The sequence below is a fragment of the Giraffa tippelskirchi genome, chromosome 1 (assembly GCF_054371585.1).
Source record: "Giraffa tippelskirchi isolate mGirTip1 chromosome 1, T2T-mGirTip1v1.2.pri, whole genome shotgun sequence".
NCBI lineage: Eukaryota > Metazoa > Chordata > Mammalia > Artiodactyla > Giraffidae > Giraffa > Giraffa tippelskirchi.
Genome location: NC_137275.1, coordinates 205,100,844 through 205,245,022, shown reverse-complemented (window position 1 = coordinate 205,245,022; position 144,179 = coordinate 205,100,844). Strand labels below are relative to the sequence as shown.

At 40.6% G+C, this 144,179-nt stretch overlaps 1 protein-coding gene, 1 long non-coding RNA gene and 2 pseudogenes across 12 annotated transcripts; 1 reads left to right on the top strand and 3 right to left on the bottom strand.

Moving 5' to 3' along the window:
- Positions 1 to 45,365: 45,365 nt before the first annotated feature.
- On the top strand, positions 45,366 to 126,517 carry SPIN1 (spindlin 1). Of its 11 annotated transcripts, none has more exons than XM_081572588.1 (7): positions 45,790 to 45,847; positions 60,543 to 60,879; positions 77,878 to 78,092; positions 100,932 to 100,980; positions 114,198 to 114,451; positions 119,418 to 119,651; positions 122,981 to 126,517. In XM_081572588.1, the coding sequence occupies exons 3-7, from the start codon at positions 78,041 to 78,043 to the stop codon at positions 123,178 to 123,180; spliced, it is 789 nt and encodes a 262-aa protein (XP_081428714.1). In that variant the 5' UTR covers positions 45,790 to 45,847; positions 60,543 to 60,879; positions 77,878 to 78,040; the 3' UTR covers positions 123,181 to 126,517. The 11 variants fall into 11 exon arrangements, with proteins under 11 accessions (XP_081428704.1, XP_081428736.1, XP_081428714.1 ...); XM_081572555.1 differs by lacking the exons at positions 45,790 to 45,847; positions 60,543 to 60,879 and adding exons at positions 46,551 to 46,681; positions 86,149 to 86,227; XM_081572605.1 differs by lacking the exons at positions 45,790 to 45,847; positions 60,543 to 60,879 and adding exons at positions 46,551 to 46,681; positions 86,149 to 86,850.
- LOC145516479 (ubiquitin-like protein FUBI pseudogene) lies at positions 60,403 to 60,805 on the bottom strand (annotated as a pseudogene).
- Positions 85,333 to 91,204, bottom strand: LOC145539137 (uncharacterized). The gene is made up of 2 exons (XR_014077594.1): positions 90,736 to 91,204; positions 85,333 to 88,410 (listed from the first exon to the last, which is right to left on the bottom strand). It is a non-coding gene; the product is annotated as an uncharacterized LOC145539137 (long non-coding RNA).
- Positions 98,245 to 98,954, bottom strand: LOC145539136 (small ribosomal subunit protein uS3 pseudogene; annotated as a pseudogene).
- Positions 126,518 to 144,179: the final 17,662 nt, after the last annotated feature.

The window sequence follows — 144,179 nt, the reverse complement described above, 5'->3', positions numbered from 1 at the left end:
TGTCACTAGTTATTTAGGGTAAGGGTCCCATAAATATCTTGGGTTTCTAGAACACTACATTTCTACAGCATAGTTGATCTGGATGCCTATATTAAGATAATAAGTGGTTAAAAGTTCAGACTCCATCTGGGCTGAGACATGCATAAGTCCCACCGTGTCAATGGCCTCCTATTTCCATTTTAGAGTGCTCTCTTAGCAACACTCACTCCATTTTGATTTTCCTTTTACACCAAAAACTGGAATGCAGAGAAAGCTTCAAGTGCCCCAGGGGAGATGTGACCCAGCCTAGGCAACAGGAAGAGTTAGTTGCCTTGATAAAGTGATGAGTAAGTTGAGAGCTATAGGATCAAGAGAGCTAGCATGGTAAAGAAGAACAAAAGAAATCCAACCAGGGCTCTGTAACAACCTAGAGGGGTGGGATGGGGAGGGAGGGGACATGTGTATACCTATGGCTGATTCATGTTGATGTTTGGCAGAAACCAACACAATACTTAAAGCAATTATCCTTCAATTAGAAATAAGTAAATTTTTTTTTTTTTTTTTAAAAAGAACATTCAGGTATGGAGTCAGGTGAGAAGTTATTGACTAAAATGAGAAATCTGTGATTGCAGTCTTCACTGGTGGTCCGGTGGTTCACATTCTGTATTTCCACTGCAGGCAGTGAAGGTTTGATCCCTGGTCAGGAAAGTTCCACTTGCTTCGTGATGCAGACAAAAAAAAAAAGAAAGAAATGAGGCTTCCCAGGTTGTCCAGTGGTTGAGAATCTGCCTGCCAATCCATAGGACACAGGTTTGATCCCTGGTCTGGGAAGATCCCACATGCCTCAGAGCAACTAAGCCCATGTACCACAGCTACTAAGCTTGAGCATACAACTGCTAAAACCCCAGCACCTAGAGCCAATGCTCCACAACAAGAGATGCCACCGTAATGAGAAGCCTGCATACCACAACAAGGGGTAGCAACTGCTTGCCGCAACTAGAAAAGGCCTGCACAGCCACAAAGACCCAGTGCAGCCCAAAAGAAATAAATAGTAAATTTTTAAAAAAGAAAGAAAGAAATTTGTGATAACAAATAGTGACATAGCCACTCAAGAATTACCAATGCCATTTCTACACATAAAAGGGGATTTGTTCATAGGGTCCTGGGAACATGATATGAATTGAGTTTCATCTTCACAGAAAACAATCGGGTAGATTACACAGCTCTGAAGTAGAAACATATTCTACTATGTTCTATCTAAGATTGGCAATTACATAAACGTGATATTCAGCTGCTTTTGTATAGCTATGTAGTTTTATGCAAGATAAATGCCCTACATCTCAATATATTGACTGATTTTTGTATCTTATAAAAATACTTTTGCCCTGAGGATGCTTTAGATCCTTTTTTTCCCCAGAATTTAGAATGTTGCACATGGTAGGGGGAAGGGTACAACTGGAAGCCTTTAACCACAAAGTAGAAATTTCATGATGTTCTATATTTGAATGTGTAATTTCATTACTGTTGTATTCTTTTTTTTCTTTTTTGCTGTTTGCAGTTACTACTTCAGAGTTCAAGCTACAAATTTTACTTTGAAGATTTTATAAAAATAAAATTGCCTACTTTAATTCACAACATTGAATTTTCAAATAAAAAAAGATGTACCACAATTGAGGTTCCTAGCCAATGTAATAAGGAGAAAAAACTAGAAAGTTGAATAATGGAATAATGCTTGTCTTAACAAAATTCAAAATGATCAAAGTAAACCTAGTGGAAGTAGTGGAGAGTTCCACTAGGTGGGCAGATACAGTTCCTACAACAATAATCACTCATCCTGAAACTAAGCAGGACCCTGAAGGGCCCTTCTGGGTACAAGCCCCTTCTTGTCCCAGCTTCTTATTTGTAGAAAAATCTTTAGTACCCTATCCTTTCCCCAATTTTCAAAGAGCAGACTCAAACAGTTAATGATTACAGAAGTGAAGAAACAAAGGAAAAGCAGTCAAACAAGAAAAGTCCTAAACCTGAACAATAGAGTCACAGGACTCCTAGTTTCTGCTGAAGGCATAGATAACAATCTGATGCATATCCTTGAGTTGTTTTACAGAAACTAGGATCCTTGGTCTAGAAACCACAAGCACACAGACTCCAGACTGATTGGAATCAGAAGGTTGAGAATTAAGATTCCTGAAATATCACCCTGCTACTGTACCACCAGTTAATCAGAAGAATGACAAGGTGATCATGCATGAATCCTGTGACCTTCATCACCTAATATTGCCTTTTAAAACCCATCCCGGAAAGCCATCAGGATGTTTGGGTCTTTTGAGCAATGGCTACCCAGTCTCTTCACTTGTGCTGTACTGTGCTGCGCTAAGTCGCTCCAGTCATGTCCAGCTCTTTGCGACCCTATGGACCATAGCCCCCCATGCTCTCCCGTCCTTGGGATATTTTAGGCAAGAATACTGGAGTGGATTCTCTGTGCTTAGTTCCCTGCAAATAAACACTGTCTTTCCTTCACCTCACCCTGGTGTCAGTAGGTTGGCTTTACTATATGGCAGGAGAGCAAATGCAAATTCGGTTTGGTAACAGTTTTTTCACATAGGAGAACATCTTAACAAGGAACATCCTGTTAGAAACGTAATGCAAAACAATCTCAACCAAAACTATAAAAAAAATTTACCAACCTTAATCAGCAAATTCAAACAAGTACTAGAAGAAACCAAGGAGGAATTTTTGACTGTTGGATGGGAAAGTGAAACCAAACAGAACCCTGTGGGTCTCCTGGGTATGAATCCTTTCTGCGTCCCCCATCTCTTGTTTGTAGACAATAAGCTTCATTCAGGGCTACCCTGGTTGGCTCAATGGTAAAGAATCTGCCAGAAATGTAGGAGATGTGGGTTTGATCCTTGGGTCAGGAAGATTTCCTAGAGAAGGAAATGTCAACCCACTCCAGTGTTCTTATCTTAGAAATCCCCTGGACAGAGAAGCCTGACAGGCTACAGTTCATGGGGTCACAAAAGAATCAGACCTGACTCAGCGACTAAACAACAACAGCAAGCTTCATTCTGCCTTCAGGACCTTCCCTGAGTTCCAAAGGGCAGATTCAAACCATTGCTAACCAGGGAAAGCAAGGAATGCAGAACAAAGGAGGAGCAGTTAGGAAATAATAGTACAGCCTTGGGGCTGGGTCCTGGCTCCTCTTGAAGAAATATGTATAATAATAACTTTGAATTCTTCTGCAGGAACTAAGGCCCCCCCACTCAGGATGGTAACTTCAAGCTGAACTCAAGATTGCTGGAGCACCACTTTGGTATTTTACCATCAGTCAATCGAAAGAAAGTCACACCCTGCAGCCCTCACCCTAAATTTCGCCTTTAAAATCTTCTTACTTAAAGCCATCAAGGAGTTCAGGATATTCAGCAAGAGCACACATTCTCCTTCCTTGTCCTGGCAATAAACCTTTTCCTGCTCTAAACCTCTCTCTCCACGCTGTGCATCAGGCACAAGAACTTGTCTTCAATAACAAAAGTACTGTAACGGTTGCAGGGAAGAGTCAATTCTGATTGCCTGTTGGATCTGTTTCCTTAACTTGATTTTCATTGTTTTTGTTATTATAATCATACATAATGGCCTGCCTGAAAGGCGCTTGCCCCTCTGCCTGGCTGTTAAACTAAAGTGCCTTTGTTCAGCTCACAGAGAAATAATTTGATCCTGCCTACCTGTGAATGGCTGCAAGACAGAAGAGATTAACACATCCCTTCTCAGAGATGTTTTGCAAGACTGATGGCCCTTTTCACTTTACTTCTTTATTGCCTCTCCCTCTCTACTCTGCCTTTTGACTTTAGTTCTTCACCGCTTCTCTCTCTGGTTCTATAAAAGAATCTGGCCCAGACAGGATGGTTATTTTGAGACATTAATCTGTCATCTTCTCAGTCAGCCAACTTTCCAAATAAAGTCGTATTCCTTGTCTCAACACCTCATCTCTTGGTTAATTGGCCTGCTGTGCAGTGAGCAGAGTGAGTTTAGACTTGGTAACATTATGGACCAAATATTATGTTTCCCCAAAATTCATATGCTGAAATCCGAACCCTCAATATGATGATGTTTGGAGGTGGGGCTTCTGAGAAGTGATTAGGTCTTGAGAATGGAACCATCATGAATACAATTTGTGCCTTATAAAAAAGGCATCAGAAAGTTTGCTCACTCCTGCCAGGTAGGGGACACAGTGAGAAGACAGCTGTCTATGAACCAGAAAGTGGGCTTTCTCTAGACACTGAATGGTGTCTTGATCAGATGGTGACTTGACCCTGAATTTTCAGCCTATAGAGGGCAAGAAATAAATTTCTGTTTCTTGTAAGCCACCCAATGTATGGTATTTTGTTAGAGCAGTCCAAATGGGCTGAGACAAAGTACTTACTAATGAAGATATGAAGTGCAAAGTCATAAAGAAAATATCACGATATATATGGATTTGGCTGCATTAAAATTTAAACTTCAATATAGCAAGACACCATAAAAAAAGCAAATCATGTACAAAAATATTTTTAACATAAAAAGAATGTTACAACAACCCAGTAGGGGTGAAATGCATAAAAGATATCAGTAGACTAGTTAGATAATGAGAAACACAAATGGTTAACAAAACATTCTCTTTTAATAGTTATTAGAGAAAAGAAAATTAAAACAGTGAGATATCATTTAAGCTAATTAGATGAGCCTAAATATTAAAGATTAATAACATTCAATGTAAGCAAATGAATTTGTTTGTTTCTGCATGGGAAGGAAAACTTATTTTTATACATTTCCAGTAGAAAATTGGTATGGGACTTTAAAAAGAATTATTGGTAAGCATTTATCAATCAGAATTCAAAGTGCATGTATGCTTTATGATAGCAATAACATTTCTGAAAAGTTTTTTTATAGAAATAATCACGTATGTTAAGTGGATGCTAATAGAACATTGTTCATCATAATGAAAAGTGGAAATGCCCTAGATGTTCATCAGAAGGAGAATTTAATTAAACTGCATCATCTTAATATTATAGAAAACAATGCAGAGGTTTAAAATTTTAGATATAAGAAAGTCCGGTTCAGGACAGCAGACCAATGACACATACAACATTCCTTTTGCCATCTCCTGCCTACAGCAGTACCCTTTGTCATCCCAGAGCCCCCTGGGGACACACCCTAAGTGAAGTCAGCTGGTCAGTGAATGATCCACTGAGCTCCCAGTCAAAGTTCACTGGAGATATCCCTGGTGGGACGTGACTGCTATTCAAAACAATAGCATAAATTTCCATTGGCTACTGAGCTCTCTTGTAACAAACATCCATCAGTCATGATGCAGGGAAAAAAGAACCGATGGTTTATAAGAGAAATATATAAACAAATGGCTGGGCAGGGGGAGGAACAATAATTTGGGAATAACATATACATTTAAAAGTCTCTAACCTAATGCACTGGGGCTTCCCTGAGTGGTAAAGACCTGCCTGCCAGTGCAGGAGACACAGGAGACTCAGATTCCATCCCTGGGTCCAGAAGATCCACTGAAGTAGGATATGGCAATCCACACCAGTATTTTCCACCTGGAAAATTCCATGAACGGTGGAGCCTGGCTGGTTACAGTCCAGTCCAGTTCAGTTGCTCAGTCGTGTCTGATTCTTTGCGATCCCATGGACTGCAGCATGCCAGGCCTCCCTGTCCATCACCAACTCCCAGAGTTTACTCAAACTCATGTCCATTGAGTCGGTGATGCCATCCAGCCATCTCATCCTCTGTCGTCCCCTTCTCCTCCTGCCCTCAATCTTTCCTAGCATCAGGGTCTTTTCCTATGAGTCAGTTCTTCGCATCAGGTGGCCAAAGTATTGGAGTTTCAGTTTCAACATCAGTCCTTCCAATGAATATTCGGGACTGATTTCCTTTAGGATTGACAGTTTGGATCTCCTTGCAATCCAAGGGACTCTCAAGAGTTTTCTCCAATACCACAAAAGCATCAATTCTTCAGCGCTCAGCTTTCCTTATAGTCCAACTCTCACATCCATACATGACTACAGGAAAAATCATAACTACAGTCCAAGGGATTGCAAAGAGTTGGACATAACTGAGCGCACATACAATAATGGCACACTTAGAGAAATTTGAGAAGATTTTCACCAACTTAAAATCCAGATAAATGTGGAGCTATTGTTTACCGGGTATAAAGTTTAAGTCTAGGAAGATGAAAAGAGTGCTGGAGGTGATGGTGGTGAGGGTTGCATTACAGTGTGAATTACTTAATGCCACTGAACTACACAGTTCACACTTAAGAGCAGTTAAGATGTCAAGTTTTATTTTAACTGCGCATGTGTGCTAAGTCACTTCAGTCATGTCCAACTCTTTGTGACCCCATGGGCTGTATTCCCCCAGGCTCCTCTGTCTATGGGATTCTTTAGGCAAGAATACTGAAGTGGGTTGCCAGGCCCTCCTCCAGGGGATCTTCCTGACCCAGAGACTGAACCCTTGTCTCTATGTCTCCTGCACTGGCAGGCAGGCAGGTTCTTTACCACTAGCGCCACCTGAGAAGCCCTATATTATCTGTATTAAGCCACAAATTAAAAAAAAAAATAATACAATGAAAAATAAATAACCAAATACAGACCTTGAGTTACTTGGCATTGTTCTCCTTGCAGCAGCAGTACCAAAGGAGACATGAATGGGAGTTGTTCGGTTTAACATCGGGGAAAGTGTCTGGAAAGGGGCACGCACCCGGGGATGTGTTGGTTGCTGACAAACGCATGTGTCTATTTCTGTCTTGGGACCAGAGGGAAGGCAGGTGGGAGGCACGAAGACCTTAACCATTGTATGCAGCTGTGTCTCTCCACCAACAATCACCAGCTCCCATTCTCCTTTTTCATAAGCCCTTGTAATTTGAGTCACTATTATTTGGGTGACTCAAGAGTCTATTTGGCTATTATACACAGCCAAATACACCCCTGACTGAGACATTCCTGATTTTGATAAGACATGACATGTGACTGTATCCCCAGCAGCACCTGGCAGAGAGCAGAGCAACTTCCTCACAAATACTCGTTGGATGATAGGCATAGACTCCCACTGTTATAACATATCAAACACAGCCTCACCGAAGGCATCGCTACCCTAACAAAGAAAAACAGACGCTTTCCCCAGGGAAGAGGTGAGGACTAACCTCCCTGTACCACAAAGGCACCTTCCCCCCTCTCCTCTAAGGATGTAGTGTACAGATGATGCCCCAGGAGATGAGGTCATAAGACAAAATTCCCATTGTGAATGTATGTGTTTCAGCCCCTTGAGAAGTCAGCTGTCTGAAGCCAATCAACTTGTGGGCATTAGTGCCAGGGAGCAGGTGACAAATCACATCCTGCTTGTTACAGCTAAAGCCAGAATGCCTCAGCTGTTGGGGTTACACGTTAACCCCTCAACATCCACTCCCATGACAGCCTGTCATGAAGACTAGAGGAAAAATGTTTCCCTCTTGGCAGCCAATAGGGATCACTTATTCTAAGGACACAGGGGACATAAGATTTGAGTCATCCTCATCTGAAAGAGTGTTAAATCATAAACAGGTCATGGAGACATAAGACAAATATTCCAACTGCTAGCCCTCCTCTTTCATTTTTGAGATCAGAAACTTGGGCCTGGAAAAACTAATATTTATCACAAATTTAGCAACTGATGCTGAAAGCTCAGCTTCTCTGTGCTCCGGTGCCGAATCAAATTTCGGACAGAATTTTGAGTGAAGTATAAAAGGATAGCTTTATTGCTTTGCCAGGCAAAGGGAGACACAGCGAGCTCATACCTTCAAAACCATATGCCCCCACTTGGGGAAGATAGTAAAAAGTTTTATAGTAATTGTTCAAAGAGAGTGTGATCAGTCCATGGACATTCTGACGAATGGATGATGAGGTAAGTAGGAGTCAACATCATCAAACTTCAGGTCCAACTGGTCTGGCGTCTACCTGATTTTGGGCAGTATATCATCATTAATTGCTAACTTCTTCCACCTGGAGAGGGTTTCAGTATCTGAAAAACAACTCAAAGATACTGTGGTGTGTATCTGTTTGTTACTGAGTTCAAGCTGCTCTGCTTGCCACGCAATAGGCCAGTGAATCCGAGAGGCTAGGTGTTGAGGCAAGGAAGAGACTTTAATCCGGGAGCCAGCAGACCGAGAAGACGGCAGGCTTGTGACTCAAAATAGCCATGTTACCGGGGTCTGGATGCCAGGTTTTTTAATAGATCAGAGAGAAAGAAGCAATGAGGTACTAAAGTCAAAAGACAGAATAGAGAGGCAGATGCAGTGGGGAAGCAAAGTGAAAAGGTCTTCAGTCTTGCAAAACATCTCGAAGAGAATGTCCAGCCTTCAGAAGGGGTATGTTAATCTCTTCTATTCACAGGTGGGCAGGGACAAACTATCTCTCCATGAACTGAACAAAGGCACTTCAGTTTATAGTCAAGCAGAGGGGCAGGGTCCTCCAGGCAAGTCATTGAATATGATTATATTAATAAAAGCAAGTCAAAGAAACAATTTCCAGCATGGAGTCAGAATTGGCTTCCTCCCTGCAACATGTCGATGGGGAAACAGGACCTTACACCAAGGCTGCTCTTGACTGTTTGTTTCTCCCTGGTCTTGTATCCCCTCTCTTCCCCAATTAACAATTGCTTGAATTTGCCCATTAGAACTCAGGGAAGACCATGAAGCCTGAATGAAGGCTATTTCCTATAATCGAAGAAATGGGGGACCCAGAAAGGCCCTGTGCCCAGGACCCCACAGTATCACAACTAATTTGGGGATTTAAATTTATGCTTGGCATGGAGGGGAAGAAAAATAATTTTCCCTGTACCCTGAGTTCTTGGCTGAGACCTCCCTGTAAAAAGACAAATTGATAAAAAAAAAAAAGAAGTTTATTAGCATGTATACCTCATGGATACAGGAAAAATACCCAAGAAAAATTATTAAATCCTCAGATTACCCAAGCCACCGCTTTAAATACCATCTTCAGCTAAAGATAAAAGAAAGGTGCTGGGGAAGGGAAGCCACTGGTGGTGGTGGGAGTTTGAGGGGGTGGGGGGTGTTGTCGCCCAGAAGAACAGGATAAACAAAGACAAGGTTGTGATGCAGATTCAAGTGCATGCCTCCTTCACTTAGTAGATTCTCTTGTAATTTAGAGTCATCCTCTTCTTCCTGGTACATAGGAGAAGACACCAATACAAATGGAGATTTCCTTTATAAATGTAAATATCCCTTACAAAAAGGAACTTGGAGTCTGTTTTCAGAGCTTCTACCCTTTAGCAAGCTCTAATATCTATAGACGAAGTGGAGAATTACTTTAGGTGTAACTCCTTATTCAACCACAGGCCTCTACGTTTCAGTAGAAGATTCTCGTTCATTGCATAGAAAAATTTTATGGTGCATTGTGAGATTAAAACCAAAGTCAGTTTTCATAACCATAAAAAAAAATTTGTGCATTATCTATTCTGAGTTTTCTATAGAACTTTTAAAAACTATAATGTAAACTATATTGGGTTATATTGGTTCATTTTTTCTTTAAATTTTATTTAATATCTAGAAAACTTTTTCCCTAGAACTACGTTTTTTCAGCTGTGGACACCACATATTTTCTCCAAATAGGTCCTCAAAACATAAATCTGTGTTCTCCTGCAGAAACACTGTCTGCAATCTGTATCAGTGGTCTTTATCTTTTTAATGGCGGCTAAACAGCTTTTGTGGAGAAGGCAATGGCACCCCACTCCAGTACTCTTGCCTGGAAAATCCCATGGATGGAGGAGCCTGGTAGGCTATAGTCCACGGGGTCGCTAACAGTCGGACACGACTGAGCGACTTCACTTTCACTTTTCCCGTTCATGCCCTGGAGAAGGAAATGGCAACCCACTCCAGTGTTCTTGCCTGGAGAATCCCAGGGATGGCGGAGCCTGGTGGGCTGCCGTCTATGGGGTCGCACAGAGTCGGACACGACTGAAGCGACTTAGCAGCAGCAACAGCAACAGCAAACAGCTTTTGATTCCTGGATTGGGAAGATCCCGCAGAGAAGGGAATAGTCACCCACTCTAGTAGTCTTGCCTGGAGAATCCCATGGACAGAGGAGCCTGGAGGGCTACAATCCAAAGAATCGGACGGGATTGAGCAAATAACACTTTGTTTTCAAACAGTTTTTAGAAGGCAGAAGTGATTCAACACGTTAAACGCGGAGGCTAGGAACTTTGCAGAGAAGAATGGTCCTTGCTCCTTTCCCACGTTCACGTACTGGTGCAGTGGATCAATTTTCTTTCAGGGCCCCATTTCATCTCTGTACTTTGCAGAGAGTGAAAATGGAGTATTGATATTTGCATCAGTAGCGCTAATATAATCTGTATTGCTTTAATTGATTTATTTTCATTACTAGGCAACATTTCTGATGGTGGGTTACACAAGTAATATCAACATACTCGTAACTGATCTGTGTTTGTTTATGAATCAACCTAGCTCTTATATTCTCTGTCTCTTGCTCTTTGCAAAAAATTTTGTTTAAAAAACAATTAAGGGAGGGTTTCCCTGGTGGTGGTGGTGGTGGTGGTGGTGGAGGGTTTGTCTCTAAATCATGTCTGACTCTTGCGACTCCATGGACTGTAGCCTGCCAGGCTTCTCTGTCCATAGTATTTTCCAGGCAAGAATACTGGAGTGGGTTGCCATTTCCTTCTCCAGAAGATCTTCCTCATTAGTAAAGAATCAACCTACTAATGCAGGAGGCACGCATCAGATTCCTGATCCAGGAAGATCCCACATGCCATGCAGCAACTCAGCCTGTGTACCACAACTATTAAAAGATGCTTGCTCCTTGGAAGAAAAGTTCTGACCAACCTAGATAGTATATTAAAAAGCAGAGACATTACTTTGCCAACAAATGTCCGTTTAGTCAAGGCTATGTTTTTTCCAGTAGTCATGTATGGATGTGAGAGTTGCACTGTGAAGAAAGCTGAGCACTGAAGAATTGATGCTTTTGAACTGTGGTGTCAGAGAAGACTCTTGAGAGTCCCTTGGACTGCAAGGAGATCCAACCAGTTCATCCTAAAGATCGGTCCTGACTGTTCATTGGAAGGAATGATGTTGAAGCTGAAACTCCAATACTTTGGCCACCAGATGTGAAGAACTGACTCACCTGAAAAACCCTGATGCTGGGAAAGATTGAAGGTGAGAGAAGAAGGGGATGACAGGGGATGAGATGGTTTGATGGCATCACCAACTCAAAGGACGTGAGTTTGAGTAAACTCTGTTAGTTGGTGATGGACAGGGAGGCCTGGCATGCTGCAGTCCATGTGGTTGCAAAGAGTCAGACACGACTGAGAGACTGAACTGAACTGACTGCATCCAAATCAATCACTTAATGCTACCATTCAAGTGGGAATCTTCTCTGTCTTGAGACTATAAAAATTGGCTGTTAACCTGTGCAAGTGTTTGGCTCTACCTTTAACCAGCCCGCTGCTCTAACAGCATCTCCCACTCTAATAAACTTTATTCTCCTCTCATTCTGCCTCATGTGTGGAAATTCTTTTCCAACCCGTGCATGGACCATGACATTTTTAGTGGCCTGTATGTACCAACAACAGACATATGCATGAACAGATGACTCATTGGAAAAATTCCTGATCCTGGGAAAGACTGAGGGCATAAGGAGAAGAGGCAATCAGGGGATGCCATGAACAGGTGCAATGAACATGAACTTGGGCAAACTTTGGGAGATGGTGAGGGACAGGGAGGCCTGGCATGCTACAGTCCATGGAGTCACAAAGAGGAGAACATGACTGGGCAACTGAACAACAACAACAAGATACGGACCATGGCAGAAGGCACCAGTTCATGACTGTCAGGAAGCCAAATTCCCGCCACACCCCACCACCACCAAAAAGTGTCCCTCTACTCTTTCTAGGTTCCCCAGCTGGTCTAAGAATCACAGTGACATAAGACAAGCTAACGAGAGAAAATAAAATTTAATTACATACTGCATACATGTGGGGCCTCCATAAGAATAAAGACATGATATTTTTGGGCTTCCCTGGTGGCTCAGATGGTAAAGACTCCACCTGCAGTGCAGGAGACCTGGGTTCAATCCCTGGGTTGGGAAGATCCCCTGGAGAAGGAAATGGCAACCCACCCCAGCATCCTTGCCTGGAGAATTCCATGGACAGAGGAGCCTGGTGGGCTAAAGTCCATGGAGTGGCAAGAGTCAAACATGACTTAGCGACTAAAGCACCACCACCAAAGTATGTCTCTTTGGAATGAGGATTATCTTAGACTGATTATCTTTAAAAAACAGAAGACTCAGAAAGTCTTTCTTTTTACTACCTCAACTGCCTAAAGACTATGCTGTGTTTTGTTTTTTTTTTTAATTTTTAAAAAATATTCATTCTATTTATTTGGCTGCACCAGTTCTTAGTTGTGGCATGCAGAATCTTTAGTTGCAACATGTCACATGTGGGATCTAATTCCCTGACCAGGGATTGAACCGGCGCTGTGTGCACTGGGAGTGCATAGTCAGCCCCTGGACCACCTGGGAAGTGTCCTGTCTAAAGAATTTAGATAAAGGCTCTGATACAGGAAGAGTACCATCACCAGCGATACCTACAAAGAATACTGGCTGGATGTGGTGGGGTAGCAATGAGGTGGGGGAACTCAGCAGGGCCTGGAGACCTTTTCTGCATGGCATACCAAACATTAGTTTTTCCATTTTCAAGCAAATTGCCTTTCTCCCCTTTGAAGTCTCAAACCCCTACTATCTCATTCTCCTTCTCTCAGATGGCATATAGACTTCTATTGCCTAACTCTTTCTTTTTCTTTGTTGTTGTTTTAATGAATTCACTTTTTTTTTTTTGGCTTTTGTTTTAATGACCCATTTTTTAATGACTCCACTTTTTTGTTTGTTTGTTTAAATGAATCCACTTATTTTTGTTTGTTTAAATGAATCCACTCTTTTTTTTTAACGATTAGCACATTCTTATGGAGGCCCCACATGTATGTAGTATGTAGTTAAATTTTATTTTCTCCTGTTGACTTGTCTTATGTCACTGTGATTCTTAGAACAGCTAGAGGAACCTAAAAAGAGTAGAGGGAAACTTTTTTCTTCCCCAACATGGCACCATGCGCTTCTTTCTGGCTGGCATGGCAATGCCTCGTTCACTTTGCTGCTGCTTTTCAGTATTCTGGGAAAAACAGCAGGTCCCCAAGGCATATAAGGGTGTCCAACCCCACTATGAGGAAAGGCATTGGCTCTGTAGGGGAGGAAAAAACTCTCTCCCTCTCTCTTCCTAGGTTCTCCAGGTGGGGCCCTCCAAAATAGACTGATAAGAGAGACGGAGTAAGAAGAGAAACTTGAGAGTTTCCTAGTGGTCCAATGGTTAAGACTCCATACAGCCAGTGCAAGGGGTCCAGGCTCAATCCCTAGTCAGGGAACTAGATCCTGCATGCTGCAACTAAGGCCTGGTGCAGTCAAATTAAAAAAAGAGAGAAACTCAAACAGAGTTTGTTAATGTGGGCAGCACATACAGACCTAGGGAAACTCAGGGATGTGTGCACTTAACAAAACAATAAATTTCTAGAGAAGCGATCAGACTCAGAAAAAGATGTTCAGGATTTAAAGGCAGCAAACTTTGGAAGGTAAATATATGGGGAGAACTCATGGAAAAGAAGAGTTATTTTAATCGGCTCATTACCTAGATTCCTGTCCTGCTATTTCAGCGGCTGAGAAGAGACTCAGGTCCATCCTCCTCTTCCTGGTACAGGACAGGGAAGAAGCTTTACAAATGGGAGTTTATGTCATGCTTTTAGGCAGATGAGGGAGGTGTTTAGCACCTGCTGTTTCTCAATTGTTTTCAGCTCAAAATAATCTTTATGGCCACGTGGCATATTTTTGGAGTGGCCTGTTCTGACCCCTACAGCCCTTAATAATCTCAAATCTCGATTGGTGGCCAAATACGCTGCCTACATTTGAGGACAATCACGGTGATGCACAATTTATGTACCTATAGTACAGCAGAGTTTAAGACACCCTGGGAGGAGGTGGGGAAGACTTGTCACCTTGTTCCAGAATTTATAGGCAAAGCCTACCTAATGTAATGGGTTGTATGTCTTTGACTCTGTCAGAGTTAGATTTCTTTCTGCAAGCCTTTTAGTGAGTTGCATTGAATGCCTGTGATGTGCATCGAATTCTGGTTTACTGTTTTTATTCACTAATAATAATATATATTTTCCTTTCTACTTCTGTGGAGCAGTTTTTTGGGGTGGGAAAGAATTTTGCAATTGTATTTCTCCCACACTGGTCAAGAAAAGCCTCAGCACACCTGGCCCAGAGAACCTCCAAGTGGTTGCAGACAGTCTCTGCCGGGAGCCACCTCACGAGATCCCACCCGTGACAGAGTCATGAGGAAGAGGACTGATTGAGCAGAGCTTCTCAGGCCTCAGGGATTCTCGGAAGGCTGCCTCAGCGCTCACCTTAAAGATAATATCTGTCTTTCTGATGTTTGCTATAATAAACCTCTTCTTATTTTCTGTGACTTAGGCAAAAGGCTTTTCCTGATTCTCTTCTAAAATAGATCAATCTGAAACCTCAATCGACTAGGCCCCTGAACGATAGCACCCTAATAAAATTATCTAAGATATAGAGTATGCTAATCTAAATTCCCCTTGCTAGCATATTGGTTTGCTTAATAAATATACATGTGCCTTTGGAGCTAATGTGCATGGTTGCTCCTCAACAACAAAACAGCATTGAGAGCTTCCACACAAAAAGCCCCGATGGGCACAGAGCCCTTTGTAGGGAAGAAAGGCTTATTAGGAAATATAAGAGATATTGCTTTATGAAACTGTTACTTAGTCTGTATTTATTCACTATGTTTTTGCTCTTAACGTATTTAGCCTATATAATGAAAGCATAATAGTTAGAGATTTATATAAATAAAAGTTTAGCTTTAATACATATAATAAGACGATTGTTAATTCAGCTGGTGATTTTGCTAAGCACTGACCTTGGTGCTACATTGTTTCAGCTTGCTGTGCCATGACTTTATGGGACCACATTCTTCTCTGTTAGGCTCAAGGCATAAGATAGAGTACAGAAAACAGGTTTTACCTTGAAACTCTGAGTTTGTGAATTCTTTCTTTGTCATAATCTGCTGTGCCTGTATTTTCTAAAAAAATGTAACTCTGGTACTTTCTATGCGTGACACAAAAGTGCTCTGGCTGATCAACTCTTATCAATAAAGGAGTCACAGGATGTTAGCAGACCTTCAGGCCAGAAGATGATGTAAACAACTTTAAACTTTTGTAACTAAAAAACACAAACAGTGTCCTGGTTCCGATCAAAAATTGGATCAAAAATTGCTGACCCATTGATCTGGTTGGCATGACTCTACACTTTACATTTGTTTCTATGTGCTACTAAAAATATAAAAGTTGTCTTGAAAGCAATAAAGTCAGGAGACACTTGGAGACGCTAAGACTCGCTGTGTCTTCTCATTTGCATTGCCGATGCCGTCCATCCTGAGGGAACCCCTGGACCAGCTGGAGCAGGACTCCAGCAAGTCTCCTGACCCATTGAGTGCTCCTCTTTTTGCCAAACCTAAAGCACTCGGGTGCTCTGGAAAAGACCAAGGCCCTGGGGGAGCCCAGGACAATTATCACTGATCAAAATTTCTGAGGTAAAGCTTCCCTGATGTCTAGGTGGTAAAGAATCACCTGCCAATGCAGGAGACACCGGTTCAACCCCTGATCCAATAAGATCTACATGTTACAGGACAACTAAGCCTGTGCACCACAACTACTGAGCCTGTGCTCTAGAGCCCGGGAACTGCAACTACTATGCTCACTGAACTACTGAAGCAAATAGATGGGGAAAAAATGGAAACAGTGACATATTAAATGCAGCACTTTAACAGCTGCATTAGGATTGTAATAGCTCAGCTGGAATTCCATCACCTCCACTAGCTTTGCTCATAGAGATGCTTCCTAAGACCCACTTGACTTCACATTCCAGGATGTCTGGCCCTAGGTGAGTGATCACACCATCACGGTTATCTGAAGTTGCAACTACTGAAATCCGCACATCAGGAGCCTATATTCTGCAGCAAGAGAAGCCACTGAGATGAGAAGCTCCTGTACCGCAACTAGAGAAAAGCCCGAGGGGCAACAAAGACCCAGCACAGTCAAAAATAAACAAGGTAATAAAAAAATTTAAAAAGTAAAAATTCTGGACTAGAGCTGGGAAATCGGTTGTTGTTGTTCAGTCACTAAGTCGTGTCCAATTCTTTGAGACCACATGGACTACAGCACACCAGGCTCCTCTCTCCTTCACTAATTCTAGGAGTTTGCTCAAATTCATGTCCATTGAGTCAGTGATGCTATCTAACAAATCTCATCCTCTGCCACCTGCTTCTTTTGCCTTTAATCTTTCCCAGAATCAGGGTCTTTTCCAATGAGCTGGCTCTTTGCATCTGGTGACCAAGGTATTGGAGCTTCAGCATCAGTCCTTCCAATGAATATTCGGGGTTGATTTCCTTTAGGATTGACTGATTTGATCTTGCTGTCCAAGGGACTCTCAAGACTCTTCTCTAGCACCAGAATTCAAAAGTATCAATTCTTCAGTGCTCAGCTTTTTTTCTGGTCTAACTCTCAAATATGTACATAACTAATAGTAAAATCATAGCTTTTACTAGATGGACGTTTGTCTCTGCTTTTTAATATGTTGTCTATATTTGTCATAGCTTTTCTTCTTTTGATTTCATGCCTGCAGTCACCATCCACAGTGATTTTGGAGCCCAAAGAAATAAAGTCTGTCACTGATTCCACTTTTTCCCTACTATTTAATTCCAGAAAAACATCTACTCTGCTTCATTGACTATGCTAAAGCCTTTGACTGTTTGGATCACAAGAAACTAGAAAATTCTTAAAGATGTCACACAGTCCAGGAATAATTCATGTTCCACCAGTCAGACTGAAAAGACTCCCAATAAACAGGGTATTGAAAAAATTAGTCAATAGTGTATTGTCTTAGGGGTAGGGACAAATTAGCCCTAGAGTAAAAATCAAGTCTCAGAAATATCAAACTATTTCCAAGTATTTACAGTAAGTATCAGGATAAAGGCTAGTAACATTTAAAGGAATACTAAAAAAATTCCTACACTCGAGAATATATTTAACATATCTATCATACAATTAAAAATTTACCAAATAGGCAAAGATCTAGGAAACTATAACTCATGATTAGTAGAAAAATAAATCAATACAGTCCCAGAAATGTCACCAATGATAGAATTAGTAGAAAAGAATGTTAAAATAGCTACTATGAATGTTTTTCAAATGTTCAAGAAAGCAGAGAAAATTATATGTATAGGAGAGTTATTGGAATATATGGAGAAAAAAATAGACCCATATAATAGAAAGAACCTCACGAAATGAAATATGTGATGCCTGAGATGAGGGGACATATGTATACCTATGGCTGATTCATGTTGAGATTTGACAGAAAACAACAAAATTCTGTAAAGCAATTATCTTTCAATTAAAAAATAAATAAATTGTTTAAATGAGAAAATTACACTGGATGGAATTAATAGCATTTTAGACAATGTCCAAGAAAAGAGAAGTGAACTTGAAGACCTAGTAGTAGAAATCATCTGAAATGAAAGACTATCAGTGAACTGGGAGACAACATAAATGACAGTATTTTTGGAACTTGAGTCCTAGGGAGGGGATTTGATGAAACCCATAAACCCACAGCTTAAACAAACAAACCAGAACAAAAATAAAACTCTACAACTCCAAAAAGAAGGATCATGAAGAAAATTACTCTAAGTTATATCATAATAAAACTGCTTAAAGTGGTTGAGGAAAGAAATCTCCCCGGCATGTGGAAAACAAAGGGCACGTTAACAACAGAGAGATGAGGATGGCAGGCGGGTGGGGGGAGTGGCCTGTGAACCTAGGTGCTGGAGTCCTGCTCCAGCAGGTCCAGGAGTACTCAAGGGATGAATGGCCATCGGCGAGAGGAAAGAATCACACGGAGTCTCTTGTAGGTCCGGTGACAATCTCTCTCTTTATTGCTCTAAGTTTCTACTTATATAGCACATGTTTTGGGTCAGTAACCTTCGTAATGATTCTTGCAATATTTTCCTATTCAGATGAATTATCTCCTGATTCTAAGATGTAAAGTTTCTTTCTTGGTCCTTTTTTATATTTTGGTTACATTTTTACCCAGAAACCTATTCTCATCCTACTAAAAACATGACCTATGATGTCATAAATCATATTGTTCTTTCTACTTATTTTGTACAGTCTGCTTCTTCAGCAAATATAGTGTCTTGCTTCAGCGAATAAGTACTATAGCGGTGTCTAAGGTCAAAAGTTTTTCATAGTACAGCCATTGTCAGTGGTGGTCTGTTTACCATCTACCCACATACCACAAGACCATTTCTGGCAGGAACAAGTCTTTTACAGGCTACCCTGAAACCAGCTACAATGTGACTCACATATTCCTTTTTGTCTGCGCTCAGATTCTCAGGGGCACAAATATCTCTAGTGTCCCAATCTTTTCAGAAAAGGCAATTGACTTAGTTTCTGTAATTTTCCCTGATACATGACCCAAGTTTTCCAGTCATCAATAATAATCTCCTCATGAGGCCAGGTCACGATAAGCTTAGGGCTTGTTTTCCAAATGAACATGGCCTTATTCCCTGGCTGAGTGTTAAAGACCCATCAGCCAGGGGCCTCAGTAGGTTTAATCATTTTGGGAATATTTCTTTGTGGCAGAGGATGATTTTTTTTTTTTCCCAGGACTCTAGTGAACTCATTACAGAAGCCCCTTTAAATCCTGCCAACAAAGAAAGAAACACAACTAGCCTCAACAAAAGCATAGAAACAGAAATGGGTGAAGGTTCTGATCCTGGAGGGAAACCGCTGTGCAGTTTCTTCTTGAGTGGTGCCATGACTTTGTCATCCGGCAGTAGTTCCAGAACGGCTCCCAACACCTAGGATCCTCTGCCTGTAATGTTGGTATGTCCCTCATTTGTCCTCTTGGGCCCAGATCACAGGCCAGCTCCTGTGGGATACAGGAAGGGAAACTGCAACTCTTGATTTTTAGGGTCTGTTTTGCTGATGTGTTAGGTGAGGGAAGATACCCCTCTCCCCTCACTATGTATCTGTCTCTCCAAACTGTCTTTGTGTTTAGAAGGGGTAGAGGAGTAAAGACTTGCCCTGGCTGGATCTATGAAACACACTGACAACAGACACAGTAACCAGAACAAAAAGTATGCAAATTAATTTATTATTTTAAAAAAATATTTATTTATTTGGCTGTGCCAGGTCCTAGTTGCAGTACTTGGGGTCTTTGATTTTCATGCAGGATTATTAGGTCCAGCATGCCAATTCCTAGTTGTATCATGTATCTGGTTCCCTGACAATCAAACCTGGGCTCCCTGCATTGGGAACATGGAGTCTTAGCCACTGGGGCACCAGGAAAGTCCCCAAAATAATTTATTTTTAACATCACAAGATTGGAGGAGTCACAGGGAAAATAAAGTGAATACCCAAAATGGTGATGAGATTTGAGATCTTACATACTATCTTCATATGGGAAGGGAAGAAGGGATATGAACGTTTCAGGGGAGAGTAAATGGTTTTAAAACAACAACAAATACAAAAAAAAAAAAGAATCAAACAGATGGAAGTTATGGTCATTTGTCTGAGTGTGGTGGTGACTTCCAGCCTCTTCTCCTATGATAAGAATTAATCTTCCCTACTGGGTGAAAAACTGGGAGGAAATTAATGGCAATTGAGTTCTTTTTGGAGGATTTGTCTTTAGGCAAATAAGCACTTGCTTTGTTCAAGTGCCTTCAGATCAAAATAATCAATATACCAAAGAGGCATATTTTGGGGTGGTGTTCCTGAATTCCTTCAAAGGACCTGGGAATTTGTGGGTACAGCATTAGACAGACGCCAAGTAATATCACTTAAATATCTAAAGAGTCACAAAAGACAAAGATTAAAAAAAAAAAACCTCGAAAGGATGTTAAAAACCATCTTAAGGGGGAGGCTGCCAAACTTCAGATAGGAGAATTAGATAATGTACAATTTGACTGATCAAAACAGGGGCTGGGAGATCCTTTGGCCCAGAAATATGTCCCCCATTTTGAGAAGGATCATCTGGATTTTCTGGAGCTGAGAGCATGATCTTGCTTGGGATGGTTACTTCATGCCATTCAGGTGGGATCACATTCTTGTGTCTTTACTGTGTCAATGTGTCTCAGTCCAAGGACTTCCCTGGTGGCTCAGAAGGTAAAGAATCTGCCTGCAATGCAGGAGACCCCGGTTCAATCCCTGAGTCAGGAAGGTCCCCTGGAGAAGGGAATGGCTACCCAATCCAATATTCTTCCCTGGAGAATTCCATGGACAGAGGAGCCTAGTGGGCTATAGTCCATGGAGTTGCAAAGAGTCTGACACAGTTGAGGAAGATTTAGAAATACTAGTATTTAAAATACTATATATAAAATAGATAAAAAAATAAGGACATACTATTTAGCACAAGGAATTCTACTCAATACTCTGTAATGACCCATATAGGAAAAGAATCTAATGAAGAGTGGATATATGTATAACTGACTCACACTGCTGTACAGTAGAAAACATAACATTGTAAATCAACTATACTCTAATAAAAATCAATTTTAAAAAATGTTAAAAGTAGGTGTAGACCTGATTCATAAATCAAGCATATAGTGTTAATATTTTTGTGCATACTTAGTATTTGATATATTTTTGAAGTTTAAGAGATTTAGGGCCCAACAATCTTGCAATTTCAGTTTAAAATGTGTAATTAAATAACTGATTAGACTTTTCAATTTTCAAAGAAAATTCTAAACTTTGTAAATATCATTACCATGTAAAAGAGCTTAGAATTTATGAATCTATGAAGATTGATGGCTACTTGGGAAAATTTTGTTAATTAATCAAACAACTAAAGTACTTATAAATGAAATCAAATTTTTGCTTTTCTTAAATTGATGTATAGTTGATGGAAATCAAGCATATTGTTAAATGCTTAAGGAGCCTTAGGTTATATGAAAGTGTATCATTAAAATTTATTTAAAGATTGGCTAGATTTTGGAATAAAAAATATGAATTATGTTTGCTTAAAGAAGAACTAGGTTCTTACAACTTTAGAATTCACTAATACTAAATTTATAGCTTTGATAAACCAAGTCAGTTCAGTCAGTTCAGTTGCTCAGTCAGGTCCAACTCTTTGCGTCCCCATGGACTGCAGCATGCCAGCCTTCCCTGGCCATCACCAACTCCCCGAGCTTGCTCAAACTCATGTCCATCAAGTCGGTGATGCCATCCAACCATCTCATCCTCTATCGTCTGCCGGGAGCCAGCTCACGAGATCCCACCCATGACAGAGTCATGAGAAAGAGGAATGATTGAGCACGGCTTCTCAGGCCTCAGGGATTCTCGGAAGGCTGCCTCAGCACTCACCTTAAAGATATCTGTCTTTCTGATGTTTACTATAATAAACCTCTTCTTATTTTCTATGACTTAGGCAAAAGGCCTTTCCTGATTCCCTTCTAAAATAGATCATTCTGAAACCTCAAATCAACAAGGCCCCTGAATGGTAGCACCCTAAATAAAATTATCTGGGATATAGAGTATGCTGATCTAAATTCCTTTTGCTAACATATTAGTTCGTTTAATAAATAAGCCTGTGCCTTTAGAGCTAATATACATGACTGCTCCTTAATAATAAAACAGCATTGAGAGCCTCCGCACAGAAAGCCCCTATGGGCACAAAACCCTTCGCAGGAAAAAAGGTTTGTTAGGAAATATAAGAAATATTGCTTTATGAAACTGTTACTTAGTCTATATTTACTCACTATGTTTTTACTCTTAACGTATTTAGCCTATATAATGAAAGCATAATAGTTAAAAATTTATATAAATAAAAGTTTAGCTTTAATACAAATAATAAGACAATTGTTGATTTAACTGATGATTCTTACTTGGAGCTGACCTTCAGCTTGCTCTTCTATGACTTTATGGGACCACATTCTTTTCTGTTAAGCTCAAGGCGTAGAGTAAATTACCGAAAACAGGTTTTACCTTGAAATTTCCTGTTGATGAATTCTTTCCTGATGTGCCCTATACAAAAGTGTTCTGATTGATCAACCTTTATCAATAGAGAGTCACAAGGTGTTAGCAGGCCACCAGGCCAGAAGATGATGTAAACAAAATGAGGCTTTTTTGTAACTAAAGACATGCAAACGGCTTCGATGAGGGTCGAAGCTGCTGGCCCATTGAGCTAACTTGATAGGCCCATTAAGATATACCCATTAAGCTGAATTGGTATGTCCCCTAAGCTGAATTGGTATGACTCTATACTTTACATTTGTTTCTATGTACCACAAAAAATATAAAAGCTGTCTTAAAAATAATAAAGTTGGAAGACACTTGGGAGACACTTGGAAACGCCGAGACTCGCTGTGTCTTCTCATTAGCATCGCCGACGCCGTCCATCCTGAGGGAACCCCTGGACCTGCTGGAGCTGGACTCCGGCAATCGTCCCTTCTCCTCCTGCCTTCAATCTTTCCCAGCATCGGGGTCTTTTCCAATGACTCAGTTCTTCGCATCAGGTGGCCAAAGTCCTGGAGTTTCAGCTTCAGCATCAGTTCTTTCAATGAATATTCAGGAGTGATTTCCTTTAGGATTGACTGGTTTGATCTCCTTGTAGTCCAAGAGACTTCTCCAACACCATAGTTCAAAAGCATCAGTTTTTCGATGCTCAGCTTTCTTTATGGTCCAACTCTCACATCCATACATGACTACTGGAAAAACCAAAGCTTTGACTAGATGGATATTTGCCAGCAAAGTAATGCCTCTCCTTTTTAATATGCTGACTAGGTTTGTGACAGCTTTTCTTCCAAGGAGAAAGCATCTTTTAATTTTATTGCTGCAGTCACCATCTGCAGTGATTTTGGAGCCCAAGAAAATAAAGTCTCTCACTGTTTCCATTGTTTCCCCATCTATTTGCCATGAAATGATGGGACCAGATTCCATGATCTTAGTTTTCTGAATGTTGAGTTTTAAGCCAGTTTTTTCACTCTCTTCTTTCACTTTCACCAAGAGGCTCTTTAGTTCCTCTTCATTTTCTGCCATAAGGATGGTGTCATCTGCATATCTGAAGTATTAATATTTCTCCTGGCAATCTTGATTCCAGCTTGAGCTTCAACCAGCCTGGCATTTCTTATGATGTACACTACATAAAAGTTAAATAAGTAGGGTGACAATATACAGCCTTGAATTATGCCTTTCCTAATTTTGAACCAGTCCATTGTTCCATGTCCAGTTCTAACTGTTGCTTCCTGACCTGCATACAGATTTCTCAGGAGGCAGATCAGGTGGTCTGATATTCTTATCTCTTTAAGAATTTTCCAGTTTGTTGTGATCCACACAGTCAAAGGCTTTAGCATAGTCAATGAATCAAAGGTGTGTTTGCAATTCTCCTGCTTTCTCTATGATCCAATGAATGGTGGCAATTTGATCTCTGGTTCCTCTTCCTTTTCTAAATCCAGCTTGAACATCTGGAAGTTCTTGATTCATGTGCTGTTGAAGCTTAGCTTGGGGAATTTTGAGCATTACTTTGCTAGTGTGTGAGATGAGTGCAATTGTGTGGTAGTTTGAGCATTCTTTGGCATTTCCCTTCTTTGGGATTGGAATGAAAACTGACCTTTTCCAGTCCTGTGACCACTGCTGAGTTTTCCAACTTTGCTGACATATTGAGTGCAGCACTTTCACAGCATGATCTTTTAGGATTTGAAATAGCTCAACTGGAATTCCATCACCTCCACTAGCTTTGTTCATAGTGATGCTTCCTAAGGCCCACTTGACTTCACATTCCAGGACATCTGGCTCAGGTGAGTGATCACACCATCGTGGTTATCTGGTCATTAAGATATTTTCTGTATAGTTCTTCTGTGTATTCTTGCCACCTCTTCTTAATATCTTCTGCTAGATTCATACAACTTCTGTCCTTTATTGTGCCCATCTTTACATGACATGTTCCCTTGGTATCTCTAATTTTCTTGAAGAGATCTCTAGTCTTTCCCATTCTGTTGTTTTCCTCTATTTCTCTGCACCGATCACTGAGGAAGGCTTTCTTATCTCTCCTTGCTATTCTTTGGAACTCTGCATTCCGAGGGGTTTATCTTTCTTTCTCTCCTTTGCCTTTCACTTGTCTTCTTTCCTCAGCTATTTGTAAGGCCTCCTCAGACAACCATTTGGCCTTTTTGCGTTTCTTTTTCTTGGGGATGGTTTTGATCACTGCCTCCTGTACAATATGCTGGTTTTCTCCTGGCCATAGGCAATATCACCTGGATGTTTTTTATCTGCTAGGATGCCGAAACAATGGAAACAGTGACAGACTTTATTTTCTTGGGGTCCAAAATCACTGTGGATGGTAACTGCAGCCATGAAATAAAAAGATGCATGACAAACCTAGACAGGGTATAAAATAGCAGAGACGTGTTTGAAGATGTAGGATCTGTCAGCTCCAGCTCCCCTGGGGTCCCTGCTATCTGCCCCTCCCCTGGGTGGGGTCATGAGAACAGTGCCCAACACTTAGGAAACCCCAACACAGGTCGGTTCCTGCTCTGGGGTCAACGTCCCCTGATTTTCTGAAGGAGAGGATGAGGGGCCTACTCAGCCTGCCATGGGAGCAGGAGGCATCTCAGTGCACCTGCGCCTCGACGCAGAGCACAGCTGGGGCTGGGGGCAGGGGACAGATGGCCATTCTCAGTGTCTACCAGACGCAGACTGTGGGCCATGCACGTGCGTGGCCAACCTTTAAACTTTCAACATATTAAGTTCAGAGAGACCAAAGAAATGAGTGAACCCACCCCGGGGGAGGGAGAGACAACAGAGATCCCAGGGGAGCTGGAACTGACAGATCCCACATCTTCAAGGCCAGGGAGATGGGGGTCATGCACTTTTCCAAGGTGACCCTCCCACCACCACCACCCAGGGAACGATGACTGTCACCTCCAGTGGACATGGCTGTACTTCACACACGATTCTAATATTACTAACCTCCATCCATAGTTCTTTAGGTACTCTATCAGATCTAGTCCCTTAAATCTATTTCTCACTTCCACTGTATAATCATTAGGGATTTGATTTAGGTCATACCTCAATGGTCTAGTGGTTTTCCCTACTTTCTTCAATTTAAGTCTGAATTTGGCAATGAGAAATTTATGATCTGAGCCACAGTCAGTTCTCGGTCTTGTTTTGGCTGACTGTATAGAGCTTCTCCATCTTTGGCTTCGAAGAATATAATCAATCTGATTTCAGTATTGATCATCTGGTGATGTCCATGTGTAGAGTCTTCTCTTGTGTTGTTGGAAGAAGGTGTTTGCTATGACCAGTGGATTCTTTGGGCAAAACTGTCAGCCTTTGCCCTGCTTCATTTTGTACTCCAAGGCCAAACTTGCCTGTTTCTCCAGGTATCTCTTGACTTCTTACTGTTGTATTCCAGTCCAGTATGATGAAAAGGACATCTTTTTTCTGTTGTTAGTTTTAGATGGTCTCGTAGGTCTTCACAGAACTGCTCAACTTCAGCTTCTTCGGCATTAGTGGTTGGGACTTAAACTTGGAGTACTGTGATACTGAACGGTTTGCCTTGGAAACCAACAGAGATTATTCTGTCATTTTTGAGATTGCACCCAAGTACTGCATTTCGGACTGTTTTTGTTGACTATGAGGTTACTCCATTTGTTCTAAGGTATTAATTGCCCACAGTAGTAGATATAATGGTCATCTGAATTAAATTCACCCATTCCTGTCCATTTTAATTCACTGATTCCTAAAATGTCGATGTTCACTCTTGCTATCTCCTGTTTGACTACTTCCAATTTACCTTGATTCATGGACCTAACATTTCAGGTTGCTATGCAATATTGCTCTTTACATCATCGGACTTTACTTCCATCACCAGTCACATCTACAACTGGGTGTTGTTTTTGCTTTGGCTCCATCTCTTCATTCTTTCTGGAGTTATTTCTCCACTCTTCTCCAGTAGCATATTGGGCACCTACCGACCTGGGGAGTGCATCTTTCAGAGTCATATCTTTTAGCCTTTTCATACTGATAAAGCAAATATTGACTTAAAAAACAAAGTTTGCTCCACAAAGTAGGTGAAATGTGTACAAAGAGCTATTCTCAAGGATACCTAAAAGGGGCTTTGAAAAGAAAGAACTTTTCCAATAGGAAAGGTGCTCGGTAGGTCAATAAGTACCTTCCCTGAACAGTAAAGGGGCAGGTGGAGCTCATTTTATACATTTCAGGCATTCTTTGTATCTTTTACAGCATGTATGCATCAACTTTCTGATAAGAAAGTGTTTCAACTAGAAAAAAAATTCTTTATTTTTCCTTTGTGTCCAAGGATGACCTGTCACTCACGTTGACTTACAAAAATCACACACAATGTGAGATCTGTGAGTTGAGTATATTCAGGGTCTTACTGAGGATTATAGCCTGGGAGACAATCTCTCAGCTTTGAGAAACTGTTCTGAAGAAGTAGGGAGAAGCCAGGATGTATATGAGCTTTTTGCTGGAAAACAAAACCAAGCCAAAAATGAATAATCATGGAGTTGAACATCAGATTACTGCTAATCCTAAAGAATAAACATCTCAAATTAATGATTTTAGTGTTTTTATGTATATGAAAAGAAGCAAGAATCTGGGGTCATTGAAAGTTTTCCTTAGATATGCATCTTAGCTATTTAGGGATGGGTACCCAAAGCACAGACTGCTTCCCCTTTTTCTCCATTCTGAATTCCCCTCAGGTGCACTGTCATTGAGCAGCTGCAGTGACTAATGGCTTGATCTTTGTAGAACTGGAATAGCAGGTAACATTTTATTTTCTTTACACTCAGAAGTCTAACTCTTCATCTGCAATGATGGAGGAGGAGTCTGGAGCCTGCTGAGGAGCCTGCTCATTGCTTGGAACATAGGAGGTGAACAAGGGTAATAATGGAATGATTTGTCAGTTACTACTCCAAAAAGAGCTTCCAGGGGCCAGTTGACATTTATCCTTGAGAACCAGAAATCTTCTCTCCTGAAATTAAAAATTCTTCACCTCCTATTAGCACAAGCACGTGGATTTTTTACTGTCTGAGCCTTCAGGGAAGCCCACCTGTTATCTCAGCATTATCATTAGCACAGAGTCACTGCAAGTACTCTAGCTGGGTGAGCTTATACTGAATTAAATTGACATCCAAGGCAGAGAAGAAAAAGCTATGCTTTGCCAATTTTTTATGTATAGATTAGCAGTAGTATATATGGACACGCATTAGGAGCACATTCACTCATGGGGTACTTGCTCAAAAGGTTTTCAACTTTGAGATTAAACATGTTTGGCATTCATGTATTTAGAACATTCCAACTATCCTGCTTCACAGGAGAGTTGATTGTGAAAAGACTAGAGATAACAAAATTATTGGCTTTTGATTTATGAAGTAGGCTTCTGAGGTCTCAAGTCAGAGATTCTAGTTTGAGACAAAAAAACTGGAAAAGTATGCAAACTGGGTTTGAGATGCAAATGCCAAATCCCTAGGGACTCACAGATGTGGGGGATAACAAAAGAACAGATGAAGCCAGCCCCCCCACCCCCCCCACCCCCCTACCCCCACCCCCCCCACCCCCCTACCCCCCCCCCAGCCTCCTGAAATGAAGACACCCTTCTCCTTTCAGAAAGCTGGTGTTGCTATGAAAGATAGAGGGCATTGGGGTCAGGGCTTGGGAGAGATTATTCCTGTTGGGAGCCTCTCTGCCTCTAGGCTGTCAAGGCCTGGAAACTAATGTTTTAGCTACTTTCTCCATTGGTGTTGGTTTCCTCCTGGCCACAGGCAGCACCTCCTGGATGTTTATAATCTGCTAGGATGCTGAAACAATGGAAACAGTGACAGACTTTATTTTCTTGGGTTCCAAAATCACTGTGGATGGTGACTGCAGCCATGAAATTAAAAGATGCAATGACAAACCTAGACAGTGTATAAAAAAGCAGAGACATTACTTTGCCTGCAAAGGTCTGTATAGTCAAAGCTGTGCTTTTTCTAGTAGTCATGTACAGATATGAGAGGTGGACAATAAAAAAGGGTGAGGACTGAAGAAGTGATGCCTTCAAACTGTGGTGCTGGAGAAGACTCTTGAGAGTCCCTTGGACTACAAGGAGATCAAGCCAGTCAATCTTAAGGGAAGTCAACCCTTAATATTCATTGGTTGGACTGATGCTGAAGCTCCAATACTTTGGGCACCTGATGGGAAGAGATGACTCATTGGAAAAGACCTTGATACTGGGAAAGACTGAAGGCAGGAGTGAAGAGGAAAAGTTAAAATTTTACATAACTTCCTGCTCCTTCTGCTTCTGTAACTCAGCTTGCTCCTTACAAAGTCTGGATCATGTAGGTTACGTAGTCTCAGAAAGTGGGGACTCACAATACTAGGACCTGAAGCTTATCTCCCTCACCCTTGTCCTGCTCTTTCCAATCGCCCTAGCCCCTGCAAACCTGTTTAATCATTCCTGTCCATGTATAAAAACTCTGCAACCCCTTTGTTCAGGGCTCAGAGCTTAGAGTGTTAACTCCTCTGGGCCCGCTGGCGTAATAAATCTGAGTTCTCCAACTCTCCGAGTGTGGTGCTTGGTTGAGTATTGATTTCTGAAACATTTCTGGAGGCACCAGAGAGATTCCAACCATGCTGGCCCCTTGAGCCACCAGACTGGTGGCTCAGCCAGGCTGGAATGAAGGAACCCCGAGACGAATGAGGAGGTTCGCCACCTGATGGTATTCTGGGTTCTCTTTTGGACCGGTGTTCCGACTCTCCAAATGGCCGAGCCCCAACCATACTCATTGGAGGGATGGTCCACCTCACCAGGAATGGCCACAGGATCAGGTAAGGCCCAGGAGCCAGTCCCCAGTTAGGTCCTATCCCAATGAGTAGAAGAAGAGACTGATCATCTTCTTGGAGTTCCCAGGAAGGGAGCATCAGGTAGGGAGGCATTGTGACTGATAACCTCCTTGGAGCTCCCAGGACAGGAGCAACAGTTAAGGAAAACTGGGAACTTGGAAGAAAGGAGGCATTGTGATAGCCTCTGAATGATTGTGAGTGAAAAAGGAGAATGAAAAAGTTGGCTTAAAGCTCAATGTTCAGAAAACTAAGATCATAGCATCTGGTCCCATCACTTCATGGGAAATAGATGGGGAAACAGTGGAAACAGTGTCAGACTTTATTTTTTTGGGCTCCAAAATCACTGCTGATGGTGATTGCAGTCATGAAATTAAAAGACGCTTATTCCTTGGAAGGAAGGTTATGACCAACCTAGATAGCATATTTAAAAGCAGAGACATTACTTTGCCAACAAAGGTCCATCTAGTCAAGGCTATGGTTTTTCCAGTGGTCGTGTATGGATGTGAGAGTTGGACGGTGAAGAAAGCTGAGCGCCGAAGAATTGATGCTTTTGAACTGTGGTGTTGGAGAAGACTCTTGAGAGTCCCTTGGACTGCAAGGAGATTCAACCAGTCCATCCTAAAGGAGATCGGTCCTGGGTGTTCATTGGAAGGACTGATGTTGAAGCTGAAACTCCAATACTTTGGCCACCTCATGCGAAGGGTTGACTCATTGGAAAAGACCCTGATGCTGGGAAAGATTGGGGGCAGGAGGAGAAAGGGACAGAGGATGAGACGGTTGGATGGCATCACCGACTCAATGGACATGGGTTTGGGAAAACTCTGGGAGTTGGTGATGGACAGGGAGGCCTGGCGTGCTGCAATTCATGGGGTCGCAAAGAGTCGGACATGACTGAACGACTGAACTGAACTGAAATTATTGCTGATTGAATGGAGTGAGAGAAATTTTTCTTTTGGAAACTGTAAAGCCAATTCTTTTTGTATATGCAGTTAAAAACAACTAGCTTGTTAAAAGGCCTGCCTAGGGAAAAGCTTGAAGTTAACTCTTTCCATGTCCTTGAAATACACAGCCCACTTTGCCTGAGATCTCAGCCTTGGGCAAATTAGAACTTTAAGCAAGGAGAAAACAAGGGGGTCAAAGCGATATTTTAAATCTCAAACATAAAACTATAAGATCTCTGTCTGTCTGTCTGGATTTAGGTATGTCTCAGTGTATGTCTTTTTTTCTGATAATATTGTTAAAGTTGTAAATGAGTTCTAATTTAATTGGCTTAAAAATGTAAGCAGTTACAAATCAAACAATTCTAAATACAAGAAAAGTTAACCTCAATGAATTTCAGATTCACGTGAACTGGGAAATATTCAATATTAAATATCTAGTATTGATGTTTGTTTGCTAATCTAATAAGGAAAATAGGATGTATCTTTTTAATAAAAAATGGTATAAAAAATAAAATTACATTTTATGAAGGGAAAAAAAGGTAGGTCTGACTTACAGGTGGCTGTTACAAAAAGTGATTAGAAGGTTTGTGAAAAGTGAACCCTGAAAAAAAGTTTTGTGTATGGTTAGGATTGACTAAGTTTAAAATATGTTTAATTAACTTTACCTAAATGAATTTAAAGTAAGCTGGTGCAAAATCATGAATTTGGCCTTTCTCTCTGTTAAGAGGACATACTTCCTTCAGATGCAGAACTGCTTTTAATAATAGATTTAAGTTTCTTTACCTCTTAATTGATCTGTTCTATATTTACCTTTGAAATCTTTGTTAACTTTGGCTAAGTGAATAACTATTATTTCACAGTAACTTATGATCCTACCTGACTGAGTGTTATAAACCCTTTTGACATTTATTGACAAAACTTCCTAAATAACTTGACTTCTAGCTAATTTTGGGATGCTTCAGAGGGCCCCTGAGGCATTCCAAAGAGCTATTAAGCTAGCTTGGTTCATTGGACATGTTAAATTACATGAGAAGTACTCTTAGAGGGGTGATAAATCTTTTCAGGTTATACTGTATCATTGATGTTACTAATATAGATATTCTAAAATTATGTAAAATTCATATAGACCTGATATGCCCTGATAAAATATGGTCAGTTATAATTCTAGTTATCATATTAAAGTGTTACATATCACAACAATGACCAGGTTTCTTTGTCAATTGCAATAGAATCAGATTTTAAATATGCCTTCTATGGTTTTACTCTCATGCTTTTGGAAGAATACTGCTAGTTCTTCAAGGTTTATGGAAAAGACTTTCTAAGATTAAACAGATAAACAAATTTTGCTATTAATAGTAAGCTGGTACCAGACTGGAATTTGGTCTTCTCTATGTTTAGAGAACAAAGTTTTCTTAAAATGCAGCTTTCAATAACAGATTATGGATTTCTTTGTCTTTAAGTGATTTATATTTGTTTTTAATTTTTTTTTTATTACTTTGGTAAAGTAAATAAACATTATTTAGGATTATGGTACATGTAAAGCTCATTCTGCTTCTACAAAAAATAACCTCTCACGGTTAGATTTTTGCTATCCTGATGTCCTTTTAAAACATAACAATAGTCTGCTCCTAAATCAGGAAATTAAAAATGGATAAACAACAGCTAAAAATCAAAGAGCCAGGGCTATGGGAAGTCCAAGATGGCTGCTTGGCTTTTCCCAGCTCCCTGGCAGACCTCATTTTTATTTGATGGGTTAAAGCCTCCCCTGGCTACAGTGTTGATACCCTCACAGTGAGTTTTCCAAAAAAGAAAAAATTACGTTTCATTGAATATTAAGTACTAGTTTTGTTAATTAAGGTCTGTGCTTACTAAGACTCACTTCTGAGATAGTTCCTTGTTATGTTATATTGCTAAAGGATTTAATTAAGTTATTAAAAGGACACTCTAAGATTGTTTCTAAAGCTTATCTCAGTAACCAATCTTTGGATAAAGGTCAGATGCTCCATGATGTATAACCAGGAGATTAACACTTGGCTCTAATCATTTAACTGAGTCAGATGACCTGGGGTATACCGGGCTACACCCAATGAAAGTTCTTGACTTAAATTCTTGCTTGTGACCTTACTAATATCTGCTAGCTATATTATTTTCTATGTAGCTTGCTTCAGAAGATTATTTCTTATGTTACCACATGTGTGACTAAGCCTGTGATAAAATGCTAATATTCAGTTCCTTATGAGATCAATAATTGTAATAATGTAACACTAGATATGAGAAGAAGCAACAAGAGGAAATATTTCCCTGGACCAAGAGGCTAGTAAGACAGGTATGGTACAGAGACGTTTGCTACTTACAAGGCCTGGTCTAGTGACAATACACTGAGTGGCCTGTCAATGGAATCTTTGTTAGACCTGGGAAAGAGCCTTCCCAGCACTGTGGGACACGATGACCATGAAATGCCCCCAAACATGGTCAAATATGTGGCTATGAAGAAGCCTTGCTGACTGGAATTTGGCCCTTGCCAGCTGCCTCTACAAAGATTAAATCAAGACCACTACAAGATGCTGACTTTCAACACCCCCTTGAAAGGAGTTCAGGGTGGAGACAAAAAAATAAGGCACTCTGTGCTCTAGGGAAAACCCGGAAAAACAGGCCTTTGGATAGTCAGAGGTTTTCAGGTAAAGATTTTTGTAAGTCCAAATTCTTGCATCTTCTCATACTTAGAGAGACACTAATGTCATGAACCAATGTCTGGACCTGGTTTTCCTGGCTGGCCCCACAACAGCTTTCCTACTTCTATTAATCTTTGGGCCATATATCTTTAACTTTCTTGTTAAGTTTGTTTCTCCAAGTGGCAGTACAACAAGAATATCCCCTGGACAACACCCAGACAATGCTGAAACAAGCTGCCTTATCATTCTGTGGACTGTCATCTCCGTCTGTAAATGCACCCCGAGGTCCTCAGGCTATTCTCCCTTAGAGACCTTATAAGGGAGACCATTCCCAGTGATAGAAAAGCTCAAGGGAGACCACCAACAGCTAGCTGACCTGGAAATGTCCCAACACCTCCAGGCTCGGGGAAAAATCTTCTGTCACATCATCCGATAAACCCTAGAAAGGACATCCATTCCTTTGGGAAATGGGTTCATCCCTATCAGCCAGGAGATGTGCTATGGGTTAAAGATTAGGAAAAAACAGCAAAAAAACCCACTTCAGCCAGTTTGGACAGGCCCTCACACAGTTGTCCTGGCAATCCCTACTGCTATTAGTTAGAGGTGTCATCATTTGTATCCACCACTCCAGAGTCAAGAAGGCAGCAACTTCCTGTGATGAGGACACCTGGAAAGCAGTTTGGGACCCCAAAAACCTCCTCCTTCCAAAGACAACGGCTCTCACCCACGAAGGACTCTGAGCCCTACTCTAGTCACTCCAGAAGCCGACTAGTCAACGCACGGCAGAAGCTTGAGGATTCTTCAGCCTTGCTCCAGCCACACTCCAGCAGCTGGATGGTCAATGCATGGCAGAAGCTTGAGGATCTGGCTATCAAAATATCAATGGAATTTCATGGTCAACCCTGGCCTCTATCCCTAATTGGTATTGTTGCTGTGCTCTTCATTTCAGGACCAGCTAGAATCCCTGGCTGAGGTGGTTTTACAGAATAGGAAAGGGTTAGACCTACTGACAGCTGAAAAGGGAGGACTCTGCCTCTTCTTTAATGAAGAATGCTGCTTTTATGTAAACCAACCAGAAATAGTCAGGGACATAGCGCAACAGCTGAGGGAACAAATCATAAAAAAGAGAGAGAAACTAGCTAATTCCTGGGGTAACTGGAACAATATCTGGAGCTGGGCATTGTGGCTTCTCCCTTTAATTGGTCCTCTCTTCATGTTCTGTGGGGCGCTCTTGTCTGGCCCTTGTATTCTCAATGCTATTACCCAGTTCATAACCTCTCGAATTGAATCCATAATATTACAAACAGTAACAGCTCCATATAGCCCCCTAAACGATGGGGAGCTCTGAGTGCCCTACCAAAACATGAGATGATGCTTTCTACAATGAGTGATAGAAGCATCAAAATGGGGGAATGAAGAGGAAAAGTTAAAATTTTACATAACCTCCTGCTCCTTCTGCCTCTATAATTCAGCTTGCTCCTTGCAAAGTCTGGATCACGTAGGTCACATAGTCTCAGAAAGTGAGGACTCACAATACTAGGAATTGGAGCTTATCTCCTTCACGCTTGTCCTGCTCTTTGCAATTGCCCAGCCCCTCCAAACCCGTTTAATCATGCCTGTCCATGTATAAAAACTCTGTAACCCCTTTTTTCAGGGCTCAGAGCTTAGAGTGTTAACTCCTCTGGGCCCGCTGGCATAATAAACCTGAGTTCTCCAACTCTCCAAGTGTGGTGCTTGGTTTCTTGAGTACTGGTTTCTGCAACAGGAGGAGAAGGGGACAACAGAGGATGAGATGGTTGGATGGCACCACTGACTCAATGGACATGAGTTCGGGTAAACTCCAGGAGTTGGTGATGGACAGGGAGGCCTGGCATGCTGCAGTCCATGGGGTCACAAAGAGTCAGACACAACTGAGAGGCTGAACAACAGGATGCCGACGCCCACTCTATGTGCTCCAGACTTTGCTCAGTCCTCTGAATCATCCTCACACCCAGAGGAGGTGTGGAGGGACCCAGCACTTACACCAAGGCTGAAGTTGGTAGAAGACTCATTCCTGAAGGCAAATTGGGAAAATAATCACCATTCAGGGCCGTTGTTCGAAAGCATGGTGGCTTCACAGATTAAATCGCTTCCATTTTGTGCTAATTTTTTCTCATTTACAGAGCAAAGAAGTGAGCTCTTATGCTCTTAAGGCAAATCTGGACAGGGGAAGAGGGGGATGGGCTCTTTATTATAGCCTCCTAAGCAAGGACATCCAGTCCCATTACTTCATGGCAAATAGAGGGAGAAAAGGTGGAAGTGGTGACAGATTTCCTATTCTTGAGCTCTAAAATCACTGCGGATGGTGATGGCAACCATGAAATCAGAAGATGTTTGTTTCTTGGCAGGAAAGCTATGACAAACTTAGACGACGTGTTGGAAAGTGGAGACATTACTCTGCTGACAAATGTCTGTGTAGTCAAGGCTGTGGTCTTCCCAGTGGCCACATACGGTTGTGAGAGCTGGACGGTAAAGAAGGCGAGAGCCAAAGAATTAATACCTTCATACTGTGGTGTTGGAGAAGACTCCTGAGAATCCCTTGCTCTCCTGAGACAGCAAGGAGATCTAACCAGTCAATCTTAAGGGAAATCAACTCTGAATACTCATTGGAAGGACTGATGCTGAAGCTGAAACTCCAGTATTTGGGTCATCTGATGCAAACAGTTGACTCATTGGAAAAATCCCTGATGCTGGGAAAGACTGAGGGCAGAAGGAGAAGAGGGTGTCAGAGGATGAGATGGCTGGATGGCATCACCAATGCAATGGACATGAACTTGGGCAAACTTTGGGAGATGGTGAGGGACAGAGAGGCCTGGCGTGCTGCAGTCCATGGGGTCTCAAAGAGTCAGATACGACTGAAGCGACTTATCGTGCATGCACACAGCAAGGTGTACACCCTCGGAACAAAGAAAACCACACACAGGACACACACAGACAAAAGTGGACATTCATATAAACCCATATAGACCCAGAACAAGTTACCCCCAGGAAACTTTGTCTTTGATTTCTAGGGAAGTCATCTGTGGATGATAGAATATTTAAACACGATAGAGAATGAAAGTGGAAGATTTTGACTATTTGACAATGTCAGCCACATTAAAAACATAGAAAAATATTTAAAGACAAAATCAAATTTATTTGTCCCAGTGCTTAAAGTTATATCTATAATTTTAAGTTTTTAAAGAACAAAAAATGTTTCTGAACATGAAAGGGGAAAGAATGCATTGTTTCAGTATAGGGAAGACGTTTCTAAACATGTTAAAATTAAGAAGCAGTATAAGAAAAGAGTGACAAATTTGTTTACATAACTTTTTTTTTTGGCTGTACCCTATGGCATGTGGGATATTTGTTCCTGGATTAGAAGTTCTAATTACTGAACTGCCAGGGAAGTCCTCTACATAACATTTTTAAACTATGAAAATTTCTTGACTGAAAAAAATGTACAACCTAAAAGTTAACAATTGTATTGTATGTGCTGACTTCCTGAGGACTTATCCTGGGAAGCAGCCTCTCAGATAGCTCTGAGTTATGGTTCCAAAGATGTAAGGCAGGAGCAAGGATACATAGGAGTTTTTGCAACAAAAACCAGGTAGTAGAATTAAAGAAAACTAACTAAAGAGAACCAGACATCTCAAGTCAGCACTTTTCTATGTACGTGAAGATGCAAGAATCTGGGCTCACTGAAAGTATTCTTTTCATGCATTTTAATTTCCAGCACTGGCATCCTGCTTTTCTCCTTCCTGAATTTCTTAATGGTGAACAAACCTGGGCAGCTGCAGCGGCTGAGGGCTTGACGGCTACAACATCCATTATTTACTGGTATATTCTTCATTCCCTTAATGAAGGGTTGTTGTTCAGTCACTAAGTTGTGTCTGACTTTGCATCCCGATGGACTGCAGCATGCCAGACTTCCCTGTCCTTTACTATCTCTCAGAGTTTGCTCAAACTCGTGTTCATATTGAGTCAGTGATGCCATCCAACCATTTCATCCTCTGTTGCCCCCTTCTCCTCTTGCCCTCAATCTTTCCGAGCATCAGGGTCTTTTCCTGTGAGTCAGCTCTTGGCATTGGGTGGTCAAAGTATTGGAGCTTAGCTTCAGTATCAGTCCTTTCAATGAATATTCAAGATTGATTTCCTTTGGATTGATTCGTTTGATCTCCTTTCTGTCCAAGGGACTCTCAAGAGTCTTCTGCAGCACCACAGTTCAAAAGCATCAATTCTTCAGCGCTTTCTTTAGGGTCCAACTCTCACATCCCTGCATAACTACTGGAAAAACCATATCTTTATCTATATGGACCTTTGTCAGCAAAGTGGTGTCTCTGCTTTTTTAATGAAGGGAAACCTCACCAAAATAGAGTTGGGAGGGCAGAAAGGGAAGCTCTCATTCATGTACCCCTTGAAGTCAATAAGATCCCACTGGAAGAGAAGTACTTTCCATCTCTTACAGGAATGACCCTACTTTATTGCCACCAGCAGGAGGAAGAGAGATTTTCTTTTTGTCTGGCCATAGCTCAGACAATGAGAGACTGTCACAACTTAGCCAATCAAAAGTTACCATACCTTGATCTCCCAGTTTCCTCTAGTGAACTTTTTACTTACAACAGCCCCTCCCAACTTTTCCTTCTCCTCAACAAAAACTTTCCTTTCTTTGCTGGACTTGCATGTGGTTTGTCATAGTTGTATGTCTCAAATTGTACTTGTTTTCTAGTCCCAAATAGATTTGCTTCACTGGTAAAATAACTGGCTTGGGCTAACAAAGCCTTTGCAGGGAAAAAAAAAAATACTACAAACAAAATAAAAACCCAAATAAAAAATTAGGTAAAATCAAAAAAAAAATTGGGTAAAATTTTTGCTACACATATGACAAAAGACTAGTATTCTTCAATGTGCAGAGTTCCTACAAATAAGGAGAAAAATAAAACAAAAATCCAAAAAGAAGAATTCACCAAGGATATAGACAATTCACAAGAAATAAATATCAAATGATCTTTTTTCTTTTTCATTTTTGAACAGCTTTTCCTGAGATTAAATTCATTTACCAGATAATTCAACCATTTCAAGTGTAAAATTTCATGGTTTTTAGTATATTCCCAAAGTTATCATTCTATTATCATAATTAATTTTAGAACATTTTCATCACCCCCAAAAGAAACTCTGCACCCCTTAGTCATCACCCCTCAATGTTCCTATCCCCCAGCTCCAGGCAATAACTAATCTACTTTCTGTCTTGACAGATTTGCCTCTTTGGGACATTTCATATGTAGCACTGCTGCTGTGCTGCAAATTGCTTTAGTCATGTCCAGCTCTTTGTTACCTGATGTATTGTAGCCCACCAGGATCCTCTGTCAATGAGAAGCCTGTACATTGCAACTAGAGAGTAGCCTTTGTGCACTGCAGCAAAAACAAGACCAGGAGCAGACTGTGGCTAAGATCATGAACTGCTTATTGCCAAATTCAGACTTAAATTGAAGAAAGTAGGGAAAACCACTAGTCCATTCAAGTATGACCTAGATCAAATCCCTTATGAGTATACAGTGGAAGTGACAAATAGATTTAAGGGACTAGACCTGATAGACAGAGTGCCTGATGAACTATGGACAGAGGTTCGTGACATTGTACAGGAGACAGGGATCAAGAAAATCCCCATGGAAAAGAAATGCAAAAAAGCAAAATGGCTGTCTGAGGAGGCCTTACAGATAGCTGGGAAGAGAAGAGAAGCGAAAAGCAAAGGAGAAAAGGAAAGATATTCCCATCTGAATGCAGAGTTCCAAAGAATAGCAAGGAGAGATAAGAAAGCCTTCCTCAGCGATCAGTGCAAAGAAATAGAGGAAAACAACAGATTGGGAAAGACTGGAGATCTCTTCAAGAAAATTAGAGATACCAAAGGAACATTTCATGCAAAGATAGGATCAGTGCAAAGAAATAGAGGAAAACAACAGATTGGGAAAGACTAGAGATCTCTTCAAGAAAATTAGAGATACCAAAGGAACATTCCATGCAAAGATAGGCTTGATAAAGGACAGAAATGGTATGGACCTAACAGAAGCAGAAGATATTAAGAAGAGGTGGCAAGAATACACAGAAGAACTGTACAAAAAAGATCTTCACGACCCAGATAATCACGATGGTGTGATCACTCACCTAGAGCCAGACATCCTGGAATGTGAAGTCAAGTGGGCCTTAGAAAGCATCACTACGAACAAAGCTAGTGGAGGTGATAGAATTCCAGTTGAGCTATTTCAAATCCTCAAAGGTGATGCTGTGAAAGTGCTGCACTCGATATGCCAGCAAATTTGGAAAACTCAGCAGTGGCCACAGGACTGGAAGAGGTCAGTCTTCGTTCCAATCCCAAAGAAAGGCAATGCCAAAGAATGCTCAAACTATCGCACAATTGCACTCATCTCACATGCTAGTAAAGTAATGCTCAAAATTCTCCAAGTCAGGCTTCAGCAATACGTGAACCGTGAACTTCCAGATGTTCAAGCTGATTTTAGAAAAGGCAGAGGAACCAGAGATCAAATTGCCAACATCCGCTGGATCATCGAAAAAGCAAGCGAGTTCCAGAAAAACATCTATTTCTGCTTTATTGACTATGCCAAAGCCTTTGACTGTGTGGATCACAATAAACTGTGGAAAATTCTGAAAGAGATGGGAATACCAGACCATCTGACCTGTCTCTTGAGAAACCTGTATGCAGGTCAGAAGCAACAGTTAGAACTGGACATGGAACAACAGACTGGTTCCAAATAGGAAAAGGAGTATGTCAAGGCTGTATATTGTCACCCTGCTTATTTAACTTATATGCAGAGTACATCATGAGAAACGCTGGGCTGGAAGAAACACAAGCTGGAATCAAGATTGCCGGGAAAAATATCAATAACCTCAGATATGCAGATGACACCACCCTTATGGCAGAAAGTGAAGAAGAACTAAAGAGCCTCTTGATGAAGGTGAAAGAGGAGAGTGAAAAAGTTGGCTTAAAGCTCAACGTTCAGAAAACTAAGATCATGGCATCTGGTCCCATCACTTCATGGGAAATAGATGGGGAAACAGTGGAAACAGTGTCAGACTTTATTTTTTTGGGCTCCAAAATCACTGTTGATGGTGACTGCAGCCATGAAATTAAAAGACGCTTACTCCTTGGAAGGAAGGTTATGGCCAACCTAGATAGCATATTTAAAAGCAGAGACATTACTTTGCCAACAAAAGTCCATCTAGTCAAGGCTATGGTTTTTCCAGTGGTCATGTATGGATGTGAGAGTTGGACGGTGAAGAAAGCTGAGTGGCGAAGAATTGATGCTTTTGAACTGTGGTGTTGGAGAAGACTCTTGAGAGTCCCTTGGACTGCAAGGAGATCCAATCAATCCATCCTAAAAGAGATCAATCCTGGGTGTTCATTGGAAGGACTGATGTTGAAGCTGAAACCCCAATACTTTGGCCACCTCATGCGAAGGGTTGACTCATTGGAAAAGACCCTAATGCTGGGTAGGATTGGGGGCAGGAGGAGAAGGGGACGACAGAGGATGAGATGGTTGGATGGCATAACCGACTTGATGGACATGGGTTTGGGTGGACTCCGGGAGTTGGTGATGGACAGGGAGGCCTGGCGTACTGCAATTCATGGGGTCGCAAAGAGTCGGACACGACTGAGCGACTGAACTGAACTGACTAGAAAAGGTTTGTACTGCTCACTGCTACTTACAACAATGAGGACCCAGTGCAGAGAAAAAAAAAATTGAGAAGTGTGATTCCTCAAACTTTATTCTTCTTTTTCAGTATTGTTTTGGCTATTTTGGATCCCTTAAATTTGTACGCAAATTTTAGAATCAGCTTGTCAAATTCTGCAAAAAAGTCACTGAGATTTTGATAAGGGTTGCATTGAATCTGTATATCAATTTGGAGCGTACTGCCATCTGTAATAGTCTTCCAGTTTGTGAACATGAGATACTTGCAAACTTATCTAGTTCTTTAATTTCTTTCATCGTTGTTTGGTAATTTCCAGAGTATAAATTTTGTACTTTTGTACTTTTAAATTCATTCTTAATTTATTCTTTTGAAATCCATCATAAAAGGGAATTGTTTTTGAAATTTCACTTTTGGTTCGCCCACTGCTACTGTATAGAAATATGATTGATTTTTGTATATTGATTTTATATTCTACAACCTTGATGAACTCATTTATTACTTCCAATAGTTTTTAGTGGATTTCATAGGCTCAAATGACTTTTAAATATATGAAAATCAAACAATCTCTCCTAAAATGAGATAAATGCAAACAAAAACTATCATGGGATATAGTTTTGTTCACCTACTGCACTGGTAAAGATCTAAAGTGTTCACATCATTGTATGAATGTGGTACCTATTAATATTCATATTCTTTATTCAGCAATTTCTCTTCTAGGAGTATATTCAAGAGCAGCTATTTTCCAGTTCACGTGCAGTATCCTTAGGGATGCATAAATAGTATTCAAGTGTCATGTGATACATAGGTATGTCACTGTTTGATTACATTTATATACAGTTCAAAACCAGGCACAACTAATCTGTTGAGAGAAATCAGCATGACTATATCATCATATCATTTAATTAAAACTTTTCAGGATATTTCTTTAAATCATAAGGAGTTCTTCCTTCTCAGCCTAACCAAAATGCCACCATCATCCCTCTCTTCAATAAAATAACTCCCCTCTATCATGGAGTTGGATGCTTGCTCTTTAAAAGTTATTATATTATCCTTTTCATAAGCACTGTATCCAGTTCAAATTCTGTTGCTCAAAGTTATTACAGTAGCCTCCTACATGGTCTCCTTTATGTCATAATTCCCACTGTAAATTCTCTTCTATATAGCACCTGATTGATTTTAAAAAATCACCCCACAAACCTGACTGAACAGCTTCAATTGTTTCCCATGGGATGGAGAAACTCCCTCACATGTGCATAGGTCTGTATAGTTTCTGTTGAACCTTGATGTAACTCTGTGAGTAGGTAAGAAGAGTTTAAATTCCCCAGTATCTTGGCACTTGAAGCTCTTCCTAAATCCTATGTTAACAAAGCCACGTGATCCAGTATTCAGACAAGTCATCTATTCATTTATAATAAATAGTTGTTAAACCCTTCCCATCCTCTGCAAGGTATTAAGGAAAACAGATATTATCTCTGGCCTTTGGACTTTATAATGGGGTGGGTGGTGACTTAACAAGTCAGTTCAGTTCAGTTCAGTTCAGTCGCTCAGTCATGTCGACTCTTTGCCACCCCATGAATCGCAGCACGCCAGGCCTCCCTGTCCATCACCAACTCCCGGAGTTTACCCAAACTCATGTCCATCGAGTCGGTGATGCCATCCAACCATCTCATCCTCTGTCGTCCCCTTCTCCTGCCCCCAATCATTCCCAGCATCAGGGTCTTTTCCAATGAATCAACACTTCGCATGAGATGGCCAAAGTATTGGAGTTTCAGCTTCAACATCAGCCCTTCCAATGAACACCCAGGACTGATTTCCTTTAGGATGGACTGGTTGAATCTCCTTGCAGTCCAAGGGACTCTCAAGAGTCTTCTCCAACACCACAGTTCAAAAGCATCAATTCTTCGCCACTCAGCTTTCTTCACCGTCCAACTCTCACATCCATACATGACTATTGGAAAAACCATAGCCTTGACTAGATGGACCTTTTGTTGGCAAAGTAATGTCTCTGCTTTTTAATATGCTATCTAGGTTGGTCATAACTTTCCTTCCAAGGAGTAAGCGTCTTTTAATTTCATGGCTGCAATCACCATCAGCAGTGATTTTGGAGCCCCCCAAAATAAAGTCTGACACTGTTTCCACTGTTTCCCCATCTATTTCCCATGAAGTGATGGGACCAGATACCATGATCTTAGCTTTCTGAACGTTGAGCTTTAAGCCAACTTTTTCACTCTCCTCTTTCACTTTCATCAAGAGGCTTTTTAGTTCCTCTTCACTTTCTGCCATAAGGGTGGTGTCATCTGCATATCTGAGGTTACTGATATTTCTCCCAGCAATCTTGATTCCAGCTTGTGCTTCTTCCAGCCCAGCGTTTCTCATGATGTACTCTGCATATAAGTTAAATAAGCAGGGTGACAATACACAGCCTTGATGTACTCCTTTTCCTATTTGGAACCAGTCTGTTGTTCCATGTCCAGTTCTAACTGTTGCTTCCTGACCTGCATACAGGTTTCTCAAGAGGCAGGTCAGGTGGTCTGCTGTATGTAATTACAAAAGAGAATCAGTGCTACAAAGAAAAATAAACAAGGATGACAGTTAAAGAGAATAGAGGGCAATCTACTTGTGCAGGTGGTCAGAAGAGGCTTCTCTGAGAAGGTATCATTTAGAAGCATATATTTTGCTGCTGTGTGCAGAATGACCTGGAGAAAGGTAGGAATGAGCTAGGGGTGGCAGCTGTATAGTTGACCAGATTGCTGAACTCTGCTCCTGCTGTTTCTTTCTTGGAGTCTTCTATTCAGTAAACATTTTTTTCAGCACCATGTGATGTTCCCTTCATGAAGTGTAAACATTCTTGTGTATGTAGACATAGTGTCCCCTCCAGAGGCAAATGCAGTGCCCTTTGCCTGAAAGGGTCCAGTTGATATATGTTGAGCCAGGGAGTATGAAAGACTCTCCTGGTTCTCTTTTTCATACAGCAGTGCTGTGATGGTGATAGTTTCAAACTGTTGGAGAGAAGCCTGGAAGGGGCATAGTACTCTAATTGATGATTTTCCTGTGGTTTCAGGAGCAAGTTAAGCCAAGAATGAGCATGGAAAGAGAGTACCTTTTGAGAAACAGGATTCTTGAGACGAAAGTGGTCCTGTTTGGTTCTTCAGGTCCCACTTCCAAAGAAAGAGTATTGCAACAATCTGGCTCCCTCCCCACTAATAGGAAGACACTTTAGTGTGGGGTCTACTGAAGCTTCCTGGGAAGCAAGATGGCCAGACCTCTCCATTCAGAACGGGAAAGGAAGGGACTCACAGTCTTCTGGTTGAGGTTGTTGGGGCACCCGGTGGATTGCCTCCAAATGTGCCTCAACGGAACATTAATTATTTTGTATTAAAGTTACTTACAGGCTTCCCAGGTGGCATTAGTGGTAAAGAACCCACCTGACAATGAAGGAAACAGAAGAGACGGGGTTCAATCCCTGGGTTGAGAAGATTCCTTGGAGGAGGGCACAGCAACCCACTCCAGTATTCTTGGCTGGAGAATCCCATGGACAGAGGAGCCTAGTGGGCTACAGTCCATAGGGTTGCAAAGAGTCAGACCTGACTGAAGTGACTTAGCATGCATGCACAGTTACTTAAGAAAGAGTCAATGCAAGAGGGACACTCTGACCTTCCCCTCTGTCTCCTTAAAAATAGGAAAAAATCTCCCATTTGAAAATTGCTGAAACCATGCAACTCAGATTGGGACTTGAGCTCAGTTTTAACTGAGATCACACACATGGTCTCAGGACTTAATGAAACTCAGGTTCTTGATGTTTCATCACAGAAAGAATTCAGAGAGAGACAAAGTGATGGATAAGAAGTGAATTTATTTAGAGAGAAACATTCCACTGACTTGTCAGTTTTTACAGGGGTGGGTAATTTCGTAAGCTAATGAGTGGGAGGAGTATTTTAGCTATTTTGGGGAAGGGGTGGGGATTTCCAGGAATTGGGCCACCACCCACTTTTTGACTTTTATGGTTGGCCTTGAACTGTCATGGCACCTGTGGGTGTGTCATTTAGCTTGCTGATGTGTTACAGTGAGCATATACTGAGGCTCAAGGTCTAGTGGAAATCAACTCATCTGCCATCTTGGACCTATTTGGTTGTGTGCTCGGGCTATGTCATTCTTTCAAAGGTTTCGATACCTTTCTCAGGGCTTCCCTGGTGGCTCAGCAGTAAAGAATTTGCCTCTGGATAAGGAAATGGCAATCTACTCCAGTATTCTTGCCTCGGACATCCCATGGACAGAGGAGTCTGGGGAGCAACAGTCCATGGAGGGTCGAAAATGAGTCAGACAGGACTGAGCGACTTAACAACAAATACCTTTCTTGTACTAGCAGGTACAGAGAGATCCTTATCACCAGAAACAAGGAAATCAGGCTGAAAAGCCTGCATAAACAAACCTTGTTAATTTTAAATTTACTATTCCAAGCCCAAATTCTGTTTATTTTTTTCACTAATTGAGCATCCCAAACCTATCTTGTCAACTCCTCACAAATTTATTTTTTCTTTGTCTAAAAAGGATAAAATCTGCCTACTTTGGCCACCTCATAGATCCAATTTCTGAGACCTATATGTGCATGCATTCAAATTTGTTTTTCTCCTGCTATCTGTCTTGTGTCAATTTTGTCATTAGTCCACCGCATAAGAACTCAAGAGAGAAATTTCTCCCTCTCCACTACTGTCTGGGTCATAAACATCGACTATTATGGAAAGTTAATTTCCCAACGCTTTCTCATTGGTAAGTACAGTGACACACTTTCGTACATCTGTATCTAAATTGGTCCTCTAGTTGGCCTGTGAACTTGCAATTCTTGCCAAGTGTGTCATCTGAGATGAGTACGTTGTTTCAACAGGCACGTATCAATCTTACTTGGAAGAAAAAGGTGCCAGCAAAATCCCACAGAGCAATGCTAAGCGACAATTGGGCTGCAGGTTACGGTGTACAGAGCACTTTCCAATAATACGTCTGTCATATGATTCGACAGCATTCGGGCAGGCAGTTCAGCTTTTCGCATTCTAGGAACCACGTCCGCCCAGTGACTCTCCGGAGGACGCCAGGGTGGTGGTGGGGTTGGGGGAGGGGAGGGCACCGGGTAAGTGGGGGAGGGAAGTGCTGGGCGAGAGTTGAGGGGGTATGAGGACGAGGGAAGAGGAGAGCGCCAGTCCTGGGATTGAAGCGGGTAGAGCTCCAGGCTGGGGTGCGGGGTAGGGATTCAGACTCCGGGTTCAGCCTGCGGGCACTGCACTCCTTCGGAGTCAAAACTGTTCCGGACTCTTCCTTCCTCTACCCCTCTTCCTGCAAACAACAACCTGACACTCAAAGGGCGTGTTGGGTGAAACAGAAGGCAAACAAGTTCGCGAGTGACCGTGAGAATGCCTGGCTCCTGACTTCTGCGGAAAGCCGAGCGAATTGGCCAGTTTGTGGAGGGGGCGGAGTACGGACAAGGAGGGAGTGCTTTGTCAAGCGCTGCAAAGCTCGTCCTCCCCCGCCAGGTAGGGCAGATGAGTGGGAGAGACCCGAATTTCGGCCGCGGTGGCGCAGTGTGGCGGTGGGGCCCGATCGGGAAGCCGTCGGCGCTGGGTGCTGCCTCTCCTCGGCCACCACAGCTCTGTCAGCGGATGGCCTTGTCAGGGTATTCCGCTTCTTCCAAAGGGGCGGCGTGTGCGACGCAGGTCGACTTGCTGCTTAAATTCAAGGACAGGGAGGGTGAGTCAATCGGTGAAAGCCCTCCCACCGCGCGAAAACGAAACTTCTAAGGATGCCAGACTTCCGGTGCAACCGGCGCAGTCCCTGGTTCCCCGGCCTCTGAGCACTTAATGCCGCCTCTAGGCGCGCAGCTGGGACCCAGCCAGGCCCCGCCCCTAGGTGAGAGCCGCGCCCGGCCCCTCCCCGCTGCTAGGCCCCACCCCGGCGCCAGGCCCTGGTCCGCTGTGCTTGGCTGCCAGGTGAGTGGTGCCAGACCCCGCCCTGCTGCACCACCAGGCCCCGCCCCACCTCCAGGCCCTCCCTTATTCGGTCCCGCCCCGCCGCCAGGTGAGCAGCCTCAAGCCGAGTCCTGCCGCCAGGCCCCGCCCCCTGTCCTCTAGGCCCTGCCCTCCAGCTGGAGCGCCTGCGCAATACGGCCCGTCGGGCCAGGGCCGGGCGGCGCTGCCGGTGCAGTCGGCGGGCGCAGTGCGCGTGCGCCGTGCGGTCGGGGGCGGGCGGCGGCGGCCGCGGAGCGGAGCGGGGGCGGGGCGGCGCCGTCTGGCTCGGTCGGGCCGGGGCGGGAGCGCGGCGCGGGACGGCAGGGCCCAAGAGCTGCGGACGGCGGCCTAGGAGGCCAGCAGGTGAGGCCTGTGCACCGCCGGGGAGCGGGCGCTGCAGCGGGGCCGCGGGCGGGGCGCGTTGAGGGGCGGTGGCGCCTGGGGAGCAGCGGGCCGCGGCGCATTGTCCGGGCGGCGGGCGGCGCCTGTACAGCGCCCCCTGCCGGCCGGGCTTCGGGCGGGGGCCTCGGGCTCGGGCCGCGCGCCTTTGTTCGCCGCCCCCGCCAACATGGCCGCCGCCCCCGGCCCGGCCGGCCAGCCCCGCGCGCTTTGTTCGGGAGGCCCTGGCACTCGAGCGGGCGGGGGGCGCGGGGTGGCTGGGCCCGCGGAGGGGGGGCAATGCGGCGGGCGCTGGCGGGGGGGCGGGGCGGGTGAGTGTTGCATAACCCGGGCTGGGCGGGGGAGGAAGGAATGAGACCCTCGGGGCCTGCGGGGGCGGTGTAGGAGTCCCCTGGGGCGGGGGTGGGGACTGGACCCCTGGGTGGTGGGAGGGGATGTCAGGGGGGAGGGGAACAGGCCCTCGGGGCGTGGGGAGGGGCTGGGGCGGAGGGTGGAAGGAGGTCGGGGTGGGAGGGAGGACTGGTCTCCGTAGCTAGAGGGCCGCTGGAACCGGACCACAGAAAGGGGAGGGGGTTCTCCGAGATCGGGACCCTCCGGAGGCCTGGCGTTGCTCTCCTACCCAGGGCTGTGTACCTACGACGGCGTAACCTCCCGGGTGGCTGCCCGGGGTTCTGCAGCAGTGGGCTTGGCGGAGAAGGTGGTTTTTCGGGGCTCTCGGTAACCCCCCCCTCATTTCCCCCGCCCCCTTGGCTGCCTGTCCACGCGCCTTGGGCAGCTCTGCGCGGGACTGGACGACGGCGGGCGTTTCTGCACACGCACACTCAAAGACACACACACACACGTTTCTTTTTCATCACGAGTGACCTTGAGCGCATTCCGCAAGCATTTGCTGAGATTAATCGCACGGCGCGGAAACTGCGCAGTGCCTACGGTTTGGCTCTGTTCATCTTTCCTATTGGGGGTGCGTTGTCGACTTTACCGGATTGAATTTTAGTGATGGCCTCAGCCATAAATGCCACGAAATAGGCACCCCAAATCTGTTTACGCAGTTGCTTCACGCATATTTGCTTTTTATGATTTGTGGGTTGGGATTCCTGGTTTTGGAGAGGGTTTTCCATGCACCTTGAAGTAGCAAATACAGATCTGCTGTACGTCAGAAAGCAACCCTCAATACATTTAAGTGTTAAAGGATTGCACTGTATAACATGACTTCTGCCAAAGACGACATACCTCCCCAAATGCGAATTCCTATATAACTTCTGTTGGAATTTTCTGGAAGGAACTCTGCGGTCTGAAGGGATTGATGGAGAGTACAGTAATTGCTTTCTACATAGCTTTTGTTAGGGAATGAAAACTAAACCTGTACTTGAGAGTGTATGTACCAGGACAGATTGAGTCTGTTAACCTTCTTAGAGGTTGTGAACTTTTAAGAGGTTGTGAAATTTCTGATGAGAGTCAAGTGAGATGAGGAAGCTTCTGCCCTTCCCCCAATCCTTGGTTAAGAGGCAAATACCGAAAATTATAGCTAACAATTTACAGAACCTGTATTATCAGACTTGATTTGTTGTTCAGTAGCTAAGTCGTGTCCGACTCTTTGTGATCTCATGGACTAACCTACCAGGCCCCTGTGTTCTTGGGATTTGACTTGATAATTACATGTAAAGGTCGTTAAATGTATGTCAGAATCGTCGATAGTAGGTGTGTGTTTCTTGTGAGAAAATAGAGTTTCTTTGAGTAGCAAAATGGTTACTTCATAATGCTGTGAAATGAGTTAAGGAAAGAGACCTTCAGTCATCTCGATGATTAACTTAGATTTTTTTTTTTTTTAAGATTTTCGATGATCCCCAGAGTTTTGATAGTACTCTTTCTTTATTTACTAGTTCAGAACCCAGTAATAATATTTACTTTGTTTTGGGTATATATATGAAGCAGCGTTTAAGGTGGTCGTCTTTGTGACATTCATGCTAAGAAATGCTACAGGAAAATCAAAGGAGTCCTTGGTCACCTTAGTTTCGTTAACAGTGCTATGTTCTTTCCTTTCCCCCCAGGGTCACAATTCACAGTATCTGGTTAATGGTGCTGAGAAATAGTACCAGCATTGTTTTTCATATTTGACCTTAGATACTTTCTTGTTCTTAGTGTGATATCTAGTAACACTCATGAAATCTAGGTAACGGTGAAATGTTGGTCATTGGTGTCCTTACAGGTAATGGTATCACTCATAAATCGTGGACTGGAAGGTTGATGTGATTTTTGTTTGCCTGTGCATCCTATTGGGAAAGAGTACCTCAGATTTGACTCTTATGGTATTGATATGATATCAGTTCAGTTCAGTTCAGTTGCTCAGTCGTGTCCGACTCTTTGTGACCCCATGAGTCGCAGCACGCCAGGCCTCCCTGTCCATCACCAACTCCCGGAGTCCACCCAAACCCATGTCCATCGAGTCAGTGATGCCATCTAGCCATCTCATCCTCTGTCGTCCCCTTCTCCTCCTGCCCCCAATCCTACCCAGCATTAGGGTCTTTTCCAATGAGTCAACTCTTCGCATGAGGTGGCCAAAGTATTGGAGTTTCAGCTTCAACATCAGTCCTTCCAATGAACACCCAGGATTGATCTCCTTTAGGATGGATTGATTGGATCTTCTTGCAGTCCAAGGGGCTCTCAAGAGTCTTCTCCAACACCACAGTTCAAAAGCATCAATTCTTCGGTGCTCAGCTTTCTTCACTGTCAAACTCTCACATCCATACATGACTACTGGAAAAACCATAGCCTTGACTAGACTTTTGTTGGCAAAGTAATGTCTCTGCTTTTAAATATGCTGTCTAGGTTGGCCCCATAACCTTCCTTCCAAGGAGTAAGCGTCTTTTAATTTCGTGGCTGCGATTACCATCTGCAGTGATTTTGGAGCCCAAAAAAATAAAGTCTGACACTGTTTCCACTGTTTCCCCATCTATTTCCCATGAAGTGATGGGACCGGATGCCATGATCTTAGTTTTCTGAATGTTGAGCTTTAAAAGCCAACTGTTTCACTCTCTTGTTTCACTTTCATCAAGAGGCTCTTTAGTTCTTCTTCACTTTCTGCCATAAGGGTGGTGTCATCTGCATATCTGAGGTTATTGATATTTCTCCCAGCAATCTTGATTCCAGCTTGTGTCTCTTCCAGCCCAGCGTTTCTCATGATGTACTCTGCATATAAGTTAAATAAGTAGGGTGACATAATTATGAGCTATTAATTTGAAGTCTTAACTAGAAGAAATTTAATTGTACAATGTTCTCTCTTCCCAGTGACTTACCTGATTGTATACAGTTAAAATCCATTGGCTGTACTCCTTAATTGTTAGCATTTTTTCCTCTGGTATGGTAGAAACAGATAAAAAGGGTACTACTGTTTTGGAAGAATTATGGTGGATTATTGCAGAGATTAAAAATAACAGTGTTGTTGGATATTTCTTTTAAATTAGAATTCTAATTTGTTGAGAAAAATTGATGTCATGGAAATACTTCCTTATTAGATGCTTAATTGTGTTTTCTTTTTCCTTTGAACAAAAAGAAATTGGAAACGGTGAATCCATAGTGAAAAAGATGTGAGCTCTGGAGTTGGACGTGGAGATTGAATGGCCTTCAACTCTGAAGAGTCTGGGTTGAAATCCAACCCCACTCCTTACTGGTCCAAAGCCACATACCTGATTCATCACATAGCCCTTCTAAGCACTGTTCCTCAACTATAAACTGGGATGAAACCTATCATGTAAGGCTATTACAATAGTTAAATGAAATGGATGTGTAGAGTTCCCAGTACAGTTCCTGAAATGCAGCAGCTGGTGCCAGTCATTGTTGATTTCCTTCTTCTCCATGCTTTTGAACTTTGCTATAGTTAGTAGTTTTTTTTTTTTCAACAATAGGTTGCTTAGTTGTGCTTGTCTTCTATTAAGTTTTTAATTAAACCTTTATTGGATGCTTATTTTTTGGCTTTTAAATTGCCATAAGTCATATATGGACATGATACATGAAGATGTGCCCTTGGAGACCTTACAGCTTGGTAGGGAAGATACCCAGGCATATGGTGAGACATCTGGGGAGAGAAGGTGATGTTCGTGCAGGGTGAAGAATATAGGTTAGAGGACAGCAGTCTAGATGAGGGAACAACAGGAGCAGAGTCATGAAGAGTGTTAGACCATTCTGGATTTGAATTACAATCAAAAGTTTTGCTGTGTTATCTGTTACTCCCACGTGAGTGATTCCTAGGGCTTCTGGATATCATAAGTTCCCTGTGAGTATTGATCATACAACTGCTGACGCCACTTAAGTTTGACATGATCAGTCTGCCTAGGAATGAATTTGGGGCCAGATTTTAAATAATTGAACATATCACATTAAGGTGGTTGCTGTTTTATCTGAAGGGTGGTGGGGAGGAAGGGTGCGGGGAGCATTAAACCTTCTGAAAGATGTATTGAAGGAATCTACCAGTGTTCCAGCTCAAGTTTACAAGCGTCTAGCCTGTTGAATAAGGATAAAGTAATTTGAAGCAAAGGCAGTTTGTCTGGAGACACTAAAATGTTAAATGTGTTGACTTTTTGGGGGGTGGGGTGGGTGATAGAGAAGGGATCAATTCATCATGGATATTGTTTTATCCAAATGTTGAGAGAGTAAATAAAGAGACTAATGAAGTATTTAAATACTACTTGAAATGTTTTTAGTTTGTAGTAATAAAAGGCAGGACAACTGTTTAAACTTAGATTATATTTGTTTGCTTATATTTGTTCTTCAGCTTGCTTATAGTTACATCCTTATAACTTGGGTTTAATATTTGGACCTGTCTGCAAATGATCTACATATTTATTTATAGATGGTCTATATAGTCATAGACATGTATGTCTATATGACCTACTTATCCATATATTAACTAATCATATCTAAATTAATATTCTTAGCATGAGTTTTAGGTCTTGACACAAGGGTAAGAATGTTCTTTTCCCTGTGTACAGGGTTGATTTGTTACTGTGTATTTCATTTTGCTTTCTCTTCTTTAGGATCACTGGAGACCTATGGAATTTTATGTATTCAGTGTGTCTTAATCAAGCAGTCAATTCTTTTTCCTCAACTTGTCCTTGTTTGGTCATGGCTTGGTCCTTTCAAACTAGTTTTCTTCCCTTGGATGTGACCCTGTTTACCTTTGAACTGTTTCTTGCTCATGTTACAAGATGCCTGAGACTCACTTTGTGCTTTTTCTGCCCAGTATCTATCAACCAGTTCTTTTAGCTCTTTTTATCAGGCAGTGGAGTTTAGATACCAAAATCTGGTGCTGTGTGTCCTTATTGCCGCTGAGATGTTCTTGCTGTCATTGGACAGACTTGTTTGAAATACTAGTTTTGATTTTGTGTTGCTAGTTCAATTCACATTTAACTTCATAGGGTTTTTACTTTGAGTTTATCCTTCTCTAATGTTAAAAATTTGCATTCGTATCAACTTTACTTTCCTTTATTCTACAGTGTAAGCATAGTAGTTTGAAAACATTTTAACAGTAGAATGATTGTAGGTTTCTATTTTATTCCCTTTGTTTTAAAAATGTTTACATTCTGAATTATAGAATTATTTGAAGACATTTTCTCTCTGATTTTGTAATCAGTTTGATTATTAGTTTGGTTTATTTGAATGAAATCCCTAACATTTAAGGATTGCTTTAATGTTTTTCTAAACGTATTTTTTTCAGTGTGTAAAACATTTATATAGTTCCAGAGTCAAAGCTACATTATAAAGGTGTGTTTACATTCTCCCTTCTTTTCCTATCTCTAAACTGTTCTCCTCCTGCTACATTTTTATTTCTGGTTTGTTTTTCCACTTATTTTTGCAATATAAGGAAACATTTTTTTACCTGCTTTTCTTAAAAAAAAGTTTGTGTATGCTTTTGTTTCCAAAAAGCTTGTATACATTGTTGTTTCTTCCTTGTTACTTAATATATTCTGGAGATCACTTCGTATACACTTCTATATTCTTGGTATGTACACTTTTGCGTGCTTGTAGTTCATTTCCTAAAAATATATATATATATAATGTTTATATTCTGCTGCTGTTATAAAACTATTGCAGTGAATAACCAATGTTCGATACATTGTTTTGTATTTGATCAGGTATAGTTTCAAGATAGTGAGATTCTTGCGTAAAAGGTAACTATGTCTGTATTATAATTTGTTAGTGTCAGAAATTACGTGTTTTTTAAAAAAAAAGGCAAATCTAATTATATCACTGTTTACATAAAACTCTCAGTGGCTTCCCCCTGCTTTAAGGACAGAGCTTCCTAGCAGGCCTCAACGGTGTGCATAATTTTTATCCTCTGGGGCTTTGACCTCATCTGCACTGCATCTCCCTTTGCTCCAGCCACGCAGGTGCTTCCCATATCTCCAGTGCCCATCATCTCTGCCGCTAGGGACTCTGGCACTTGTTCTTTCCCTCTTGCTGGTATGCTTTTCGGAGAAGGCAATGGCACCCCACTCCAGTACTCTTGCCTGGAAAATCACATAGACAGAGGAGCCTGGTAGGCTACAGTCCATGGGGTCGCACAGAGTCGGACACGACTGAAGCGACTTAGCAGCAGTAGCAGCAGCAGGTATGCTTTTCTGTCCAAATTTCAGTTATTCTTAGTCTGCCTCCCTTGTCTCAGGCATCACTTTTTGATGAAAGTGTTCATAAATTTTATATAAAGGTAGAATAGAGAATCTCCATATATCCATCACTTGCTACAGTAACCATCAATTTTCGGAAGGTTTTGAAGTTTTTTCTTGACTTTCATCAAGTCAAGTCCTTATATTAGAGACATTGCTGTCCTTCCAAGTGCTTATCAAAATTACAGGGTTAGTTTTGTTCACATGATTTAACGAGTTTTTGTTTTCTCAAAAAGGCTGAGCTTGAGAGCTGCTGCTGCTGCTGCTAAGTCGCTTCAGTCGTGTCCGACTCTGTGCGACCCCATAGACGGCAGCCCACCAGGCTCCGCCATCCCTGGGATTCTCCAGGCAAGAATACTGGAGTGGGTTGCCATTTCCTTCTCCAGTGCATGAAAGGGAAAAGTGAAAGTGAAGTCGCTCAGTCATGTCCGACTCTTAGCGACCCCATGGACTGTAGCCTACCAGGCTTCTCTGTCCATGGGATTTTCCAGGCAAGAGTACTGGAGTGGGGTGCCATTGCCTTCTCCGTTCTTGAGAGCAGAGATTCTTAATTGTTTTTGTCCATAAATACTTTTCTGGTCCTTAGCTCAGTTCTTGGGTTGTGAGGGCTCATATTCCCTGGGCCCTAGCTAGCATTGTCCAAAGGCAGATTGAGGCTGTGTGGTTAAATGTGTGGTTTTCTGTCCAGGGGTCTGTCAGACAGTCTTATTCAGAGTTCTCAGTTAATACAGTGTAGGAGCTGGTGATGCAGCTTGTTGATAAGGCTGCTTGTGTGCCTCATGCTAGAGTTGTAGTCCATAGGACAGGAATTTGAGAAAGAAAGGTGGAAGTGCCTTGGGGGAGAAAACAGATTGGAAGCCACAGCAAGACAGATGGAAAGCTGTGTCAGTTGTGTTGCTTCTGACCTTGGTTGTGTGGGCATCCAGAAAGAGCTGGGCCTTTGTCTTGGAGCTGACCACACAAACTTGGCCCGGGAGACAGAGACTCAGGGAGCCTGGGGGAAGGTAGAGTAGCTGTTGCAGCCTCGCATCAGTGAGGCAGTTGGGGAGTTAGTGAGTGCAGATGTCCTACCAGATGTGCCCTCTGCCTGCTGCACAGTAGTCTCTCTGTGGCCCACCCAGTCCTGAAACAAATACAAGGGAAATCCTGGGAATGCAGTTTAGCCTAGCCAAGTTAAAACATTACAAAGTGAAATGATGAGCTCAGAGTATTAAATTCCCAGTGAGGGTTCCACATAAGGGACCTGGAAGTTTCTGTGACTGCCCTTAAACTGCAAATTGAATTCCCTGTTAGTAGGTGAGAACTTTAATTGGTAAGGAGTGGGATCCTGAAAATTGTATTAGAGACATGGTCAGTTTCTGATTTAGCTGGAGATCTTGAACACCTAAATTCGGTTGGGCTACCTTTGCCGGTAGAAGCAGCCTTGCCATCCCCTGTCTGAACTTAATCTCTGTTTGCCTGAAAAACCTGCATTTGGCTTCCCCTAGAATCCTCCCAGAAGGCCCCAAAGGATGAGGTGCAAAGTGTGATTCATGAAGAGGTAGAACTACCCTCCAAAAGAGTTTCCCTGGGGGATAATTGTGGGACTGGATGTTAAGGGTCTGAGATGATGGTGGAGGGAATGTAAAGTTGAGTTAGACCAAATTTATTGATTTGGACAGGGCGCTAAACTGGGATCTGTAAATGCTGTGGTAGCAGTTGCATCCTGCGCTGACAGGTCTGTTAAATGGTCTTTTTTATTTAGAATTAATCATTAGGTTATAATTGGTAATTTTTGGTTACTCTGGTATTTTTGTGTAATCTTAAAAAGTTTTTCTTTAAATAGACTCAGTTCAATTCAGTCGCTCAGTTGTGTCCGACTCTGCAGCCTCATGGACTGCAGCACACCAGGCCTCCCTGTCCATCACTAACTCCCAGAGTTTACTCAGACTCATGTCCATTGAGTCGGTGATGCCATCCAACCATCTCACCCTCTGTCATCCCATTCTCCCGCCTTCAACCTTTCCCAGTATCAGGGTCTTTTCAAATGAGTCAGTTCTTCACATCAGGTGGCCAAAGTATTGGAATTTTAGCTTCAACATCAGTCCTTCCAATCAATATTCAGGATTGATTTCTTTTAGGATGGACTGGTTGGATCTCCTTGCAGTCCAAGGGACTCTCAAGAGTCTTCTCCAACCCCACAGTTCAACAGCATTAATTCTTCAGTGCTCAGTTTTCTTTATAGTCCAACTCTCACATCCATACATGACTACTGGCAAAACCATAGCTTTGACTAGACGGACCTTTGTTGGCAAAGTAATGTCTCTTGCTTTTCATATTGCTATCTAGGTTGGTCATAACTTTTCTTCCAGGGAGTAAGTGTCTTTTAATTTCATGGCTGCAGTTACCATCTGCAATGATTTTGGAGCCCAGAAAAATAAAGTCTGCCAGTGTTTCTCTGTCTGTTTGCTGTGAAGTGATGGGACCGGATACCATGATCTTAGTTTTCTGAACGTTGAGCTTTAAGCCAACTTTTTCACTCCTCTTTCACTTTCATCAAGAGGCTCTCTAGGTCTTCCTCACTTTCTGCCGTAAGGGTGCTGTCATCTGCATATCTGAGGTTATTGATATTTCTCCCAGCAGTCTTGATTCCAGCTTGTGCTTCCTCCAGCTCAGCGTTTCTCATGATGTACTCTGCATATAAGTTAAATAAGCAGGGTGACAATATACAGCCTTGACATACTCCTTTTCGTATTTGTAACCAGTCTGTTGTTCCATGTCCAGTTCTAACTGTTGCTTCCTGACCTGCATACAGGTTTCTCAAGAGGCAGGTCCGGTGGTCTGGTATTCCATCTCTTTCAGAATTTTCCACAGTTTATTGTGATCCACACAGTCAAAGGCTTTGGCATAGTCAATAAAGCTTTTTCTGGAACTCTCTTGCTTTTTTGATGATCCAGCGGATATTGGCAATTTGATCTCTGGTTCTTCTGCCTTTTCTAAAACCAGGTTGAACATCTGGAAGTCCACGATTCAGGCTGTACTGTTGAAGTCTGGCTTGGAGAACTTTGAGCATTACTTTACTAGCGTGTGAGATGAGTGCAACTGTGCGGTAGTTTGAGCATTCTTTGGCCTTGCCTTTCTTTGGGATTGGAATGAAAACTGACCTTTTCCAGTCCTGTGACTGCTGCTGAGTTTTCCAAATTTGCTAGCATATTGAGTGCAGTAATTTCACAGCATCATCTTTTAGGATTTGAAATAGCTCAACTGCAATTCCATCACCTCCACTAGCTTTATTCATAGTGATGCTTCCTAAGGCCCACTTGACTTCACATTCCAGGATGTCTGGCTCTGATGTGATCACATCATCGTGATTATATGGGTCATGAAGATCTTTTTTGTACAGTTCTTCTGTGTATTCTTGCCACCTCTTCTTAGTATCTTCTGTTTCTGTTAGGTCCCTACCATTTCTGTCCTTTACTGAGCCCATCTTTGCACGAAATGTTCCCTTGGTATCTAATTTTCTTGACTAGATCTCTAGTCCTTCCCATTCTGTTGCTTTCCTCTTATTTCTTTGCACTGATTACTGAGGAAGGCTTTCTTATCTCTCCTTGCTATTCTTTGAAACTCTGCATTCAGATGGATATATCTTTCCTTTTCTCCTTTGCTTTTCACTTCTCCTTTTCCCAGCTATTTGTAAGGCCTCCTCAGACAGCCATTTTGCTTTTTTGTGTTTCTTTTTCTTGGGGATTGTCTTGATCCCTGCCTCCTGTACAGTGTCACAAACTTCTGTCCATAGTTCATCAGGCACTCTATCAGATCTAATCTCTTGAATCTATTAAATGGACTCAGTAAAAGATAAAAGCAATCTTTTGTGCTTTCTCTTCATAATTATTCTTCACCACAAGTTTTAGTCCATAAAGTAGTGTTCACCTAAAGTGCATAGCTTTTAAATAAATAATTTACATAACTGTGGGACTATAATTTGGTAGAATCTTTTTGGAAAGTGGCTTCACTGAAGGAATATAAATTGCCTATACTCTGTTTTTATTTTATCACTTTTTAATTGGAGTATAGTTGCTTTGCAGTGTTGTGTTTCTGTGATACAAAAGCGTGCATCAGCTATAAGTATGCATATATCCCCTCTCTCTTGAGCCTCCCTCCCATCCCCTGCGTCCCACCCTCTAGGTCATCCCAGAGCACCAAGCTTCCTGTGCTTTAGGGCAGCCTCTCAGTAGCTGTCTATTTTACGGATGGTAGTGTGTATATGTCAGCGCTACTCTCTCAATCCGCCCACTCCCCCCCACCCAATGTCCATTCTCTACATCTGCATCTTTGTTCCTGTTCTACAGTTTGGTTCCTCAGTACCATTTTTCTAGATTCCATATATATTCCATGTGTACACGATATTTGTTTTTCTCTTTCTAACTTCCCTCTGCTGTATGACAGATTCTAGGTTCATCCACGTCACTACAAATGACCCAATTTTGTTCCATTTTATGGCTGCTGAGTAATATTCCATTGTATATATGCACCACATCTTTATCCATTCAACTGTCAATGGACATCTAAATTGCTTCCATATCCTAGCTGTTGTAAATAGTGCTGCTGTGAATGTTGTGGTACATGTGTCCTTTTGAATTGTGATTTTCTCAGGGAGTACGCCCAGTAGTGGGATTGCTGAGTCATATATGGTAGTTTTGAGAGTAGCATTGATGTTCTTGCTCAAATGAATACTAAGGTGAAGGTAAGAAGCGGGAGAGAGGGAGGGAGAAAAAGAGGAAAGAATTATTTTTTCCTTTGGCCCTCATCACCCTCAGCATCACCTTTGGGCTTCCCAGGTGGCTCTGTGATAAAGAATGTGCCTACTAATGTGGGAAACTCGGGAAACACTGGTTCGATCCCTGGGTCAGGAAGATCCTCTGGAGGAGGAAATGGCAACCCACTCCGATATTCTTGCGTGGAGAATTTCATGTATAGAGGAGCCTGGTGGGCTGCAGTCCATGGGGTCGCAAGGAGTCAGACATGACTGAGCACACACGGATGGTACTTTTATTCTTAGTTATTTAAGGAATTTCCACACTGTTCTCCATAGTGGTTGTATCTGATTAATAGTAAGTAGCCAATTCCCCTTTTGGTTTAAGGACAGTTAACTTCTCAGAGTCTTGCTTGTTTTTTTTTTCCAGAGAAATATACTGAAAGTACAGAAGTAATTACAAATCTGTGGTTTGTGACACACTACCCATGCAGCTGTTACTCATTTTTGTCATTCATTTCATTCACAGGTCACATAGAGTTGTAGTTTGTTTATGCATGTAATGATTTACTCATGTATTATCCCTGGCTGTTCATTCTCCTGCTGATAAATATTAGGTTGTTCCCACTTTGAGACTGTTCAGTTCCCCCCAAGGATAAGACAGGAAGTTGGGATTAGATTTTGCAGTATTGGGAGAAATACTTGTGACAGAGTGAACAGCCCCTTGTAGGTCTGATGCATGTGGAGGAGGAAGAAATTGAAGAGAATGTCTGGTAACTTAGGACTTACGTGCTGTTCTAAGAAAGTTTTAGCAAGGCCAGTGACGTGTCCTCTAGCCAAAGTTGGGACCAGTGGAGCCCCTTATCCTGCTGAAATGGGCCTCCTTTAGCATCCTGCCTACGGCCAGTCATTGGCTAGAACAGCCTGTGGGAAGCATTGGTCTGGGGGAAGGGCCATGATGGATTTAGAACCGTGCAGCTCCCCATGTTAGGTGATCCAGGAGTGTCATGGGGCTCGTGTAAGTGGATGTGCTGTGAACATTCAGGTACATGTTTCTTGATTGCTTTTCTGTTGGGTAGACTTAGGCTTAGAATTGTTGGGTCTTTTATGCCTATGTTCAGTGTTAGATAATGCCAGACGTCCAGTGTGGGTATACCTATCAGTTTCTTTTCTGGTGAATGCATTCTTGTGACTCCACATCCTCACCAGTATTAAGTTTAAATCTTTTCTGAGAGTGTGTGGCAGTATTCTTGCTTTTAGTTTCTGCCTCCAAAGTTAAGCATTCATGTGATTTGTCTTGCCCAGTGAAGTGTGAGCTGGAGAGACTTGTCACACAGACTTGAAGAGCAGTGGTGAGATTTGCCGTATTCCCTTCTTCTTGCCAGTGATTGTGTTTACAAGTGGAGCTTCTTGCGGTGCAGATCTTTAAGTGTCTAGAGCAAGCTGAGAGCTGGGGGCGGGGGAGGGCAAGAGTGGAGGAAAGAGGGAGAAGGCAGGGAGTGGGGATTTCTTTGGTCTTAAGCAACTAAGATTTTGAGAGTTGTTTGTAATCATAGCATATTCATTAACCTAGCCTGCCAGGTAAACTTTTTTTTTCTTATTTTCAAATACACTGTTATTTTTAAGGGCAGCTTTAGGTTCACAGCAATACTGAGTAGAAAGTACAGAGTTCCCTGTACCCCCGATCCCACACAAGCACAGCCTCTCCTATTAGCAGCATCCTGTACCAGATTGTACATTTGTTAGAGTGGATGAACCTACGTTGACATCATTGTCATCCAAGGTCACATAGAGTTCACTCTTCTTACGAAAATATTTGTTTATTTGGCTGTAGAAGGTTTTAGTTGTGGCATGCGGGATCTTCCATTTTCAGTGATGTGTGCGTGATCTTTAGTTGTGTCACGGTAGCTCTTGTGGCATGTGGGATCTATTAATGGTTCCCTGACCAGGAACCAAACCTGGGCCCGTGTGTTGGGAACATGGAGTATTAGTCTCCATGGACCACCAGGGACCACCCTGGACCACCAGGGTTCACTCTTGGTTTTATATAGTCTGTGAGTCTTTACATTTGTAATGTGTATCCACCGTTATAGTTATATACAGAATAGTTTCTTTGCTCTAAGAATCTTCTGTATTCTATGTGCTTTTTTCTGATTTCTGTTTTGATTCCTTTGTGGTCAGAATACTATATAATTAAAAGCTTATGACATTTTTTGAAGCTTGCTTTATGGCCTAACATACAATCTGATCAGGTTCTTTTTTTTTTTACATGTATGATTGGGCAAGTGGCTTTATTAGAGAAAGCCGAGATTACAGAGGACTTGAGAGTTGGCATTGGGGCCCTTCTTGCCCAGAGTGGGCACAACACTGACGAAGTGCTGGTTCTATTGCATAGGCCTCTTGGCCCAGCCTGTCTTCTTTTTCTCTTGTTTAGCCGTCTTGGGAGTCTGACCCTTACTTTCCCAGCGGGGGCCAGGGAACCATGGACCAAGCATGAGGCTGGCTACTTCCAGAGTGCTCAGAACCTCTCACCCACACTGGCCCAGGGTAGCCTCATCCTCTCGGGGCGTGCCTGCCAGGAGCAGGACTTGATCCAGTGCTCTCCAGCAAGACTACATGAGCTTTGATCTGGGCGACTGTCTCCTGGCTGCTCACCTGGAGAGTGTGTACCTCCTGTGCGCTGACAAAGAGCCGCATGTTGGCGACTAGATCATGGACACTGCTGCTGCTACCACAAATAGGGAGTGGAGAAAGAGGAAGCAGTAGTGCGGGTGAGCACATCCTTTCTGCCTGCTGCGTGCCGCGTCACTGCTCTGATCAGTTTTTGTAAATGACCTGTGTGTGCTTGGAAAGAGTGTGCTTGTACATTTGTTGGATGCAATGTTTCATGTTTGTTAGTTCAGCTTTGCTAGTTGTGTTAAATTCTTCTTGTCCTTTTTTCCCTTCGGTTTGCTGGTTGTATTGGTTACCAAGAGAAATGTATTGGTATGCTTATTTTGCATTTGTCTGTTTCTCCTTAATGATAATTTTTGCTTTATCTATTTTGTGGTTATGTTACTAGGTGCATACATGTTTAGCATTGCATATTTTCCTCACCATTGAGTCTTTTACAATAATTGTGTCCTTTAAGGCAGAAGTATTATTAGAGGTAAAGTTCAATTAGCTTAATATTAATGTAACTGCATTATCTTTTCTCTGATTAGTAGGTATAGTGTGTGCCTTTTAATTTTTTAAACTTGTATTTGCAGTCTTTCTGCATAATTCTGTGGGTTTTTCTGTTGTCAACAATACATAGCTGGGATTTAAAAAATCTAGTCTGACAATATTTCTTGTAACTGGAGTGTTTGGTCTATTGATATTTAACAAAGTGACTGACGTAGTTGGGTTTAAATATGTTCCTGTGTTTTCTGTTTATTGTACCTGTTTTATGTGTCTTTTCCTCATTTCTTTCTTTTTTTTTTTTTAACTCTGCTAACCTCAAGGTTACTTCAAACATGCATCTTTGACTTGTCAAAATCTAACGTTTGGTTCTTTCCCCCTCTTTTGTGGATGCTTAAACTCCATTTATTTTCACTTATGTAGCACAGTTGGTGCTGTTTTAACTCTGTGTATGTTTTATCTTATACATTACTAATTTGTACCGTAATAGCCATTTATTTTTTTTTTTAAACATTCATTTGACTGTGTCAGATCTTGGTAGTGGCCTGTGGGCTCTTCATGGCTGCGTGTGGACTTCTCTCCAGCTGTGGCATGCAGCCTCACTAGTTTCAGCGAGTGGTCTTAGTTGTCCCGTGGCTCGTGGGATCGTAGTTCAGTGACCAGGAGTCAACACGTGTCCCCTGCACTGGAGGGCAGAGTCCTAACCACTGGACTTCCAGGGCATTTAACTTAACCCTTTTCATTGCTCTTCATTCCTTGCTGTAATTCCCATCAGTCCAACTCCAGTGTCATTTTCTTTTTGCCTGAAGAACACTCTTTGTTTCTCCCCTGTTGTGTGACTCCTAATGGTGAATTCTGTGAGTGTGTGTTAGTCTAAAAATGTCTCAAACTGATTTTTCTTTTTGAAGGATATTTTTGATATGTATAGAGTTTTAACTTGTCAGTTTTCTTCTAAGGTGTTGAAAGAAGTTACTGAACTACATTTTCTTCTTTTTTTCTTAAGTAAACTGTCAGTTTAATATTTGCTCTCGTGGATAGAATCTTTTTTACTTAAATGCTTTTTATTTATTTATTTGGTCTTTCATTTTGAACAGTTTTTATGATTTTTTAATTTATATTTGGTGTGTTTATATTTTGTATTTTATGTATTTTTAAATTTATATTTTGTGTTTACAGGTCTTACTGAATCTAGGGTAATGGTTTTTGTTCTTTTGAGAAGTTTGCAGTCATTGTCTTTTAATGTATTTCTGCTGCCGTGTGTCCCAACCTTCCACGCCATTAAAACACTTGTGAGACTTTCCTGGTGTTTTACCGTTTGCATGCTTCATTCTTGGTATTTCCTCTGATCTCCCTTTGTTCACTTATTTTTAACAAGACTAGTTCACTGATAATCTGTCCATTGAGTTTATTTTGTTTTTTCACTTCTGGAAAATCTGGTTCTGTTTTCTACCAGAGTTTTATGTCTTACTTTTAATCACTTTGAATGTGATAGTTGCAGATGTTTTTTCATTTAGTTAGTTATTCCTGTTGACTTCCTCTGATAACTTACTTTAAAGGATAATTTTGTAACTGCAATAGCTGGCAGCCCAGTGGGTCTTTTTTTGATTGTTGTTATTTGTTGTTTCTGCTGGTTTTTATTTTGTCTCTTTGTGGGCTAACGTACATGGTTGCACATGTAGTAGATTATGATTTTTAAATTGTTTCAGATAATTTGGGCTCTGGGATGGTATTCCTGGAGAGGATTGATGCTTGCTGTTCTAGACATCTGAAGGATCAGGTGGCTTAGGATCATCTCAGCTAAGTTTTAAGGTAGAGATGAGTCTCTTACCATTCCCTCAGATCCCAAGAGCAGTTCAGGGTTCCATCTTACAGAGAGATGGATTTACTCGCCCTCTCCTTCCTTTGGAAGTCCCTGGGTTCTGGCCTTTGGCCCCTCAACTTGCAAAGTTGTTAGCCTTTAGCTGCCCCAAACACTTGGCCATTACCCTCAGGGATAAAAGTGGTTGCAAATTTGGGGTTTACCTCTCAAGGCCCTACCTCTGGAAGCACTATCTTCAAATTCTTTGGTACCTGCAAGCATGTGATTATGGTATGTGTCAGTGTGTGTGTTCAAGTTTTGGTCCGTGGACATTTTTAGTCATATACAGTTGTTCCTCAATATCTGCGGGGGATTGGTTCTAGTATCCCCCGAAGAAAGCCATGGATGCTCAAGTCTCTTCCATAAAACAACATAGTTTTTGCATGTAACCTATGCACATTCTCCCATATACTCTGTCATTTCTACATTATTTATAATACCTAATACAACATAAGTACTGCATAAGTGGTTGCAAATACAACATAAAAGCTGTGTAAGTAGTTACCAGTGCTGTGGGGGAGCTTTCTGGAAGTTTTTTTCCCGTGGATATTTTTGATCTAAGGCAGGTTGAATCTGTGGATATGGAACTCACAGATACAGAGGGTGAACAGTATAACAGTCAAGAAAATAGTGTAAAAGAACCCCCTTTGTCTCTGTGACACCACTCCAGTGATACCTTCTTGAGTTGGATAACTTCCTGGCTTCTGGTATGCGCAAGATGTTCCAGGCTCTTCATGTATTTCCTCCCCCTTACCTGGAATTAACAATTCCTATAGGAAACCCTGGTTCCCAAAAGTTTTTGTTAGGGTTGTTCTTTCAGTTTCTGTTTTAATATTCTAGCTTTCAGGTGAGTGGTCTGAATTACTAGTCCATCACCAGTGATGGTAGTCCATCACCGGTGATGGTAGTCCATCACCACCAGGATTGTCTGGTCTTTACAGTGATTTCCTGCGTGTATCCTCCTAAAGACACATCAAAGATTCGGAGTTGTTTTTTGCCAGTGGTTTTAGGCAGGAGTGGTTTTGTCATGGGTCTTTTGGCAGTCTGGCGAAACCCATGGATACCTTCTCAGAATGTTTCTGAATACGCTAAGTTAAATACAAGGGAGCAAAGGAGAAATAAGTTACATTTAAATAGTTATAAAATATGAAAACTTTAATTTAGTAATAGTGCTTTTTTGTTAATATATTATGTGGCAGATACGACATACAGATAAACAATTGTTATATTTTAAGGTACTGAAATGGTAGTTCTTCATGTTTATCAGAGAGTTAATTGAGGTATTCTTTGACCTTTCATGTTTGTTGTTGGTTGTTCAGTCATTCGTTCGTGTCTGACTCTGCGACCCAATGGACTGTAGCATATTGATCCATAAATAATTGATGATAGGGAATACAGGAGAGCATTATAGATCTATGGGTCAGTGCGTATAATCCTAACACGCTAGCTGCTCAGAGTGAGGCTGAAGCATTGTCCTCCATAAAACTGCCCTCACTGCAGACACCAGCAATAAGCTGGTGGGTTTAAACTGATGGGTCCACAAGCCATCGACATTTCTGACCACCTACAAATTCAGGAGTTCCCATGACCACCTCAGATTTGAGAATTTACTAGAACTCCTAGAACACAGGAAAATGCTATCCTTATGATACAGTTTCATTATAGTAGCAGAAAAGGATCCAAATCCATGACCATCCAAAAGAATAAACATACAGGACGAAGTCTGTAATAGTCTGAGTGGGAATCATCCAGTTTTCTTTGGTGGAGTCAGGAGTATCACTGTCCTGCACATGGATATGTAACGGTGTGTAGAGCTGGAATATTGTTGACCAGGAAAGCTTTCTCCAGCTTGGCTGTCCAAAGTGTTTATTGGGGCTTTGTTAATGTAAGCATGGCTGATTGAATCATTGGCCATAAGGTTGAGCTCAATCTTTAGCTTCTCTCCTTGGAAATGGACTGCTGTCAGGGGATTCAAAATCCCAATTCTCTAATCCCCTAGTTGATCTTTTTGGTGAGTCATCTTGTTAGCACAAACTATCTAGGGGATCATAAATCAAAAGCACTCCTGTTACTAAGTACATTCCAAGGATTTAGAAGGTACTTCCTAGGAACTGGGACGAAGGCCAGCCAAACTCTTTGTTTTACAACAGTCACCAATTCTGTTCTCATAGTTGGATGACTAATGCCCTGATGGCTCTGGTCATGTCTGTTCTGTGGCGGGCCATGTAACTTAATTTAGAAGTAGGGGGTGAGCTTTAAAGCTATTTTGAGATCTGTAACACATGCAGTGGGGGTTGGAAAGATCTGTGATTTCTGTTGTTTGCGAAAGTCAGGGATACTCATAATATTGTGGTTTCATACATATGATGAAAGTAAAAGGAAAATGAAGATAGAATTTTTCCCTTGTCCCAAGTTCATGGTACTTGTGAAGTTTGTCCATGCTTAAGAGCTCTTATATTAGAACTTGGTTGTTTAGATGTCTAGTGATTTAGACTGTTCAGTGGTTTTGTTTATATTGATAGTTGGGGGCTCTGAAGGCCTTCCAAGTATACTCTTGGTATATACTGTAGCCAAACACTGGGTAGTTAATGATGATGTGTTCAAATTGAGCCCTTCATTTTAATCTTAAAGTTTTAGCAAAGGGATGTCAGCACCTAGAGTGCTGGTTTTACCTGCCATCCATTGAAACATTTGTGACTAAACCTTCTAGTAAATTCTTTTAGGTACTTAGGAAGGTTCTGAGTTGTAAACCAATGCTTTTTCTTTCCAGATTTATAAAATCTGAAACCATTGACTCTTTTTCTCTTACCATTTTATTGTGAAAATTTTCGAACATATAGAAAAGTTGAAACAGGCATTTGAACATCTGTATACTTGCCATCCAGATTCAGGAGTTGCAAATATTTTGCCGCCTTTTCTTAATCTATTTAAAAAAAAATCTCATCTTAGGAAATAAGCTACAGACTGTTGAGGACGTGTAGTAAATCTGTGCTGTTGCCACCAGTTCCAAACTTTGCTATTCTCCTCTCTCTGCTGTTCCCCGCCCCCCAAGCTTTTAAAATGAAATTTCCTCTACATTGAAAGGTTAAAACTATAGCTTAGTTATACCTGTATGTTCTCCATTGAGATTTCATTTGCTAACGTTTTGCTCTACTAACATTTTTTGTTGAGCCATTTGAAAGTTGCAGTAAATTGCAGGCATCATAACACTTTTAAGATTTGGATGCTTTTCTTTGTATCTATATTATCTTAATTAAGAAAATTATTTCTTGTTTAATGTTTCGGTCCTATTTGGATTTTAGCCATATGTCATTTTTCATATAAATATTTGTGTTAACATAAATCCCCCCCACACTCTGAACCCTCTATGATGACAACTTTAAGACCCTTGTTGGCAGCCCAAGCTTCAGCTTACACATGATGTGTTTGGCCTTTAGTGTCTCTGTGTACTTTTGCATTGGTGTTGAGACTTCTTTGGAACATGGCACTTTTGTTTAAGCAGCTTTAGGAATTTAATTTTCTTTTTATAAACAGCACTGTTTGGTGATAGCAGCTGGCAGCAAATATTTTGATATGTAACTTCTGCTTTGTGTTTATTACTTAATTTTACATCTGAGAATTTGAAACATTCATTTCGTAACCTTTTTGGAGACAGCAGCACTGTATCATTGATTTTTTGGGGGGTGTCCTTTTCCTTTATGGGCACAATCTGTGTTTTTCATTTTTGTTTGTTTTGGGGGCCACACTGTGTGGCATGTTGGATCTTAGTTCCCCGACCAGAGATTGAACCTGTGCCCCCTGCAGTGGAAGTGCAGAATTAACCACTGGACCACCAGGGAAGTCCCTGTGTGTATTTTTAAAATGAGAAATATATCTCAGTAATACTGCTTGCAGCCCACTTGCGAGCTGTTTTACTTTCAGTGCCATAGGTTTTAAATTTCCAAAATAGAACAGCTTATAGTGTGTGTGCCTCACGGTGGCTGTGTAGAGTCTGAGTTGATACATGTATATCAGCGTGTGGGACAAAGCATGTGCTTGGGGACAAACAACCTTTGAGGTGGTTATAGAAGAATTTTGAGTTTCAAAACTAAATTCATGACATTTTAAAAGTTGTCTAGCAAAATTGCATGCCTGGATAGCTATATTTAATACAGATGGATTTAGCAAAGGGAAATCCAAGATCATCTTTTCTCCAAATTTTATTAAGAAAAATTTTATTTGTTTTTTTGAAAGTTTAAATTGAAGTAGAAATTTGGAGAATAACATTAGGATGTTCTTTGTTTAGATTCAGAAATTAATATTTTGTCATTTTCACTTGATTGATTGTTATATGTATTGCTTTCTTCCCCTGAACTATTTGAAATTCACATGCAGACATTATGTCACCCTACCTATAGAAATTTCAGTATGTGTTTCCTAAAAATAAGTGTGTTCTTGTGCATAACTATAATGTTATTGTGCTTTTAAAGTTTAATGATAATGTCATAATATGTTATCTATTATATAGTCCCTATTTAAATGTCCCCATTTGTCTTCAATGTCTTCTACAGATTTCCCCCCTCCAAACCATTCATTTAGGATTTACTTGTCTGCTTTTAGTCTCTTAATCTAGATCAGTATGTCTACCTTTTTTTCTTATGACATTGAACATTTATAGAATATGACCCATTTGTCTTGTAGAAACTTCTTACCTGCTTTTGTGTGTGGTGTGCTTTGCATTACATCATGTCTGGAAGACTCCAAAGTGTGGTTGGCTCATAATTAGTGGTGTTGGTCCCTCCACTGTCAAGCACCATTCATAATCAGTGGGTAATTTGGGGTGATTCTTTGGTACTGTGCAACATTATTCTCTAGAAGCCTTTCACCTCATGGGGTTAGCAGTCTGTTGGGTTTAATCCTGAATACAGGGCTATCTTTTTTATGGCCATCAAATTAAGCTTCACTTGATAACATTTTCTGTGATATTTGAAAAAAAATTGTGACTCCTGTTATGTTAGAAATGAGATTTTGCTATGTCATTTCTAAGATAAAATCAGGAAGTTTGGAATAGTAATTGAAGCTCAAAAATGGGGAAGGACTTTTGTATTATTAAAAAAGCTCCTGTATTACTTTCCTGCTGGAACTCTTCAATCTGTGTGTTATACTTTTTGTGAAAGTATTATAACAAGTTTAACCTGAGAATTTTAATGCAGGGGTAAGCAATAGAAAATCATACAAAGACAAGCTTATATCTGCTAGTGAGAAGGGTGCCTGTAGATCATCAGTAAGCCAAGTTTTTTATGTTATGGAACCAAGTTGATTTATTAATTTAGGGAACATTGATACTTGTGTAGGTTAAAATATTCTTCAGTCTTTGAAGTAGCTTTGTAAAGAACGTCAGAAAAGGAACAGAGTCATGAGATGTTTTTAAAATTGGAAAATACTATATCCTTTGTTAGGTGCTGATGAGAATATTTTAGTGGTAAGGGAAATTGATACAGAAGATAAGAGATGGGATTTGCAAAACATATGAAAGGGTTAAATTGAAACACAGTTCATCTGTTACTATAGTAGAAGGTACCAGTCAGCTAATAAATTTGGTAGTGGGAAAATGAGTAGTTCTCTTTTGTTTGCTTCCATCTAACTAGCAAAAAGGAAGCTTACCTGCTGAGGGTGGGCATGGTATTGTCAAAAACTCACTTGAGATATAAGATTATAAGTTTGAAGTTTTTCAGCCATGCTTAATGGCTCAAATTGTGGGTGTAGTAAGCAAGAAGTTGGTTTTGGCAGAAAGTACCAGAGACAAGCAAGGAAGTCACTATGTAGTTCACCATCTGTGGAATCTAAGCTGAGTAATGAGGGCGGTTACTACCCAAGAAGATAAAAATCAAGCCGTAGTTTGGAGGTAGTGGTTGCATAAAGTAATTGTTGGAGTACGACAGCTGGTGTAAGAAAAGTGGAGTGACTAGAGATTGTTTTGAGTGTGAGATGCTTAAAACAAAGATTCCACAGGTATTAGAGTGATTGGTAATGATAAGGTTGAGGTTGTAACTGTGGAGATAGTTGGCTGGAGTTGGGTAGGTTGAAGTAAAGATGTCTTAGAACCAAGGGGGCATGTTGTTCAAAGGATCTTATGTTGCCAGAAATGTAATGGAAAACAAGCAAACCAGGAACCAAATTTTCAAAAATGTGTGTAGATGACTAGAGGGTTAATAGGTAGGTAGGTAGATGCCTGCAACAAAAAGTTCAGTTTAGTCGCTCTGTTGTGACCAACTCTTTGTGACCCCATGGACTGCAGCACACCAGGCTTCCCTGCTGGAGTCCAGCTCCAGCAGGTCCAGGGGTTCCCTCAGGATGGACGGCGTCGGCGATACGAATGAGAAGACACAGCGAGTCTCGGTGTTTCCGAGTGTCTCCCCAGTGTCTTCCAACTTTATTATTTTTAAGACAGCTTTTATATTTTTTGTGGTACATAGAAACAAATGTAAAGTATAGAGTCATACCAATTCAGCTTAGTGGGCATACCAATTTAGCTTAATGGGCATATGAATTCAGCTTAATGGGCCTATCAATTCAGCTTAATAGGCCAGCAGTTTTGACCTTCATCGAAACCGTTTGCATGTTTTTAGTTACAAAAAGCCTCATTTTGTTTACATCATCTTCTGGCCTGGTGGCCTGCTAACACTTTGTGACTCTCTATTGATAAGGATTGATCAGTCAGAACACTTTTGTATAGGGCACATCAGGAAAGAATTTATCAACAGGAAGTTTTAAGGTAAAACCTGTTTTTGGTAATTTACTCTATGCCTTGAGCTTAACAGAAAAGAATGTAGTTCCATAAAGTCAAAGAACAGCAAGCTGAAGGTCAGCTCCAAGTAAGAATCATCAGTTAAATCAATAATTGTCTTATTATTTGTATTAAAGCTAAACTTCTACTTATATAAATCTCTAACTATTATGCTCTTATTATATAGGCTAAATACGTTAAGAGTAAAAACATAGTGAGTAAATATAGATTAAGTAACAGTTTCATAAAGCAATATTTCTTATATTTCCTAACAAGCCTTTTTTCCTACGAGGGGTTCTGTGCCCATTGGGGCTTTCTGTGTGGAGGCTCTCAATGTTGTTTTATTATTAAGGAGCAGTTATGCATATTAGCTCCAAAGGCACAGGTACATTTATTAAACAAACCAATATGTTAGCAAAAGGAATTTAAATCAGCATATTCTATATCCCAGATAATTTTATTTAGGGTGCTACTGTTCAGGGGCCTTGTTGATTTGAGGTTTCAGAATGATCTATTTTAGAAGGAAATCGGGAAAGGCCTTTTGCCTAAGTCACAGAAAATAGGAAGAGGTTTATTATAGTAAACATCAGAAAGATATCTTTAAGGTGAGCGCTGAGGCAGCCTTCCGAGAATCCCTGAGGCCTGAGAAGCCGTGCTCAATCATTCCTCTTTCCCATGACTCTGTCATGGGTGGGATCTCGTGGGCTGGCTCCCGGCACTTCCCTGTCCATCACTAACTCCCGGAACTTGCTCAAACTCATGTCCATCGAGTTGGTGATGCCATCCAACCATCTCATCCTCTGTCGTCCCCTTCTCCTCCTGCCTTCAATCTTTCCCAACATCAGGGTCTTTTCTAATGAGTGGACCCTTTGCATCAGGTGGCCAAAGTATTGGGAGTTTCAGCTTCAGCATCAGTCCTTCCAATGAATATTCAGGACTGATTTCCTTTAGGATGGACTGGTTTGATCTCCTTGCAGTCCATGGGACTCTGAAGAGCCTTCTCCAGCACCACAGTTCAAAAGCATCAATTCTTTTGAAGAACAAGGGAGGCCCGTTATTGCTAGTGAATGCTGTGGCATATGCCTCCACATTAGTGTGTAGGGGGTAGGAGAGATTATGTAAGTAAACACAGTGGAGAACACAAATAACCTCTTTGGAGGGAGCTACTGGATGAAGGGGACTGCCTTTCAGAAGGCAATGGAGAGGTTTGGACAACTGGAGGATAAAGGCTGTAGGGTTCCAGTAGGAAAAGCTGCATCAGCGTGGGAAGAGTTGAATGTGGAAGCAGAGATTTCTGGTATGAAAGAGGTAGAGCTGTGCGAGGCTTGCATGGCTGTTGGGTGGACTCTTGGGAAAGGTGGATGTCTGTCTTTGTTGTCATTACACCTAGACCGATTTCCTCAGCTCAATGTGGGAGAGCCCCTAGGAACAGCTTGGGAACTTTGCGTGTGGAAAAGTCACCTTTAGAGAAGGTACTGCTGCTTCTATAGAGATGAACCAATTCTGACTCCATGTTGGACCTGTTTCTTCAATCTGCTTTTTGTTGCTGTTATTGTGATCTTACTTAATCAGTTCAGTTCAGTCGCTCAGTTGTGTCCAACTCTTTGTGACGCCGTGGACTGCAGCACGCCAGGCCTCCCTGTCCATCACCAACTCCCGGAGCCTACTCAGACTCATGTCCCATTGAGTTGGTGATGCCATCCAACCATCTCATCCTCTGTCGTCCCCTTCTCCTCCTGCCTTCACTCTTTGCCAGCATCAGGGTCTTTTCAAATGAGTCAGTTCTTCGCATCAGGTGGCCAGGGTATTGGAGTTTCAGCTTCAGCATCAGTCCTTCCAGTGAATACTCAGGGTTGATCTCCTTTAGGATGGACTAGTTGGATCCAAGGGACTCTCAAGACATGTTCTCCAACACCACATTTCAAAAGCATCAATTCTTCAGTGCTCAGTTCAGTTCAGTTCAGTCGCTCAGTCGTGTCTGACTCTTTGCGACCCCATGAATTGCAGCACGCCAGGCCTCTCTGTCCATCACCAACTCCCGGAGCTTACCCAAACCCATGTCCATCGAGTCGGTGATGCCATCCAACCATCTCATCCTCTGTCGTCCCCTTCTCCTCCTGCCCCCAATCATTCCCAGCATCAGGGTCTTTTCCAATGAGTCAACCCTTCGCATGAGGTGGCCAAAGTATTGGAGTTTCAGCTTCAACATCAGTCCTTCCAATGAACACCCAGGACTGATCTCCTTTAGGGTGGATTGATTGGATCTCCTTGCAGTCCAAGGGACTCTTTTTTTTTTTTTTTTTTAATAAATTTATTTATTTTAGCTGGGGGCTAATTACTTACAATATTGTAATAGTTTTTGCCATACATTGACATGAATCAGCCATGGGTTTACATGTCAAGGGACTCTTAAGAGTCTTCTCCAACACCACAGTTCAGAAGCATCAATTCTTTGGTGCTCAGCTTTCTTCACCGTCCAACTCTCACATCCATACATGACCACTGGAAAAACCATAGCTTTGACTAGACAGACCTTTGTTGGCAAAGTAATGTCTCTGCTTTTTAACATGCTGTCTAGATTGGTTATAACTTTTCTTCCAAGGAGCAAGCATCTTTTAATTTCATGGCTGCAGTCATCATGTGCAGTGATTTTGGAGCCCCAAAAGATAAAGGCTTTCACTGTTTCCATTGTTTCCCCATCTATTTGCCATGAAGTGATGGGACCGGATCTTAGTTTTCTGAATGTTGAGCTTTCAGCCAACTTTCCCACTCTCCTCTTTCACTTTCATCAAGAGACTCTCTAGTTCTTCTTCACTTTCTGCCATAAGGGTGGTGTCATCTGCATATCTGACGTTATTGATATTTCTCCCTGCAATCTTGATTCCAGCTTGTGCTTCATCCAGCCTAGATGAACTCCAGATGAACTCTTCACGTGATGTTCTCTGCATGTAAGTTAAATAAACTGGGTGACAAAATACAGCCTTGAAGTATTCCTTTTCCTATTTGGAATCAGTCTGTTGTTCCAAGTCCAGTTCTAACCGATGGTTCTTGGCCTGCATACAGATTTCTCAGGAGGCAGATCAGGTGGTCTGGTATTCCCATCTCTTGAAGAATTTTCCAGTTTGTGGTGATGCACACAGTCAAAGGCTTTGGCATAGTCAATAAAGCAGACATAGATGTTTTTCTGGAACTCTCTTGCTTTTTCGATGATCCAACGGATGTTGGCAATTTGGTCTCTGGTTCCTCTGGCTTGGAGAATTTTGGGCATACTTTGCTAGCGTGTGAGATGAGTGCAATTGTGCGGTAGTTTGAGTATTCTTTGGCCTTGCCTTTCTTTGGGATTGGAATGAAAAGTGACCTTTTCTAGTCCTGTGGCCACTACTGAGTTTTCCAAATTTGCTGGCATACAGAGAGTGCAGCACTTTCACAGCATCATCTTTTAGGATTTGAAATAGCTCAAGTGCAATTCCTTTACCTCCACTAGCTTTGTTCGTAGTGATGCTTTCTAAGGCCCACTTGACTTAGCATTCTAGAATGTCTGGCTCTAGGTGAGTGATTATCTGGGTCGTGAAGATCTTTTTTGTATAGTTCTTCTGTGTATTCTTGCCACCTCCTCTTAGTATCTTCTGTTTCTGTTAGGTCCATGCCATTTCTGTCCTTTATTGTGCCCATCTTTGCATGAAATGTTCCCTTGGTATCTCTAATACTCTTGAAGAGATCTCTAGTCTTTCCCATTTTATTGTTTTCCTCTATTTCTTTGCATTGAACCCTGCGGAAGGCTTTCTTATCTCTCCTTGCTATTCTTTGGAACTCTGGATTCAGATATATCTTTCCTTTTCTCCTTTGCTTTTTGCTTCTCTTCTTTTCACAGCTATTTGTAAGGCCTCCTCAGACAACCGTTTTGCCTTTCAAATCTTACTTAATGGCCTGCTTCAAAGGACCCTGCCTCTCTGCCTCTTGTTCAGTTGCCAAGTACTCTTCGTGACCCCATGGACAGCAAGCAGCACACCGGGCTTCCTCATCATCTCCCAGAGTTTGCCCAAGTTCATGCCCATTGAATTGGTGATGCCACCCAGCCATCTCATCCTCTGTTTCCCTCTTCTTCTTCCTTCAATCTTTCCCAGCATCAGGGTTTTTGCCAGCGAGTTAGCTGTGCGTGTGTGCAAAGTTGCTTCATTTGTATCCAACTCTTTGTGACCCCATGGACTGTAGCCTGCCAGGCTTTTCTCTCCGTGGGTTCTCCAGCAAGAATACTGGAGTGGGTTGCCATTCCCTCCTCCAGGGGATCATCCCAACCCAGTGATTGAACCCAGGTCTCCTGCAGCCCTTGCACTGCAGGCAGAATCTTTACCACTGAGCCACCAGGGAAGAAGCCCAGCTCTTTTCATTAGGTGGCCAAGGTATTGGAGCTTCAACTTCAGTCCTTCCAAAGAGTATTCAGGGTTGATTTCCTTCAAGATTGACTGGTTTGATCTCCTTGCTTTCCAAGGTACTCTCAAGGGTCTTCTCCAGCATCACATTTCAAAAGCATCAGTTCTTCCTTGCTCTGCTTCTTTAATGTCCAGCTCTAAGATCCATACATGACTACTGGAAAGACCATGGCCTTGATTATATAGATCTTTTTCGGCAAAGTGAAGTCCTTGTTTTTTAACACACTAAGTTTGTCATAGCTTTTCTGCTTAGAAGCAGTGGTCTTCTAATTTCATGGCTGCAGTCACCATCTGTGATTTTAGAGCCCAAGAAGAGGAAATCTGTTCCTGCTTACACCTTTTCCCCTTCTATTTGCCGTGAAGTGATGGGACCGAATGCATGATCTTAGTTTTTTTGATACTGAGTTTTAAGCTGGCTTTTTCACTCTCCTACCTTCACCCTCATCAAGAAGCTCTTTAGTTTCTCTTCACTTTCTGTTATTAGAGCAGGATAGTCTGCATGTCTGAAGCTTTGGTATTTCTCCAAACAATCTTCTAGCTTGTGAGTCATCCAGCCCAGCATTTCTCATCGTGTGCTTTGCATATAAGTTAAATAACAGAGTGACAATAATAGCCTTGTACTCCTTTCTCAATCCTGAACCAGTCAGTTGTTCCATACAGGGTTCTAACTGTTGCTTCTTGACCTGCATACAGATTTCTCAGAAGACAGGTAATAGCCTGGTATTCCCATCTCTTTTGGAGAAGGAAATGGCAACCCACTCCAGTACTCTTGCCTGGAGAATCCCAGAGACGGGGGAGCCTGGTGGGTTGCCGTCTGTGGGGTCGCACAGAGTCGGACACGACTGACGCGACTTAGCAGCAGTAGCAGTCCATCTCTTTAAGAGTTTTCCAGAGGTGGTTGTGATCCACACAGTCAAAGGCTTTAATGTAGTCAGTAAAACAGAGGCAGATGTTTTTTCTGGAATTGCCTTGCTTTCTCTATGATCCAGCAAATGTTGGCGATTTGATGTCTGGTTCCTCTTCTTTTTCTAAACCCAGGTTGAACATCTGGAAGTTCTCGGTTCATGTAATGCTGAAGCCTAGCTTGGAGGATTTTGAACATAACCTTGCTAGAATGGGAGATGAGTGCAGTTGTCTGGTTTGACCATTCTTCAGTACTGCCCTTCTTGGGAATTGGGATGAGGATTGATGTTTTCCAGTCCTGTGGCCACTGCTGGGTTTTCCAGATTTGCTGACATACTGAGTTCAGCAGTTCACCAGCATCATCTTTTAGGATTTTAAATAGCTCTGCTGGAATTCCATCACTTCCACCAACTTTATTCTGCCTGTTAAACTAAAATGCCTTGCTCAGCTCATAGATAATCTGACCCTGCCCACCTGTGAATGGCTGCAAAAAAAAAAAGATTTACACATTCTTTCCAGAGGTTGGCCCTTCCTGGAGATCTTTGCAAGACTGAAAACCCTTTTTACTTTACTTCCTCACTGCCTCCCTCTCTATTCTGCCTTTTGACTATGGTTCCTCATTGCTTCTGTCTTGGTTCTATAAAAGAAACTGGCATCCAGACCCAGACAGGATGGTTATTTTGAGACGTTAGCTTGCCATCTCCTCGGTCAGCCAGCTTGTCTCTACACCTTGTCTCTTGGATTCATTGGGCTGCTGTGCAGCAAGCAGAATGAGCGTGGACTTGGTAACACTGCTTCCGTTTTTTTTCATTATAGGCATACCTCGTTTTATTGAAGGTTTGTGGCAACCTGGCATTGGCAGATGATGGTTAGCTTTTTTAGCAATAGAATCTTTTAAAATCAAGATATGTATGTAGTTTTCTTCAGGTGTAATGCTACTGCATACTTAATAGACAACAGTATAATGTGAACGTAACTTTTATATGCATTGGAAACCAAAAAATTCATGTGACTCACTTTATTGTGTCGACTTAAAAACAACATGAGAGTTGCAGGTTAAGTTTTATTTGGGACAAAATGAGGACTGTAGCCAGGGAGACGGCATCTCATATAGCTCTGAGAGACTGCTCCAAAGAGGTAGTGAGGGAAAGTGAATATAAAGATTTTGGTGAAGGGGGAGTTCATTGCAATCAAGCTCTTACTTAATAAGAGGTTTTCTGCTAGTCATGAGGAGCTGATGTCATCATGAAGGGATTTAGTGCTTTTCTAGATATGAGGAGATGCAAAGATGGGGGTCATGAAATCAGTTCTTGAAAATATCCAACTATCTAAAGACCTGTTCCACCAGATTCCGTGGAGCACAGAGTGCCTCCCTCTCTGTCCTGAATTCCCTCACGGGGTGTTGAAGGTCAGGGGCTGGAGCAGCACAGTGTTCCATCTCCACAGAGGCAGATGGCAAATGCCCTTGGCAAGCACCAGTTTGTAGTTGACAGTTGACAATAATCGCTTTATTGTGGTGGTCTGGAACTGAATGTGCCATATCTCTGAGGGATGCCCTATAACTTACTGCCACTTGAGATACTGTCTCTTTTGCTTACTTGTGTAGTCTCTCTCCTCCTACCTTAGCTTCACACAAGAGTCGTTCTGAGTATTCATTGAGTTATAAAGTCCATTTGATTTTAAATTTCCCTTGAGGTTCAATAAAGTTTTATTTGTGTAGTTAACAATTTTTTACTAGTTAAAATGATTCCTTTTCCCCTTGTTATTTAGACTTTTTAAATTATTTTAACTGTTTTGTTACATTTTAGTCTCTAGAAAATGCATTCCCTTTAGTTCTTAAACCTGTGAACACATGGCTATAAGTTGTAGATATGGTAACTAATACATGAGATCTGAATGTAGTCAGGTGGTTCAGTTTGTGAACTGAAATTTGTGGTAGATGTCTTTGTGTTTTATGAGAATGTTTCCATAGATGTTTTACTACGTGGACTGTAAACTGGACCCAAATTTGGTTTAAAGGATAAACGATTTCTATAAGATGATTTAACTTTTTGCACGGGAATGAAAATTTCTTTACGGCTCCACTAGAGTTACCGGATCTTTCCCTCTGGTTTCTGCAGTCTTGGGAGCAGAAAGGGAACTGCTAAGTCTTATTGGCTGTAATCCCTTATCTTGCCCAAGTCTTCTGGTTTCCCGACCTTCCACCTAGCAGAGGCTCCGGCTTGAAGTGTTGCCTCATCCTCCAGCTGCTGTTCTGTGTCCCTGCTGCGCCTGTTTCTCACTCCTGTGTCTTGCTGGGTCTTTTCGTGGCCCATCAAAAAGATGGGCTGAATCTTTTTTGACATACCGGTGTCTACCCTTTCTGACTTCTGCCAGCAAAATGGATTGGGATACAGCGTGGGAAGCCCAAGGGTGTATTACGTTCAATTGACCGCAAGGAACTGCCCTTTTCTTTGTTGAACGGTCTAGTCCGTCCTTTTCTCTTGCTTCCCTGTGCAGTCCTTGGACTGAGGAATTCAAGTTAATTGCTTCTGGGCAAAGTGCATTTTCACCGATGTTGCATTTAAAATAAAGTCACGTTTGATGGCTTACTTGGAGAAGTTTGCTCTTGTGTGATGCTCTAGTAATGAACTGTTATTTCACTGTTTTACAGAGTACTTAAGATTTCACGTATTTTTGCTGAACTTGTTAAAAAAAAAAGCGCTTGGGATGATGGATTAACAAGAACATTGAAATTCTGTGAAAAGTTTCAAATTGGAGCATATTGAATTTTCACCCTAGTCCAGCAGCTGTGCTGCTCACTTAAATACAGATGAATGAAGACCCCATTCGGAAAGACACCTGGCCAGCGGTCCAGAGCTGATGCAGGTAGGCAGTGCAGTTCTACACTTACTTTAGTACAATAAATTTGAAACAGCTGTAAAAATGCGGAACGCTCTCATGTAATTCCTAGTGGTTTGCTATTCTTAAAGCTTTGTGATTTCTAGTATTTTATACATGTGAAAAACATAGGTTTAGGTTTTTGAATGGTAGGGATCATGTTAATTTTTCCTATGGTCTTTTGCAGTATGTTACAGATGTCCAGTAAAGTTAGCAAGTGAATTGTAAATATTTAATAGGTTTATAGTAAGTAGAGGTTTTATCATTGGTTTTTGAAAGAAATGAAAGTGAGATGACTAGATGAGTATTAGATTTAGTGAGATTTAGAGTATTTAATAGGAAAAAGGGTAAACTCAGTTTTTTGTGTATTTACTTGAAAGAACTTTACTGGAATGTAATGTATGGAAATGAAATGAATATTTAATAGAAGTTCTTATTTTTGTGGCATACAGCTGATACTAGAAGTTTAGACTTTGCGTGGTTTTTGTCTACCCTAGAAAACTAAAAGGTACAAATCTTATAGGCTACAAAATAAAATAGGTAAGTAATATTTTCTTTTGTTGTTGTTGTTGTGTAGTCACTAAGTTGTGTCTGATTTTTTTTGACCCCATGGACTGTAGCGCCCCAGGCTTCTCTGTCCATGGTTTTTCCCAGGCAAGAATACTGGAGTGGGTTGCCATTTTTTTTCTCTGGGGATCTTCCTGACCGAGGGATCCAACTTGCGTCTCCTGTGTTGGTAGGCAGATTCTTTACCACTGAGCCATCAGGGAAGCCCAGTGTTCTCTTTTGGATTTATATTTTTCTGCATTCCAGAAATACATTTGAATACTGAAAACCTCTGTCAAATATAAGTGAATCTGAGAATTCAGCTAGCAAAATTACTATTAGTCTTACAAATGGTTGCTGTGTGGCTTAGAATTTATTATATTTATTCCCTATGGTGTTTGTAATTCCTTTGTAGAGGAGCCACGGGGATTAAGATTTTAGGTTCCTTTTATCTCTTTGATTTTAGTTCCTCTCTTGTAAACATTGATTCAACTGTTAGATTTGTCGATAAGATTAACTTGCAGTCATGGTGACAGACTGAAGTGGAAGTCAGCTGAGAGTTTACTGTTCCAATTCTAACTCTCTCATCAGTTCTGTCCTGCTCTTTTTTTATTTCTTTACTTCTTAAATTTTTTTTAATAATTTATTTATTTTTGTTTACACTAGGTCTCTGTTATCACGTACAGGTTCTCTAGTTTCTACTAGTGGGGGCTGCTCTTTGCGGTGCATTGCCGTGACTTCTTGATGCGGAGCACAAGCTCTAGACACATGGCTTCAGTAGTTGCCGCACGTGGGCTCCAGAGCGCAGGTTCAGTTTGCACACAGGCTGAAATTGCTCTGCGACATGTGGAATCTTCTCAGACCAGGGATCAAACTTGTGTCCCTTGCATTGGCAGGCAGATTCTTATTCACTGCACCACCAAGGAAGTCCTGTCCTGCTCTTTTACTAGCTGTATAAACATTGGTGCATTTTGTATCTTCTTAAGCCTTGTTTTTCCTCATCTAAACATTGTACTGTTATGTTACGTACCTACTGGGGTTATTATGAAGAAATAATTGTGTTGTTGTGTGTTAGGTGCTTAGCTACATGCCTACCACATTATAGCTGCTCTGCAAAAAGCATTGTTTTTGTTGATCATACTATTTTAACAAAATATTTATTTCATCTCATTTGTTGCAAAAATTGCTGTCAACAAAAGTTTTTGTTGATCAGAGAACCTCCTATGTTTCTGTAGCTTGAAATAGTAATTGTACCCCCAGTTTCTTTATGCACACCATTCTGAATTCATCACTCCTGTTTTCTTCATTGATTTAAAGTCATTATTCTTAGTTAGGAGAGGGAATTGATTAAAGTGATGTGTAGTATGGTATAAGTAATTGAAGGAGCTAAATCAGGAGATGTTACTGTTAAGGGAGAGATTGTCTAATCCTAGCCAGTACTTGATCTTATATGTTGTTATCCTTTGATAATTTCTTAGAGCACGTAGCATAGCACTAAAGACACAGTGGGTACTCTGTAAATTCCAGCTGGCCTATTGTTTAATATTTTAACGTGTAAGACCCCGGGGTCATTTATTGTTTTCCATTGTTATGTATTACACTCTTAGATTACTGATCCCTTGATCAGTATTATTTATAAAATTATCTTAGTCATTTTTCCTGTTAACATAAATGGAGGCTCTGTTACTTTTAAATCCTTATATCAGTAACAGACGTGCCCATTAACAAATAAAATTCACCTAGAAAGGCGGTTTCTTATTTTCATGCATCAAGAAACCTAGATAGACATTCCAGAGTTGCTGTGATGGCTCAGATATGCCCTTAGTTTGGTGCCATCTCAAAACTGAAGCGGGGAGCCTTCAGTGTGTAGGGCCCCTAGGGTATCTCTCTTCTGCTGTGGGCCATTGGGTATCTGGACTTATTACTTAAGGCTCCCAGAGCAGGTACCTGAAGAGAAACAGGCACAGATGCATGGTGTCTTCTGTTGGAGTCTTGAAAGTTATATGGGTTCACTTTTATTGCATTTTGTTCATTGAAGCAGTCTCAAAGGTCTGCTCAGGTTCAAGGGAGTGGGCATGTACTCTTCTCTATGGGAGAAGTGTCAGAGAATTGTGGTCATGTTTTAAAACCACCACAGTGGGCAAATCCTAATACCTGACAGTGTTTGTCATTAGGGCATGTGTGATCATTAAAAATTTGAAAATTGAATATTTGCATTCTCTCTGCATACATAGTTAAACATAGTAGGGATTTCTATTTTTTAAATAACTTAGATTTATTTGTATAATTATGTTGGAATTTAATTGGTTTCTAAAGTGGTAGTTTATATATACCTAATGACGTTGAGCCGCAAGTCCTTTTACCTGATAAAACTTTTTTTCATGTTTTCCCCCCATAGACTTAGCCTCCATTTTTACTAGTTTATCAAATATAAATTTTCTCCCTTTTTGACATATTTTAATCACACTAATAAGTACAGGGAATGGTAATAATAGATGGCTGTGCCTAATACTCAGATTAACAACTATTTTTACTATATTCAGATGTTTTTAAAACCTCGATTTTTATGTTTATCAATCAATAGAAATTCATGAGTGAAATTTCAAATAGTGCCAAAGACTTTTATCAAAAAGTAGGCACTGTTGATTTTGATTTTTGCCTTCAGTACTTGTAAATACCATTTCTGTCCTTTATCGAGCCCATCTTGGCATGAAATGTTCCTCGATAAAGGACAGAAATGGTATGGACCTAACAGAAGCAGAAGATATTAAGAAGAGGTGGCAAGAATACACAGAAGAACTGTACAAAAAAGATCTTCACGACCCAGATAATCACGATGGTGTGATCACTCACCTAGAGCCAGACATCCTGGAATGTGAAGTCAAGTGGGCCTTAGAAAACATCACTACGAACAAAGCTAGTGGAGGTGATGGAATTCCAGTTGAGCTATTTCAAATCCTCAAAGGTGATACTGTGAAAGTGCTGCACTCGATATGCCAGCAAATTTGGAAAACTCAGCAGTGCCCACAGGACTGGAAGAGGTCAGTCTTCGTTCCAATCCCAAAGAAAGGCGATGCCAAAGAATGCTCAAACTACCGCACAATTGCACTCATCTCACATGCTAGTAAAGTAATGCTCAAAATTCTCCAAGCCAGGCTTCAGCAATACGTGAACTGTGAACTTCCAGATGTTCAAGCTGGTTTTAGAAAAGGCAGAGGAACCAGAGATCAAATTGCCAACATCCGCTGGATCATCGAAAAAGCAAGAGAGTTCCAGAAAAATATCTATTTCTGTTTTATGGACTATGCCAAAGCCTTTGACTGTGTGGATCACAATAAACTGTGGAAAATTCTGAAAGAGATGGGAATACCAGACCATCTGACCTGTCTCTTGAGAAACCTGTATGCAGGTCAGGAAGCAACAGTTAGAACTGGACATGGAACAACAGACTAGTTCCAAATAGGAAAAGGAGTATGTCAAGGCTGTATATTGTCACCCTGCTTATTTAACTTATATGCAGAGTACATCATGAGAAATGCTGGGCTGGAAGAAACACAAGCTGGAATCAAGATTGCCGGGAGAAATATCAATAACCTCAGATATGCAGATGACACCACCCTTATGGCAGAAAGTGAAGAAGAACTAAAGAGCCTCTTGATGAAGGTGAAAGAGGAGAGTGAAAAAGTTGGCTTAAAGCTCAACGTTCAGAAAACTAAGATCATGGCATCTGGTCCCATCACTTCATGGGAAATAGATGGGGAAACAGTGCAGTGTCAGACTTTATTTTTTTGGGCTCCAAAATCACTGCTGATGGTGATTGCATCCATGAAATTAAAAGACGCTTACTCCTTGGAAGGAAGGTTATGGCCAACCTAGATAGCATATTTAAAAGCAGAGACATTACTTTGCCAACAAAAGTCCGTCTAGTCAAGGCTATGGTTTTTCCAGTGGTCATGTATGGATGTGAGAGTTGGATGGTGAAGAAAGCTGAGCGCCGAAGAATTGATGCTTTTGAAGTGTGGTGTTGGAGAAGACTCTTGAGAGTCCCTTGGACTGCAAGGAGATCCAATCAATCCATCCTAAAAGAGATCAATCCTGGGTGTTCATTGGAAGGTCTGATGTTGAAGCTGAAACTCCAATACTTTGGGCACCTCATGCGAAGGGTTGACTCATTGGAAAAGACCCTAATGCTGGGTAGGATTGGGGGCGGGAGGAGAAGGGGACGACAGAGGATGAGATGGTTGGATGGCATCACCGACTCGATGGACATGGGTTTGGGTGGACTCTGGGAGTTGGTGATGGACAGAGAGGCCTGGCGTGCTGCGATTCATGGGGTCGCAAAGAGTCGGACACGACTGAGCGACTGAACTGAACTGACTTGTAAATAATGAGTATACTGCTACTGCTAAGTCACTTCAGTCGTGTCCGACTCTGTGCGACCCCATAGACAGTAACCCACTAGGCTCCCCCGTCCTTGGGATTCTCCAGGCAAGAACACTGGAGTGGGTTGCCATTTCCTTCTCCAATTATACAATGTATACAATGAGTATATAGATTTCCTTCTCCAATTATACAGTTATACAATGAGTATACAGATTTCTCTTTATTAGTAATTGAAACCTGTCGAGGATTCTTTTTCATGTAACATCTTTTTCTCTTATTAGACTTTTTGTTTTTTTAAAAAAATGAAGTCTATTTAATTTTTTTATTGAAATATAGCTGTTTTGCAATGTTGAGTTAGTTTCAGGTATACAGCCAAGTGATTCAGTTGTATATGTGCTGCTGCTAAGTTGCTTCAGTCGTGTGCGACTCTTGGCAGCTCTGTAGGCTGTAGCCCACCAGGTTCCTCTGTCCATGGGATTTTTCCAGGCAAGAGTACTGGAGCAGGTTGCCATTTTCTTCTGTAAAGGATTTTCCCGACCCAGAGATCGAACCTATTCTATATATGATAGTGTGTTTATGTTAATCAGAAACTCCTAATTTATCCCCTCCCCCCATTATATCTCCTTTGGTAACCACAATTTTGTCTTCTATGTCTGTGAATCTATTTCTATTCTATAACTTGTAAGTAAGTTCATTTGTATAATTTTTTTAAATTTTGCATGTAGGTGATAGCATGTGATACTTCTCCTTGACTTCAGTTAATACAATCTCAAGGTCCATACGTGTAGCTGCAGTGCCATTATTTCATCTTTTTATGGCTGAGTGATAGTCTGTTGTATGTGTATACCACATCTTTATCCATTTATCTGTTGATGGTTAGTTACTTCTAGGTCTTGGCTGTTGTAATTAGTGCTGTTATGAACATTGAGATGCATGGTTTGCAGTATCATATGGTAGCTCTGTTTTTAGTTTTTTAAGGAACCTCTGTAGTGTTCTCCATAGTAGCTGTACCAATTTATGTTCTCCAACCGTGTAGAACAGTTCCTTTTTCACCACACACTCTGTGGCATTTATTGTTTGTTAACTTTTTAAAGACAGCCATTCTGACTGGTGTCTTATCAGTCAGATACCTCATTGTTGGTACTTTTGATTTGTATTTCTTTAATTAGCAATGTTGAGCTTACTTTCATATGCCTATTGCCCATCTGTACGTCATCTTTGGAGAAATGTCTGTTTAGATCTTCTGTCCTTTTTTGATTGGGTTGTTTGTTTTTTGATACTAAGCTGTATGAACTGTTTGTATATTTTGAAAATTAATCCCTGTTGGTAGCATCATTTGCCAATATTTTCTCCCAGTCTGTAGATTGACTTTTTGCTTTGTTATGGTTTTCTTTGCTGTACAAAAACTTCTTAAGTTTAATTAGGTCTCATTTGTAAAATTTTTGCTTTTATTTCCATTACCATAAGAGACAGAGCCAGCCACCCATTCCCCTGCCTGCTCCCCCCACCTCCCCAAATATTGCTGCGATTTATGTCGGAGTGTTCTGTGTTTTCCTCTAGGAGTTTTATAGTACCCAGTCTTACATTTAGGTCTAATTCCTTTTGAGTATATTTTTGTGTATGGTATAAGAGAATGTTCTAATTTCATCCTTTTGCATGTAGCTGTTCAGTTTTCTCAGCAGTCCTAACTGAAGAGACTGTCTTTTCTCTATTGTATGTTCTTGCCTCCTCACAAACTCTCAGTTGTATATTGCCACTCACAGACTCAAAGTGTGTGAGTTTGTTTCTGGGCTTTCTGTGCTGTCCGTTGGTCTCTGTGTCTATTTTTGTGCCGGTATCATGCTGTCTGATCACTGTGTCTTTGTAGAACCATCTGAAGTCAGGGAGCACGATTCCTCAGGTGTGTTCTTCTTTGTCAAAGTTGTTCTGGCTGTTTGGATTCTTTTGTGCTTCCAACAAAAATTTTTTGTTCTAGTTCTATGAAAAATACCGTTGGTAATTTGAAAGGAATTGCATTGACTCTGTAGATTGCTTTGGGTAGTGTGGCCATTTTAACATTGTTGGTTCTTCCATTCCAAGAACACAGTATATCTTCAGTTTTTTTTATCAGTGTTTTACAGTTTTTTGAAGTACTGGTATTTTGCTTCCTTAGACTTTATTTCTAGATAAATTCTCTTTTTTAACGCTTTATAATTATTTTTGGATATTTATTTATTTATTTGGCTCCCATTCATGGATCACAGCCTTGTTGTGATGAAGAGGCTTGTGTAACTAGAGATCTCTTCAAGAAAACTGGAGATATCAAGGGACTACTTCATGTAAGGAGGGGCATGGTAAAGGACAGACATGGTAAGGACCTATCAGAAGCAGAGTAAGAAGGGTGGCAAGGATACACAGAAGAACTATACAAAAAAGGTCTTAATGACTTGAATAACCATGATTTTGTGTCACTCACCGAGAGTCAGAAATTCTGGAGTGTGAAGTCAAGTGCGCCTTAGCATTTACTACCAACAAAGCTACTGGAGAGGTGGTAGAATTCCAGCTGAGCTATTTACAATCCTAAGAGATGATGCTATTAAAGTGCTGCACTTGATACATTACCAAATTTGGAAAACTCTGCAATGGTCACAGCACTGGGAAAGGTCAGTTTTCATTCCAATTTCAAAGAAAGGCAATGCCAAAGAGTGTCCAAATTACTGTAGAATTGTACTCATTTCACTTGCTAGCAAGGTTATGCTCAAAATCCTTCAAGCGAGGCTTCAGGAGTTTGTGAACCGAGAACTTCCAGATGTACAGACTGGTAAGGCAGAGGAGCTAGAGATCAGATTGCCAGCATTTGTTGGATCATAGAGAAAGCCAGGGAATTCCAGAAAATCATTTACTTCTGCTTCATTGACTATGCTAAAGCCTTTGACTTTGTGGATCACAACAAACTGTGGAAAATTCTTAAAGAGATAAGAATACCAGACCACCTTACTTGTCTCCTGAGAAACCTGTATGCAGGTCCAGAAGCAACAATTAAAGAGTGGGACATGGAACAACTGACTGGTTCCAAATTGGGAAAGGAATATGACAAGCTGTATATTGTCACCCTGTTTATTTAACTTCTATGCAGAGTACATCATGTGAAATGCTGGGCTGGATGACTCAAAAGCTGGAGTCAAGATTGACGAGAGAAATATCAACAACCTCAGGTATGTGGATGGTACCACTCTAATGGCAGAAAGTGAAGAGCAACTAAAGAGCTTCTTGGTGAGGGTGAAAGAGAAGAGTGAAAAAGCCGGCTTAAAACTTAGTATTCAAGAAACTAAGATGGCATCTGGTCCCCTCACTTCATGGCAAATAGATGGGGGAAAGTGGAAGCAGTGACAGACTTTATTTTCTTGGGTTCCAAAATCAGTGCGGACAGTGACTGCAGCCACAAAATTAAAAGACAATTGCTCCTTGGAAGAAAAGCTATGACAGCCCTAGACATTGTATTTAAAAGCAGAGACATCACTTTGCTGACAAAGATCTGTCTAGTTAAGCTGTGGCTTTTCCAGTAGTCGTGTATGGATGTGAGAGTTGGACCATAAAGAAGGCTAAGTGATGAAGAATTGATGTTTTTAAATTATGGTGCTGGAAAAGACTCTTGAGAGTCCCGTGGACTGCAAGGAAGTGAAAGCAGTTGATCCTAAAGGAAATCAACCCTGAATATTCATTGGAAGGCTTGATGCTAAAGCTCCAGTACTTTGCCTGCCTGTTGTGAAGAGCAGACTCATTGGAAAAGACCCTGATGCTGGGAATGATTGACGGCAAGAGGAGAAGGGGTCGACAGGTGAGATGGTTAGATAACATCACCAACTCAACAGACATAAATCTGAGCAAACTCCAGGAGATGGTGAACGACTGAGGAGGCTGGTGTGCTGCCGTCCATGGGGTCACAGAGTTGGACACGACTTAGCGACTCAGTGAACAGAAACAACAATAAATTTATTTGGCTGCACCAGGTCTTAGATGTGGCCCACAGGATCTTCGATCTTCATTGCAACATAGGAGATCTTTTAGTTGCAGCATGTGAACCCTTATTTGCAGCATATGGATCTAGTTCCATGAACAGGATTGAATGCAGGCCCTCTGCCTTGGGAGCATGGAATCTTAGCCACTGAACGCCAGTGACGTCCTTAGAGTCTTTTTGATGCAGTGGTAAATGAACTTGTTTCCTTAATCTCTCTTTCTGATACTTCATTGTTAGTATACAGAAAAACAAATGATTTCTGTATATTAATTTTGTATCCAGCAACTTTAATTCATTGATGAGCTCTAGTAGTTTTCTGATAGCATCTTTTAGGATTTTCTATGCATAGCGTTATGTCATCTGCAAACAGTGGCAGTTTTACTACTTCTTTAGACTTCTAAAAAAGCTTTGGCTAAAAATGTATTTATTGTTTCTGTCATGATTACTACATAAATGCTGAACATTTGAGCCAAGTAATGCAGTATGGTTACTTTTTTTTGGTACATTATGTTTTTCTTGGAGTTTTGTGATTGCTTTTTTTTTTCTATTTGTTTAAGTTTCTTTGCAAGTTGAAGTCTCCTAGAACCTCTAACAGCTTTATGAAACTCCTCTCAATATAATTTCCTGCATGCCGAATGTAATAGATAATCCATCTGTCCTTGTTTTTCTTAAGAGTTTTTTCTAGCACCTTCTGTCATTTTCTATTCTGTTGATTATTCTCTCAATCTGATACAACACTGTCATCCTTGGAGTTTCTTTTTCCTCTTTATATGTTTGTTAGATTCTCCTTTTTCTTGGTTGCTGTGCATTAGTTTCTTAGGGTATACTCTTGCCTAGCTAAAGCGTGTACATCTTTAGAAGTTTCATGAATAGGCAGTGGATGAGTTGATGGTTAAAGCTACAGGTGTAATGTATAGTGATTCATTCATATTCTTTACTTTTCAGTTCTCAGATTTCCTGAAATTGTCTCTAATAACAATTTTCAAAAATGCATATAAAAAGGGCTTCCTTGGTGGCTCAGTGATAAAGAATCCACCTGCCAATGCAGGAGACATGGGAAGATCCCACATACTAAGGGGCGGTCAAACCCATGCGCCGCCACTATTGAGCCTGTGCTCCACAGCAAGAAAAGCCACTGCATTGAGAAGTCCGTGCAGCCAAAAATAATAAAAGTAAATTTAAAAAAAACGCTGATTATTTTGGAACTTGTGTTTGGATGAGCTTGTTAAAACAGTTCGAGTGTATATAGTTTTTCTTGCCTGTCATTGTTTAGGACAATTCAAGTGACTGTACCGTTAGGTGAATCATAGAACAGTTTATTTTGTAAATTATGCTTGTATTTCCTCACTTCAATCAACAAATAGATGTAGCTGTAGCTACCTAATGAAGGGTCTTGTTCTGTTTTCCGCTGGAAAATCTGTGCTCCTCAGATCACAAATATGGCTGTGATATAAAGCCACTGTCGATAACAAACTCATCTTCGTGCCCAGTTAATATATACATGGGGCTTCCCTGTTGGCTCAGAGGGTAAAGCGTCTGCCTGCAATGCAGGAGACCCGGGTTCGATTCCTGGGTCAGGAAGATCCCCTGGAGAAGGAAATGGCAACCCACTCCAGTACCCTTGCCTGGAAAATCCAGTGGACAGAGAAGCCTGGTAGGCTACAGTCCATGTGGTCGCAAAGAGTCGGACACGACTAAGCGACTTCACTTCACTTCAATATATACATACCCACCTAGTCTTCTGTTACTTGCCTTTTCCACTGAACAGTGTGTAGTGGTGACCTTTTCTTAGCAATATATAGAGAAATGAATGGCTCATGGTGCTTTACAATTGAAAAGTATTCTGTTGTGTAGAAGTACGAAATTAGTTTGTTCAGTAGTCATTTGTTTGGACATTTGTGTTTCTGCTCTCCTGCTATTGGAAATAATAACTGCAATGAATAGCCTTGCCCATTTGTCTTACCACTGTCATTGGGATAGATTTCTTGAGGTAGCACTGAGTCAGATCTTAAATATATATGTAATTCTGCAAGATACCATTACCTTCCCCTGTATGGGCTTTGTATCACTTTGCATTTCTACCAGCAAGTAATTTGTCAGTGTTTCTTACACAGTCTTGCCAGTGATGTATGTCATCAGCAGTGTAGATTTTTTTCCATCTGATGGATGAGGAATGGTATCACTGTAGTTATAAAGGCCTCTTTGGCCTTTTTCTGTTCTTATCTCACCTGTTTTTTTTTTCCTCTGCTTTCTGAAGGTCTTTTAATGTCCGAGATAGTAACTTTTGTCTATGTTATGACTAATTTATCTTACACGCTGTTGTGTGGCATCAGCTTCTTAGAGAAAACCTTTTTGAGTCCCTTGTCTCTTGCTCCCATCTTTATGGGTCTCTTAGCCTACTTCTCAGGCGTTCTGACATGGTTTCTTGAGTCCTGTGTGTCTGCAGTGCTTTTCTCTCAATTTCTGGAGTATCTTCCAATAATTTTGAGAAATTTGTTTAAGCTGTAAATTTTTGAGCCCGTACGTGAATGTAAATGCCAGTTGGTAATTTACCTGATTACAGAATTCAGGCTTTGAAGTAATTTTACCTCAGTTTTGAAGGCATCACTTACCTCTTGTTAATCTAGCCCAGTGTTGATGGTCAAAGAATAAGTCTAGTATCTCTTTATTTTTCATAAAGAATTAAAAAAAAATAGACTATGTTTGTAGAGCAGTTTCAAGTCATAGCAAAATTGAGCCACAGGTACAATGATCCTCATATATCCCCTGACTCTTCAGTGTTCCCCAGCAGCAGCATCCCACATCCAATTGTACTTTTGTTAAATAAATGCATCTATCACAGTGACACATCATCATCCTAAGTCTGTAGTTTACCGTAGTGTTCACTCTTGGTGATGTATGTTCTGTGGGTCTTAACAAATAAGTAATGACACAAATCCACCCTTAGAGTATCATACAGAGTGGCTTCATTGCCCTAAAATTCCTCTTTGCTGCTGCTGTTCATCCCTGCCTCCCCATTAACCTTTTATTGTCTGACCTTTTATTGTCTCCATAGTTTTTGACTTTTCCAGAATATCTTATAGTTGGAGTCATAAAATATGTAAACTTATCAGGTTAGTATTATGTATTTATGTTTCCTCCATGTCTTTTCATGGCTTGATGACTCTTTTTTCTTTCAGTACTGAATAATCTGTTGTCTGGATATAGTACCAAGTGTTTATCCATTCATCTACTGAAGGATGTCTTGTTGATTGCTTCCAAGTTTTGGCAGTTTTGAATAAAACGCCTATGAACATCCATGTGTAGGCTTTTATATTGATATAAATTTTCACCTCCTTTGGGTAAGTGTCAGGGAGCATAATTGCTGGATCATATGATATGAGTTTTGTTAGAAACTGCCAAATTTACATTTCCATCAGCTTTGAATGAGAATTCCAGTTGCTTCACATCCTCTCCAGCGTTTGGTGTTGTCAGTTTTACCATTCTAGTAGTTATATTGCTGCTGCTGCTAAGTCGCTTCAGTCGTGTCCAACTCTGTGCGACCCCATAGACGGCAGCCCACCAGGCTCCACCGTTCCTGGGATTCTCCAGGCAAGAATACTGGAGTGGGTTGCCATTTCCTTCTCCAGTGCATGAAAGGGAAAAGTGAAAGTGAAGTCGCTCAGTCGTATCCGACTCTTAGCGACCCCATGGACTGTAGCCTACCAGGCTCCTCCGTCCATGGGATTTTCCAGGCAAGAGTACTGGAGTGGGGTGCCATTGCCTTCTCCGAGTAGTTATATTAGTGATGTCTCATTGTTTTGAGCCTATGTTTCTCTAATGACTTATGATGTAGAGCATCTTTTCATGTGTTTATTTGCCATCTCTGTCTTCTTTGATGAGGTGTATATTAAGGGTTTTGGTTCATTTTTTAAAGGTTGTTTATAGTCAGTTTGTTTTCTTGTTGCTGAATTTTAAAAGTTCTCTGTATATTATAGATAACAGTACTTTATCAGAAATGTCTTTCACAAATACTTTCTTAGCATCTTGACATTGTCTTTCATATAGCAGAAGTTTTAAATTTTAATTAAGTCCGACTTATCAGTTATTTCTTTCATGGATTGTGCCTTTGGCATTGTATTGGGTTGGCCAAAATGTTCCTTTGATTTTAAAGTAAAAGAAAAAATAAAAGACACTTTTTTTCATTTTCTCCAAGAGCTTTATTGGAGGACATATTCATTGTTTTTTGTTCCACTACCTTCTGCAATTTTTAAGGCAACTTCGTAATTCCTTCTTCCCAAAACTTTGTATCTTCTTGAGCAAAGAACTGTTCCAGGTGCTTTTTACAGTCTTCTAAGGATTTGAAATGTTTCCATTAAGAGAATTTTGTAAAGATTGAAGTAAATGGAATTTTGAAGGTGCAGTGTCTGGTGAAACGGTGGATGAATCAGAAGTTCCCAGCCAAGCTGTTAGAGTTTTTGCCTGATCATCAAAGAAACATGCGATCTTGTGTTATCCTGATGAAAGATTGTGTGTTTTCTGTTGAGTAATTCTAGATACTTTTTGTCAAGTGGTCTAATCGGAAGCAGTACTTGTTGGAATTGTTTGATTTTCCAGAAGGAGCTCATAATAGAGAACTCCCTTCCAAATCCCACCATATATACTATATAATCTTTGGATAAAGACCAGCCTTTGGTGTGGTGGTTCATTTTGCTTGCCCCATAGTCTCTTCCAATTATTATGCAGTGTCTATGTTTCATCGCCCATCACAGTTTGTTTTAAAAACAATGTTTTCATTACGTTTAAGTAGAATTGCTTGCAGAAATACGGTTTCTTCATGGGGCTTCCCTGGTGGTCCAGTGATCAGGAATCCACCTGCCATTGCAGTGGACATGGGTTTGGTGCCTGTTCTGGGAAGATCCCACATGTTGCAGGACAGCTAAGCCCGTGTGCCACAACTGCTGGAGCCCACGTGCCTAGAGCCTGTGCTCTGCAGTAAGAGAAGCCACCACAGTGAGAAGCCCTTACGCTGCAACTAGAGAGTAGCCCCCATTTGCTGCAACTAGAGAAAGCTGATGTGCAACAGCAAAGACCCAGCACACCCAAAAATGAATGTATTTTTAATAAAAGAAGGTTTTTCCCACTATGTGAAACCCAAATATCATAGCGATTAACGTAACCAAGCTGGTGCAAATGATTTTCAGCACTTGATTTGGATGTTTTGAGTATGTTGGCTGTCTCCCACATGGTATAACATTGATCTTTCTCAGTTAATATCTGGGTTTAATGTCTGTCAACTTCAGCTGGTCTGCCGGATTTGTCATAGCACCTTCTCCATACACTGCACAAATCAGTTGTGTTTTCTTGAAATAATAAAGTTTTCTTCTGTCTTCAGTATTAAAATGACTGGAAATGGCTACACAAAATCTCACCAATTTTGATAAGTTTGTTTTTTTAATGCACGCTGAGATGACAGCTGTCACAATACAGTCTAACAGTTGTTTCAAATGAAGTTAAAGACAGCTAAACACTACTACAGCCATCTTACAGGAAAACTGAATGAACTCTTTGGCAGACTCAGTATCTAAAATGTGTTCAATATAACCCAGGTTATCTAGATTTTCTCCTATTACTGCCTTTTAGGGATTTTATATTTTATAGTTTTTAATTTTACATTTAGGTATATGATCTGTTATGAGTTCATTTTTGTGGTGGATATAAGGTCTGTGTCTAAATTCACTTTTCTGCATGTAGAAGTCCAGTTGTTCCAGCACCATTTGTTGAAAACACTGTCTTCATTTGTATTACTTTTGTTCATTTGTCAAAGGACAGTTGACTGTATTTATGGAGGATCTCTTATGGGCTCTCTATTCTGTTTTTTTTTTTTTTTTTAAATCTATTTGTTCATTCTTTCACCAATTCTTTTACACTGTCATGATTAATGTAGCTATGTAGCAGGTCATGAAGTCCAGTAATGTCCTCCAGTTTTGTTTTTCTGCTTCAATATCCTGTTGGCCGTTGGTGTCTTTTTGCCTCTCCATATAAACTCTAGAATCAGTTTGTTGATATCCTCAAAATAACTTGCTAGGAATTTGATTGGGATTGCGTTTAAAATCTATGCATCAAGTGGGGACGAGCTGACATCTTGATGATATTGAGTCTTCCTGTCCATGAACATGGAATATTTATCCATTTAAATGGTTCTTTAATTTCTTTGATCACAGTTTTGTAGTTTACCTTATATATATATTTTTTGTATGTGGAATCAGCAGTGATGTCTTCTTTCATGTTTCATACTAGTGATTTGTCTCTTTTATTCTTAGTTAGCACAGCTAGAGATTTATCAGTTTGAATCTTTTTGAAGAACCAGGTTTTGATTTTGTTGATTTTTCTCTGTTGACTTGCTAATTTAAATTTTGTTGATTTCTAAGTTTTATAATATCTGCTTACTTTGCATTTAATTTGCTCTTCTTTTTCTGGTTTCCTAAATTGGAAGCATAGATTTTTGGTTTTAAATTTTTCCTCTTTTCTGATATATGCATTTAGTCCTATAAATTTTCTTTTAGTTAGTATCAGTCACTCAGTCATGTCCAACTCTTTGCAACCTCATGGACTGTAAGCCTCATGGCGACAGAGGTCACCAGCCTCCTCTTATCTATGAAATTCTCCAGGCAAGAATACTGTAGTGGGTTGCCATTCCCTTCTCCAGGGGTTCATCTCAAACCAGGGATCAAACCTGCATCTCCTGCATTGCAGCCAGATATTTTACCATCTGAGCCACCTGGAAAGCCCAAATACCCCCTTTAAGCACTGCTTTATCTGAATCCCACAGATTTTAGTAAATTGTACTTTCGTTTTCATTTAGTTCAAAATATTTTTGTCTTAAAATTTCATCTTCGAACCATGTATTTAGAAGTGTGTTATTTAATCTCCAAGTATTTGGGGATTTTCCAGCTGTCTTTCTGTTACCGAGTGTAGATCTCATTGTGGTCTGAGGATATTTCTTTTATCCTCTTTTAAATTTGTTTAAGTGTGTTTGATGCTTCACAGTATAGACCCTCTTGATGAATACTCCAAGGGATCTTGAGAAGGAGGTATATTCTTCTGTTGGTTAAAGTGCTATGTATATGTCAGTTTTATCCATGTGATGAATGGTAGTATTGGGTTCAGCTATGTCTTTTTCCGATTTTCTTAAGGCTGAAGCTGTCCATTTCTGATAGAGATATTGAAGTGTTTTCAGCTGTGATAGTGAATTCATCTGTTTCTCCTTGTAGTTCCTGTCGGTTTTTGCCTCAACTAGTGGGATGCTCTGTTGTTAGGTACATACACATTAAGGATTGTTATGTCTTCTTGGAGAATTGAGACCATAATCGTTATGTAATGCTTTTCTGTATCCCCAATGAATTTCTTTGCTCTTAAATCTCTCTGTGAAATTGGCAGCTCAGCTGATAAAGAATCCGCTTGTAATGCAAGAGACCTGGGTTTGATCTCTGGGTTGGGAAGATCCCCTGGAGAAGGGAAAGGCTACCCACTCCATTATCCTGGCCTGGAGAATTCCGTGGACTGTGTATAGTCCATGGGGTCACAAAGAGTCGGATACGACTGAGTGACTCACTTTTACTGGGAAGCCCAAATACCCCTTTAAGGGCTTTCTTTTGATCTTCGTTACCTTGGTACCTCTTTCTCCATCTGTTTATGTTTACTCGGAATATATCTTTGTTTTTAAAGTGGATTTCTTATAGAACATCTACCATGTGGTATTGCTTTTTCATTCAGTATGACAATCTCTTTATTGGAGTGATTACTTAGACCATTGGCATTTAAGGAGATTATTGGATTAATATCTGCCATACTTATTGCTATTTCCTATTCATTGCCCTTGTTCTCTGTTCATATTTTTGACTAATACTTTTTCTGCCTTTTAAGGTTTTTTTTTATTGCCTATTTATTTATGGCTGCACTGTGTTGTCATTGCTGTGCACAGCCATCCTTCTAGTTTCTCTGAGTGGGTACTACTTTTCTAGTTGCAGTCCTCAGGCTTCTCATTGTGGTGACTTCTCTTGTTGCAGAGCACAGGCTCTCAGGCGTGCAGGCTTCAGTAGTTTCTGCCAGCTTCAGTGGTTGTGGCACTTGGGCTCTGGAGCAAGCAGGCTTCAGTGGTTTTGGTGAGTTGGCTCAGTAGTTGTGGCTCACAGGCTTAGCTGCCCTGTGGTATATGTGATCTTCACAGACAAGGGATAGAACCTATGTCCCCTCTATTGGTAAGCAGATTCTTAACCACTGGACTACAAGTCCCCTATTATGGTTTTAATTGAGCATTGTGCTTGATTCCCTTTACTCTCTTTTCTTACCTTGTCCATTATACTTTGAAAAAAAACTTTCTTAGCTCTAGAGTTTGCAATATACAGTTAATTCTGGTACACTGTCAAATAATGTGGTAGAGCTTCACTGGTAGTGAGAATATCTTGTAACAGCAAAATATTCTAATTCTTCCACTCCACAGTCCTTTGTATTATTGTTATCTTTCATTTACATATAAACTCCATAATCATCTAGTACATAGTTGCTAATATTACTATGAACAAAGTGTTATCAGTTCAGTTAAAAATCAGAAAAATAAAACTTTTTATATTACTTTCACTTATTCTATTTCTAATGTTCTTTCTTTATGTAGATCTGAGTTTTTCTTGTTTTTCTTCTCTGAATAATTTCTTCTAACATTTTTTGGAGGGCAGATCTACTGGCAACAGATTCCCTCATCTGTGTTTGAGCAAGTCTTTTTCTTTCACTTTTGAAGGATACTTTTGCAGAATACAAACTTTTAGGTTTTTTCTTTCTTTTCACTATAAATATTTCACTCCAGTCTCTTTGCTTCCATGCTTTCTGAGGAGAAGTAGGATCTAATTCTTAATTTTGCTTTTTTTTTGTTCTGGCTTCTTAAGAGGTTTTTTTTCTTTATCTTTGATTTTTCTCACATTTGAATATGAAAAGCCTATTTAGATTTATTTTTGTTTCCTTGGCACTTTTCCTGGTTGGTTTTCTCTGAGCTTCCTTGTCTGTAGTTTGGTGTCTGACATTAATTTGGGGCAAATTGTCATTATTACTTTACATATTTTTTCCTGTTCCTTTCTTGTCTTTCTGATATTCTCATTATGCACATGTTACACTTAGGTTGTTGTTTAACAGTTCTTGGATATTCTGTTTTTCCCCACATCTTTATCTTTTTTTTCCTCTTTTCAGTATTGGAAGTTTCTGTTGACATATCTTCAAGCTCAGAAGTTTCCTCAGCTGAGTCTACTCAGTCTACTAATGAGTCTATCAGAGCATTCTTCATTTCTGTTTTGGTGTTTTTGATTTCTGCTGTGTCTTTTTTTTAAATCTCTTTGATTTTTAAAAAATATTTTGGTTATGCTGGATCTTCTTTAGGACTTCCTGGTGGCTCAGACAGTAAAGTGTCTGCCTACAATGTGGGAGACCCAGGTTCGATCCCTGGGTTGGGAAGATCCTCTGGAGAAGGAAATGGCAACCCACTCCAGTACTCTTGCCTGGAAAATCCCATGGACGGAGGAGCGTGGTAGACTGCTGTCCATGGGGTTGCAAAGGATCTTCTTTGCTGTGCAGGCTTTTCATTGCAGTGGCTTCTCTGATGAGCGCTGGCTCTAGGCAAGCGGGCTCAGTAGTTGCTGTTCCTGGGGTCTTTCTAGAACACAGGCTCAATAGTAGTGGCATAGGGGCTTAGTTGTTCTTCAGTAGGTAGGATCTTCCCAGACCAGGGATCAAACCCATATTTCCTGCATTTACAGTGGATTCTTTACCATTGAACCATTAGGGAAGCCCATCTGCCGTGCCGTGTCCTTTTGTTTTTTCTTAGACATTCCATTTCTCTGCTTATATTACTCATTTGTTCTTGTTTATTGTCTACTTTTTTCACTAGAGCCTCTTTGAGGGTGGAGATATTGATTAATATCCTCTGTACTAAGGAGGAACTTTGAGACAAAAAGTGAAGTGGGCATAAAGTGCAATTATGAAATTTAGTGTGGGTTGACATGATCAACTGGACGACCGTCCATAGGCATTTGGAGCTGCACTTCATACTGCCGAAAGGGCTCTTCTAGAGATGCTTCGGGTAGATTTGATCTCTGTTCAGTCTGTATCTTCATGTATGAGCTGCCCACTTCCTTCAGTGTATGTAAACATGCCGGGTGAAATTGAGCGAGAATGGCTCTCTTAGCATTTGAGATTACGTTTTGCAGTTTTTATCTGTGAAGTAGAATGGACAGTCTTGCACAGACAACTGACCATATATATCCTTTTTCATTTATCTTTTTAGAATTGTTATGTAATTGCAGGAATTTATGTTTAAAAACTGCAGGTCTTGATGTAATGCCAAGAAGAGAACTTTGCAGATAACCCAGAAGCCTTCTTCCTCCACCCAGGTGGATTATGTTACTTAGTGTGAATTTTGATCAATATGGTATACACTGCTTTTGAAGCACTCCGTAGACATTGATAGATTGTTGTTTTCTTATTCAAAATATGTGAATTTTCATTGTGATTTTGTGTTTGAAGCATGAAGTTTTAGAAGATTGTTTAATTTTCAGATATTGGGGTGTTTACAAATATTTATTTCTAATTTAATTCTGATGTAGTCAGAGGACATACTTTGTATGGTTTCATGTTAAGTGTACTGAGAGTTTGTATTCTGAGTAGCATATGGTGTATCTGGGTTAATGTCCCGTGTGAACTTGGAAAAAATGGAAAAAATTTTGGCATTACTGGATTTACATTCTGTAAATGTCAACTAAGCCTAGTTGGCTGTTTCTGATGTTTAGGTCTTCTATATCCTTTTCTGATATTCTTACCCACTTGTTATATCAGTTACTGAGAAGTGTTTATATTTTTAAATATGAGTATGTCAGTTTTTCTTATTCTATCAGTTTTTGCTTTATATATTTCAGTATATGATAATTAGGTTTATATACTTTTAAGATCGTTATAGCTTCCTTTTTTTTGTTTTGTTTGTTTATTTTTGACTGTGCTACATGACTTGTGGGATCTTAGTTCCCTGACCAGATATTGAACTCAGGCCCTCAGTAATGAGAACTGGGAGCCCTAACCACAGGACCACCAGCCCTGTTGTGGCTTCTTCTTTTTTTTTTTGTCTTTTAAAAATATTTTTTTTAAATCTTTATAGAGCAACATCCAGACTCCAGACCCAGGGGCCAAGGAAATCTGTCATGCGTTGGTTACCGGCTAGGGCATGGCAGGCAGCTCTGGCTTCCCACTTTTCTGTTCATGGGGTCGGTAGGCAGCATTTTCATCTCTGGGTTCCACAGTGCTCCCATGATCAAGCAAAGGCTTCTTAGGGCCAGTCTTACCAGTTGGGTCCCAAGACAGCATGATCTTTACCTTGATGTCCAGCACACCCTGACTGAGCAGCACGTGGCATGTGGAGGTGTCAGCATAATAGTTAACAGGGTCCCCACTGTGGATCATGAGGCCATCCACAAACTTCATGGATTTAGCCCTCTATCCTTGGAATTTCCCAGACACCACGACCTCACAGCCTTTGGCCCCATGATGAAGCTCGCACACCTTAGTAGGCCCTTCGTACAGCAAGAGTCTGTCTGTAATGCAGAGACTCTGCCTGGACAGTGGCACACAGACTTCCTGTGTGCATATAGCCCTACACTGCCCTCAGGGAAGCCACATCTCTTCTGAACCACAACAGTCAATTCCTGGATCCGCCAGCCCTTGTCACCAACAGCATTCCCTGTCCTTGTGGCCATGATAATGGTTTCTGTCCTGGTTGGTGTAACTCAGACCTCAACTCCAGAGGACCCATCTTCAGCCATCTCCGGAGTGAGAAACTCGTTCAGTTCAGCTTTGAAGACGCCATCTTCTTCAAAGACAAACTTTCTCTTCTTGGAAATCTGCCCTGCCATCTTCCCTCCCACACCCCGGAAAGGAAAGAGTGTTGTCTTAATTGACCCTGTTATCATTTTGGAATATCCTTTTTGATGCCCGATACCTTTGATTTCTTCCATCTTTGTATGGTGTCTTAATTGATGTATTTAAACTATATTTAGTGAAATATATTGTTGGGGTTGGAAGGATTTTTGCTATATATAATATTCACAGGTAGATTATCTTAGCAGCACCTTAAAGATTTATTCCACTGTTTTTTCTGGCCAGCATTGTTTCTGACAACAAATCTGGAGCTACTATTTTGTTTCCCTAAATTTAAGATGTCTTTTATTGTTTGGCTGTTTAAAAGTGTTTTCTGTGTCACTGGTTTTCAGAAATTGGTTAGAATGTGCCTTGTTGTTTTTCCCTTTGTTTTTTATCTTACTTGGGCTTCATTGACCTTGTTGGCTCTATGTTTATGTACTTATCACATCTGAAAAACTTTCTGCCATTATTTTTGTCAGACTTTTTCTTCACCCCTCTGTCCTCTTTTGTGGAGTCCATTTCGTTTATGCTGGGCCAGTTGATAACTGTCCTAGAGGTCACTGAGGCTGTTTGTGTTCTATTTTGGATATGTTGTGTTACAATGTCTCACATTCACTGCTGTTTTTTTATTGGTGGGGTCTGATCTCCTATTAACCACATCCAGTGGATTTTTTTCTTCTTCTTCATTTTGGATCATGTATTTTTCATCAGTTTCATTGATTTCTTCTCCTTCTCCCATTCATCTGTTTTAAGTGTTTATGTCTTCCTTTAACTGTTTGAGCATAGTTGTTAATCATTCTTTTAGCATCTTTGCCTGCTAATTATATTGTTTTGGTTATAACCTGTTTGCTTATGGGATTACAGTCTGCTCCTTTCCCACAGACCTAGTACTTGTAGTTGGGATGTGGGCATCTGAAGTGTCCAACCCAATTGTGGAGCATTGGGTTTTACTGGTGTCCTTTACTGAATACTGGAGTTTTGTTTTGGCAAGCAAGTGCTGCGATGGGTCTGTAGCAGCTTTTCTTCTCAGGGCTGCTTCATCTTCCTGCCAAGGGATTATCTTTTTGGTTTTTACCGATTGCCCTGTGTGTTCAAAGAGGTGGCTAGATGGAGTTTGAACAGCTCTCATGCCTTTGCAGGTTAATATCTAGCCAAAGACTGAAGACCACCATACCTTTTCCAGATGTTTGGAGCCCCCTGTGAGATCTCTTTCCTTGCCAGCACTCTGACCCACGACTCCCAGCCCACCTCGCCTCCTTAGCTTCCATCTGACTCTCAGTGTAGCACAACCTCAGTGTTCTTGGTTACCCTTCATGCACCATTGTCCTCAAATGGTGCTTGGGATGCACTTGGTTGGTGTGGGGGCCCTTGTGTGGGTTTTCTGCTCTCTGGTTCCATAGTCCTGTGCTGCCTGTTGTCCTTATGTCTGGATCCAGATGTTTATATCTCTTGTCCCATTTTCTAGTTTGTGGCAGGAAGACGAGCTCTGTACCTTTTAGTACTCTATGACTAGGATTGTCACTTTTTTTTGGTTGTAGTTTTTATCCATGTGATTTTGCTTTTTTTGTGTTTTGTGGCCAATTTAGGCAGATAAACTGCTCTTCCTGTCATTTTATCTTCCCAGAACCCCTTATATCTTCTGTTTAAAAGATAAGTAGGCAAATGGTTTTCTTAAAGTAGGCAAATTGTTTTCTTACATTTTGGCTGTTTTGGGGGTGTTTTGTTCTTTGGCCATGTCTTGTGGCTCGTGGGATTCTACAGAGCTCCCTAACCAGGAATGGAACCTGGACCTCTGGCAGTGAAAGCGCAGAGTGGTTGCAGAGTCCTAACCACTGGGCCTCCAGGGAATTCCCTTGTGGTTTATTTTAATTTCATACTTTATATGGCAGTTTTTCATAAGCTAACTTTTTCCTGAGTTTGAACTATTTTTTAATCCAGTATTCATTGACGTACACTCACTTCTCTTTCAGGCCATGCTGGTGTATCTGCAAGCATGATGAAGAAACGGACATCCCACAAGTAAGCGGTTCTGAAACTTGCCTTTTTATTTATTTATTTTTTAATTAATTTTAATTGCAGGATAATTACTTTACAACATTGTGATAGTTTTTGCCATACATTGACATGAATTGGCCACGGGTGCACATGTGTCCCCGATCCTGAACCCCACTCCCTCGTCCCTTCCCACCCCATCCCTCTGGGTTGTCCCAGAGCACCAGCTTTAAGTGCCCTGCTTCATGCATTCAACTTGCACTGGTTATCTATTTTACAGAAACTTGCCTTTTTAGATAGCACATTGTGGCCATTGGTTACATGGGCTGTGAGGGCATCTCTGTGAGGCCCTCTCTTGAACCCTCAGAGCAGCCAGCCTCACATGGAGCCTTGCTGCACACTGAGTAATGCTGTGCTATCTCGTCCCTGTTCATTCAGGACCTAGCTAGCACTCTGCCAGGCACACTCAACTGCTTCATAAAATTTTCAAATGAATGAGGATATTGTAATGTAGAGAAAGCATATTCATGTTGAAAGATAATTTTAAGTGACAAATGTGGTATGAATCTTAAATTCTGTAGGTACTAGAATGTAAAAGCAACTTTTTTCCTGCCTGCAATTTGTGTATGTGTGTGTGTATAGTTATGTCCAAAAAGAAAATTGAGTTACTATACTATCTTAAACAACAATATCCACTGGTACTGTGGTACTAAGCATCCACCAGTACTAGTGATGGCTACTGCACCATGAAATCCTCTCTAACAAATCAGCTATGATTGTATGAGTGTTCATCATAAGGTTGTTAAATATGGGAGACCCTCACTGACCCTAGCACCTCCCAAGACTGATTATACAGTTATTTTCAAATTATTCATATTGAAATGCTTGTGCCTCTTGGTCACCACTCTGTAGTAGTCGAAGAGTGTGAGAGTCCTCTGTGCTGTTACAGAAGGTCTGGATAAATAAAGGTGCCTTTCATTAATTGGTGGTGGTTAAACCAAAACATGTCTCTGTTAAGGAAAACTTGGGTATGTAATGTAAATATATGTGATATTCAGTTTAAGAAATGACTTGAAAAGTAAAAATATGAAGATAGGGCGAGTCCTGAGGTTTGATGAAACATTTCTCAAATTTCACTTATTTGCCCATCATCTTCACAGTTCTGTCATATCTAGTGATCTAATAATTTATGTAATATATCTCCACTCATTATCTTTACCATAAGTAGTAAACCATCTCTTGGCATAAATAAAAGGTAATGAAAAAAAACACTTAAATACAGTGGGAAATGAAAGCAGATTACACATTAACTTTGCAAAACTAGCATTGTTCATCTTTTTTCCCCTAAAAAGGAATAAATACCTATGCATTTGATTTTTGAAGTTCATACGTGTACAGCTAAAGAATCTCTCATCCCATCTGTTACATGATGCAGGAAACGTGATCAAGGGCTTTAATATGAGGTGTGCTTGTCTCACTTAAGGAGTAGAAGCTTTGAACATAACAAAAAGGAGAAGTTGAAAAGTTATCAGTCATTTTCCTATTTTTTTTCTGATCTCAGTGCAAATTTGAGGATGGGTGGGGTGGAAAAAAACTGAAACAGAAGTTTCCGCATATCACAAATGAAAGCTGTTAACTGTTGTCCTTGAATGGGTAAGTGGGGATGATGGGTGGTGGAGAGGCTGGCCTTGGAGTGGGAAGTCCCTCTTGGCCCAGCTGTGGGCTTTAGCAAATCCCTCGTATGCCTAACGCTCAGCTTAACTTGTATTAAGTCATGCTGTTGGACTGGAACAGTGAGGTTTTCGGGTTTTCATTACAGATGAAGTGTTTATAGCAAACAAATGTAGGAAAGCAGAACTTGGAGCCTCGCTCTCTGCTTGCCTGCCTCCACTGTGGCCCTCCAGAGAGTAAGGCACTCAGACTCCTTGTGTGCAGCCAGTGACCGGTGGTCATGCCTCCTCTCACTTTCCATGTTGGTACAGGGGGACTGTGCAATAATAACTCCATGTGCAGATGCCTCTGCTTGCTTGAGAGAGTCACAGGAACACCCAGGAGACAAGGGCTGGCAGAGCCCATGTCCTGCAAATGGCACCTCCTGTCTCCGTGGGTGTGAGGGGATTCTGGTAATCAGGTCCAAAGTGCTTGCTTGGAGCAGTGAGTGTCTCTGCACTCAGAAATGTTGCATAGCTGAGTCTTGTTCTCATTTTTTGAAGTAAATAGAAAGAAACTTTTGTACTTCTTGTGAGCCGGGGTACTTGGTGTATTTTGGGCACAAGCTGGTGGACATTTCTTTTCTGGCTTCCCAGGAGGTTGTTTGGGAATTACATCTTCACTGAAGGTACATCTTGAAGGCAAGTGTAGTTGGGGGACAAATAAGGTGGATGTAGCTGTAGTGATTCTTTGTTTTAGTTTTCGAATGTGGGTCTGGCTTCCTTAATTTGGATAATCGATAGATTTACATTTCAGGGAGGTGTGACTGGGCTTGGGTATCTTTTCCACTAATGTACATTTGGAAAATGGGTCAGGAGCTGTTTACACACTGAATTAAGGATTTCCAGGGAATGTTTTCCTTTTTCTAAGACACCAGTACTAGTCACTGACCAAGGCTGTCACTGTGCTCCTTCCCCCCCCCCTCCTCTTGTCCCTGTGGTAGTCTCATTCATGACATCCCTTGTCAAGTAGGGACCTCGAACCCTTCTGTGCAAAGAGAGTTTGAGTCTGCGGTCATCACATCTAAGAAATAGCTAGGATTCAGAAACAGGACAGTATGATTCTGGAACCTATAGTAACTATTGATACCACATCCTGTTTCCTGAACTGTATGTTTTGTTGTCTCATATGTGAAAAATATTTCTGTCACAAGCACACAGACCTAGATCACAGTTGGAGCAAGCATCTAAATGAACCATGGTATTGACAATTTTAAATTGGTCAAATGTGGAATACTTTTTAATCAATTTGCCAGTAGCTCTGTTATTCACACCAGTGAAAGTGAATAGTGCTTTGGAAAACCCTTGAGGCATTTGGATGCTTGCCATGGACATCTCTGAATACTCTCAGTGTGTGCAGTATGTAGACAAAATAATGAAAAAGCCAGAGTGATTTGGGTAGAAAACTTGCCTTTCTGCATCCTGTTTTTTTATTGTTGGTTTAAGCTGGGAATGCCAGTTTCAGCTGAGGAACTCTTAACAAGCAGCAAGTACTAGAGAAGCAGTTATTTTTTTCCTCTCTATTTGCTGCTGGGCATCTTGCAAAAAGACAATTATTTTGACTTAGTTTCTTTTGAAAGCTGCTGGAACACAGTAAGGAAGCTGCTTTTATCTCACAGTATTAAAAAAATAAGTAAAGAGGTCAGTTAATTAATTCATACACCAAAGTATGTAGTATGTGGGAGTCATTACTGGTTTATTTTTGGAGAATTATAATAGTTGAAAATATAAGAAGTACAGTGCCTTTAAATATTGACTATAAAAGTAAGATATTTACTGATGATAAATGGTAGTCAACTTAAGTCATTAAGGGAGTCTAGATAAAGGGTGAAAGGTCTTTCAGCACAGATTTTGTTTAAGTCAACATATAATTGAGTTATACAGTGTTCTAGGTGTACAACATAGTGTTTCACAATTTTTAAAGATTATACTCCATTTATAGTTATTATAAAATATTGGCTAGATTCCTTGTACTGTACAGTATATCCTTGTTTGTTTTATACACAGGAGTTTATACTTCTTAATCTCCTGTTTCTGTTTTGCCCCTCTGCCTTCACTTTCCTTACTGGTAACTACTAGTTTGTTCTTAGGAATTCTTTTCTTGATGACAAAATAATCGGAATGGTACTTTCAGTACCATTATTTAAAGTATTGAGCAAAGTACAGAAATGTTATCTACAGTCTTGGTTTTCCTTTTTGGGAACATGGATGTATAGAAGTTACTGTTTATTCTGAATCGGTTCTACTACCAAAGCTGTGCTACCTGAGTCAGCAGTGCACTTGGAAGCTTGTTAGAAAGTCTTTGGTTCTTCTTCAGACCTGCAGAATGGAACCCAGAGTTTCTGGGACAGGGCTTGGATAACTGTTTTCAGAAGCTCTAGGTGATTTAATGCATGCCTAAGTTTGAGAAGCACTGGCCTAAACCATCATCAGAACTGATATCTTAAAGCACATCAGGTAACGAAGTTAAGTTGTTTGGAAATTAATATACACAATTACAGCAGTGAAAGGTGATTGGATGCTGTATACTTGGTCACCATTTACTCCCATTGAAACTACAGGAAAAGCTGTTTATAGCTTATGGAGATGACAAGGAAAGTGATTATAGATGTTTCATTCTGGTTTCTCTACTTTTATCCTTGAATTGTTTGGATCGTGACACAATACAGCCTTTTAATTGCCCTTGGCTCTATAATTCCATGTGTCCTCAGTTGAATGAGATGTCTTGGTATTTTTTTATAATGTTGCTCTTTGTTTATTGACTACCTGGTAAGTGATAGTTAAGAACACGTTAGACTTTTTTCCCCAAGAAAACACCAGACATTAAGGCTATTAAAAATAACATATCCAAGGAGAACATATAAAGCAAAATCACCATATTTCAGGAACTCTCATTTTAAATTAAAAAAAATTAGTTGCTTTACATTGTTAATCTTCCATCCCTTTTTGTACTGGCTTGTGGGATCTTAGTTCTGCAACAGAGATTGAAACTCGGTCTTCAGCTGTGACAGTTTGAAGTCCTAACCACTGGACCATCAGGGAACTCCCTGTACTGTTCTTTTTAAAAATATGTGTATTTTCTGTTCTGTTTTGTTTATTTTTGGCTGCACTGGATCTTTGTTGCTGCAATATGAACTTTCTCTAGCAGAAAGCAGGGGCTACTCTCTAGTTGTGGTACACAGGCTTCTCATTGCAGTGGCTTCTCTTGTTGTAGATCGTGGGCTCTAGAGCACGAGGGCTTCAGTAGTTGCAGCACGCAGGCTCAGTAGTTACAACTTGCAGGCTCTAGAGTGGGGGCTCAGTAGCTGTGATGCACGGGAGTAATTGCCCCATGGCATGTGGGATCTTCCCGGACTAGGGCTCAAGCCAGTGTCCCCTGAATTACAAGGCAGATTCTTAACCACAGTGGGACCGTCACAGAAGCCCTATACTGCTAGATTGAATTACCTAGAGATATGACCATCTAAGTGTGTTTTTGATCTTTTTGTATCTTCTGCCAGTTATCTGACATGTTCTTATTGTTTACTTTTATATATACTATTTCAACTCATGTAAGTAAGCTTTAATTTTTGTTAAAATTTTTCTTACTGATTTTTGAATCCGAATTAGTGATTAGAATTTAAAAAACAATAAAAATTTGTCTAATATGTAATTTTTAACTTCTCTAGTATGGAAAATTTCAAATACACACAAAAATAAAGTAGTATATATTTCTTCACTCTTAACATTAAATAATAATTACTATTTTGACATATTTAAAAATATTTTAAAACAATCCTTGTACACTTTGGCTGTAAGGGTATTTGAACAGTTTGGACATTCAGGGAGCAGTAAAAGTATTGTATTATTCTAATTACTGTTTTTGTCTTTAGTATTCGTTGAGGCATCCATTCATTGTTTTATTTTTCCTTTTTCGGGGGCTGCACTTTTCTGTGTGGCTCCTGGTTCCTCAAACTTGTGCCCCCTTCAGTGGAAGCTTGGAGTCCCAGCCACTGGACCTCCAGCAGGTCCCATCTATTCATTCTTTCCTGCCTCTACCTTTTCAATCAAACTAGGTTATTCATTAAATAAATTTGGCAAAAAATGATATCTATATTAGATCGTTAATTCTTCTTTTAGAATTAGGGAAATGGTATTCTAAAAGTGAAATTACTCTTGACTAAAAAGGCAACAGAAATAAAATTTGGAATTTATAATGCTAATATGTATAAATCTATTTATATATAGTTTCTTGCAGAATTAGGCATCCATTGCATTAATTTAAGCATAATTTCAAATTGTATTTTATCTGCCTATAAAAGTAAAGTACTTAAGTCATAGAAAAATTTGAAAATAACAGGTGAATGCAGAGAAAGGCAACTTAATTATTTTTGATCCACTGTCATCCAGAGATCATGCCTGTTAATAATTTAATGTATGTTTTAAAAGTTTTTTTCCTACATATCTGTTTGGATGATTGTGTATATTTTTAAAATGTCTTTATATTTTTTCTGTGATTTTAATAGCTATGTAGTTATTCATCATACAGATACAGTGTTACTTACTAAATCAGTGAGACCTATTGAACTTTATATCCAGTTTCCCGTGGTACAAACACTGCTCAGAACATATTGTTTGCTGTAGTTTTGTGCTTGTCCATTGTTACATGAAATCACTGAGACAATGGATGCCAGATTGTTCACTAGGACAAACAAGGGTTGTATTTATTCTAGGAGGGTTGTATTTATTCTATAAGCAGATGGAAAATAGTACTTCACCGTAATTTGCATTAAGTTTGCAGTTTTTGTTATTGATATAGAAAGATCATCCCACCAACAGATCAGAACACTGAGAAATCTCTGCAAGATACACAGCAGACAGGAATAGATTTGTATCAGTATAAAAACTAAGCTAAGCTAAGGAACTGTCAACAACTTTGAGCTGAAAAAGAAGACTTCCAAAAAGTTGAATGTTCAGACTAGACCCCTAGCATCTATTCAGGTCAGGGACAGCACAGGCTGGCTGCAGTTGCTTTTGTCATTACGGGTGAGAAACCAGCTGCATTAGGTGTTCACCTTACCTCCCCTGGCTTGAAGTTGCCGTACGGTCTCAGCTGCTCTGAAGTTAGCTGGGTCCTGACTGCTCTATCTGAACCTATACTTCATACTCAGACATCAGAGACCCTGACTGGGCCTGAAGAAATACATCTCAGCTACGGATACCACTTTATATCTTTTCCTTGCATCTGAAAATATGGACACCAAGAATCATCGGGCACCTGAGGAACTGACAGCACCAAAGAAAGTCATGCACCGAATAGCAGAGTTAACCTTGTTCCTCTGCAGGTGGGAAGAATGCTGCCACTCAGATGGCAGCAGATGCAACAGAGACAGGGCTGAACCCAGGAGTTCATAAGGAAGCCAGAAAAGTGAAAATTATCCTCATATCAGGTGTGGCACTCATTACAAAGAAAAATTATTTAAGAGAAAGAAACGATCAGTTCATATAAATCAAAAATATTAGGTAAGATATTTAAGATAGGCTGAAATTCAAGCCTATTTTACCTAATTCCACAAATTGACCAAGTCCTAGTGAGGGATACTTAGAAACATGTCATGAGTCCTAGTGACATTTCAGAATCTTAATAACAAAATTCTAAAAGCAGCTTGAAGAGGAAGATGGGTTACCCTCAAAGGAGCAAGGATCAGATTGGCATCTGGTATCTGTGACTCTGGAAGATAAAAGACAATGAAAATACCTTTTTGCAATAAAGGTACTGAGGGCAAAGGGAATTTGAGCCTGCCTTGCATACCTAGGCAAGTCAAGGATGAGAACAAAATAACAGTATTTTGAGGCTTACAAGAATTTGTAGTTTGCATTTGTGAACCCTGTCTGACTACCAGAGAATATATCTAGAAAGACCAAATATACACGAGAAAAAAATAAATGCTGCAAAAATTTGTTGCAGAAAGCAACAAAAATCCTCTTTGTTTACTACTAAATAAAGGAATGTTTTTAAAAAATTATTTGTAAGATAGTAGCAACCTGTAGGCAGGTCAGGAAGCAACAGTTAGAACTGGACATGGAACAACAGACTGGTTCCAAATAGGAGAATGAGTACGTCAGGGCTGTATATTGTCACCCTGCTTATTTAACTTATATGCAGAGTACATCATGAGAAATGCTGGGCTGGAAGAAGCACAAACTGAAATCAAGATTGCCAGGAGAAATATCAATAACCTCAGATATGCAGATGATACTACCCTTATGGCAGAAAGCAAAGAAGAACTAAAGAGCCTCTTGATGTGAAAGTGAAAGAGGAGAGTGAAAAGGTTGGCTTCAAGCTCAACATTCAGAAAACTAAGATCATGGCATCCAGTCCCATCACTTTATGGGAAATAGATGGGGAAACCGTGGCTGACTTTATTTTTCTGGGCTCCAGAATCACTGCAAATGGTGGCTGCAGCCATGAAATTAAAAGATGCTTACTCCTTGGAAGGAAAGTTATGACCAACCTAGACAGCATATTAAAAAAGCAGAGACATTACTTTGTCAACAAACGTCCATCTATTCAAGGCTATGGTTTTTCCAGTAATCATGTATGGATGTGAGAGTTGAATTATAAAGAAACCTGACCGCTGAAGAATTGATGCTTTTGAACTGTGGTATTGCAGAAGACTCTTGAGAGTCCCTTGGACTGCAGGGAGATCGGTCCTGAATATTCACTGGAAGAACTGACGTTGAAGCTGACACTCCAATACTTTGGCCACCTGATGCGAAGAATTGACTCATTTGAAAATACCCTGATGCTGGGAAACATTGAGGGCAGGAGGAGAAGGGGACGACAGAGGATGAGATGGTTGGATGGCATCACCGACTCAATGGACATGAGTTTGGGTAAACTCCGGGAGTTATTGATGGAAAGGGAGGCCTGGTGTGCTGCGGTTCATGGAGTTGCAAAGAGTTGGACATGACTGAGCGACTGAACTAAGCAAGATTAATAACAATTTGGAACAAAAGACTAAATTTCTGGTAGTGTGGTGAAAGTGGCCAGGAAAGGGTTACTAAGGTGCTAAGGTGTTTGTTTTTGAAATTTTTTCCTTCCTTTACTAAGAATTTTTTTTTGTTATTTAATTTTTTTTTTTTTGGTTATTTTTCGTCTTGCTTGGGTTTTAATTGTGTACTTTAGTAGAAAATTGTAAGCTTAATAAGTAGGTAATTTATTTATTTATTTGTATTTTTTTGACCGCTCCATACGACTTGCAGGAAGTTCCCCCAACCAGGGAGTAATCCAGGCCTATTATTACCACATATTATGTAACAAAAGTTAATGATTAAAATTCCCTTAAAGAAAGTGAGAAAATAAAATCCATGCAAAAAAGGAAGGGTCATGTTTCTTAAGAATTAAAGGGTATGGGAACCACTCTGAATAGGGCTGCTTGCTAGCTAGATTTGAGTCCCTCGTGTTGTTCGGAAGAGGGAGGAGAGTCTCGTGTACTTCCACTGGAGGTGACCAGGATGAAAAGTGCTAGTTCTGAAATGTGATTAAAGAGCGCATCATGCATCTCCCTCTTCAGAAGCAGCTGCACGTTACAGAAGAATGCCACTAGTGAGTGTAGGAAGGATGAATGACTGAACTGCTCTGAGTCTTCCAGTTGCCCTTTTCTGCTATCAGTTGCTAAGTGTATATTGGTTTTGTTGAGAATCATGGTAGTAGAAAATTTCATGCCTCTGAATCTAGGATAGAATCTTTTCTGTTTGTAATCAGTGTTTTCCAGAGAAACAGCACCAATGCTGTGTGCACAGAGAGATTGGAGATCCAGGGAAGACCTGATATTAATACCTTCAACTGATTGGATGAGACTCACCTATATTATGGAAGGCAATCTATCTGCTGATTTACATGTTAGTTTCATGTAGAAAAATACCTTCACAGAAAACATTTAGAGTAATGTTTGACTAGGTATCTTAGTACTGTGGCCCAGCCAACTTGACACGTTAAAATGAATCATCAAACCGGTGAAGATGCTATATTTGCTTATAATTTTGGTAGTAATAATAGAATGTCTGTGAATTATAAAATGGTGCATATGACTGAATTGTTTCTTCAGTGAGTTTTGGAGACCAACCTCAGCCTTTGCTTTGAAGAAAACCTGATCCTGTACTCAGGATGAATCACAAGGACTTTTTCCTAAAGATCAAAAGAGGATAGGTAATTGTCTATTTGAAGAAAAATGTAATGCTCGAAAAGATACCTGTGTTCTAAAGAAGAAATGTAATCACCTTCACATCCATATATCCCCACAGAGGGCCAGTTGGATGTAGTGGCCCATTTTCAGGGATTATGAAGAGGTCTTGAGTTACTTTTAGGTTTGAGTATTATTAGTAGTTAAATAAGTTACTGACTGATAGTATGTTATTAAGGCTTTTCTCTCCACTAAGTTTTATACTGCAGTCTTTTAAAATTAACCAATCTTGACTTATTTTGGGTTATATAGATTGGTTCCTCACTATGAACAGTATTGAATTTAGCTCCTGCTTCTCTGCTTTCTCTCCATTTAATATAAAGTACTCTGTTCCAAGTCATACTCTTTTGTTTAGTGAACTTCTTGTACTTTACAGGTATTCTTCTTCACTTCTCCTTTTCAGAGTGGTGTTAACTCTGTTGTCAGAGCAGATAGTAGTTACATATTGCTGTATTTCTCTTTTCCCTATGTTTGTTCTGCAGTAAGAGATGCTCACTGCTTACTTTCAGCTCTGTGCTGAAAGCTTTCTAAGCGTTCTTGATTATCTGAAAATGTCCTATGCAGCGGTCCCTTGGTATCTGGGGTGGATTGATTCTAGGACCCTTGACACCATACCGAAATCTACGGATGCTCAAGTCCATTATATAAAATGGTGTAGTATTTGCACATAACCCACACACATCCTCCTGTACACTTCAGATCGTCTCTAGGTTACCCATAATACCTAATACAGAGTAGATACTGTGTAAATGGTTGTAAATACAATGTAGACGTTATGTAAATTGTTGCCTGCATGTGGCGAATTCAAGCTTTGCTTTTTGGAACTTTGTTTTTCTGTCCACATTTTGTTGAATCTGAGGATGTGGAACCCATGGATATGGATGACTAACTGTTAACTTCTTCAGGAAGCATCTGTAAGAACAATATTCCTCAAGTTCTTATTTGTTCACAGTTTTATCTGTGTACTTTTACTTGGAGAATAGTATAGAATTCTTGGCTATGAAATCATCATCTCACATTTTCTTTCCTGAGAACTTGAAAGTCCATCACTCTGTTGTCTGGTGGTGCACAGGCTCACTGTCACACTGTGATTTGCTTTTCCATACAAGTGATGGGGTTCTTTAGCTGGGATGCCAAGGAGGTTTAAAGTTTGTTTTATTGGATGTCTTAGCGTCAGTAGTTCCTTGTCACTTTTAACAGGGATGTGTTTGTACATTTCAGTCTTTCATTTCAGGATATTTTTCTTGAATTATTTTAGTATTTTTTCTGTTCCTCTGATTTTAGCTATTGGGTGATTCTGTTATATAGAAGTTGGAATTTCATATCTGTTCCCGTCTGTCTCTTTTTTTAGTATCTATTTTCCTTAAATGGACATGAATTTGAGCAAACTCTGGGAGATAGTAGAGGACAGAGGAGTCTAATGCGCTGCAGTCTGTGGGTTTGCAGAGTTGGACACGACTTAATGACCAAAGAACAACAATTTTCCTTAAATGCTCCTTGGTGTCAATTTCTTCCATGTTCTTCTAGTCTAGTCTTCATTTCTGAAAAGATTTCAAATTGCTGCTTGTTTCTTGAGTGTGTCTGATTTTTCTTGCATCTTCTCTCATGTGGCTGCCTCTCATCTGGGCTCTTCTGTTTCTGATGTAAGTTCCTCTTTCATGGCCTTTGTGTGTGCATAATCTTAGGTGGTAGTTTCCATCTACCTTGTGGACATATTCTTGGGTTTGCTTTGGTTGCCCGTTGTTGCCACCATGGTCCTCTCCTGAGACTCTTGTTCATGGGAAGGGGTGACACTATACCAGGAGGGCTGTCCGTGCTGCAGAGCTCTTCAGTATTCCCATGGCACACTTAATGCACTTCTGTGTGGTCTCCTCTGTATTACCTGTTGAGGTCTGCCTAGCACCTGAACCTCATCTTTCCTTTATCCTCAGGCCTCATCCTATTCTCAGGATGTTATTCTCAGCTTGTGACCTCAGTGTATGGTTCTACCTTTCCTGGAAGGCCTTTTGGCTGGGTGTGTGCAAAGCCTTAAGTGCTGGGGCAGACACAGCGTCTTCCGGTCTCATGGTCTCACAATCCTGTATGTAATCCTGTGAATCCTTTTACAGTCTGACTGGAGAAGTTTTCCTTCTGAGATGTTCCCCAAATGGTGTTCCCTCTCTTGCTTAGGTAAAGGATTGGGTCAACTGATTATAGGCCTCATTAAGGCAGCTTTAATGGTTTGCTGTAACCTGTTTTCTCTGTTTCACAAACCCACTGAGTTTACCAAGCTGGTCTACTTCAAATATATACAATTGTAATTTTAAATATTACATCCTATAATAAATTACTTGTTTTTTAAAGGTACATTTGTATTTATGCCATTTATTCACCACTTTTATAGTTTACCAGATGAGAGCTTTATGCCTATAAAAGTGTAGCAGAAAAGCAGTTGTTTTCTGCTCTCTAAATTTTTTCATTCTTGGCATATAGCAGCATCCATGTGCCAGCATGGCTTCGGCCTTCAGCTTGCATTCAAGCCAAGTCTTGTCCCTTGTCTTTGGATTGCTCCATGAAATGAAGGTGTTTTTTTTTCCTCCTGACATCAAGAGCCAGGTGTATTATTTGTAAACATTGTATGTAGGTTTTTCAATTGTTTGTAACTGATGTATGTCACTTGAATAATTTTCAATATTACATTATTTGCTACAAATTTAAGGGTTGAAGGTTATGTGCTTTCTAGAGAAGTAATGATGGTATAAATGCATGAATATAAGCCAGCCTGGACTTAGTTTAAGAAAAAGTTAAATGTCTAGTTTATTCTTATTGTTTAAGCCAGTGGGAATAAAGCTATGTGGGCATAACAGTGGTTGAAATTGAATAGTTACACATTTCATTTTGATGAGAAATGGATTTCTGTTTCATAAAGCCATACGCACATGCAGTTATTCCATGTAGTCAGCCCTTGTCTTTCTTTGATTTACTTGGATAACTGTAAGTTGATTGAATTAAAAGAAACTCAGAAAGCTGAAAAACTGATGCTTAATTTTAGAGCTTAGTTTCTACGGGCTAGTCCTGTGTTTTTCTGCCTACACACTTAAGGTGCACAGGAAGCTCCAATTGCTTGAAATGGGCCCCCTGTGAGCCACCGCTGCACGGCTGTGGGACTGGCAGGTGGCTGGCTGGAGCCACCCGAACCCTGGGTGTGACAGCGTTAGCCTGCACAGGACCGGGATCATTTCTGATGAGAGCATGCTAGCTAGCAGCAGTTGTGTTGGTAGGAGTGCATACTTTGAGAAGATACCTTACGTGTGTATATGTGTGAATACAGAAAACATCGGAGCAGTGTGGGACCAAGCAAACCTGTTTCCCAGCCTCGGCGGAACATCGTAGGCTGCAGGATTCAGCATGGGTGGAAGGAGGGGAATGGCCCTGTCACCCAGTGGAAAGGAACCGTTCTGGACCAGGTGCCTGTAAACCCTTCTTTGTATCTTATAAAATACGATGGATTTGACTGTGTTTATGGACTAGAACTTAATAAAGATGAAAGAGTTTCTGCGCTTGAAGTCCTCCCTGATAGAGTTGGTAAGTTCTCTTTACTATTTGTGCATTATATGCCTTAAAAAGGATTTTTGAAATGGTTGCTTTTTGATTTTTTTGCATTACCGGTATTTGTCTTTTTATTGGAGTATAAGCACTTATGCTACATATTTAAATCAGTCACCTACAACCATAAAAACTGCTCAGCAGATGTCCTGAAACCACAGTTCAAAGGAACTGTAAGGGATATAAAGATGTATAAAATCCCTAAGAAGTTGACAATCTAATAATTTCTAATATAATTATTTCCCACATTTTGCTCACAGTTTATCTGGACTCTGATGGGTAAGAGTATTTCTCATTAGCTCAAATATTCAATGTACTTATTTCGTCATATAATAGCTAAGAAAAATTTCATGTGTTTATTTTAGAATCTTTTAGGTGAAGTGTATCTTTCATTGTGTATTATTACAAAGTGATCATTGTACTTTCAGCCAAAATTTAAGCAACCAATGCATGTGAATTTTATTATACTATATTTTTAAGGGTTTGTTTTGCAAGGTTTGTGGGAAATGAATGGCTTTTTTTTCTTTTTTTTTAATGACAGCCTCAGTTTATTTTTTATATACACAAATGGTCATAGGGGCTATGCTGCCGCTAAATCACTTCAGTCGTGTCCAACTCTGTGCGACCCCATAGATGGCAGCCCACCAGGCTCCTCTGTCCCTGGCATTCTCCAGGCAAGAACACTGGAGTGGGTTGCCATTTCCTTCTCCAGTGCATGAAAGTGAAAAGTGAAAGTGAAGTCGCTCAGTCGTGTCCGACTCTTAGTGACCCCATGGACCGCAGCCTACCAGGCTCCTCCGTCCATGGGATTCTGCAGGCAAGAAAACTGGAGCGGGTTGCCGTTTCCTTCTCCTCATAGGAGCTATGAATGACTTTAAATGTCATATGAATCAGTTTTGCCTTGCATACCTTAGGCATAATGACTGGTTTTATTTTTAAGAATAAAATAAAATAGATTTTAAGATCAATAGAATACTCCCAAATTAATGTTCTTTTCTTCAGAGTATTTGCTTTGAAATGTTTTCTTATTTTTACAGTGATACTGCCATTGCCTGAATCTGGTTTATGTTTCTGTAATTGTCCTTTAAAAGCTTGTATTTTTACAAATATAGCTTGAGCAGTTCTGTACTTGGAGGATAGAATTTTGGGATCAGATTTTCAAGGGAAGAAGCTTACCCAGTCCCCTATCCCTTTGTTTTTACCATGGTGTTCCTGGGGCAGTGCTTCCCCGTCAGGTTAATTTTGGCAGAGCAGCAAGTTACTTTTTAATCTTCGCTTTAGATAGCAGATGTTGTCTTTACTCATCCAGTATAAATATAGTTCAGTTTTCACAGAAGTCTTTCTTTAAATTTGTATTTTTAACTACAGGTAACTAATTGTGTAATAGTAAATCTTTGGCATTTGAAACTTTATCTCTTTTAAGTGTGACTGAACACATTGTTCCTTGTGAGGCATGTCCTCTTTCCTCTTGATCTTGAGAGCAGTCCATTTCCCACATTAGAAACTAACATGGAAGAATCTTCCCTTTAGGGCTTAAAAAGTATCCTCACATTTATATCAATTATTTGTGCTCACTAATTATCATAATTCTTTTTCTGACCCCTTCAAGGGCAAGACTACTAGCTTATTTGAGATTTTACTGCATTCTGCCACATGACCTGTGTTAGTTCTTTTGTCATCATAGAGCAGAAAAAACTTAGCTTGATTTATAAAAAAAAGTGATTTTACCAAACCAAGATATCCAGAAATAAAGGAGTGTCTCTGGTGATGAGATTTAAGGGTTTCTTAATGTTTTTCTTTCTAGTTCTGGGCCATTTCAGTTTCCATCAATTGACATGAATTGCTTTTGTAAGCAGAAAAACAATTTTCAAAAGGAAATCCAAAGGCCTATGTGCAAACCAGCATTATGTTATATGCCTAATATAATTATCAGTTAATTATAGTATTCCCTGTGATACTTTATTCTGAAAAGTTATTTGGACTTCATTTATATTCTATGTAGAAAGAAAATGGTTTTTCCTAATTTGCTTTAGGCAGTACGTTTAACTTAGTTTTGTTTTCCTTAACCTTAAGCTAAAGGTGAGAGAAAGTGACATCACAGAGTACTGATTCCCAAAGAGTGGTCTGGGGACTCTTGAGGTTCCCTGAAGCATATTCATATGCCTTATGAGATCAAAATTCATAATAATCTTTAAGGTATAAATTTGCCTTTATCTCTCTCATCCTTTCACAGTTACATACTGAGGTTTCCCACTATTTGGAAGATATGCATAGCTCAGTGAATATATTTTTGATACGAACAGTGCATGATGTTACCAAATCATGTATTGGTGAAAGATCCATTCAAAGACCAACAGGTTTTTTTTTTTTGTTGTGGTAAAAACACAAAACATTAAATTTACTACCATAGCTGTTTTCAAGTGTACACTTCAGAGGTGTTAAGTATATTCACATTGTTATGGAATAGATTTCCAAATTTTTTTATTTTGCAGTTCTTTCCCCATTAAACAACTCATTTTCCCCCTCCCACCAGCCCCTGTACCCACCATCCTGTTTCTGTGAATTTGATAACTTTAGGTACATCATAAGTAGAATCGTTGTATTGCTTTTTTGTGACTAGATTCTTGCTTGCCCTTTGCATAGCGTCCTCAAGGTTCATTCATGTTGTAGCATGTGACAGGATTTCCTTCCTTTCTAAGGCTGAGTAATATTCCATTGTATGTGTATACCACATTTTTTCCCCATTCATCCCTGATTGGACTCTTGGTGGGTTCCTTCTACCATGGCTGTTGTGAATAGTGCTGCTGTGACATGGGTGTACAAATATCTCTTCAAGCCCTGCTTTCAGTTCTTGTGGGCATTTACCCTGAAGTGGAATCATAACGGTAATTTTGTTTAATTTTTTGAGGTGCCTGTATACATACTGTTTTTCCATAGTGTTCATTAACATTTTACAGTCCCACCAACAGTGCATAAGGATTTCAATTTCTCATCTTCACCAACGTTTGTTGTTTTCTATTGATTGTAATTTGAATTTTTTTTGATAATTAGTGATGCTAAACATCTTTTTATATGCTTTTTGACCATTCATATGTCATCTTTGCAGAAATACCTATTCCTTTGCCCACATTTTTGATTGGGTTATTTCAATTTGCTTTGTTTGTTGCAGAGTTACAGGAATTCTTTATGTATTCTGCAGACGAATTTTAATTTAATAGTGTGACAGAAGTTTATTGATAATGATTTCAGATTCTACAGTGCAATTAACCTTTAAGGAAAGCCAAGAGTCGCTGAGTTTTGATGTGGTATCAGAGAAGAATATCTAGATTTGAAAAGGCTAATAAAATACTCTTTTTCAACAGCATATCTTTGTAATTTGACATGTCAGCTAAAAGTAGATGCAAAAAAGATTGAATATTGAAACAGATATGAGTCTCGCTGCCTGTTTCTAAAGCTAGATATATATTAAAATTTTGTTAGAAAATGGTTATTTTTCCTTAAAAATGTATTTCTGTGGGTATCTTAAAATACCTTTAGATACATCATTTATAATTTCTAAAATAGTTGATACTGATATTTATCATCCATATAAACAAATGCTCAAAAAATTTAGGAGTCCTGAGGTCAGAAAGTTTGATACCTTCTGGTTTGGAGAAACTGGTGGGATTTTGCTTTAGTGTTGTGCAGCAGAGAATCTGTTATTTTTGGTAATGATTGCACATGTAAACAAAACTACCATTTGTGTTTAGAGTGTCTTTCTGATAAAATTGAAGTCCTCGTGAGTGAGATAGAAGTGCCTTTTTTCCTTAAAGAATTATCTGAAATATGAAGAATGGAAAAATCTTAACATCAATAGGCTCCTCCATAATTTTCCCAGTATTAGAAAAGAAGCTTGTCATTTTTCACCTGTGTTCCTAATGACAATCTAGAACAACCTGCTTTTCCTCTGAAATAATTAATTCACACAGCAAATGTTGAACCCCTGTGATCACAGTATCGAAAATAAGATGGTAAAGGCCTCTGCTGTCATCACTGTGCAGTCTAAAAGGAAGTAAACAAACGTGTAAAGATAATTATAGGTAGTGATGAATGTCTTTAAGAAATAAAACTCAGGTGACTGAGCGATGGGGCGCTCTTTATAACATGGGCCTGGAGAGCCTCAGGGAGGACACCTGCTCAGGAAGAGCCAACCCCTGAGGATGTGGGGGCCATGGTCAGCCCTGGTCAGCCCAAGGGCATCCCAGAAAAAGATGCCCATGCTGCTGAGGTGTAGGCAGTAGGAGGAAGGTGACAGAACAGGAGGGCAGAGGACCAGCAGGGAATGATGGCTGAGGGGCTTTGGCTCTGGAGAAACAGTTTGTTATTCAGATTATGAAAGGAAAATGCTGGAGTATTTTAAGCAAGTGATCACCATAATCTGGTGTAACTGCCACAAATACCACTCTGATTACTGTCAAAAATAGATTGTAGGGGCAAGAGTAAAATCCTAAGCCTTGAAGGTTAATATCTTGATTTTAATAAATGACCATTTTGTAAATGTAAATGTAAAGGGAAAGCGGGTAAAAGTTATATAGGGACAGTACTGATTTTGGAACTCTTCTGTAAGTCTATAATTATTAATAATTTAAAAATAATTATTAAATTGTAACCAAAATGCTTTATACCTTGAATAAACAACAAAAAATTTTAATTAAGTACAGTTACCAAGAGCAGATGAATTCAGAGAAAGAAAAACAGATTCTCTCAGTAATGTGACTCGGAGCATAGTAATTCCATGGGATCCATCCTGGGCTGGGTCAGTAATGTGAATTTGGTGATTGTCCTCTGTACAGGCCTCCACATGATTCTGAAGCCTGATAGTGTATTTCAGAATTCATTTATTTGAGTAAGTTCAGTCTTCACAGTGCATATTTTGTAAACCACTGTTTGCTTTTTTTGTCCCTAGCAACATCTCGAATCAGTGATGCACACCTAGCCGACACAATGATTGGCAAAGCAGTGGAGCACATGTTTGAGACAGAGGATGGCTCTAAAGACGAGTGGAGGGGAATGGTCTTAGCACGCGCCCCTATCATGAACACATGGTTTTACATCACCTATGAGAAAGATCCTGTCTTATACATGTACCAGCTCTTAGATGATTATAAAGAAGGCGACCTTCGCATTATGCCCGATTCTAGTAAGTATAAATTGACAGCTTTTACTTTTGATACTTCAAAAGGAATTTGAATTTCAAAACAAGGTCTTTGATTAATTCTTATGGAGATACATTTAAAATTTTTAATTATTAGGGATAAGTGATCATTTTAGTTAGGTTGTAAAATTATTCACCCTTTTGCCAAGAATATTTTCCTTTTCCTGTTCTGAACTTTGGATTTTTATATGAAAAAGAGTATATAATATGGTGTCCTTTGTGACTGGCTTCTTTTACTCAGCTTAGTGTTTTCAGGACTCATCTGTGTTGTAGTGTGTCTCCATCCTTCATTTCTTTTAATGCCCAAATACAACTCCATTGAATAGATACACTGTATTTTGTTTATTCATTCGTCTTTTTGAATCTAGGCATCCTGGTGGTTATAAAGATTTACCTCATGTTTTCTAGAAGCCTTGTATATGTTGGTCTTTAACTCTTACTTGGATCTTTGATACATTTTGAGTTAATTTTTGTTTATAATGTGATATTAGGTCCAACTTCATTCTTTAAGTTTTAAAATCAAGAAGTGTGAATCTTCCTCCTTTTCTTTCAGAATTGTTTTGGCTGTTCTTTGCAATTTCATATAAATTTTAGAATCAGCTCGTCGGTTTCTGCAAAGAAGTCAGCTGAGATTGTGTTAGGTATTGTGTTGAATATCTCGGTCAGTTTGGCATGAGAGTATTGCCATCTTAACAGTGTTAAGCTATTGACCCATGAGTGTGGGATGTTTTCTCATTCATTGAGTTTTTTTTCTTCTGTGAATAATGTTTTGTAGTTTTGTTAAGTTTTGCACTTTTTAAATGTATTTCTAAGTATTTCATTCTTTTTGATGCTGTTGTGACTAGAATTATTTTCTTAATTTCACTTTTAGGTGAGCCTTTTTTTTTTAACTACTCAATAGCTTTTCTTCAAACACATGAAATCTTTGCCTTAGACAATTGTGGCTGATAGACAATGGATATATTAGCAGTGTGATATCCTCTGTTCGTTTTTGTGTCTTTTTTTTTAAGCTCTCTCTGTGAACATGCTGCTCAGTGAACCCACTCATGGTCATCTGGCCCTGACTTCTGCCTTCTTAGAGTTTTTTTTTTTTTAGTTTGTGTGTATTTGTTATAAATGTATAATGGAAAGTGTTTGTATAGACAGGAATTTAGTGATGAGAGCATTCCTTAAAAGCTTTTCTCCATCCTATATGAAATTTTTAACGTTTTTGTAGAGAAATGTCTAAAGCAGGTACTGTTGACTTGATAATAGAAAGTATGGAGTCATTTGCACATTACCCATTGCCTGTACCGACCATGTCTTTATCCTCGCATTTCTTTCCTTTGATTGAGTGGTATGCAAGTTTATTTGCTGTTAGAATCCTTGTTGATGTTCTGATATAAAGAGCTCTGTGGTGGCCTTTGTTTGAGTCTCTTGCTTCTTCATTCATGGTTACTATAAAACGTATGGCAGTCATGTATATGGAATTTCTTCATCCACATGAGGTGCTATTAAAGTGTGGTATGGTATGATGCTGCTAATTGATGGAAGAGCGCTGTTGAAGAAGAGTTCAGCTTAGATTTCCTCTTCACTCCTCCAGAACTGATAATATGCTCATGTGGATTATTTGTATTTCGTGAGATCAGAATTGTAGGTTCCGGATTATATCATTCAGTGAGAGAATTTATTATAATCAAAGAGCAAACTGCTGTTAATGTAAATAAAAGATATGGTCCAGACCAAGATGCATGTGGAAATTAAAAGGTGCACTGCTAACTAGTGTGTCGGGGTGACTGGCATAAGCATGGACAGCCAGGATACCTGATTGTCCTACTTGAAGGCTCTCTGTCGCTCCGTGGGAAAGAGTTTGAGTGACTCAGGACCTGTAAGGGGTTTCTTAAAATAGAAATGTAATTGCCTAGCACCATCCCCTTGCCAACTCCCTCTTTGTACGTTGTTTCTTTGTTGTTGACAGTGATTATTTGCTCTCACTTTTCTGTGTTTTCCTAGAATTTACAGAGTTCTTGTTAGGTCATGGAGTGAGCAACGTTTTCCAACACTCAGATTTTCTTAGGGACTTTTAAAAAATGTTCAGGTGCCCCATCCATCCTCCGAGATTCAGTTCAGTTCACCTAGCTCATATTTTTATAGCATGAGAAATCTCTTTTATTTTGAAACTTGGTTAGGAGCGCCATGTGTAATGAAATGAAGTTGAGGGAAAAAAGCTTTAAGGAGTCCCAAGATAAGGCAGGGATTCGTAGGTATTTTAAGTGTGTAGTACATTCTCAGTAATCCCAATAGGCAGTCTGCTTTAAAATCATTTCAAAGTAAAGCAAGACTTCTTTTTACTGAAAGGAATTAGGTTTATTATTTATTTTTGGCTGCATCAGGTCTTAGTTGTGGCATGCAAGATCTTCCTTGTGAAATGTGCAGGCTTCTCTCTGGTTGTGGTGTGCAAGCTCCAGAGCCTGTGGTTTCTAATTGCAGCACCCATGGGCTTTAGTTAGCCTGTGACTTGTGGGATCTTTGTTACTGACCAGAGATCAAACCCACATCCCCTGCATTGGAAGGCAGATTCTCAACCACTGGACCACCAGGGAAATCAATACAGACTTATTTTTAAGAAGTTATAAAACACAACATTGTAAATCAACTATATGTCAATAACATTTTTTTTAAAAAAGAAAGATATTATTATAGTTGACAACTGAACAGCTTGGGGGTTGAGGCAGGGAACTGATCCCTCTGAGCAGTTGAAAATTTGCATATAACTTATGGGCAGCCCTTCATTTCTGTGGTTCCTCTGTATCCATGGATTCAACTAACTGCAGATCTGTTTACTGTTGGAAAAAATCCTGGTATAAGTGGACCCATACAGTTCAAACTCCTTTGTTCAAGGGTGAACTGTATTTGGTTTTTTCTTGACCTTTTCCTTCTTTTAGTCCTTATTACTTCATTAGGTAATTATAGCTACAATTAAATAGGAGCCAGAGGAATTTCTGGTTATGATTTTTGAAATTGTTTACATATCTAGATTTTTGTAAATAAAGTTTTATTGGCCCACAGTCACACCATTCATTTATGTGTCATCTGTGGCTATTTTCACACAAAGAGATACAGCTGAGTAGTTGGTACAGAGACCATATGGCTTCAAGCCTGAAATATTTATTGTTTGGCCATTGAAGAAAAAGTTTGCTGACTCTTGGTCTAGAAAATCAAGATGAATGCAGGCTATTAAAAACATTTTTAAAAATTATTAAAATATGTGAGTTGGTGTGTATCTAAAAACTGACTCTAAATTCTTCTTTTTTTTCTCCCCCCTTTAAATATAGATGATTCACCTCCAGCAGAAAGGGAACCGGGAGAAGTTGTGGACAGCCTGGTGGGCAAACAAGTGGAATATGCCAAAGAAGATGGCTCTAAAAGGACTGGCATGGTCATTCATCAAGTAGAAGCCAAACCGTCTGTCTATTTCATCAAGTTTGATGATGATTTCCATATTTATGTCTACGATTTGGTGAAAACATCCTAGATGTCATCACGAACTTTACCAAATTTGTGGAACTATTAAATGTATAATTTGTAGACATAAAGACTTGATTGCTTTCCAGTTTAATGAAAGCTTAAATGTCCCTGCGAACCCACAATCTCTGCCAGCAGAACTGGTCTTGTTCTGAATCGTACAGATTTATGTGAACACAAAGCATTTTGTGTAAGGAACTCCTTCCTCTTAAAAGAAGTCTGTCTGTTTGGAAGGGAGTTACAGGCAAGTCTGGTAAAAGTTAAGCTAGTATCATAGTCATTTAAAATTGTAATAGATCTTATCCACTTTCCCCTTCACTCTTAACACTTATTCTGCTGCCACAATGCAAGCATAGTTTGGTTGCATTTTTGTTACTGCCTTGTTCTTTTTTTTTTTTTAAGATATATATGTATGTATATCTACCTATCTATATCTGTGTGTATACATATATAATATATATATACACACACACACAGATCTGTGTACACACACACACACACACACACTTCATTGGCAGTTCTTTGTGGATTGAGGTAGGAGTTAAATAATTTTCTCCAGTTTAACAGGAGTGCTTGACTTTATATCACTGCTGTTTATTTAAAAATTAAATCTGGGCACAGGAAGAACATCGGGACATTCAGCTTGTGTCGAAAGTCAGAAGTTCAGAGCACCATTTCAATCCAGAGGCTTTAAACTGTAAATTCAAACATGAATCACTTGTGGATGTTTAATGACCCACATTAGAATTTACAAAACAATTAGAAATCTAGGTAAAAGGCTGCTTTTAAGCTTTGTACATTTTTTGTTTACATTTTTTTTATCTTAAAAACTTTTTTAAAGCAAAGCCCAGGTACTTGGTCCACATTGTGTAATACAGGTGTATTTTGGATGATGCATTTGGTCCACTATTTGTACAAATTAGTAGTCTGGGTTTTTAGTACATGGATTTAAAAGGCAACAGTATATCAGTGGTTTATGTGTACTTGGTAAGTTCCTGGAAGAACATAGTACTTTTATATTAGAAATGTAAGAATGGCATTGTTGTCTTTTACCAAGTTCTCTCGGATCCCTTTGTTATTATTACTGTTATTACTGGTGTATGATTATGGTCAGAAGGCTTCTCCCCCTCGACTTTCCCCTCAAATCATGTCTAGACAATTAACAGCTTAAATTCCTGACACCTTTTTTGGTGCTGTGTGTTCTTGCTCATGGTGTGCTGATAATGTGGATTCATTCCATTTGGTGGGTCCTGCCACACCAGGGTCGGTCACCTGGACTGGCTTGTGGGTGTGGCTGAGAGCAACCCTTAGCCCTTGAAACCTTCCCTGCAAGGCTGTTTGAACTAAAACAGAACTGCAAAAGTGGTTCGTTTAGCAGCAAAACATCAGCCTATCACTTTGTTTTGGATGATCCCTGGGAGTTTGAAAGCTGGCTGGGAGAAAGATGGTTTGTGAAACCAGTCTTGTAGAGGTTGAAAATCTTCCCTAAGATTTGGGCAGAAAGCTTAAATACATAGGCTGGCAGTCAAACACCAGGTCTGTGTGACCCCTCTCATAGCTGCTCTTAATGTTAAAGAGATTATTTAGTTTCAAGGCCACGCTGTACGTGGTTTGTATGATGCCCGTTTTCGCTTTCAGGAAGGCTTTGCCTTGTGCTGGTGTATGGTAACCTTGTGTACCATGTAAATCCAGCACCCTGGTTCTCTGCAGTGTGCCCTCACCCAGGGTGGTCAGGGGTGAGCTTCTCCATGCAGTGAGTACCTAGGTCTTAGGTGTTCCTTCTGTTGTTGAAACAAGTGTCACGCTACAGATCTGTCATCTGTTCTACTGGTGGCTCTCGTAAGAGTTCCTGCATGTGAATCTCAAGGCTGAGCCCAGCTCGCCGAGTCCAAGTGGACACGAATGGCCAAGAGAGTGAGTTGTCCAGTGTGCACTGCGTGAACAGGACACAGGGACTATAGGCTGAAAAACAAAGTCCTTTGGTGGTATCCTGAGGGTTGGATCAGTTGAAACATTTCTTGCATTACTTAATGACTTGCATTGTGGTTTTTCTGCAAGTACCTTTAGCAACTTTTAATATACGACATGATCTGCCACTCTCTAGATAAATGTGACGTGTGATTTGTTATCATTATTATTTTAATCATTGTTCCATTTATTGCCTTTTGGGTTGAAGGAAGGGGAAGGGGTTTTATGTTGTTGTTTTCCCTTTTTTTTTCTTTTTTCATTCTTTTTCTTTTGGTGGCTTAAACCACACTTCCTGATGCCGTGACTAACTCTGCTTCCCAGCTGAGTATTTCAGGCTTCGTTTAGGCTCATGTTTCAGATCTGCATGCATTGCTTGCATTTTCCTGGTATCGGAATGTTGGTTCCTTGTTCTAGGAATACAACATTAATTTCCAAAATTATCATGGGACTTGTGACAACACAAGACATGAATCTCTGTATAAAACGTATTGGCCTTTCTCATTGACCTGCTATAGTATTATTGTGTCGTGTGTGTGCGTGTGTGATGTCTGGCTGCCACGTAAAGCTTCAAAGGAAGACCTTAAAAGCAGACCATCCTTTTTTGCATGCTCTATTCTAAGTAGAATGTTCAATGTAACTAACTAAAATTGCATGTTAAATATATTTAGGTTTTTTGTTTTCTATCTTTGTTTTTATTTGTTTTCAGTTTCTGTATATTTGCTTAACTGTGCTGTTTTAGTGGTTGTAGGATATAAATGCACTGGTGAAGCAAATGTAGTGCCAACAGAAGGTGATTTTCCTGTTGTGTATGTCTTGCAGCATTTGAAGGGACTGTGCATTCTTAAACAATCACAGTTGCTTCTAAACCAGATTTCATTTCTATTGTTTTACGTGCCAAACCCCAAAGTGCATTGGGCTTGAATCTCTGAACGCCGTGGACCCATTAGAAGACTGTTTTGATTGTCACAAATTGTAGTGCCTGAAAACATTATTAAGCTGATTGTCTTAAAAAAAAGAAAGTTCTCCAAAGACAAAACAGGAATAATTATTATAACAGAAAACAATTATGGTTGAAATGTCTGTGGTTCCTTGGAAATGCTGCGCTTTTTGTATTTTCCATCATTAGTGCAGTTGAACGAATGTGTATAGTTCAGAGGTCTTCGTGTTCGCATTTTAAAATTAGGTAAATGACCTCATCTTTCAAGCTTGAATTCATTTTTAATTTTAATTTTATTTTATACAATGTGTAGACAGTTCCCTGTTCTCTGCATTTAGAAGTATAAACAATATAAAGCTGTTAATTCTGTAAGTAATTTTTATAATTATGATGTAACTCTATCCTATCCTTAAAACATTTAAAATAAACCCTTTATGTGCAACTTTTGACTGTAAATTTTGTGCTTATGAGCAGACTGTGATGTGTTAAACCTCCTTCTGTGAGAAGATTTTTTGAAGTTTTACTTGAAGATTTTAAGTAACCTTTTTCCCTCTTTTCACCAATGTGTCAGGTATACATATGGAACAAAAAGAAGAGAATTTTTATTTGAATGATAATTAATAGTACCTGAAAAGAAAAAGGGCAATAATCAGTAGCCCCAATATATTATATAGTCCAAAGCATTAAACTTTGTGATTAGCAATTAATAAGAAATTTCAATTTATCATAAAATTTTAAACTTAAAAAGAATTGTTTTAAATAGGATTAAATAATGTGTTTTATACTTTCATAATCTTTTCTTGCTGTAATTGCATATTGCTGTTATTAATACTTAAGTACCAATTAGATTCTGTAGTGAAAAATCCTCATTTTAAGCACCAAGGCATATAAGTAATGCTGAAACTGTATGTACTCTGTTTTTATCTTCCTGGATAATTTTAATCAGAGGAAAAAGTAGAATTTATGGTATTCCTACACTTAATTAGATCTTTTTTTTTTTTTTTAATGTCACCCCATTTGGCCCAAGGATCTGTGGTTAAAGCTGGGACGGGACAGATCATGTTTCCTGCTGGCAGAGTGGCTGGGGAGGCTTGGCGTGGCAGCCACAATGGCCACTGTCAAGGCCATGGCCAGGGAGATGCAGGATCACCCTCTCAGGCTCTGGTGGGGGGAGCCACAGACAGATATAGGGAGGAGATGGACCTGGAAGCACAGAGATCTTATAGTCGTCTTCCTGAAGGTAAATCACTCATTGCAATAATTGAAGGTACAGCTCCAGAAATATTTTTTCCCAAAAATAACAAGTCAGGCTTAGTCTAAAGGTGGGCGGTTGCTGACTGCTGCTTGTAAACTGAAGAACTGAGTCTAAAGCAGTCACCACTGTAGGAGAATTGCAGCGGTGGGCTTACTTTCCATTGTTTCTTCATTTGGTACTGTCAGCCCTGTGATAATAAAAGCATTTCACACTAATAAAGCACTTGCAAAAGTGCTTAATAAGTACCTTACCAAGCACTTTCCACCCATTTCATTTAATTCTTTTTATTTTGGTTGTGTATTTTGTTTTTTGCTGTTGGCGTTTGTGTGTGTGTGTGTGTTTTTGCCATGCCACAAAGCATGTGGGATCTTAGTTCCCCAACCAGGGATTGAACCTATACCCCATGAAGTGGAAGCACTGAGTCTGAATTGCTCAACTGCCAGGGAATTCCCTTCATTTCATTCTTAATCCTGTGAAGAAGGCATGATGTTTTTTCATGTTGTGCTGATGTAAAAGAGATGAGAGTGGGGGTCTCTTGTCCAGGATTACAGAAGTGAACAAAACTCAGACCACCAACACTGTGCCCAGGCTGCAAGCTGCTGCATTCTTGCATCGGAATTAAATTACTTCAGTGGAGTGATTAAGTCACTAGAATGTAGAAAGCTATGTCTCTTTATAGTGAGAATTATAACCCAAAATGATAGCTAATAAAAGATACAAAAAGATTATTTGGAGAGAAATTATACTGGAAATATTTTAAAAATTTCCAACACAAGAATGTAGGTACTATTTTATATTTTAAAGGCACTTCAAACATTATTAAATTAATATTCCTATTAAACCTGGACTCCTATCTAATTAGAGTATATTAGTTTGTCTTACATATATTATATATAGTTCTTAGGTTGCTGAATTTATATGTAGTTCTTAAGTTCTTAGGCTGCTGAATTTCAGAAGATTAAGTGAGTCTGTAAATTGTTTCTCCAGACATTCTTAGATAGTCTCTGTCCTTACATTGGCCATAAAACTCCTAGGTTTTGCTAACTCAGTGACAGATGGTTTGGGGGTACTGCCTTGGTACATTATTTTGCTTAAAATGACATTGTATTCTTTCTGCTTAATTTTTATGTGAAGGGCACTGGACCTGGTGGTGAGTTGACACCAGTCAGCTCTAGTGATAGCGACCCAGAAGTTTGGGCCCTTTTCCATGCATTTCTTTTTTATGTTGGCTGTTAACAGTAGGTGAGTAGGCTGCCATGTGTACTGTAGCCACGTTCCTGCTTCTGTTTTTTATCTCCATCTTCCTCCATTACTTTCAGCTTACGCCTTGAAAATTCATGCCCTGGGAAAACATAAGAGCTTGAAGTACCATGTGAACTACCTGGAAGTCCTTTATAGGATTGGCATATTACATAGAGCTTTTGAATTCTGTGTCTTCATGTTGGAACCAGAGCAGATCATGATGTGAAAAGGAGAGAAGGAAGACCGTTTAAAACCCTTGACGTTAACATAAAGAGTTAACAACTGAAGATTGAAATTCAGCATTCTAAATTGTCTTCAAACATTGATTGTGAAAGTAGCTTTAAAGCTTTTGCCTTGAATTGGTCTCCTAAAGGATCTGCAAGAAATCTGGACGTGACTACTTATGCACTGTGCACTTTCCCACTAGAAAAACAAGGCAAGTAGTCCCTGGTGACCCTGGCTTTTCTCACAGGAGTTAGACTTAGTGGTGGACTCTCTGTGTATCTGATTTATGGGGGACCTGCTTTGAGCAAAGTACTGCTTCACATCCTGTAGTACCGTGGCCAAGCAGTTTTAACCACTGAATTTGTCTTTATTCCAAATCTGATCTGTCACACTAGAAGGATAAGGTTGTGGTCGTTTTCAGACTAGTCCGGCAGAGGAGAGCAGTGAAAAACATGTCTGAAGGGATGGAGTCCACGGTCTGCATTGTCTTGCAACCAGCATCACTGCGTCTGAGCAGTTTGTAAGGGGGAGATCACACAGAGCACAGGAATCTTAACACCCATTATTGGATGTCTCTTTAATTCACAAGCATTTGTTTAAAAAAAAAAAAGCTGTTGTCACTGGCCCTTTTTAAAAATTTGATAAGAGCAGTTTTTTAAAAAGGGCCATGCTCTGATCAAATTGCATGTGGCAGACCAGTGGAGGATATTTTTCTGCTGCTGCTCTGCATATTACATGTATCAGCTCAGGCTGCTGTAACAAACACCACAGACCCAGGGGCTTAATAAACAATAGACATTTGTTCTCTCTCAGTTCTGGAAGCTGAAAGTCCATGGTTGAGATGTCAGCAGACTGGTTTCTCCTGAGGCCTTTCTTTTTGGCTTACAGACATGTGTTCTCTCCCTCCATCTTCACATGGTGTTCCCTGTGTCCATGTCCTAATCTCTTCTTGTAAAAACATCAGTCACATTGGATTAGGGTCCTCTGTAACCACCTCATTTAACCTTAACTGCTTATTTAAAGGGTTTCCCTGGTGGCTCAGACTGTAAAGAATCTGCCTGTAATGCAGGAGACCCAGGTTTGATCCCTGGGTCGGAAAGTTCCCCTGAGAGGGCAGTGGCAACCCACTCTAGTATTCTTGCCTAGAAAATTCCATGGCCTATTGAAAGGCCCTGTCTCCAAATACAGTCACATTTTGGGGTGCCAGGTAAATTTTGAGGGAATGCAATTCAATCTGTAGCACCATGTTGGATTTTCTTATTGCTAAGCTTACAGTGGAAAAGAAATCTTATTGGGAGGGCATTATTTTTGACAGTCTAATTATTTAAACATTAATACTAATTCTGGTTTTATATAATAGAGATGGATAAATTTAGTGTACTAAAAAGAGCGTTAAAAGAAGAACCAAATCTCTGAGTTCTAGTTGCTCACTTTCTACTGGTGTGAACTTAGGCAGATTACTTAGCCTTTCTACCTTCTTTTCCTCATCCAGTTAGGGAGAATCCTGCTCTACACACGCAAGATGCTTGTGAGTTTCCAATGATGCAAACCTGAGCCTGATGCAGGAAGGACGAGTCCCTTTTGTGCTGGGATTTCATTGAGTGGCGGAGCCTTACACAGGCAGTGGCTCTGTCATTTCAGGCATTGCCATGTTTTGCTTTGATTTTATAATCTTTCAGATCCTAAGTTTAGTTTCACTTATATAACATCAGTCGGGAAGATTTCCGTTTTTATGTTTTTTCAGAACACTAGCATCTCCCAGCATATGTAAAAATTGTTATAAAAAGCACTGCTGAAGGGTTAGTGGCTGTTGTGCGTTTTCCATTTTATTGTGACTGAGAAGTAGACGATAAAGGTAATCTTGATGGATAAAGCTTTGCTTATGTTCTCACATTGTCATCGAGTTCATGAACACTGAACTGCCTCCTCAGTGCTTTTGTTAAACGTGGTGCTAGAGGTTTGCAGTGTCAGCCGGGAGCCCAATTCAGAGGAATTTAAACAGCGTCCACTTTCAGAATGATTTGCCTCCTATGAGGGGAGATGTGTCTTTAAACCAGGATAGTTATGCCCCATGAAATGTAACTGTTATGTGTAATAGAGCAACGACCACTGTCCTCCCTGCCACCCCAGGCGAGGCCTTGGTTCACTGTGTCTTTAATCACCTCCATTGCTTTTTTTCTAATAAGGTCTGAAATCAGTCCCTCTTTGGAGATGTTTTAAAAGTTAATCATGTTTCTGGATGGTCGCGGGGGTGGTGTGGAAATTTATGGGTATTAAAATTCACTGTAGTATTTGACATCCCGTCATTAATTTCTGGTATGGATATTTAACATTGGTCCTACACTCTAAGTAATGCCAACAGCTATACTTAAACTGCAACAGAATTTCATTTTATTTTCATGGGTGCTAAAAGAGATATCTTACTGTAGCTTACTTATTTTATCCATAGTAGTTTGTACCTCTTAAACCCCTACTCCTGTCTTGCCCCTGCCTACTCCCCTCTCCCCAGCAGTAACCAATAGTTCATTCTCTATATCTGTGAGAATGTTTCCTCTTTGATATATTCACTAGTTTCTTGTGTTTTTCTTTTTTTAGATTATACATATCAGTGATAACATACAATATTTTTCCTTTTCTATCTACTTACTTCATTTAGCATAGTACACTTCGAGTACATCCATGTTGCTGTAAATGGCAAAATTTTGTTCTTTTTTATGGCTGAGTAGTGACCTGCCCCTTGAGAAACCTGTATGCAGGTCAGGAAGCAACAGTTAGGACTGGACATGGAACAACAGACTGGTTCCAAATAGGAAAAGGATTATGTCAAGGCTGTATATTGTCACCCTGCTTATTTAACTTATATGCAGAGTACATCATGAGAAATACTGGGCTGGAGGAAGCACAAGCTGGAATCAAGATTGACAGGAGAAAATATCAATAACCTCAGATATGCAGATGACACCACCCTTATGGCAGAAAGTGAAGAAGAACTAAAGAGCCTCTTAATGAAAGTGAAAGAGGAGAGTGAAAAAGTTGGCTTAAAGCTCAACATTTAGAAAACTAAGATCATGGCATCCAGTTCCATCACTTCATGGCAAATAGATGAGGAAACAGTGGCTGACTTTATTTTTTTGGGCTCCAAAGTCACTGCAGATGGTGATTGCAGCCATTAAATTAAAAGACGCTTACTCCTTAGAAGGAAAGTTATGACCAACCTAGACAGCATATTAAAAAGCAGAGACATTACTTTGTCAACAAAGGTCCGTCTAGTGGAGGCTATGGTTTTTCCAATGGTCATGTATGGATGTGAGAGTTGGACTATAAAGAAAGCTGAGCGCCGAAGAATTGATGCTTTTGAACTGTGGTGTTGGAGAAGACTCTTGAGAGTCCCTTGGACTGCAAGGAGATCCAACCAGTCCATCCTAAAGGAGATCAGTCCTGGGTGTTCGTTGGAAGGACTGATGTTGAAGCTGAAACTCCAATACTTTGGCCACCTGATGCGAAGAGCTGACTCATCTGAAAAGACCCTGATGCTGGGAAAGATTGAGGGCAGGAGAAGGGGACGACAGAGGATGAGATGGTTGGATGGCATCACCGACTCAATGGACATGAGTTTGGGTAAACTCTGTTAGTTGGTGATGGACAGGGAGGCCTGGCGTGCTGTGATTCATGGGGTTGCAAAGAGTCGGACACGACTGAGCGACTGAACTGAACTGAAAAGAAATAACCCTCAAGATTGTGAGAGAATGGTAGCTGGCAGCTGGTACATAACTGTGCTGTTGCCCATGTTCTTCCGTGGGGCGCCTGGGAAGTGGTTGAGGGTGTGTTTTGTCCTTGTGAGAAAGCAAAGACAGCAGGCTGCCTTCCTCTAAAGGGTTAACGTTTAGGGAATATTCTAGATCTTTGGTCTAGAAGTTATAACTGGAGGTGAGGGTTTGTACAGACTTCTTAAGAGTGAAATTTCAAATGTTGCTATGTTGTAAGTGTTTATTATATCCTGTACATAAGTCAATTCTAACCTAATTCAGCTTTAATGCTCTTTAGATAGTAGTAGAAATGTACATTTATTTACCTGTAGTATATTTTGTAAATGTGGATAATACACAAATAATTTCATAAGATACCTAAAATACTGTATAGAACAAAACCGGTATACATTGTTACTTTGCCCTTGAAAATTCTCCACCCTTCAGTGAATTTTTAAGTCTCCTGTGGAAGGTTAAAAAAAAGTATTTTTTTCAGTTAATTAATTAATTTTGATTGGAGGATAATGACTTCACAATATTGTGATGGTTTTTGCCATACATCAGCATGCACTGGCCACAGGTATACATGTTTCTCACCCATCCTGAACCTACCTCCTTCCCCATCCTATCCCTCTGGGTTGTCTTCTCTCTTTTCAGATGATGTAAATTGATACAGCCTACTGCCACGACAGTGTACTTCACTGAGATGGCTCCTAAAAGTTGTGGTCACTGTTATGGGGTTAAATACACCAGTACATGAGTTTTATGGTGGTTATAAGTTGGGGTTTTGGGGGACACTGTGGTTCAGCAGCTGGACTTCACAGGGTAAATTCGCAGGGCCTAACAGAATTAGCCTTGGGCAGATATCTGCACTCTGCTTTCTATTCTCTATTTGAAAATATCTCTGTGCTCAGTTCTTTCTTTGCATGATTTTTTTTTTTAAACATCTCTGAACTTCTCATTTGTTTATCTAGAATAATGTTATGATTTCCTGTTCATTGGGAAAGGGTAACTTTTTTTTTTTTTTGCAAAAATACCTTAGAATAAGTGACCTTATTTAAACTACGACATTTAAACTAGTAGCAGTGTAATTCGGATAGCAGTTAGCTTGTATCTGTTCTAAGTATTACTACATCTCAGGCTTCCCACTGCTCACCTGGTTCAGCAAGTTGCCTTATATCAACAATTACTTTGGCTGATGAACATGAAGTTTATGAAGGTGTTTGTTCCTAACCAGTGTCATCCCTACTAGGCTCCGCCCCATGGAGTAGCTTCCAACTGCCATATAAGCATTTTAGTTCTCTGTGACAATAAAGAAGGGTGTGGTGTAACTTCTAGAATGAGAAGACCAAGTAAAATGTAAATTGCAGCGTGTTCTCAGTCAAAATTCTCCCAGCCAACCACCATTGGCTAACAGACTGCTAATACATTGGAATCCGCTAGGGCTGTTACTGCCCAGCCTCCTCCAGCCAAGGGCTTTCTGCGAGGCAGCAGGACAAACTCGTATTCCTTGTTCAAGCAGGATTTGTTTGGCTGTGGTCAGGACTTGCCTGGTTGGGTTGTCATACCTGTACTTCTCAGGTTTTACGCACCCTTTATAGTTTTATCATGAGGTGCAAAGTTACATTTCAAGTTACTTACCATTACTATCAGAAAAATCCAAAATCTTTTCCTCAGTTTCTGTGTGTTTATAATTTAAAATATTCTAAAATTGTCATTTGTTTCCAAAATGCTTAAAACCGTTCTGATTTCACATGGAAGAAGGGTGAAAGGCATGATTTCTGTCTAGATGCCATCTTACTACAGTAGCTCTGTTTTCTTATCTCTATCTCCTTTGGAGAAAAGACCAACTTTACCTGCTTGATCTTTCTGATGTGGGAGAATTTACTGGATTTCAAAACATTTTAAATATTTTGAGGAGAGAAACTGTTAGAATGGGACCTTTGTGTACCAGGTTTTTTAAATATTTTCATTATACTGTGGAAAGCATCCTAGGTTTGACGTAGTAGTTTTTATGCTCATTCAGCACTGAACTGAATTAGAAATTTTTCAAAATTTATTTGAGGCTTTTACTCTGAGGCTGATTGTTAATTTTTCCAAGAAAATTAAGTTTGTTTTGTAACTAACCATATTAACAAAATTTCCTTTGCACTTTGTAGAAACCATAATGTCCATAAATTATACGTACCTTTATTTCTTTTTTCAGGGTCATGTTAATATAATTTTGTGCTTAATTTATTTACTTTTTATGATCTCTAAAGCCAAGATTTTAAGATTCTTGTGTCACAAATTTTTTTCAGATAGTAGAGTCCTATCTAGTCCCCTGGGAAGTACTAACCAGAGTATCCTTTTGAAAAAGTTCTGGTGTGAGTTATTTTGAGCAGAAAATCCCCCCAAAAGGGAAGTATATGAAAGTATGTTACTGAAAAACGGAGTAAGCTAATGCAGTGCCTAGGTTACCTTTATGTGTTAGAAGAAATGCTCTGAGCAGATCCATCTCAGGTTCACCCGAGAGTCCCATCTTTAAATGGCTCCCCACCTCAGGCTGTCTGCCACCTCCCAAGTGGCTGACAAATTTGTGTGAAGCTGAGTGCTTGGGCAGAGGCCCACAGTGGAGTCAGGAGGTCCTCCATTAGGGCCTCTCACTGCCTGCAGAGCATGTCCGTAACATTGTAACTGGTGTCATCCCGCATGGCATCTGTAAAGTCGAGGGAGCATCCCAGGCCTCAAGGGCTAGTGGTGAGTGTAGTCCCTGGTAAAGAGATTGTGTCCTGTCTGCTGGACGTTGAGATGGCACTCAAATCTCAGGTCACAATATCCACCTACCCCCTACTTCTTCCTGGAAGGAGGAGTAGTGAGATAACTGCTCCCTTTGCACAAAGATCAGTTGTGTAACCACTGTCTCAGTCACACTCCTATTGTGAATGGTCAGGAGGCCCCAGAAGAAAACGGTCATAGGCAAAAAAGTGTCAAGTGCAAATCCCAAGTGACCATAATGGATTTACAGCTTTGAGAGATGGTCCTCCCTGACTGTTAATGGATAATGTGTTTGATGGTGGGTTTGCTGTGGCAGCTAGGCACACTTCTCATTTTTCAACGTGGGAATTCTTGCTCTGAGTGGTGCCTTTAAAGGCCAGTGAGGATCTAATAGCTCCCTTTCACCTTACTACCACACATTGGTAACCAGGGTTGCAGAGAAAAGGGCAGCTACCCAGCCCCAGGTGGCCTCTTGGAGCTGATGGCTAAGCAGGTACATTTACTGTGATGAAATGTTGGCTGATGCGACCATTTTCTCTCTCACAAATTAGTTCCGAGTCTCTTAGTGCTTTTATTTCCCTAGCCCTAGAGTGAAAACCACAATCACAGAAAACTAACCAAAATAATCACATGGATCACAGCCTCATAAAACTCGAATAAAACTATGAGCCAGTCTGTGTAGAGCCACCTAAGATAGATAGGTCATGCTGCAGAGATCTGACAAAACGTGGTCCACTGGAGAATGGAATGGCAACATACTTCAGCATTCTTGCTTTGAGAAGCCCATGAACAGCATGAAGAGGTGAAAAGATAGGACACTAAGAGATGAACCCCCCCAGCTGGGTAGGTGTCCACTATGCTACTGGGAAAGAGTGGAGAAATAGCTTCAGAAGAAATGAAGAGGCTGAGCCAAAGCAGAAACGATGCAGTTGTGGATGTGTCTGGTGGTGGAAGTAAAGTCCAGTGCTGTAAAGAACAATATTACATGGAAACCTGGAATGTTAGGTCCATGAATCAAGGTAAATTTGAAATGGTCAAATAGGAGATGGGAAGAGTGAGCATCAACATTTTAGAAATCAGTGAACTAAAAAGGACGGGGATGGGTGAGTTTAATTCAAATGACCGTTATATATACAGCTGTGGGCAAGAATCCCTTGGAAGGAATGGAGTAGCCCTCATAGTCCACAAAACAGTATGAAATGCAGTACTTCGTGCAGTCTCAAGAATGACAAAATGGTCTCGGTTGTTTCCAAGGCAAAACCAGCATCACAGTTACCCAAGTCTGTGCCCCAACCACTAATGCTGAAAAAGCTGAAGTTGAACAGTTCTGTTAAGACCTACAAGACCTTCTAGAACTAACACAAAAAAGATGTCCTTTTTATCATAGGGACTTCACTGCAAAAGTAGAAAGTCAAGAGACCTGGAATAACAGGCAAGTTTGGCCTTGGAGTACAAAATGAAGCTGGGCAAAGACTAATAGTTTTGCCAAGAGAATGCACTGGTCATAGGAAACACTCTCTTCCAACAATAGAAGGGACGACTCTACACATGGAAATCACCAGATGGTTCATATCAAAATCAGATTGATCATAGTCTTTGTAGCTGAAGATGGAGAAGCTCTCTACAACAGGCAAAAACAAGACTGGGAGCTGACTGTGCTTCAGATCATGAGCTCCTTATTGCAAAATTCAGACTTAAACTAGAGACAACCACTAGGCAATTCAAGTATGACCTTAATCAAATCCCTTATGATTACACAGTGGAGGTGACGAATAGATTCAAGGGATTAGATCTGATAGAGTGCCTGAAGAACTATGGACAGAGGTTTGTGACATTGTATAGGAAGTGTTGACCAAAACCGTGCCTAAGCAAAAGAAATGCAAAAAGGCCAAATGGTTGTCTGAGGAGGCCTTACAAATAGATGAGAAAAGAACAGAAGTGAAAGACAAAGGAGAAAAAGATATACCCATCTGAATGCAGAGTTCCAAAGAATAGCAAGGGGAGATAAAAAGCTTTCCTCATTAATCAATGCAAAGAAATAGAGGAGAACAATAGAATGGGACAGACTAGAGATCTCTTAAATTAGAGATACCAAGGGAACATTTCATGCAAAAATGGGCACAATAAAGGACAGAAGCGATGTGGACCTAATAGAAGCAGAAGATACTAAGAAGAGGTGGCAAGAATACACAGAGGAACTGTATAAAAAAAGTCTTAATGACCCTGATAACCACGATGGTGTGATCACTCACCTAAGAGCTCTCAGACATCCTGGAATGCAAAGTCAAGTGGGCTTTAGGGAAGCATTTCTAGGAACAAAACTAGTGGAAGTGATGGATTTCAGTTGAGCTATTTCAAATCCTAAAAGATGATGCTGATAAAGTATTGCACTCAATATGCCAGCAAATTTGGAAATTTAGCAGTAGCCACAAGACAGGAAAAGGGCAGTTTTCATTCCAATCCTAAAGAAGGGCTATGTCAAAAAATGTTAAAACCACACAGTTGCGCTCATTTCACATGTTAGCAAGGTAATGATCAAAATCGTTCAAGCTAGGCTTCAACAGTGCGAGAACTGAGAACTTATAGATGTACAAGCTAGGTTTAGAAAAAGCAGAGGAACCAGAGATCAAATTGCCAACATCTATCTGTTAGATAACACAGAAAGCAAGGGAATTCCAGAAAAATACCTACTTCTGCTTCATTGACTATGCTAAATTCTTTGTGTGGATCACAACAAACTGTGGAAAATTCTTCAAGAGATGGGAATTGCAGACCACCTTACCTGTCTCCTGAGAAACCTATATATAGCAGGTCAAGAAGCAACAGTTAGAACTGGACATGGAACAACGGACTGGTTCCAAATTGGGAAAGGAGTACAAGGCTGTATATTGTCACCCAGTTTAATTTTGAAAGGAGTACAAGGCTGTATATTGTCACCCAGTTTAATTTCTATGTTGAGTACATCTTGCAAAATGTCAGGCTGGATGAAGCACAGGCTGGAATCAAGATAACTGGGAGAAATATCAAGAACCTCAGATACACAGGTGACCCCTATGGCAGAAAGTGAAGAGGAACTAAAGATCCTCTTAATGAAAGTGAAAGAGGAGAGTGAAAAGGCTGGCTTAATACCCAACATTCAAAAACCTAAGATCATGGCATCCAGTCACATCATTTCATGGCAAATAAAAGGGAAAAAAGTGGAAACAGTGGCAGACTTTTATTTTCTTGCGGTCCAAAATCACTGGATGGTGATTGCAGCCATGAAATGAAAAGACACTTGAAAGCTATGACAAACCTAGTGAGCATTTTAAAAAGCAGAGACAAAACTTTGCTGACAAAGATCCATCTAATCAAAGCTATGGTTTTTCCAGTAGTCATGTATGGATGTGAGAGTTGGACCATAATTCAAAGTCCAAGAGTTGATGAAGGCTCAGGGAATCCTGGCATGCTGCAGTCCATAGGGTTTAAGAGTAGGACATGTTAGCAACTGAACAATAACAATGATTTCTTTGGCTGTGCGCTGAAGAATTGATGCTTTCGAATTGTGGTGCCGGAGAAGATTCTTGAGAGGCCCTTCAAAACCAAGGAGATCAAACCAGTCATTGCTGATGGAAATCAACCCTGAATCATTCCAAGCATCTATCATTGGAAGGACTGATGATGAAGCTGAATCTCCTATACTTTAGTCACCAGATGTGAAGAACTGAGTCACTGGAAAAGATCCTGATACTGGGAAAGATTGAGGGCAAGAGGAGAAGGTGGCAGCAGAGGATGAGATGGTTGGATGGCATCACTGACTCAGTGGACATGAGTTTGAGCAAGCTCTGGGAGATAGTGAAGGACAGGTGAGGCTGCCGTGGTGCAATTCATGGGGTCGCAAAGAGTCAGACGTGACAGCGACTGAACAGTTTCTGCATGTGCTACTTTACAAGGTTTCTCCATATCAGTTTCCAGTTGCTGTCACTGCAAGGGAATTCCTCCTCCACAGCATAACTGGGAACACCTTGCTATTCCTCTTGGGCATTTTGCACGTCCTTTGCAGTCTGCCCCTGCCATCCTGGTGTTTCCATGGCCTGGATGTTTTACTCAATAAGTTAGTGGTCGGCTAATGCCACCCACAGCCTTGACCTGGCAGTGACCGCCAGTTTCTCATTTCTTCTCAGGTTTGGGTGTGCTTCCTCCTTCAGGATCCAGACAAGAAAGACAGCTGCATCCAGATGCAAAGGGAAGAGAGCCACCTTCCATGTTCCAGTGGGACTTACTCTCCATTCTTTGTTACTGTTACTGAGTCCCTAAGTTTGTGTCTGATTCCTTATGGCCCCATGAACTGCAGCATGCCACATTTATGGGAGATCACCTCTGGGTGCTGCTGACTACACTTTGCCATGAGAGCTTTGTTGCCCCTAGTGTGCACCATGTGTTCCAAAATGTATAGTGTTTCATGAAAAATGAAGCCCTAAAAAGAAGGCCCACAGTATAATGCAGACAAATGTTCATCCTTAGGCACTGGTTGCCGTCTTTCACAGCATGGGAACCTAAGATTTTGAGTCCAAGGGAAAAGGCAGCCAAGTGATACCCACCTCTGTTCTTGTGGCAGCCTTGGCCTTGGCCTTGGCCTGTGCTTTGTTTTATGGCCCATGTCTCAGAAGCCTCTGATGCTAGTCGTTTCAAAACTGCTTTGATTTATTTCCTGTCTGTGTAGATGTATTCGTTTCTATGAATATCAGTGATAAGTCTCTCAGTCGTGTCCAACTCTTTGCAACCCCATGAATCGCAGCACGCCAGGCCTCCCTGTCCATCACCAACTCCCGGAGTTTACACAAACTCATGTCCATCAAGTCGGTGATGCCATCCAGCCATCTCATCCTCTGTCGTCCCCTTCTCCTGCCCCCAATCCCTCCCAGCATCAGGGTCTTTTCCAATGGGTCAACTCTTCGCATGAGGTGGCCAAAGTATTGGAGTTTCAGCTTCAACATCAGTCCTTCCAATGAACACCCAGAACTGATCTCCTTTAGGATGGACTGGTTGGATCTTCTTGCAGTCCAAGGGATTCTCAAGAGTCTTCTCAAACACCACAGTTCAAAAGCATCAATTCTTCGCCACTCAGCTTTCTTCACAGTCCAACTCTCACATCCATACATGACTACTGGAAAAACCACAGCCTTGACTAGACGGACCTTTGTTGGCAAAGTAATGTCTCTGCTTTAAAATATGCTGTCTAGGTTGGTCATAACTTTCCTTCCAAGGAGTAAGAATCTTTTAATTTCATGGCTGCAATCACCATCAGCAGTGATTTTGGAGCCCCCCAAAATAAAGTCTGATACTGTTTCCACTGTTTCCCTATCTATTTCCCATGAAGTGATGGGACCAGATGCCATGATCTTAGTTTTCTGAATGTGGAGCTTTAAGCCAACTTTTTCACTCTCCTCTTTCACTTTCATCAAGAGGCATTTTAGTTCCTCTTCACTTTGTGCCATAAGGGTGATGTCATCTGCATATCTGAAGTTATTGATATTTCTCCCGGCAATCTTCATTCCAGCTTGTGCTTCTTCCAGCCTAGCGTTTCTCATGATGTACTCTGCGTATAAGTTAAATAAGCAGGTTGACAATATACAGCCTTGATGTACTCCTTTTCCTCTTGTCTAAATTATGTACAAAAGAGTAAAACCTAATATCAGTCCTAGGTTATAATGTCTTTAAAAAAAAAATACTGTATTTTGGAGAGGTTGGTCACCACAACAATGAATTAATGGTTAATGAGTAACTCACACTGCCTCCATCCTTCTCTCCGTCTGGGACCCACAGCAGTTGTGGATTGGAAGGCCTCCTCCAGGGGTGTGTCCTGACTTTGCAATAAGTTGAAATTGTCTTTTAAAACCCACAAATCCACATTTGATCGTTTCTAAGGAAGTCCTTAGAAATACAGTTGCCTGGTGGTTGCTATTAAGAAATGGGATTTACTGGTGCATCTGAATGAGAGATGAAAGTGTCTCAAGAATAAAAGGTGTTTTTTTCCCAAGGGGCACACCACACAGCATGCAGGGTCTTAGCTTCCTGACCAGAGATTGAACCTGTGCCCTCTGTGGTTTAAGTGCAGAGTCTTAACTGCTGGACTGCTGGGGAATTCCCTAAAAGGTGGTTTGGATTTGTGAATGAAGAACCTAGAAAGAGAAGCTTGCAACCTGTGGCTTGTGGAGGATTCTGGTGGAGAGATGTTATGGACCCTTAGTTATCACTTACCCCTCATCTGCTGATGGCTACCAACACAACGGTGAGCAATAAACCCTTTCCAAGGGAGCAACAAGCAACTCAGACCTAACCAGGGTAAAGCAGCTGAAATCAGGGTAAAGTCTTCTGAAATGACCTTGCATTTCAGAAGAACATCTTGGAAGAATCCAAGATGGAGAGAAATCCTGGGTAGGACAGTAATGTTGTAAGCATTTCAGAGTCAGATTTTCTCAGGCTGTTCAGTTGCTCAGACATGTCATACTCTTTGGAACCCTATGGACTGCAGCACACCAGGCTTCTCTGCCCTTCACTATCTCCCAGAGTTTGCTCAGTCATGTCCATTGAGTCAGTAATGCCATCCAACCATCTCGTCCTCTGTCGTCCGCTTCTCCCACCTTCAGTCTTTCCCAGCATCAGGGTGTTTTCCTATGAGTTGGCTCTCCATATCAGGTTGCCAAAGTATTGGAGTTTCAGCTTCAGCATCAGTCCTTCAAATGAATGTTCAGAGTTGATTTCCTTTGGGATTTACTGGTTTGATTTCCTTGCAGTCCAAGGGACTCTCAAAAGTGTTCTCCAACACCACAGTTCAAAAGCATCAATTCTTCAGCGCTCAGCCTTCTTTATGGTCCAACTCTCACATCCGTACATGACTACTGGAAAAACCATAGCTTCGACTATATGGACCTTTGTCAGAAAGTAATGTCTCTGCTTTTTAATATGCTGTCTAGGTTTGTCATAGCTTTTCTTCCAAGGAGCAAGCATCCTTTAATTTCATGGCTCTCCTGCAGTGATTTTGGAACCCAAGAAAATTTAAGTCTGTCACTGTTTCCATTATTTCCCCATCTGTTTGCCATGAAGTGATGGGACCAATGCCATGATCTTAATTTTTTGAATGTTGGGTTTTAAGTTAGCTTTTTTTACTCTCCTCTTTCACTTTCATCAAGAGGCTCTTTAGTTCCTCTTTACTTTCTGAAACAAGGGTGGTGTCATCTGCATATCTGAGGTTGTTGATATTTCTCCCAGTAGTCTTGATTCCAGCTTGTGCTTCATCTAGCCTGGCATTTCGCATGATGTACTCTTCATATTAATTAAATCAGCAGGGTGACAATATGCAGCCTTGATGTACTTTTTTCCAAATTTTGAACCAGTCCGTTGTTCCATGTCCAGTTCTAACTGTTCCTTCTTACTGGTATACAGGTTTCTGTATCTCATATCAGAGATATTAACATCTGACAAAATAAGGACTCCAAGGAGAAGCATGTGTGTCTGCATGAAGACACTCGGGAGAAACGTGAGCCCACGGTACTGTAGGCTGTGTCTCCCCCAAATTCCCGTGTTAAATCCTGATGCTCCATGTGATGGTGTTAGGTGAGACCTTCGGGAGGTGACGAGGGCATGAGGGTAGAGCCCCTACTGGGATTGGTGACTTTACAAAAGTGACCCTAGAGAGCTCCCTTGCTCCTTCCTGTATGTGATGGTGGATAGCAGTAAGTCATCTGTCTATGAACCAGGAAGCCGGTCCTCCTGCTGGTGCCTGGATCTTGGAATTATAGCCTCCAGAACTGTGAGCAGTTCTTGTCTATAAGCCACCCAGTATTTGGTTTTCTGTCACAGCAGCCCAACTGGACCAAGACATAGCAGTTACTCAGATTAATCAGGCAGCAAAATGCCATGTGTGTACGTGCGGGGAAACTGGTTGCTCTGTGTGTATGTTTCATATATGAGATATAAAAATCTTCGAGTAACTTCTTCAAGGTTAGGCACTATCATCATTTTACAGATGGGGCCACTTGAGTGTCTGAGTAGTAAGACTCAGATCTGTTCTATAGAAAGCTAAGCTTGCACTGAGCAGCTTAGACAAGGCTGTCCAGTAGAACCTTGGGGGATGAGGGACATATTCTGTCTGTGCTGCCCAATGCGGTAGCTGCGTGTGGTTTCTAAGCACCCAGAATGGTCCTTGGGCCTGAGGAACTGAATTTTTAATTTTATTTCATTGTAATATAAATAGCTACCTGTGGCCTGTAGCTGCTGTGGCACATAGTGCGGACAAGGCCTTAGCATAACCTAACCTGGCTGGTTGTCTCATCGCTTTTCTGTAAACTGTACAGGTAAGTCTTGATACCATGTGTTTGCCAGTAGATAGGGTGCATTCCATGCATTTCAGTGGTGGCCATCTGCCTCCTTCCTGTTTCTCCCTGTAAGTTCAGTGTGACTTTTTCGGGGGCTTCAGTTCAGGAACAAAGAGTCTTCGAATAGTGGGCTGTGAGAGCCTCAGTTTCTTCCCTGGAGCCAGCAGGGATCATGTGCAAAAGACTGAAGTAGGGTGGGTGGTCGCATCTTAAAAAGGGCAGGGAGACCTCAAGGTCCAGGATCCATCCAGTTGTGGGCACCTGCCTGTTGGAGGGCAATGCACAGTGGGTGGTTCCTGTCCTTTCCTGAACTCACACCTGCCAATGTGAGCAGGACCTGACCATATCAGTCAGCCTCCATGCAGCTGGTCTTCATTCAGACCTCTGACTTCCTCAGTATATTTCACTTTGTCTCAATATATACAGATTTACAAAACATGCTCTCAAAGGACAGGCTGAAAAATCCTGACCTTTCTCAGGAGAGAGGTTTGTGTGTTTTACCCACAGGTTTTATAGACAGTC

What these genes read in the sequence shown, in the direction of transcription:
- SPIN1 (XM_081572555.1), top strand. An exon ending in AGAAATATCAACAACCTCAG is followed by an intron (nt 86,228 to 100,931) that starts GTATGTGGATGG and finishes CTTCTCTTTCAG; the next exon opens with GCCATGCTGGTGTATCTGCA. An exon ending in AGTCCTCCCTGATAGAGTTG is followed by an intron (nt 114,452 to 119,417) that starts GTAAGTTCTCTT and finishes TTTTGTCCCTAG; the next exon opens with CAACATCTCGAATCAGTGAT.